This window comes from Mesoplodon densirostris, chromosome 5 (genome assembly GCF_025265405.1).
Source record: "Mesoplodon densirostris isolate mMesDen1 chromosome 5, mMesDen1 primary haplotype, whole genome shotgun sequence".
NCBI classification, from domain to species: Eukaryota; Metazoa; Chordata; class Mammalia; order Artiodactyla; family Ziphiidae; genus Mesoplodon; species Mesoplodon densirostris.
This window is the reverse complement of record NC_082665.1, coordinates 138,729,837-138,874,015: the sequence shown is the minus strand read 5'-3', so window position 1 is coordinate 138,874,015 and position 144,179 is coordinate 138,729,837. Positions and strand designations below refer to the sequence as shown.

General features: G+C 39.9%; 2 protein-coding genes across 3 annotated transcripts; one reads left to right on the top strand and one right to left on the bottom strand.

Annotated features, from left to right (window-relative positions):
* Window positions 1-9,528: 9,528 nt before the first annotated feature.
* On the top strand, window positions 9,529-49,554 carry GYG1 (glycogenin 1). The gene is made up of 7 exons (XM_060100209.1): window positions 9,529-9,612; window positions 12,091-12,226; window positions 14,055-14,229; window positions 14,528-14,690; window positions 31,252-31,378; window positions 45,969-46,188; window positions 48,692-49,554. Exons 1-7 carry the CDS (start codon window positions 9,606-9,608, stop codon window positions 48,863-48,865), a joined length of 1,002 nt encoding a protein of 333 aa, XP_059956192.1. The 5' UTR covers window positions 9,529-9,605; the 3' UTR covers window positions 48,866-49,554.
* Window positions 49,555-56,583: 7,029 nt separating this feature from the next.
* HLTF (helicase like transcription factor) lies at window positions 56,584-129,422 on the bottom strand. Of its 2 annotated transcripts, none has more exons than XM_060099552.1 (25): window positions 129,211-129,422; window positions 127,801-128,008; window positions 112,461-112,627; window positions 111,117-111,250; window positions 110,242-110,339; window positions 107,454-107,528; window positions 107,104-107,295; window positions 103,673-103,768; window positions 100,064-100,139; window positions 98,653-98,743; window positions 96,989-97,068; window positions 96,858-96,902; window positions 95,721-95,810; window positions 81,666-81,763; window positions 77,352-77,495; window positions 75,816-75,954; window positions 75,019-75,154; window positions 72,657-72,836; window positions 67,969-68,093; window positions 67,303-67,481; window positions 65,869-65,994; window positions 65,447-65,559; window positions 64,928-65,108; window positions 61,248-61,328; window positions 56,584-58,904 (listed from the first exon to the last, which is right to left on the bottom strand). In XM_060099552.1, the coding sequence occupies exons 1-25, from the start codon at window positions 129,228-129,230 to the stop codon at window positions 58,752-58,754; spliced, it is 3,027 nt and encodes a 1,008-aa protein (XP_059955535.1). In that variant the 5' UTR covers window positions 129,231-129,422; the 3' UTR covers window positions 56,584-58,751. The 2 variants fall into 2 exon arrangements, with proteins under 2 accessions (XP_059955535.1, XP_059955536.1); XM_060099553.1 differs by having other exon boundaries at window positions 95,721-95,807.
* Window positions 129,423-144,179: the final 14,757 nt, after the last annotated feature.

Below are 144,179 nucleotides of genomic sequence, written 5' to 3'. Positions count from 1 at the left end.
TAGTTGCTCTGCGGCATGTGGGATCCTCCCAGACCAGGGCTCGAACCCGTGTCCCCTGCATTAGCAGGCAGATTCTCAACCACTGCGCCACCAGGGAAGCCCCCTTCTTAGCTCTTTTACACTCTCACCCAACTCCTCCACCTGCCCACAGGATAGAAGCCTCTCTCGGACTCCTGCTTGCATTCATCCATCTTCTTCTACTTCTGCCTTTTTTCCTCTTCTTAGAGAGTCTTAGAGATCTTCTTCAAACAGCCAGTGCCCCATTCATTCCTTCATTTCCTCTACATCAAAAGAAGAAGCAGGGCTTCCCTGGTGGCGCAGTGGTTGAGGGTCTGCCTGCCGATGCAGGGGACACAGGTTCATGCCCCGGTCCGGGAAGATCCCACATGCCGCGAAGCGGCTGGGCCCGTGAGCCATGGCTGCTGGGCCTGCGCGTCCGGAGCCTGTGCTCTGCAGCGGGAGAGGCCACAAAAATGAGAGGCCCACGTACCGCAAAAAAAAAAAAAAAAAAAAAAAAAGAAGAAGCAGCAGATGGTGGGAACTTATTGACATACTGATTGCCTACATTGGCAATGACTATCTCTGAGGTCCTAAATTCTGATGAATGTTTTGCTTCCCACTTAAATTTCAGTGAAGCAGCACAGCTTAAGAAGACCCAGACTTACCACTCTCTACTAAAATGACCCTGAACAATCTGCTAACTTCTCCGTGTCTCAGTTACGTCACTTGTAATATACAAACAATAATTCTGCATGAACTAAAGAAAGTAATTTTTCTGATGGAAAAGAAAAAGAGAAAACAAAACAAAACAAAACATTTTGTTTTCAAGCATTGTGTTCAATATACATCCCTCACCCTCACCTTAGAGGGCTGGGATTGAATCAGAGATGCAGTGAGCCTGAGGGGTGGGGTGTAGTTTAGTGATGTGAAGACAGCTCAGGGTTGGGTGAGGGTACTTGTTACAGCCTTTAGGATTTTTTTTTAAACTGAAAGCATAATTTTTTTAAAAAAGAAGAAGAAAACTGTTGCTAGATTCCCAGGGGGCTTGTGAAAATATCACGTATCTAGCTGGATTACCTGATGGGATGTTTTGAGGATCAAATGATACAATCCTCAGGAGAGTACTTTCTATAATGTATATTGTGACCTTGAGGTTTGGTAATGTTCTCTCTCTCCATGTTTTCTGCTCTTCAGGCAAAACCCCCGCAGTTGATAGATCACTAAGACTTTGGATTGTAATGAACCTTGGGGTCATCTTTTCTAATCTTTCTCAGATGAGGCCCTGCATGTACGCATGCTGGACAAGTAGAAGCAGATGGCTCTGGCATGCTTAGAAAAACTAAATCTCCAGTAATACACATGGGGACATGTCCCCTTTTTTCTCAGTGTACTATGAATGGACATAAGATCATCTTAAGACATAACTGACTTGTATAAAAACAGTAACTTCTATTTTTCATGATCGTATCTAAATTTGGCAGTGACCTTTGAAAGTTAACTGCCATTCCTTTAAAGTTAACGGTTTCTTTATAAAGTTAAAATACCAAACTATACAATCCAGTAATCCCACTCCTTGTACTTGAATATTCCCGTTAGCTTTATTCATAAAACCGGAGTAGAATCAACTCCAATGTTCATCTGCTGAGTGGATAAATACATAGTGGTATATACATGCAAAAGAATTCCGCTCAGCAACAGAAAGGAATGAACCACTAATACTCAACAACATGAATAAATCCAAAAGCATTATGCTAAGTAAAAGAAACCAGACACAAAAGCCTACATACTGTATGATTGCATTTCTCTAGAAAAAACAAATCTATATGGATGGAAATCAGAGCTGCGTTTGCCAGGGTAAGGGGATGGAATTGACCACAAAGACACAAAAGGAAAGTTTTGGAGGTAATTGTGGTGATGGTTATATGATTGTATATACTTGTCAAAGCTCATTGAATTGTATCCTTTTAAAAAGTGAAATCACTGTATATAAATTATACCATCAGAAAGCATTTTGAAGAAAAGTTAACTGCCAAAGAGATTCTCTTAATGTTCAGTCTTATAACTAGCTAATTTGCAGGACAATCCACCAACTAAAAGATCACAAGTACAGTAACTAAAACTTGAAAGGTGAAAAATATTTGAAATGTTCCAAATTTGAAATTCGAAATGTAAAAAAAATTGAAATATATTTGAGAAGCTGGACAACTTTATCCTTCCCTGTTAACCACTATCATGTCTTTATTATATTACTGGTAGAATAAATGATAAAAGTAAGACTGAAAAATCAAGCAATTACTTTGTCTTTTTAAGATTTTAAACTAATTACAGAAGGTTATTCCCATGTGTGGATCAGTTAACCCTGTCTCTCTAATTTATGGAATTTTCATTTTACTGACAAATCACTACAAAAACCTCTGGAGTCACCCAGATTGAGCTGAAATTTCATCTCCCCTGCTCTATTCCCACTAGAAATCTCTGATCATTTAATTATTTACTAATTAATTCCACATTCCTTCCCCACTTCCAAAGGACCTCAGCAACTTCATAAACAAGTCGGGCAGGGTAATAATGGAGAAAAAAAGTTAAAGCACAAATAAATGCAGGGTGAGGAGCCAAATAACTATGGGAAGTAGTTACAAATTTTGCTTTAGGCCTCTAAGTGGCCTAAAAAAAGAGGGAAATGTATTGATATGACTCAAAATGTCTATCAGATAAAGAAAACACTAAGTATTAAGGAGTACAACACTCTTTCTGATACCAAGGCCAATGAGAACATTTTCCCATGGATCCTCTGAAAGAGGAACTTGTGAGACACCAACAAACATCTTCAAGAGCCCATAGGAAAAGCCACAACAGTGAGTTTTCTGTGCCATCCTAAAGCCACAGAAAAAGTCAAGAAGATAATGCCACTCTAGGAGGGGAACATGGTAACTGGGGGGAAAAGGTGGCAGGGGAGAGTTACTTTTCACTATACACATATCCTTTTGAAGCTTTTGAGGAGTGCGCAACCTATACACATTGCCAAATGGCGGTTAGTAATACAGACTGGAGAGGCAGGCCACCTGGTTCCAATCCCAGCTCTACAAATAACTAGTTGTATAATGTTGGGCAAGTTCTGTGCCTCACCTCTAATGTGGGGATTGGAGGCTACCTCATTGGATTGTTGGGAAGGTTAAATGATTTAATATGTATAAGAAGCTTACGCAGGGCTGTAGCACGGGAAGACTGTTCAAGAGGAAGCGGGTAGCCTTTTGAGTAGAAAGTCTGGAAACTCCAAAAGCATGTCAGGTATTGTAGTGAGGAGAAAGGGATGTGTCACTCTGGGGAGAACGTGTTTTAGTTCTTGCCGCCCTTTGCACTTACAGGTTTTGTCACCCACTAGTTAGTTCATTTTAAAACAATGTAGTGGGAGGGGATGGGAGGCACCAACTATTAAGATGGGCTCAGAGATGTATGGCACAACACAGGGAATAGAGCCAATATTCTGTAACAACTGTAAATGGAAAGTAACCTTTAAACATTGTATAAAAATTAAACAAAAAAAAATTAAACGTAAAAAATAAAAAATGAAACAGTAAAAAAAAAAAAAGATGACTAAGGAAAAAAAAAAGAAGCTTAGTGTCAGGTATGTGTTGGCTATTACTACTAATAATGCCAAAGTGTAGTTCTGTAAAGGTTGTCCTGTGATGGGGCAGAACATTGTTGTGCTGTGTATAAAGTCCAGTGATAATCAGATTTTAGTCAAGAATATAAATTTAGGGGCTTCCCTGGTGGCGCAGTGGTTGGGAGTCTGCCTGCCGATGCAGGGGAAACGGGTTCGTGCCCCGGTCCGGGAGGATCCCACATGCTGCGGAGCGGCTGGGCCCATGAGCCATGGCCACTGGGCCTGTGCGTCCGGAGCCTGTGCTCTGCAACGGGAGAGGCCACAACAGTGAGAGGCCCGCGTACTGCAAAAAAAAAAAAAAAAAAAAAAAGAATATAAATTTAGAGTATCTAGCAGATATGAAAATCAACTGCCCTGCCTGTGGGATTTATGCAACTAACGGGCCTGACTTGTTTGAGTTTTGTTATGTGTTTTAAAAGACAATACAATACTAAGCATTGTTGAAAGAAATTAAAGATTTAAGTAAGTGAAAAGACATCACACGTTCATGGATCAGAAGGCTTAAGTCGTTAAGTTGACAATACTCCCCAAACTGAGCTACAAATTCAACACAAGCTTATAAAAATTCCAGCTTCCTTTACTGTAGAAATTAATAAATTGATCCTAAAATTCATATGGAAATGCAAAGGACCCAGAATAGCCAAAACAATCTTGAAAAAAGAATAAAAATGGAGAACTCACTCTTCCCAATTCTAAACTTACTACAAAGCTGCAGAAATCAAGAAAGTATGGAACTAGCGTTAGGATAGACATATATGTCTATGTAATAGAATTGAGTCCAGAAATAGAATTGTCACATTTATGGTCAACTGATTTTCAACAAAGGTACCAAGACAGTTCAAATGGGAAACAATAGTCTTTTCCACAAACGGTGCTGGGACAACTCAATATTCACATGCAAAAGAAAGAAGATGGGGACTTCCCTGGTGGTCCAGTGGTTAAGAATCCACCTTCCAATGCAGGGGACGCAGGTTCAATCCCTGGTTGGGGAACTAAGATCCCACATGCTGCAGGGCAACTAAGCCTGCGCTGCAACTACAGAGCCCACGCACTATGGAGACTATGCGCCACAACTACAGAGCGCACACGCCACAGCTAAAGAGAAGCCCGTGCGCAACAACTAGAGAGAAGCCCGTGCACCGCAACAAAGAGCCCGCATTCCACAACTAAGACCCAACACAGCCAAAAATAAATAAATAAATGAAAGAAGCTGGACCTCTACTTCACACCACGCGCAAAAATTAACTCAAAATGGATTACAGGCCTAAATTTAAGAACTAAAGCTATAAAACTCTTAGAAGAAAACTTAGGGGTAAATCTTCATGATTTTGGTTTAGGCAATGGTTTCTTAGATATGACACCAAAAGCACAAGCAAAAAAGAAAAATAAATAAATTTGACTATGTAGAAATGTAAAACTTTCGTGCTGCAAAATATACTATCAAGAAAAGTCAACTCACAGAATGGGTGGATAGATTTGCAAATCATATACATATGCATATAAGATATATCTGAATATGCATGAAATATATATCTGATAAGAGAGATATATATATTCAGAATATATAAAGAACTCTTTTTTCTAGATTTTTTAATTGAAGTATCGTTAATTTACAATGTTGTGTTAGTTTCCAGTGTACAGCAAAGGGATTCAGTTTTATATATACATGTACTCTTTTTCAGATTCTTTTCCACTATACATTATATAAGATATTGAGTATATTTCCCTGCACTATACAATAGGTCCTTGTTGTTTACCTGTTTTATATATAGTAGTGTGTATAAGTTAATCCCAAACTCCTAGTTTATAAAGAACTCTTACCACTCAAAAATAAATCAACTCAGGCTTCCCTGGTGGCGCAGTGGTTGGGAGTCCGCCTGCCGATGCAGGGGACACGGGTTCGAGCCCCGGTCCGGGAAGATCCCACATGCCACGGAGCGGCTGGGCCCATGAGCCATGGCCGCTGAGCCTGCGCGTCTGGAGCCTGTGCTCCACAACGGGAGAGGCCACAACAGTGAGAGGCCCACGTACCACAAACAAACAAACTAACTAACTAACAAATACATAATAAATAAATAAATACACTCAGTTAAAAAATGGGTAAATGGTTTGAATAGACATTTCTCCAAAGAAGATACTCAAATGGCCAACAAGCACATGAAAAATGCTCAACATCACTAGTCATTAAGGAGATACAAGTCAAAACCATAGTGAGATACCACTCCAAACCCATTAGAATAGCCATAATAAAAAAGATGATAACAAGTATTGGTTAAGAAGTGAAGAAATTAGAACCGTCATACTAGTGGGAATGCAAAATGATATCTACACTTTTGAAAACAGTCTGGCAGTTCTTGAGATGTTAAACATAGGGTTACCATATGATCTAGCAATTCTACTCTTGTTATATATCCAGGAGAAAGAAAAATATATATTCACACAAAAAATTGGAAGCAAATATTCATAGCAGCATTATTCATAATAGCTAAAAAGTGGAAACTACCAAAATGTTCACCAACATGTTTACCCATGAAATGGATAACTAAAATGTGATATATCCATATAATGAAATATTATTTGGCAATGAAATTCCTTAATGAAAAGGAATGTAATACTGATACATGCCACAACATTGAGGAATCATAAAAACATTTCTCTAAGTGAAAGAAGCCAGTTAAAAAAGACCACATATAGGCAAATCTCTATAGACAAATCTATAGAGACAGAAAGATTAGTAGTTGGCTGAGGGCTGAGGGAAAGGGAGAGAACGAGGAGTGATTGCAAGTGGGTATAGGTTTCTTTTTGGGTGATGAAAGTATTCTAAACTTAGATTGTGGTGATATTTAATACAAATCTGTGAATATACTAAAAACCATTTAATTGTATACCTTAAACGGCTGAATTTCATGGTGTGTGAATTATATCTCAGTAAAGGTTTTTTTTTAAAGCAATGTAACTAGTCACCAGGCCCTTGCAACTTGTGGAGTTTGGGATTCCAGCTCTCAAGTAAAGAATGGGCTGCTTTGGGCCTCCAAGGATAATGTTTCTTGAAACTAAGCATCCAATTAGAAATGATCAGGGTTCTGGTCACTGGCAACAATTCCAGGTATGGATTTTTTGTTTGTTATCAATTAAGGGCAAATTTTTAAGTAGTTAGTTAACTAGTTAGTTCCTGTGTCTGGCCAGATGTGGTATATCTATTTCATGGGCTGTCCGTGGGAACCATTTGTGTCTTAGGGCAGCAGGTTGCCCTCCTCTGGAGTATACTTCCAGGTCAGTTGCTCCCACCGTCAATTAGTGTGTGTGCTCGAGGGAATGCAAACCGATCTCGGCATTATGTTAAACCAAACATAATTAGGAAGGTAAGTATCCTGCCAAAATATTACATAATGCATTCCAAAGCCAACTAAAACTTAATTTGGACCAACCATGCTGAATCTATGCATTTAGCATAGATTTAAATGGCTAATAGTTCTGTGTACTCATGTAGAGTACAGATTTTCTTTTTTAACTTAAATCTTTCTTTTAAGAATCAGAAATTCAACAAGTTTAAATTTCACAGGAGAAAATAAACAAATGAAAATCTCAAACATTTGTCTCAGTACAACATGTATTGAGGTGGTATTGCAGGTATCTATCTACTACCTGCAAAGCCTTATAATTCAGAATGTTCGAATACCTTGCTATTCGGAGTTGGTCCACAGCCTGGGCATCACCTGAGAGATTCACCCCAAACCACTGAGTCAGAATCTGCATTTTAATAAAATCCCCAGGCAATCCGTGGTCACATTATATTTTGAGAGCCCTTGATCTCATACCTTATGAAGCTCAATGTGCAACAGCCTCAGGAAAACGGGTCAGTGCGTCACCAATAGTAATATCAATTAAGACAACATGCAAGAGTAGACTGTAGCAACCTTGGAATGTCCCTGTTTGTCTCAATGTGGTAAAAGCTGTAAACTTTCCATTTCTGTAAATATACATGAAACACAGGAAAGGAGGCTGTGGTGACCACTTTTACTGAAACACACCATGGGGTGGGGCAGAGAGGAGCTTGTTCCCAAGGGAAGCTTGCCAGTTCTAATTGTCCCCAGCTCTTCCTCCAGGGTTTGCCCTTTTGGTTCTAGAACCACACCCTGCAGAAGCCAGCCTGGATACTTAGACTTCAAGCAGCAGGTAGCTAAGGGCCACTGATGGCTGGAGGGCTCCTGGGTGACAGATGGAAACCTCACTCTTTCAGGTCCACTTATCAGTATGGAAAAAGCAATTCAGACCTGGAAGCAACACTCTGTTTTCCCTCTCCCCAGACAGGTGCGATTCAACTATAGTCTTTATAGTCCTTAAAGAGCTCCAACTCTTCTAAGCCTACAGGCCTTGAATAAGTGGAAACCCATCCACTGCAACTTTGCCCCACATTTCCACTTCCTGAAAAGGAAGTTTATAATGCCAAGTAACCAGGCGGTCTTCCCAAGTGAATCAGTGGTCTCCATTGCCATAATCAGGAAGGGGGAAAGGATTCAAGAGAGTCTCCCAGAGGGTGACATTTAAAATGCTGATTCTTGGGTTCTACCATTAAGAATCTGATTCACTTGGTCTACTGTCTTTCTGAATAAAGTCACTATTCCTTGCCCCCCCCCAAAAAAGAATCTGGTTCAGGGGTCTGGGCTTAGGACCAAAAATTTTCATTTTTAACAAGTGCCTCAAGTGATTCTAATGTAGAAGGTCCAGGCTTACACTTGAAGAAACAGTGATATAAACGGTTTGAGAATAGCAATACCACCTTTACAAATAAATCACTTATTCTAAAGCATCTATTTCATTATTTCAACTGATGCTGTCAACTTCCTGTTTGGCTTCCATTCAGCATTTACTGAGCAACTCCTGTTTGCAGATAATTGTACTAGCTGCTGCTTTCCTGGTGTGTTTGGGCTGGATAGAAGAGATGGGGAGAGAAGGGTGTGATCACATCAGAGAGCTATTTCTCAACTTCCTAGAAAAATGCCAAATTCACCTTTTCATGATTTGTGAAACACATTACCCTAAACAACTGTATTACCCAACCACAGTTACCATAATTTACTAACCTTTTAGGGCACCAGTGTACCAGAGGTATCATGGCCTTGCACGAAGAAGGTAAATTCTGTAAGAAAACTGCCACGGTTCAAATCCTATCTTCTCCACTTACATGATATGACCATTGACAAGTAACTTAACTTTTCTGTGCCTCAGTTTCCCCATCTGTAAAATGAGGATTATAGAACCTACTTCATTGAGTTAATGTGAGTTAATGTAATGAAAACACTTAAATATCTAATTGATGCAGAGGACTTCGAGAATCTAACATACTGAAGATTTATTCTTTTTTTTGGGTTAAGGTCACAAAACTGTTGTGAGAACACTAAGAAATGCTTCCAGAGGCTGATTTGGAATTCTAGGTGAAGAAAGTGGAATTAAACTTTATGTTTAATTCAAGCAGTTCAGATGAATTATTCTAACTAGAGTGATCTGGGGTGTTTTGGAAGGTTCCCTAACCCTTGGCTTCTTTGGGAGTTTGTCCCAGTGATGCCACACTCTGCCCCAAAGTCCCCCTCCAAACCCCCGGTTCGGGGGTACACGGAGGCCCGGGGTCCAGGCAGGTGCCCCGCGCGAGCAGGAGCAGGACCAGAGGGTCTGCGGAGATGAACCCGGAGCCCAGCCCCAGGGGTGCAAGGGCTGAGTGAGGACCCGGGTCCCGCAGTCCCGGGGCCGCCTCCCGGGGAGGATGCCGGCGGGCGCGGGGAGCGTGCGCGGCCACGTGACGGCCGCTATAAGAGCGCTCCGGACGGACGCTCCGCTCCCGCCGCGCCTCCTCGCCGGCCGCGCTTGCTCCCCGCGCCTGGCTTCTCCGAGCCACCAACCTGCGGCTGCGGCTGCGGCGGCCGCCCGCGCCCCCGGCAGCACCATGACAGGTATGCGCCACGCTGCCCGCCGCCGCCGCCCCGGGACGCCGGACTCCTCGCCCCGCGCGGCCCCTCGCAGCCCCGCCGCCTTCCTTCTCCCCCCACGCCCGCCCCTCCGCCCCGGGGGAGCTCCCAGCGGGACGAGGACCGCCGCAAAGTTGCAGGCTGGCCGCAGCCGGGCGTGTCGCTTCCTGCGTCAGCCGCTGCCCCGCCGCCCCGGGGTCTCGAGCGGCCGTCTGGATCCCGGGGACGCAGCCGAGGGGCTCCGCCAGGCAGCGCCTGGGCCCTCCGCCGAAGCCCCCGTTCCTGCTTCCGTCTCCTTTGCCCTTCCTCCTGCGCGCACCGTGAAGGGCGGGCGGGCGGGCGGAGCAGCTGCGGCCGGCTGCGTGGGGGTGGGGAGCCGGCTCCCCGGGGGCGCGGGTTCCGAGCCCCGGAGCGCGGCGGGGTCGCGAGGCGCCGCCCCCCGCCGCCCGCGGGCAGGAACTCTTGGAAGGGGCAGCCGCGAGGCGGGGACGCCGGTGGCCCCGGCCCGGCTCCTCGGCCGCCCTCTTCGGCGCTGGCCGCTACGCCGAGCCTATTTTTAGGCCTTTGGGGCTGGGTTGCGGGAAGCCGGAGCCCGGCGAGCGCCCCCGGGGAGCGGGCCCGGCGTGGTGGGAGGGCGCCGGCCCACTTGTTGCAAGGTGTCCGGGCCGCACGGCGAATCTGTCCCCCGAAGACCGGAGGCCCCGAGGTAACTGGTCCTTGCTGTGCTGTTGAGGTGAACAGTGGGGTTATTACAGCCATTGAACTGCGGAAAGGTTGCAGATGTAACCCGGGGCTTGGCCGTCTCTGGGAAGGTTGCACCTCCTACCCAGTTGTCCTTGGGGTTCCCTGTTGCTTTGCTAGGACTGGCGTTCTAGCCTCTGTTCCTAAGCATTTGTCCTGCTTCCCTCTTCATCTGGGAAATCATCCATATCCTAGCTTCCTGAAGGCCTTGAACCCTACTTACTAAACTTTTCTCCGTGCTCCCCTGGGATCAGGACCGTTTTTGTGTTAAAACATCATTCATTATGCCCCAGATTAAGTGTCCTTGGGACAGGCTGACCGAAATGTTGCCATCTTATGATGGGTTGAAGGAACAAGTTCAAGTTGATGGGTATGTCAAGGGACAGGAGGCCCCGTTCTGAGCTTTCCTAGCGTGACTGGCTGGGAAGCCAGTGACCCCGGGGGAGGGCACACCAGACTTTCTACAACTTAAAGGAGAGCTCACCACTACCTGTGAAGATGGCCCTCAGATCTGCACCTGGGGAGTGTGCTGGCCCACTTGACAACCTACAACTTCCTCTCACTTCTCAATGGAATGTCCACTGCCCCCAGCCTCCACTTTGGAAAATGGGCAAAGAGAGAAGGAGGAAACCCTAAGACGGAAACAGAGTGACTTCATGACAGAATGGCTCAACTCCCTGCTTGGGCAGCAGTGCCCCAAGCGAACCCTGGCAGAGCTTGATCCTAAGTGTCCTGTATGTATGGATGCCCACCAACCTGTTAATGTTAAAATCCACTTGGAGAGGGAGTGTGCTCCAGAATCATCCCGGGGAAGGGCTGGAGGAAATCCTGAAGGCCGGGCTGGTGGCCTTGCGAGGGTGGGGCTTGTTCAGGAGGAAGGAGAATTCATGCATTTGCCCCTGGTCCTGGCAACTAAGTGATTATTGGAGATTGATTTTTGAATGTGTGTGTGAGAGAGAGAGAGTCTGTTGAGGTGCCCCAGGATACAGGGTAGGGGTACTGCTTGCTTCTCCAAGGAAAAGGAGGCAGGTTTTCTGGAGCCTGTGAGGTGGTCCCTAAATCCATTTAACAGCGATGGGCCACAATTTAGATAGAAGCATCAAGGAGGGAAGGCTTCTTGGGGGAGGTAATGTTTCAGAGAGACTCAGAGTGACTCTTGAGTGGTGGTTGGATAGCCATGGAGTGTTTGCTCCAGGTTGAGGAAACAGTAGGAAAAGCCTGAGGCGTGGAACGTGTAAGCACCAGAATGAAGAATATGGCCTCTGCTCTCAGATGCTCTCAGATGAGGTTGTTGGCTGGATTTGTGCTTGGCTGAAAATACTGTCTGTGGTACCTTGTAGGAGAAACAGAAAATGCACTTCTGGATCTCTTCCTCACGGCCTGTTAACTGCCTGAAGTTCACCCTCTGGGTGTTAAGCTGCTGTTTAGTCTGAGAATTTAGCATGTCTGGACCCTAAATTGGATTGAATTTTTACAGCTTGGTCAGCCTCTTGAAGGTTGCCAAAGATTGCCTGCCAAAGAATGGTCTTGAGCCATTCTTATAGTGGACACTGGGTTCTCCCTCTCACCCTAACCCCCCACAAGAAGCTGCTCTTTTATTAATACAGCAAGTTGACCTCAGAGGAGCTGATTTTGCCAAATTATTGATTGAAAAGGGTCCTGGGGTAGTGTTTCCTAGGTAGGATAGTGTAATGAATGTGTGTTCGTTTTCCTTGTATTAAGATCAGGCCTTTGTGACACTGACCACAAACGATGCCTACGCCAAAGGAGCCCTGGTCCTGGGCTCGTCTCTGAAACAGCACAGGACCACCAGGAGGCTGGCCGTGCTCATCACGCCACAGGTCTCGGACTCCATGAGGTGAGGACCTCGCTGCCCCGCTGTTGGTGGGGCTCGGACATCCCTCTCCCCTGTTTCTGGCATCGGTGGGCGTTGAGGCCACACCCTTTCCAGGGGTTGCGTGCTGGTGGAGAAAGAGTTGCTGAGTGAAGGATTCCTGGGTCTAAAACCTCTTCCTGGCTCTTGGGAGATCTTCCAGCCAAGCTCCCTCTGGGAGGTGGTGTTCTGGCCCTTGCTCTTACCGATTCCAGCCAGGAGTAGGGCTCTCCCTTAGGCAAGTCCTCTTGGGGTAATCCGAGTGAGTGACTCAGTCCAGCCATTCCCTTCATGTCATCACGCTTCACTTGCATGCCTTTCCCCAGATGCAGCAGGGACTACTTTGTTCCTGTTTCTAACGGGGGAAACCTCCTGTGACTTTGAAAGAAAGTAGCAGTTTTCTCCACCCCAGTTGACATTAGTAAGCTAAAGGTCTTTATTTACAATTTAATAGACTAGAATATTTGCCAGAGGGCTCTCAGACTTAGGAGTCCTGCTAGGAGAGCACCCTGAGGGGCACAAGCTGTTCTTTGATTGGGTTGGTTCATGTTAATTGGTTGGAATTAAATTTTGAAGTATCTGAATGAACTTCCTTGATCCTAATACTAACTTACTTAAGAATATCTGGGCACACTAGCAGCTCTGTATTGTGTTTATTTTTGCATTCTCCTATCCCTTTTAGAAGTTGAAAATGCTCTTTTTGTGACTTTTTTCAAAAAATGTAAGCCCATGCCAAGGACCTCTGAAAAAGAGGCATTATACATACGTACATATATCTTTCACGCTAAGAACCTTATTCCTAAAGGGTAATTTAGGAAAATGCCCCCCAAAACTGTCTCTTATGTGTATGTCCTAATCTATAGTCTATTTAGTGAGAATCGTGTAAGAAGGTGGATATAGTCTTAGAAAGCAAGCCCCCTTTACTGTGGTAAATGGTGCCCCCATTTCTTTGAGAGATCAAGTTTACTGTGTGAACTAGAACATAAGTTTGTACAGCTTTGGAGACAGATAATACATTACCAGTTTTGTTGTGCATGCTTGATATTTTTATAAACTTTCAGTGATGGTCTGTCTTTATCATGTGTTTTTCCTTGTGCTGAGTTTAGTGTCTTACCTAAGTACACCCCACTTAACCTCACCTCAGGCTTGCTTTCTAAAATATATCTTTAGTTAATTTGGGGCAGGGAGAAATGTTGTACCTCACAAACTAAAGTGAGTCTCTCATGCCAGGAGTGCAAAGCACATAATAAATGCTGGTTGTACGCGATGCTAAAAAATGGAAACCGAATAATTGAGTCATTTAACTTCTTTTAGGACACAGCTTCAGGCAGTTCTCTGTCAACGGCTTTGGCAAAAATTATTAGTTATAGGCTTCAGTGCAGATATTATATGCACTTAACTCCACATCATTTGTAAAAGTATTCAGTGGTCAGCAATAAAATATTATTGTTAAAGGCATAGGCTGTTGAAAAGATGTATTACCAAACATCAGTCACATTTTTACAAGCTATTTCACAATTTGCCTGGTATTCAGTGGTACAATAAAACACAGAAAACTTCTGTGATAATGTTTTAAGACAAGAGGTTCATCCTCACAGTAAGCAGTTCTTATTGTTTTAGTGAAGTTAACTGCACATGCAAATTAACACAGTTTGTCCTGAAGTAAATTAGGACATATTTAAGAGATTGCAATATACCAAAGTAACAGATTCTCTCGTAATTGATAAGCTAAATAGAGCGCCGTCTTCTGTTAAATGGGTCCCTTGTTCTAAAGAGATGCTGAGAGCTGTTTTCTGGATTTTATTTTTGACAGGAAAACTTTAGAGACTGTCTTTGATGAAGTCATCATGGTGGATGTCTTGGACAGTGGTGATTCTGCTCATCTAACCTTAATGAAGAGGCCTGAGTTGGGCATCACGTTAACTAAACTCCACTGCTGGTCACTTACACAGTATTCAAAATGTGTATTCATGGATGCAGATACTCTGGTGAGTATGGCTTTGAGGGCTGGAAAGATGGATATAGTAACTGAGACCAGTTAGGCATTTGAAGAATGCTGTCAAGACTTGACAGTGAAGTTCAGATAAAACCACTGTTGTAAAAAGTGTCAGGTGCTGAAGGACAGTAGGACCAGGCTGCCTCACAGCTGTCATCTGAATAGTTAAGACCAGCAACAGACTGCATCTTTTGTGTTGGATAACTTAAGGAGAACTTAAGAAGGGTATGCCGCAGCAGAACAGTTCTGAAATGTTTTCCCTTCTTCCTGCCCCATTGCCCTTGAATCAGGTCCTAGCAAATATCGATGATCTTTTTGAGAGAGAAGAATTGTCGGCGGCACCAGACCCAGGGTGGCCTGACTGCTTCAATTCTGGAGTCTTTGTCTATCAGCCTTCAGTTGAAACATACAATCAGCTGTTGCACCTTGCTTCCGAGCAAGGTAGTTTTGATGGTATGTATCTGTTTTCTTTATATCTGACAAGCTGTGAGTATCTTCTAGGGGCTGCTCTTCTCTGGGAGTTGCTATGGTTCCTTGTGTCTGGAAGATAGTGATACATGAGATGTGGCAAGCATTTGAAGTTGTGTTGTTCTGGGAAATAGTGTTGTGTGTTGTGTGCGTGTACCTGCATCTTTTTCCTATAGGTACATGGTACATAGGCTGTTTTACAGACTTGCCTTTCATTGGCCTTCCTGTGTCTAAATTAGAGGATGATAAAGGAACCATAATTATTCAAGAATTCAAAAGACTATTATACAACTCAAAAAGTTTAACAACTGTCTTTAAACCTGAGTAAACTTAAGTACAAGAGCTAACAGCAGGACCCAGTATTGTCTCCATGGAAATTTGAGGAATAAACCTAGGCTCTCATTCTTTCGGGAGGCATTGAAAAAGAAGATAGAAAGACTGTGTGAATAACCTTTGTCTCCGAATTGTCACTCTCTGTAAGGCAGTGCATCAGGTAGAGTGGTCTGCAAGGCTAAGGAGTAGAACATTGGCAAAGTCACCAACCATTTTCCACGATACCTAAGTGTATTTATAGCTATATGTTTATATAGAAAGGTTCTGACTATTTGTGATTTAGGGCCTCACATCCTTTGGAGAATTTTGGGTAAATTGATGAGTTGGTATACTTCTGTTTTATGCCAGTCTCTAAAATAATAAATAATAAGCCACTTTTTCTTCTTTGAATTTTTGAATTTTATTTCATTTATTTTTTATACAGCAGGTCCTTATTAGTCATCAGTATTATACACATCAGTGTATACCTGTCAATCCCAATCTCCCAATTCATCACACCACCACCACCACCACCCCGGCACTTTCCCACCTTGGTGTCCATGTTTGTTCTCTACATCTGTGTCTCTATTTCTGCCCTGCAAACCAGTTCACCTGTACCATTTTTCTAGGTTCCACATATATGCGTTAATATACAATATTTGTTTTTCTCTTTCTGACTTACTTCACTCTGTATGACAGTCTAGATCCATCCACGTCTCTACAAATGACCCAATTTCATTCCTTTTTATGGTTGAGTAATATTCCATTGTATATATGTACCACATCTTCTTTATCCATTCGTCTGTCAGTGGGCATTTAGGTTGCTTCCATGACCTTGCTATTGTAAATAGTGCTGCAATGAAAGTTGGGGCACATGTGTCTTTTTGAATTATGGTTTTCTCTGGGTATATGCCCAGGAGTGGGGTTGAGGGGTCAAATGGTAATTCTATTTTTAGTTTTTTAAGGAACCTCCATACTGTTCTCCATAGTGGCTGTATCAATTTACATTCCCACCAACAGTGCAAGAAGGTTCCCTTTTTCCCACACCCTCTCCAGCATTTGTTGTTTGTAGATTTTCTGATGATGCCCATTCTAACTGGTGTGAGGTGATACCTCATTGTAGTTTTGATTTGCGTTTCTCTAATAATTAGTGATGTTGAGCAGCTTTTCCTGTGCTTCTCGGCCATCTATATGTCTTCTTTGGAGAAATGTCTATTTAGGTCTTCTGTCCATTTTTGGATTGGGTTGTTTGTTTTTTTAATATTGAGCTGCATGAGCTGTTTATATATTTTGGAGATTAATCCTTTGTTGATTCATTTGCAAATATTTTCTCCCATTCTGAGGGTTGTCTTTTTGTCTTGATTGTAGTTTCCTTTGCTTTGCAAAAGCTTTCAAGTTTCATTAGGTCCCGTTTGTTTATTTTTGTTTTTATTTCCATTACTCTAGGAGGTGGATCAAAAAAGATCTTGCTGTGATTTGTGTCAGAGAGTGTCCTTCCTATGTTTTTCTCTAAGAGTTTTATAGTGTCTGGTCTTACATTTAGGTCTCTAATCCATTTTGAGTTTATTTTTGTGTATGGTGTTAGGGAGGGTTCTAATTTCACTCTTTTACATGTAGCTGTCCAGTTTTCCCAGCACCACTTATTGAAGAGACTGTCTTTTCTCCATTGTATATCCTTGCCTCCTTTGTCATAGATTAGTTGACCGTAGGTGCATTGGTTTACCTCTAGGCTTTCTATCCTGTTCCATTGATCTATATTTCTGTTTTTGTGCCAGTACCATATTGTCTTGATTACTGTAGCTTTGTAGTATACTCTGAAGACAGGGAGTCTGATTCCTCCATCTCTGTTTTTTTCCCTCAAGACTGCTTTGGCTATTTGGGGTCTTTTGTGTCTCCATACAAATTTTAAGATTTTTTGTTCTAGTTCTCTAAAAAATGCCACTGGTAATTTGATAGGGATTGCATTGTATCTGTAGATTGCTCTGAGTAGTATAGTCATTTTCACAATATTGATTCTTCCAATCCAAGAACATGGTATATCTCTCCATCTGTTTGTGTCATCTTTGATTTCTTTCATCAGTGCCTTATAGTTGTCTGCATACAGGTCTTTTGTCTCCCTAGGTAGGTTTATACCTAGGTGTTTTATTCTTTTGGTTGCAGTGGTGAATGGGATTGTTTCCTTAATTTCTCCTTCTGATCTTTCATTGTTAGTGTATAGGAATGCAAGAGATTTCTGTGCATTAATTTTGTATCCTGCAACTTTACCAGATATATTGATTAGCTCTAGTAGTTTCCTGGTGGCATCTTTAGGATTCTCTATGTATAGTATCATGTCATCTGCAAACAGTGACAGTTTTACTTCTTATTTTCCGATTTGTATTCCTTTTATTTCCTTTTCTTCTCTGATTGCCATGGCTAGGACTTCCAAAACTATGTTGAATAATAGTGGCGAGAGTGGAAATCCTTGTCTTGTTCCTGATCTTAGAGGAAATGCCTTCAGTTTTTCACCATTGAGAATGATGTTTGCTGTGGGTTTGTCATATATGGCCTTTATTATGTTGAGGTAGGTTCCCTCTGTACCCACTTTCTGTAGAGTTTTTTTTTTTTTTTTTTTTGCTGTACGCAGGCCTCTCACTGTTGTGGCCTCTCCCGTTGCGGAGCACAGGCTCCGGACGTGCAGGCTCAGCGGCCATGGCTCACAGGCCCAGCTGCTCTGCGGCATGTGGGATCTTCCTGAACCGGGGCACGAACCCACATCCCTTGCATCGGCAGGCGGACTCTCAACCACTGCGCCACCAGGGAAGCCCTTTGTAGAGTTTTTATCATAAATGGGTGTTGAATTTTGTCAAAAGCTTTTTCTGCATCTATTGAGGTGATCATATGGTTTTTATTCTTCAATTTGTTAATGTGGTGTATCACTTTGATTGATTTGCATATGTTGAAGAATCCTTGCATCCCTGGGATAAATCCCACTTGTTCATGGTATATGATCCTTTTAATGTGTTGTCGGATTCTGTTTGCTAGTATTTTGTTGAGGATTTTTGCATCAATATTCATCAGTGATATTGGTCTGTAATTTTTCTTTTTTGTAGTATCTTTGTCTGGTTTTGGTATCAGGGTGATGGTGGCCTCATAGAATGAGTTTGGGAGTGTTCCTTTCTCTGCAGTTTTTTGCAAGAGTTTGAGAAGGATGGGTTTTACTTCTCTAAATTTTTGATAAAATTCACCTGTGAAGACATCTGGTCCTGGACTTTTGTTTGTTGGAAGATTTTTAATGACAGTTTCAATTTCATTACTTGTGATTGGTCTGTTCATATTTTGTATTTCTTCCTGGTTCAGTCTTGGAAGCTTATACCTTATTTAGCAATACGTTACTAAATAACAAAAAGATCACTGAAGAAATCAAAGAGGAAATCAAAAAATACCTAGAGACAAATTGCAACGAAAACATGATGATCCAAAACTTATGGGATGCAGCAAAAGCAGTTCTAAGAGGGAAGTTTATAGCAGTACAAGCCTACATCAAGAAAAAAGTAAAATCTCAAATAAACAATCTAACTTTACACCTCAAGAAACTAGAGGAAGCAGAACAAACAAAACCCAGAGTTAGTAGAAGGAAAAAAATCATAAAGATCAGAGCAGAAGTAAATAAAATAGAAACAAAACAATAGCACAGATCAATAAAACTAAAAGCTAGTTCTTTGAGAAGATAAACAAAATTGATAAACCTTTAGCCAGACTCATCAAGAAAAAGAGAGGACTGAAATCAATAAAATTAGAAATGAAAAAGGAGAAATTACATTGGACACTGCAGAAATACAAAGCATCCTAAGAGACTACTACAAGCAACTCTATGCCAATAAAATGGACAACCTGGAAGAAATGGACAAATTCTTAGAAAGGTATAACCTTCCAAGACTGAACCAGGAAGAAATAGAAAATATGAACAGACCAATCACAAGCAATGAAATTGAAACTGTGAATAAGCCACTTTTTTTAACAACAACAATAAATCACATACAACAAGACAATACTGGTGGTTAGTATGCAAAATAAGCTGTTTTAAAAATTAATGTTGATGAATCTTTTGAATCAAGAAGAGACCCAGTTGTATCTCCGAAGAAGGATTTGCACTATAGGAGTTGCCCTCTCAGCAGTGGCTCACTATTAGATACTTGACATTTTGACGGAAGCCCAGGTGAGAAACGTGGGGCTGGGCCAGGGCCCTGAGCCAGACACCAGGTACCAGGGGCTTCTTTCCTTTCCCTTCCCGCTTCAAGAGCAGATATGAGATTTGAAGTGAGTAGATCTTTCAAGACTAGCAGGAACAGCCATCCTCAGTTGACCCAAGGTTCAGCCCTGGGTACAGATACGAGGATTCATTTCCATTAACTAGTTGTAAAGTTAAAAATCAAAATTTCTAATTTAAACTTTTTGAATTAAGAGAGTACATCTAATAGTTTGTCAGATTGCTGAAATTAAGAGATTGGAAGTTAAAACATTTTTAGTTATACATGAAATTGTGTTGTTGCTGTTCACAGAAATTGAATTCTGTGTAGTATTTTGAGGATTTGGGATATGCAGCTCTTTGAAATGTCATTGAAAAGAACAAGGAGATTTAAGTCTCAATCTTGCTTCACTGTTTGGTTAGTTTGTACTCTACAGCAGTAGTGCTAAACCTGGGGGAATTTGGTCCCCCAGGGGACTTTTGACAATGTCTGGAGACTTTTTTGCTGGTCCCAAGTGAGTGGGGAGAGCTCTACTGGCATCTAGTGAGTGGAGGCCAGGGATGCTGCTAAACATCCTACAATGCATGGACAGCCCCTGCACCAAAGAATTATCTGGCTCAGGATGTCAGTAGTGAGAAAATCTGCTCTATGTCAAGTCGTTACCTGCCCTAAAGCAGTGAGCAGGAGTATCTGAACCATAATGAATGGTAGCATCTGACAAGAAACGCATTCTTAACATTTAAGCAGCCTTAAGAAATAATGTGTTGAGTGTTCACTGTGGTTACGGCCAAATGTAACTTCTTCACTTTCCTGGCTTTTTTTTAGCTCCCATTTTCCTTTCGTATAAGGAATGAAAGCTCTATTGGTATTTTAGTTCAAAACATGTATTCCTTATTTCTACTGCTTGCATGAAAACAGTTACCTTTTCATAGAAGGGAGGTAGGAGTATTTTTAGCGGAAGTCCACTAATCTTAAGTCTTAACCTTCAGGCTGTGGCTGAAGTGTCAGAGTGTGGCTTTCTTCACCTCCTGTCGTTAAATTTAAAGGAAGTAGTGTAATCCTGCCAGAAATTCCGTGTAACTTCTCAGCTCCAGTAAGTGAATCACATTCTAAAGTAGATCCAGCTGCCTAAAGTCCACACGATTGTAATTGCCTAAGGAGAATTCGATTTTATTGTTGCAAGATAAGAGTTTGGATACCAAACAGTAGTGTGCCGTGATCAATTACCCAGGTTACAATTTCAGAATATAAAACTAATTAATTATGGGCTTCCCTGGTGGCGCAGTGGTTGAGAGTCCGCCTGCCGATGCAGGGGACGCGGGTTCATGCCCCGGTCCGGGAAGATCCCACATGCCGCGGAGCAGCTGGGCCCGTGAGCCATGGCCGCTGAGCCTGCGCGTCCGGAGCCTGTGCTCCGCAACGGGAGAGGCCACAACAGTGAGAGGCCCGTGTACCGCAAAAAACAACAACAACAAAAAGACTAATTAATTAGCTGGTAGAGACCAACCTGGATCGTGTACCTTGTTCTAGAAGGTACAATTCAAGAGGTACTAGAGGTACCTCTTGTTCAAGAGGTACTAGAGGAGTTGATGAGTTCGTTGTTAAGAAGCAAGAACATGTGAAAAGTGCTTAACTAGAAAGCACTTTCTGCTATTTCAGCCAGAATCTGAAACAACCGGGAGAGCCTGTGCCTGGTAGCACATTCATTATTCAGCAGCAGGGTTTCCAGGAGCTGGCCCTTCTGTAAGGTATTCCATTTACTGGCTTGTTGGTGGCTAAGGATTGGAATGTTTTCTGTTAGTAGAAATGCTTAGTTGAAGGAGTTGAAAATTCAACTATGCAGATAGGAACTTTTGGTTATTCTCAATATAGTGTTTAAATTCAACTGAAAAAGAAAGCAGCAGCTCTTCAATGAAATGCTTTCTCACTTGATGTGTTCTGGAGAAGCTGTACCTACTCATCAAAGAAAGCGCGCCGCGTACCATGGGAGCGTGCTCCTCTTTGAAGGGATTTACTATCCTGTTGAATCCATATCTGTGTGACATAAAGACTTGTTGGACTTATACTTAATAAAATATTTCTTTGTAAGCTGCATCCTTTTGTGGTGCTTTGCTTGCTTTGCTTCAAGCTCTCAGTGCAGTGCCCTGTCTTGTTTAGATGTCATGCCAGAGGCACGGAGACGAGTGCTTTCAGGTGTTTCCTTTCCCCTTACCGTACATTTTCTCATATGCACGGTATCTCCCCACCATCTCCCACCCCCAGTTTTACTGAGCAGGGGTCTTAAGTCCCAGCGTTTTTAGACTGGTACTAAAGAAAACCTGTTCGCACATGACTGTATCTCAGTCTGAACGTCTTGCAAGGCCTGCTTCATCTCCTGCATACATGCAACGAGAACTGATGGGACCTGGTGTCCACTGACAAGCCACCGGGCCTCTGATGGCTGAGCATCTGCAGCTGCTTCTGCAGCCCTTCTAATGTGAAAGAATGTGGCTTGTCAGGCTTCTAATCACCAGCCCTCTAATCACACCCCACCCTCGCCTCTGGACAAGAGAATAATCCTAATATGGCAGATCTTGCTAGGTACCTTGACATCTCTTTTTTCTTCCTCAATATCTAGAGTGTTAGGATTTCAAACTAGTGACTTCATACCTAATTTATGGCTGGCATCTAATTTCCCACAAGGAAGTGTCTAAGTTCCTATACTGTTAATGTTTGCAAACTATCTTGGCACTTACTTCATAACCGAAGTTAAATGTTTCCTGAAAAGTTGTACAACAGCTATTGGGAAATATATACACTAGCATTTTATAGACTGTGACAAGATAAGGTCAACTTCAGGATTTAGCAGTGAGAAGGCAAGAGGTCAAGATTCTTGTCTCCACATACTCATGTGCAACAAAGCTGACCCACTTGATTCTTCATTTGAAGAAATCAATCTGAATGCAAGTTGAGATTTATTTCCTTTCACCCCATGACTCCAAGGTATCCTAAATTAAAGGTGCCAGTACAGTTGAAGAGTTTAGTGCTTGAAAATTGCTGTCTATTAAATTTCATTTGCATATGTTAGTTTTAAAAACCTAAGTAAAAAAGGGGAATTCATATTTTCCAACTTGAAGGAACCATTTTTTAAAAATCTTGGAATTCATTAGTGTAACCTAAATACTCGAAACTTTTTTTTTCTGGAGTAATGAAATTTTGGCCTATAGTTGAGTTTTCAAAAACATAGGGCAGAGTAAATTGGTGATAGAATATTAGGTATGGTTTTCTTTCAGCAGAATCTAAGATCCTCTGTGAGGTCATTAAAACTGTGTGTTACATATTATAATAAGTGGTCACTGAGACCCCTAAGCTGAACATTTTTTTTCCTGTGCTTGGAAATATAATAAATCAGGAGAGTAAAGTTTTAAAATAATTTTTAACAGAAAATATTTGGTGGTGCTATCTAGTAAAGTGTAAAATTGACCCCAGTGCTACCTTCCCTCATCTTTGCAATTAGTTTGGATTCAAGCTGGACCTGCCCAAAAAAGGAATGAAGGAGAGAGGTATTCCCAGATAGTACTTGTCCTGTTCAAACCAAATGAGCTCAGACATTGAGGTGTGTCTCACCTGGTTCCCTGACTTGATAGGTTCCACTCTGACAGGTGCTCATGGTAATAAGCTTTCCCAGCTGCCCACACACTAGACTACTTGTGGCCCTTAAACTATTTTATCAATTGCTTTGAAAATTACTCTCTTCTCTTGCGTTTCTATCGTTTAATTGATAGTTTGGGTAGTATCTTGAATAAATAAAGATGAAAAGCAAAAGTCATAACGTGTAGTAGCAAAATAAATGAGTACACACAAGTTTTATCTTAAGAGCTATTTTTATCTCATTGAACCCTTGAGGTTTTTTTTTTTTTTAGCCATCTGTTTATTTCTAGCCTTGTAACCAGCAGAGATCATGAACCTTGTGAGAAATAGAGATAGTGGGAAGGACTAAAGTGTTATAGGCTCTTAGGCTGGTCATTTTACTTCTTCATTTATTCCTCAACAGTTCTGTGAAGTACTCATTTATTTATTCATATATTAATTCAACAGATATCTATCGAAGGCCTGCTGTATAGCTGCTACTGGGCACCCAGTGTCGATACAGTTAGGACAGCCGCTTGCCCAGTATGCCTGAGCTGGTGGCAGAGCCAGGTCTGGACCAGACAGTTTTTCTTGATGCTGTGGCTGGGATATGGGAGTGTCTTTTTGTCCCTTCTCTCGCAGTTACCCCACACTGCAACAGTCACGAAAATGTATCAGAGAATGATACGGGATACAGGAAAATCTCTATTATGCTGGATTTATTACAGATTAATTACTTAAAATTCATTCCCCTGAATAAGTACAGACAGCAGCTGATAGATTCCTCATTTTCGAGATGAAGACACGGAAGCTTATGTCTTTTATCTCTACAGCTGCTGTTCCTCCCTGCTAAACTGTAATGTCTAGAAATATTTTGTCTTTTTTAAATTGTTAAACTGTTGGATGCATTTTATTTTATTAGTGAGATATAGTTGATTTACAATATTATGTATCAGGTGTACAACATAGTGATTCACAATTTTTAAAGGTTATATTCCACTTATAGTTATCATAAAATATTGGCTATATTCCCTGTGCTGTACAGTATATCCTTGTAGCTTATTTATTTAATACATAGTAGTGTGTACCTCTTAATCCCCTACCGCTATCTTGCCCCCCTCCCTTTCCCTCTCCCCAGTGGCAACCATTAGTTTGTTCTCTCTGTCTCTGAGTTACTTTGTCTTTTTAAATCAGCAGCACAGGTGATAGTCTCATATTGTTTTGTGGGTCTGGAAGTATTCTTAGAAATGATTACTCTTGTCTTTATTTCTATAATCCATTCCTGTAGTATTTTAAAAAATCATTTGAGCTCCTAATCTGGTGAAGATACTAAGTTTAAGGGCTAGGAATAGACTGGTAAATAATACAGGTTGTATCCCTGCCTCCATAAAGCTTGTATATATTTTATGAGACCGTACAATTAATTATGTAATCATGATTCTGAAAAATTCAGAGTGCTAAGAGACTCTAGACTAGGAGGGCCTGCCTTAAACTGAGAAAGTGAAATTTAAACCACAAATAAGTGTTCCCTTGCATCTATATTATTATTTAATAGCTTGATTATTAAAAATATATTTTTAAAGGTGAGAAACAAAAGCTGTAACATGAAATGGTAAAATAAATCAGTTGCTCTTGGCTTAAATGGATTGAGGCCAGTGAGATGCAATGATGCTGAGACCAGAGCAAGTACCTGGATTTCCATGAGGCACCTGGGCTTAATCTGATGATCCTTAGTAAACCTCATGGAAATATCCCCAAACGCTGGGCCATTCACGAACTGTAACTTAGTAGACTTGGCATGCTGTCTAGAGGCCGGAGTGATGATACTTGCCAAGCATATTATAGGAAGTCAGTGTTAAGGTGTGAGTCACATTTTCATTTCAGCGCTTGTCTATACCTCTCTTACAGTATTAAGCACATTTTGCTTTAAATTACTTTTGCTTGGTTTATGCTCCACTACCCCCTGATTAGATTGAGAACCATTTGAGAGCTGGAACCTGTCTTATTCATCATCCTATAATGCCTACACCTAATTTCTATATCCTCAGACATTTTCTGTATAAATGACATTTCTGAGAGTTATATTCTCTGATATAATAAAATAAAAAAGGAGTCATTCTCTAAAAGACTCTAGACCAGTGCTTCTCAGAGTTTAATATGCAAACAAATCACCTGGGGATTCAAATGTGGATTCTCATTCTGTAGGTCTGGGGTGGGCTTACCATTTTGCATTTCTATCAGGCTCCCAGGTGATTCCCCTGCTCCTGGATCCTAAACTTTGCTTTGAGGGGACCATTTCCTTGGGGCTGAGAAACTAGGGTTCATGTTTAAGCCAGAGTTGACCCGCCCTCCCTGCTATCCACAGTAGGCAAGCCAGCTGCCAACAAACTGCGGAAAAGCACACACACTACATAAGCATTGAACAAGTGCACAAATTTAAAAAACAGCACTCAACTCCGTATCTGTCTCATAAAGTAATGGCCACAGTTTCTGATAAATACTGTGATATGTCCATGTTTACCAGGTTCATGACTCTGGTCAGAAGACCTGGAAAGGGCTTCCCTGGTGGCGCAGTGGTTGAGAGTCCGCCTGCCGATGCAGGGGACACGGGTTCGTGCCCCGGTCCGGGAGGATCCCACATGCCGCGGAGCGGCTGGGCCCGTGAACCATGGTCGCTGAGCCTGCGCGTGTGGAGCCTGTGCTCCGCAACGGGAGAGGCCACAACAGTGAGAGGCCCGCGTACCGCAAAAAAAAAAAAAAAAAAAAAAAAGCCCTGGAAAATACCGGGTGGTTCTAAGGTTATTACTAGCACTTGGCCAGCCTGGGGGAAGGAAGATATGGAATCTGATATTAGCTTTTGGTTGCAAAACAGGTGCCAATGCCATGTGTCTCTTGTTCCATTTCCTTTCTGTCCCTCACCTGTGTTACCACACCCTCGCCTGCTGGATCACAGCTGCCGGCATGTCTGCTATCATGCTTGTTGGTTCTGAGCTGATTGAGATTGAAAGTGTCTTAACCTGTCAACATAAATAAAGTTGCCTCTGGAAGCCTGACCAGAATGTACTGGACAGAAGTCCTGGGGTTTTCGTAGTGAAAACGCAGCAGCCTTCATGACATCCTTGGATGTTCTGTAGCACAGACGTGCTTAGGTTTGCATTCTGCTTTAAATCGTGCTCTGATTTAGGGACTTTTAAAGAGAAGATATTGATAACACCACACAGATTTTTTTAGTGAAACGAAAACGTTGTTTTGCCTGACTTTGAGATGTAGGATTGTGTATTTGGAAAAAGACGGTTAGAATGCTGAATTTAAACATTATTTAAGAAGCCACAGGCGACTTCTCTGGCCCCTTTCTCTAGGACCAGTGAACCTCGCCCGGGAGCGCCCCCTAATAAAGCTCACTTGAAGCTTTAAAAAAAAAAAAAAAAAAGAAGCCACAGACTTCTAGGTGGTATTTAATTCTATTTTTAATGCACAATTTTTGGCTAAATGGTGACCCTTCGTAGTCACATAATGATGAGGTCAGTGGCCATGGGAGTTTCATGGTCTGTACGCTCTGTGGCCTGCAGAGGCAGGGTCCTTGCTGAGTGTTGAAGGATTTGCCAGTGGAATGTGTGCCATTGATTCCCATGTCTCCGGCCCTGCCTCTGCCACCTCCAGCTTGTTTCCTGTCTTACCAGTGCTGCTCGGCCCTGCCGTGGCACACGGCTGAGGGACTGCTGGTATTTGTAGGGTACCTGAGGGTGAAAGGGAACAGCTTTTTGTGGCTGGCCAGCCAGGGGCTCTGAGGGATCAAGAGCTCTGACTCCTGTTTCCCAGGCTTACCCTGTCAGACTGGGAAGTTCTGCTTTGCAACTGCTATTCCAACGTCACGGAATTAGATCTCTTCACTGCATTACATGAGGTCGGTAGTCATTTTAAGTGGAAATGCTTAATTTTCAAAAGGTCTTTAAATGTGGCAGGAAAAGACAAGTAGTAGAAAAAATACATAGTATGATGCCCAGTTTTACAAAGTTCAAAAACAAGTGGAAATACATATATTGTCTGGAGGTACACACATGGGATAAAGGAAATCAAGATAATTACAAACAAAATTCATGATAAGTAGTTACTTCTGGGTGGGGGGCTCTGAGTTGGGATTAGGGAGCCCGCACAGAGGATGTAAACAGTATTGGTAATGTTTGAGTTTTTCGGTTGCATATTGGGGATATTTAGTGTTATTATTAGTATGCTTTATAACCTACACTTACATTTTCTTTTGATCATATATTTCATAATGAAAATAAATAAGTGCAAATGTTTGGCAAGAAACGGTCTTGGCACAATTCTCATTCTTGCCCCAATTGTATTATGAATATTTTAGAATTACAAAAATAACATAACAATATTAAGGAAAAGTCAGGGGGAGGGAACATCTGTTAACACCAATCCCCTCACACAATTACTGTTGTTTATTTTCTTCTAGTAGGAATGTTTATGTTCTTAGTTATAATCATGATATATGTCATAGTATATCTGTATATTATGCAGTGGACTGATGGTCTTTAAAACCACTTTTTTTTTTTTTTTTTTTTTTTTTTTTTTTTTTTTTTTGCGGTACGCGGGCTTCTCGCTGTTGTGGCCTCTCGCATTGCGGAGCACAGGCTCCGGACATGCAGGCTCAGCGGCCATGGCTCACGGGCCCAGCCGCTCCACGACATGTGGGATCTTCCCGGACCGGGGCACGAACCCATGTCCCCTGCATCGGCAGGCGGACTCTCAACCACTGCGCCACCAGGGAAGCCCCCAAAACCACTGGTTTTAATGGCTGAATAATATTCAGTGAGTGATGAGTATCACAGTGTACTAACCATTCCTCTGTGGTGGAATATTAAAGTTTTCAACTTTTCTGCTGTTAACAAACATCTTCACGGTTCTTGCATTCATTCTACAAATAACTTACCCATTTGTAAGGCATTCTGCTCTCTGCTAGAATTACAGTGGTAAGCGAAAAGAGCCATAATCTCTGTCCTTGTGGAATCTAGAATCTAATGACTAACAGTTCTTGATGGTATTTTGCATTTTAGCTACATTAATCCTCAGACTTTTAAAGAAACTTTTTATTTTGAGAGAATTGTAGATTTACATGCAATTGCAAAAAACAGTATAGAGAGATGCCCTATACCCTTCACCCAGTTTTCCCCAGTGGTAACATCTTGTATAACTGTAATTCCGCAACAGGAATTGATACACTGATACAGCCCACCAATCGTATTCAGACTTCACCAGTTTTACATGTATTCATTGGTGTCTGTGTGTGTGTATGTGTTTTCCATGCAGTTTTTTCACATGTGTAGATTGGTGTGACCACCACCACCATCAAGGTACAGAACTGTTCCATCACAGGGGTCCCTCTTGCTACCCTTTTGTAGCCGTGGCCTCCACTCTCCCTCTCCCCCTCCCTCACTGCTGGCAACCACAGATCTGTTCTCTGTCTTCCTAATATGGTCATGTGAAGGATGTTGTACAAATGGAATCATAACAGTATGTAACCTTGCAGGAAGGGAGTTTTTCACTCAGCATAATTCTCTTGAGATCCATGTAAGTTGCTGCGGTATCAATAATTTGTTCCTCTTTATTGCTGAGTAATATTCAGTTGTGTGGAGGTGTCACACTCATAAACCTGAGGAGGGACACTTCGGCTCTTTCCAGTTTTGCATTATTACATATAAAGCTGCTATGAACAGTTCCTCAACCATTATTTTTTTTTAATTTATTTATTATTTTTTTACATCTTTATTGGAGCATAATTGCTTTACAATGGTGTGTTAGTTTCTGCTTTATAACAAAGTGAATCACTTATACATATACATATATCCCTATATCTCCTCCCTCTTGCGTCTCCCTCCCTCCCACTCTCCCTATCCCACCCCTCCAGGCTGTCACAAAGCGCCGAGCTGATGTCCCTGTGCTATGTGGTTGCTTCCCACTAGCTATCTACCTTACGTTTGGTAGTGTATATATGTCCATGCACTCTCGCTTTGTCACAGCTTACCCTTCCGCCTCCCCATATCCTCAAGTCCATTCTCTAGTAGGTCTGTGTCTTTATTCCTGTCTTACCCCTAAGTTCTTCATGACATTTTTTTTCTTAAATTCCATATATATGTGTTAGCATACGGTATTTGTCTTTCTCTTTCTGACTTCACTCTGTATGACAGACTCTGGGTCTATCCACGTCATTACAAATAGCTCAATTTCGTTTCTTTTTATGGCTGAGTAATATTCCATTGTATATATGTGCCACATCTTCTTTATCCATTCATCCGATGATGGACACTTAGGCTCAACCATTATTTTGATGTTTATGTGTAAAAGGAGATTATTATAGTAAGACTTTAGGCTTCTGTACCTCAGCCTGATGTGTCTGTGCCCACATCTGGGGGACTTCATAGAATCCAAAGTAAGCCTCTGATGAGTGGTATCGTGTTTTGGCTTTAATATTTTATGTCTCAAAATATGTTAATTTGTCTGTGTAGCTAGAATCTTCTATATAGCTGAACAAGTAAAGCATATGCTGATGCCATCTTTATTGTCCTTCAGAATTTTCAAGGGTGAAACCTTGATCCTCTGTTGAGCTCTTTGTCCCTTGAGGAATGTGGACCTGTCAGAGCCTCCTTATACAGAAGGGTCACCCCATGGACATTTGTTCAGTGAATGCCTTTGATCCATAGAGTTGATCGAGGGTATTTGGAAAGGATGGGCTACACAGAGGATAGGTAAGGTACATTTGGACTTTACACCTAATGCCCCAATCTTACTGCTTCGTTCCAAACACTAAATACCTCTCCAGATTTTTAAAGTCTCTTTCAAAACCAAGAAAAACCAAATAATAATGACAGCCAGTTGGACCTGCTGTATGTTTAGAAAGGAAACTAGGTCTCAGGGCGGAGCAGACCAAGGAAGGAAGTAACTGTGCAGTGTACCAGCCTTATACTTTGAAAGAGCAGGATTCTCCTTGCCCGTCACCTGCCCCCCCCAACACACACATGTACACGCACATACACACACCCACAATCCCGAGTTGTTGTTCCGCTGCACAGGAGACTGGTTCTGTGCGTGTTTCCTGAAATCTCGTAAGCCTAAGATGGGAAGCACGTGGGCTACATGGGGGAATGTGTTTTCAGGTGGCTTAGTGACTGTTTGGTTACTTGTATATTTACGTTTTAGGTCAGATACTTAGCTGTTTAGGTTTTTATTGTTTTTACTTCTCTTGAATGAATGGCCGTGGTCCTCACTTTCCCCCAGGTCTGAGCAAGCACTGTGCAGTGTGGTAGTGGCCGACCCTGACCCTGGCCCAGTGAGGACTGACCTCCACCTGCCCGGAGGCGTGGACGGCAGCAGGAGGGTGTGCGGGGTGACGTGGCCTGCCGTCCGTCAGCCTTGCATCGACGCTGAGGGCTCCAGAAACAGTTCCAGAGTTTATCCCAACCTGAGTTATCCCAGTTGGCCGTCTTTTGCTTTTGACTTCTTTTTGTGTCCCATTGCTCTGAACATAAAGTCTAAAATCTTTAACTGGGGATGAAGTCTAAAATCCGAGCCCAGTGTGGTCTAGTCAGTGCCTGCCTCTCAGAGACTCGCCTGGTTCCAGGCGACCCCCGCCCCGCTCTGCAGTCCACTTACCCAGGCCGCCTTCCAGGTCTTCCTTCTGTAGCTGCATGTCCTGCCCACCTCAGGTCTGTGATGCTGTGTTCTGCCTGGAGCACCGTCTGCCCTCCTTCTCTCCACCTGCATTTGTCAAGCCCTCCTGTGTCCCCCTCAGATCTCGGCCTAAATACAGCTTCCTTGTGGAAGCCTTCCCGGCCTGTTAGACTTGGCCTCAGGCCACTTGCACATGCCTCGCAGCAGCCGGTACTTTCCTTCATTGCCCTCATCCCCGTTTGCGATGGTGTTGTTGACTCTTGATTCGCTGATAGCAGTGCCTCCTAGCCCCACTCCACCCAAACCATCATAGACATGATGACCGTGTCGCTGGTCACGGTTGACTCTCCAGCGCCTGGTGCAGTGTCTGGCACATAGTAGCTGCTCAACCAATATTTGTTCAACTAATGAATTAACTTAGGGAAATGGCCACCCGCTAAAATAACCTTAGGAGGTCTAACATGGAATTTATTATTTTAAAAACAGAATTAGTGGGAATTCTCTGGCGGTCCAGTGGTTAGGAGTCCGTGTTCTCACTGCTGAGGGCCCAGTTCAGTCCCTGGTCAAGGAACTAAAATCCCACAAGCCGTGTGGCGTGGCCAAAAAAAAAAAAAAAAAAAGGAATTAGTACCTGTTTGTAAAGGTCCAGTTATATATTCCTATAAAACTGTTGACCCGTCCTTGAAGTCTGTGACTGTAATGCATTTTTTTTCTTCCAGGTGGGGACCAGGGTTTACTGAACACGTTTTTTGGCAGCTGGGCAACAGCAGATATCAGAAAACACCTGCCATTTATTTATAACCTAAGCAGCGTTTCTATATACTCCTACCTCCCAGCATTTAAAGCGTAAGTGCAAAGGGTTTAACTGTCTTGGGGGGCGGTGAGGGCAGGGGGCTGGGGTTTAAGATTTTTGGGGTGCCTCGTCATTCTTTGGGCAATAACAGGTGAAGGCTTTGGGGGAAGCCTTTTCTCTTGTAAGAAACTTGGCTGTAATGGGAAGAGGCCTTGATGTTTTTCATCACTTTATGTTTGGAGTAACCCAGAGGGCACTTAGCTGCCTGTGGGAACAGGTTCCCCTCGGTTCCTGGGGGGCCTGGCCCTCTGATGAATCATCTGTGGGTCCTGATCAAGAACACTGACTGGGGACAAACTCAGCCTCCGCCTCATACCACCTGCTGAGCCTCAGCTCTGTAAGAGGGGGGTGTGTCGTGGTGCAGATGACACAAGACGCTAGCAGCAGTGTGGTGTCAAGGTCAATAGCAGGGCCTGTGGGGCTGGCCCGCCGCACTTGACATCCTGAAGAAGCCACTTCCTGGCTGCTCACTAGTTCCTGAGCTTGCAGTGTAGTGGACACTGGGCTTGCTGCTCAGCCGTCTGCCTCAGCGTCCTCCAGAGGTTACTGTGAGACATTCACGTGAAGGGGTAAGAAGAGAGCCTGGCCTACCCTTAGTAGGTAGCAGGCGATGGGTCCCCTCTGTCTGGGGGGTGGTCTAGCAGTACGAGTGGTCCCTCAGCCAGAGAGGCAGGGCCCGCGCCCACACTCTGCCATTTCCCTACCGTGTGGCTTAGGCTCTGGGCCTCAGGTCTCCTGGCATGCAAAACAAGGCGGGAAATAGTCCCTTCCTCGTCGGGCTGTCGGGCTGGAGTGAGTTCACATGCATAAAATGCTCGGTGGATGTATGTTGTTTTGGGCGAAATAGTCCCTTCCTCGTTGGGCTGTCGGGCTGTCGGGCTGTCGGGCTGGAGTGAGTTCACACGCATAAAATGCTCGGTGGACATGTGTTGTTTTGGGCAGCATGCTTATTTTGCACCGTTCCTGGTGCATTTCTAATTCAGCAACTCATAGAGCCTAGTAGCAGCGCTTGTCTCATGGTGAGGGCCTGGGCCCTGTCCTTTAGCCTCTGACTCATTTGTGTGGAACCAAGGAGATGATTCAGGTTTCGTGAGCGGAGGCCAAGCTGTCAGATGGATCCCGAGACACAGCCGTGGAGCAGCGACGCTCTTCGCTGAGCGGGGCTGGGCGCTCTGATCTCCATCCCGCGTGGGCACACGGCTGAGTGAGCAGAAAGCAGAGCGCCTCTCACTCCTCCTATTTCATTATCCAAAGTCCTCTCTAGAAGCCTTGCCCCCCGCTTAACGAGCATGCCTGGCTTTTTGTGGCAGAAACATTTCCTTTTCGGTTCTTTTGTGGGCAGACTGTCAGCGTCCCCCAGATAAAGAGGACAAGTATCTTGTGTTCTTTCCTCCCTCCCTGTTGTCTTGGCATATGTCTCTGACATGTTACAGCCTCTTGATTCTCTTCCCTTTACAGAACAAAACAGGCAGACTCTCAGACATACCAGCTGTGGTCTGTGTAAAGCAAACAGAATGGGATTCACTATCAAGGGATGGAATAGGAGAAGGATTATTTTCTCCTCTGGTCCTCGGCCTTCTAAAGTACAAGCCTGTCTTGCTTGGAAGTGTGGCCTGACTCTTTTTTTCTTTTTTTTTTCAGTTTCAGATGTACAGCAAAGTGATTCAGTTACTTTTTTTGCAGCTTGTATTCTAGTATAGGTTATTACAAGATAGTGAGTATCATCCCCTGTGCTATACAGTATATCCCTGTTGCTAATCTTTCTGACGTGTAGTGGTTTGTATCCGTTAATCCTAGATTCCTATTTGTCCCTCCACCTCCCCTTTCCCCTTTGGTAGCCATAAGTTTGTTTTCTGTGTCTGTGAGTCTGTTTCTCTTTTGGATATAGATTCATTTGTATTATTTTTTTAGAGTCCACATACGAGTGATAACATAGAGTATTGGCTTTTCTCTATCTGACTTACTTCACTAAGTATAATGGTCTCTGTGGGCCTGAAATTCCTTATGATTCTTATTGCCTCGTAACTCACCGTGCCAGTTTGAACAGCCTTCCTGCAGACCGTGGTAGCTTGACCTTCTAGAACTGAATTAGTCTGTAAGAGGGCAGTTGCTTAATTTAATTGACTGGATTCAGCTGAGCAAGCAAAATGGTGAGCGTGCGAAGGAGATAGACTCATTAGTGGTGTGAGCATTTCTAGCCCTCATTCCACTCAAGTCTGCGCAGCAAGCCTGTGTGCTGAGATGAGTATGTGGGGAGACGTGAATCTGACATCCTCCCTGTTGGGCTCAGTTCCCAAACGGCGTTGACATAGAGTTTAAAGATTCGTGTTTTTCATGTATTGTGGCCCCATTTCCCCTAGGGTTCATTGGGACTCCCTCTGATTTTCACCTTACTACCAAAGTTGAACATATTGTCCCTTTAGTGATACCCTGGTTTGCACAGGCCCCATTTGCCTTTATTTTATTTTGACAAAGAACAAGAAGCAGGTGGAACAGAGTTAAGTAATTTGGGGGCAAGATAGACTTATTTGCTGGAACCTCGGCCCCCTCTCTCAGGAACCCAGTTGTTTCTATATCCTCTAAGTGAATTTCCCGGCAAAATGGTTAGGACGATTTCTTCTTCCTGGCTCAGGAAACGAGTGCGAATTTTGGAAATCTGCTTGGTGTACTGCCACGTAACCGTAGCGTAGATGATGCACTGGGAGGTTAGGAGCAGCTCCAGCATTAGCTACACGTCCGCTGGCGTGTGGCCTGATGGGAGTTAACGCTGCCTCTGTGCAGCTCGCCCTGAGGGGTGTCAGCTCTTACAGTTTGGGGATGAAGCTTCTCAAAGCGATGCCTTGGCCTCGCCCCACTGCTGCCTATTTAGGAATGTGGAAACGAGATCACATAACTCATTTTCCCTTCCCTTTGCCAGAGAATCCTTTTGTTTTTCTTGCAGATCTCTGTCTCCAGAGACATTTTTCCTTACATTTCTCTTACAGTTGGGAAGGGCTGAAAAGGCAGACAGTTACATTTCTTTTTTGTTTCAAGTTAACATAAAATTCAAGTTAACCAAAAACTTTAAGCTGAAGTAGACGGTCATGAACATTTGGGCTGCCGTGGCTACTCAACCAAGAGCCCCGTGCGCTGCCGGGAGCTCAGCGTGAATTCAGTCCCACTGTGGGGCTCAGGGTAAGCTGGGTGGCCTCCGGGACCGAGTGGCTCTGTGGTGTGCTGGCCTTCCCCAGGATAGCACGGGTGGTGGCAGGTAGAATGAGACCAAGGAGGGGTTTAGAGGCTTCGTGGAAGGAGTCGAGAGTTTGCCTCACCAACTTGTAGCAGCCATGTGCCCTGAGATCACCAGGGCAGTATTTAGATGCCCCAGAATCTTAGCTCCTTGGATATCTTAGACCGACCGGCGTAGTCTCTTGCTGTTACCTGAAGTTTCTGCTAAAGGATGGCCTGACATGAATCAAATTTAGCATGAATTGGAGCTGCGGACGTAGCATATCTAAAGCCTTTCCCTACATACCACTTGTATGTAGAGAACAAAACACAACAAAACACAAAGGAAAACACACTTATTAGTTTTAGCACTTTGAGTGGATGCTTCTGAAAAACAAAAGTAGTAATATTTTCTGTAATAGAAGATCCTGTTTAACACAGCCTAATTTGAGAACTAAAATGCTTGGCTTAGTAACTTTTCAGTTCATTTGTAATATATGCGTTGAGAAACAAGCTCATAAATGCATTTCTTTTTCTTTTCTTTTTGCGGTAAGCAGGCCTCTCACTACTGGGGCCTCTCCCGTTGCGGAGCACAGGCTCCGGACGCGCAGGCTCAGCGGCCATGGCTCACGGGCCCAGCCGCTCCGCGGCATGTGGGATCTTCCCGAACCGGGGCACGAACCCGCGTCCCCTGCATCGGCAGGCGGACTCAACCACTGCGCCACCAGGGAAGCCCATAAATGCATTTCTTTTTTTTTTTTTTTTTCTTTTTGCGGTATGTGGGCCTCTCACTGTTGTGGCCTCTCCCGTTGCGGAGCACAGGCTCCGGACGCGCAGGCCCAGCGGCCATGGCTCACGGGCCCAGCCGCTCCGCGGCATATGGGATCCTCCCAGACCGGGGCACGAACCCGTATCCCCTGCATCGGCAGGCGGACTCTTAACCACTGCGCCACCAGGGAGGCCCTGCATTTCTTAATGAAGTAATATTTCTGAAAGTGCCTAGCATAATGTTTGGGAAATAGCAGCTTCTTAGTTAATATTCATTTCTTTATGTTTTCTCCATCTGGAGGGCCTGTTTTATCCATGTAGCATAGAATTTGGCTTGTGCATAATGTTAGGCAGAATCTCATTAGTCTTTTTAAAATCAGCCATTTAGTTCCATTTTTACTTTCTGTTAAATCCACTGACTGAAAGCTGTTCATGTCATATCATGCTATATAAATGGGCCTAAAGCAAAGGTAAAGGATTCTCTGGTATTGCCTCAAACGGCCGTACAAATCAGTTGGTCAAATTGATTGACCACAAAGCTTGATTTACCAAATAATTTCCAAATAAATATTTTAACTTACTCTTTTACTTGAGTTTAAATATGGTCTGAGACCTGGCTTGGTAGAATCTCAGAAACTAGATCTAGAAACCCCAAGTATATTTTTTCCATTTGTTTACTGCTTTAAACGTTTCTGAGGATATTTATATCTATTATTTCTTTCCCAGGAATGTGGCTTATTCACTAGACCTTATCAAACCTCTTTAAAATCAATATTTCCCAAGGGCGAAATGGAACCTTTAGTGTCCTAATTCCTGTTGTTCTTGTGTATTTCTGATTTGATTGTTTTTCCTTGATCCCTGAGACACCCTTGGCTTAACCTCTCTTTGGGACTGTTGTCACTGAAGCCATACATTTTCTGTGTTCATTTCTTTTCACACTCCTGCGTCTTCACCTAAAGCCCCGAGGAGTTGTAGTTTGTGTAGCTTTTATTTTTTCAGCCGTTTGTTGGTCCAGTCACTTGTTCATTCAACCTGAAGCATGTAGAGGGTGCCTCCCATTCTGCTCACTGAGGACCACAAAAATGAATGAGGACGTTGTAATCTAATCAGCCTGGCAAATGCAGGTTGATTGCGTCCCATCGTGGTTTGAGTGTTCAAGAATCAAGTCTGTGGTTTCACGGATGTCTTCTTTCTCCTTTCTGGGCGTTAGTGATGCTTGTCAGGCCCCAGGCGTCCCCTTTCTCAGCATGGCCATCGGTTCATTCTGACGTCACCTCTGAGCGTGGTATCACATCATCTGTCCTCACACCTTACGGATGCTGCCTATTCTGCTGCCCGACCTGGGTCCTCATCACGGAGGAGGAAGCTTCCACGTCAGAGCCATCCCAACCTTCAGAGGCTGGTCTGACGATAGGCACAGAGGGCACGGGGAGTGACATCTCATGGGCAGGAGTCGGCTTGAGAAATGCCATCTCCGCAGGAGAGGGAGCTCGTGGGAGGGGAAGAGGGTGGGAATTGAGTGGAAGACGCACCCTCCTCAGAGGTCTCAAGCTGGTGGGCCGCAGACTCTATTTGTCCCACGGATTTATTTTGTTTTCCTTGCATAGTTTTCTTTCTTTCTTTTCTCAGTTGTTAATGCTTAAAAATGAGGCAATTTCACAAGCTCTTTTGAAAAATCAGACCTTTGGTGGGATGTGGGAGAAGGATGTCAAAGATGATTGTTACGAGTACGGGACCTAAGCAGGTGGCATGAAGGAGCCGCCGTTTCCTGAGATGGGGAAGATTGTGAGCAAAGCAGGTTCGCAGGGGCAGGGACTGACCAGAGACATATCAGGTGTATTAAGTTTGAGGTGCGTATTAAACATCCTGGTGAAAATGTGGAAGAGGTAAGTAGCTACAGGAGTTGGGAGTTCAGGAGAGAGACTGGGTGAGACATAGCTCTGGAGGTGTCAGCATATAAGTGATATTTATAGCCAGGAGACAAGATGATAAAACCAAGAGAGTGGTTATGATAGAAAAGAGTCCTGGAGGCTGAGCCCTGGGACAGGAAAATGTGGAGCAACCAGGAACGAGAGCCCGAGAACAGCAGGGCAGGAGGAGACCCAGCAAAGTGAGGTGTTGCACAAGCCAAGCAAGAAAACGTTTCCGGAAGGGGAAGCGATCCCTCTGTGTCAGATGCTGTGATAGGTCAGGTAAGAGGACAGCTGAGAGGTGGCCCTGGACCTAGAATGTGGAGGTCACCGGTGACTTGGGCAGGGGCATTCCTGGTGGAGTGGTGGTGGAGGACAAAGCCTGATTGCAGCAGGTCCCAGATAATGGAGAACTGGAACTCTTCTGAAGCCTTTTCTTTGAAAGGGAGAAGGGAAGTGGGTTGGTAGCTGGATGCGGGTGTAGGATCCAGAGAGGGGGTGGGATGGGGGTGGTTTTTTAAAGGTGGGAGAAGTTACAGCACCTTTGTTGTATTGATGGGAATGATCAGGGAGGGAGGGAGAGAGCACCAGGATTGCAGAAATCTGGAGGGAGGCTTGCTGAGTGACGTCCTCGACGAGGTGAGGGGATGCGTCCTAGTGCACAAGTGGAGAGGCTGGCTTCAGATAAGAGCTAGGATGGTTGTGTGGGCCCAGATGCAGGTAGGTGGCTGTATTGTTTTAGTTGAATGAATGAATGAGCGAGCAGTCAGCCCGGAGAGACTGAGAATGACACACTACCCCTAGGAAAGTCTCCCTAGTGGCCTGGCATCATGAGGCTTTCCCTGCTGCTTTGTGACCAGAGGCCAACCTGGTAGGTTGGCATAGTTGACTAGGTCCAAGTTGAGGTTATTAAAGTCTGGGTTTGAGTACTGTTGTCTTTGTGATTTCCAGGACACAGTTGGGAGGGTTATTTAGCTTGAAAGGCAAGGAAAAACCGGGTGGGTCCCTGGAGGCCACCGTTGTTTGCTGCTAGGTAGCAGCTGTCTTCTGCTGATAGGAAAAGCACTTGCCCCGTGGACCCCCCTCACCAGGTCCACTCTCTGCATGACCAGCACTCCCCCTACCCTTGGGCACTTGGGTTTATGACTCTTGATTTAGACTGTGAGTGGGTAAGAGGAGGAATTTTTTGGTGAGAGAGGAGAGGTGGCTGATTGGCTGTGGGGGTTCGTGTCTAAGAGGGAGCCTGCGAAGGTACGAGAGTGAGTGGCCGCGGGTCAGAGAACGTGAGTCACTGAAATGGGCAGAGGATGTTTGGCGTGGCTGCCGTGTTTCCCAGGGAGGGGTCGCAGCATCAGTGCTGCACCTCTCTTCCTTCGTACCTGATTGAACATTGCACACACAGAGCTTCCTGAGAACTAAAATCGCTCCTGGGTGCACTGTCGTGGATTAGTTCCTTTTCTGCTCTGACCAGTTCTGTAGTCTCATCCACACGTTACCGGCTGCGTTTCTCAACTGCTAAACTAGTCATGAAAATTCTATCTGATCTTTTGGTAACACCAGGTCACAGGGATTATTTTAACGGCTAACCTAAGCACTATTATTGCTGGCTTGGGTTCAAACTATGTCTTGTGATCTGGACGTCACTTTTGAGATTCTATCAAGTTAAAATTAGAACGCTTATTTTAAGAGATGTATGCAAGCTGAGACAAATCCCCGTTAGCGGGTCAGAATGAATGGCTCTTAGTCATTCAGAGGCGATTGTGACATGTACCTGACTTTTTTTTTTTCCTGGCTGGTAAAATTTGGTGGGTGAATCAGGCAGTGAGTCCGTGAATCTTCTGGTTATCCTTGCTGAGAGCTGAGGTCAGTCGAACTTAATCTTCTGACATCAGCATTTCCGCTTCTTGTTGGTCGGCCGCTTTGCTTTTGACTAAAAAGGTGACATAAGTTCTGACTGTCGTACCTTTGGTGAGAGAGAGACATACCACCAGAGTCATACCCTGGGTTAGCCTTCTCTAAGAAACGGCCCCACCCCTGGTTTGCATTTAGGCTAAATTATTCTTTTAAGAAGAATTCTTTTAAGAAGCACTTATGACCTGTGCTCTTACTTATTTCATTTTGACATGGTTATTTTGTATTTTTCATAAATGACTAAAGAATAAATTGATTGAAATGGTAGAAAATGATTTTAAAAAACGTCCCTCAGGGAACATGATTTTGACAAAAATAATTACATGAAATCCATATCTAGGTTGATGGAAACTCTAGATGCACAAACTAAGACCTTTTGCTCATCTTTTTGGCAAACAAAGTGTTTTATTCTGAAAGCTAATGGAGCAGGACGTTCAGGCTACTTGGTTGTGTAAACAAACACCATTCTGTTTGTACTGTGAGAGTGTAGTTAGATAAACTGTCTAACTCATAACCCTTCACATGTGGCGGCCAGTGTTAGGCCTAGTAGGGCTGCCCCTCGTATGGAGTTACCAGGAGCACCCTACTGGGTGAGTGCCTTTTGCCCAGCTGCCGAGAAGGTACGAGAGTGCGTGGCCGCGGGTCAGAGAGCGTGAGTCACTGAAATGGGCACAGGATGTGCCCTGCCGTGTGGCTGCCGTGTTGCCCGGGGAGGGGTCGCAGCAGCCATGCTGCATCTCTCTTCTGTCTTCACTTCCTCCTGCCTTTCTGTCTGAGCTCCGTGGTTCCCACTCAGCAGCTGCCTTTCTTCCCGCCTCTCAAAGGGCCCTTGGGCTGACCAAAACCTTCACACGCAGTGACTCACCAGGCCTGCTCTTCTCATAAAGCGTCCTTGCTCCGAAACTTGTCTTTCTCGCACCCCTTTTCATTCCCGTAGGTCTGTCAGGTAGATGGCACTTAGGTTCAAGTAACGCCTCAGTACCTAAAACGCAGGTTCCTGTTCCTTACTGTGCAGAAATAGGGCTGACCGTGGCCTGAACCCGTGACATCTGAAGCCCCCGCATGAAGCCTGTAAGCCCCAGCATCTTCCCGACTTCCTCCCTCGTGCACCCCTCTGCCGTCAGCCGCCTGAATCCTCAGGCTCTTCCTGGTCGGCCCCTCAGTACCCTGGCCCCAGTCATTTTCTCAAGAAACCTCTCATCCTGTGCATTTTGCGATCTGTTTTGTTGCTGGGATTTGGGGAGCTGTTGGGAAGGTACCTCACACCGTGCAGCCTGCCTCTGCTCACCTCTTAACCCTCCCCACCCTCCCCCCATCTTACTGGCACCCAAGGAATTCCTCGCCTTTGAGCAGAAAGGGCAGTTCTACCCACATTTAGAACCCTTTGAGATCTCAGTTTCTACCTCTAACAGACTTATGCTAACACATATATATGGAATCTAAGGGAAAAAAAAAAAAGGTCATGAAGAACCTAGGGGTAAGACAGGAATAAAGACACAGACCTACTAGAGAATGGACTTGAGGACATGGGGAGGGGGAAGGGTAAGCTGGGACGAAGTGAGAGAGTGGCATGGACATATATACACTACCAGATGTAAAATAGCTAGCTAGTGGGAAGCATCCGCATAGCACAGGGAGATCAGCTCAGTGCTTTGTGACCACCTTGGGGGGTGGGATAGGGCCGGTGGGAGGGAGGGAGACGCAAGAGGGAGGAGATATGAGGATACATGTATATGTATAGCTGATTCACTTTGTTATATAGCAGAAACGAACACACCATTGTAAAGCAATGATACGCCAATGAAGATGTGAAAAAAAAAAAAAAAAGAACTTTCTTAAAACCAAGACTGCTCGGTCGATGAAAGGACTATCCAGTGGATAGACTTTTTCCCGTTGTTAGGGTGGAATAGGTAAAGAAGGTAATTTTGAGAAAGGGGGTCCTTCCCCTGGCCACAGAAGGTGACAGTGATTTCGCATTTAAGAAGCGCTTAGGCATCATGGATTCACGAAGGTAGAGCCCAGGCCTGAGCCACAGTGAAGTGCAGGGCGTGGACCGTCCGCAGTGATGTTGCTGTTGCCATGCACGGAGAAGGCCACGGCCCACGTGGGGAGGAATCCGCCCGGCACGAGGCCAGTACCCAGGGAGGTGGCCGAGGCCCCTGAGCCAGCTCGGGGCACACACAGAGCCAGAGGCCGGGGTGTGCGCTCCCGCCTCCCGCAGAGGCTGGGCCGTCTTGCGGTGCAGGCGTGTTGGCCGCTTTGCAGCGGCATTCTACTGTGGATTGGACCGTTGTGCCCTTCCTCTGCATTCACCCTGGGAAGGCCCTTAGACACTGCCCAGCACAGTCCAGTTGTGGGTCCTACGAAGCACCGCCGTCTGTTTCTTAGTCTTGTTTCCCCCCCTTTCCCCCAAACTTTGTGCAAACTGTATCCCTCTGAGAACAGTCTTCAGACAGTGCTAAGTTGCTTACTTTGCAGCTTTCTTTCCTATTCATTACTTTCTGCTGCTCTGTCCTTGACTATACTGAGGGTGTTTCCAGGGCTCATTTCCAACTTTGATATTGACCGTCTGTAGGCAGGGAGTTAATCCGTGAAGTGTAACAAATGACACTCTCAGGTGATGTCCTTATGATTCTGGGAGTGTCTTACAAGTACAGCCTAGTTGTGGATGAGAACCTTGGCTCTGGAGCCAGACTGCTTGGGTGGAATCCCAGCCTTGTCACTCACCAGCCATGTGATCCTAGACAAGTTAACTTCTTCCTGCCTTGGTTTCCTCACTTAGTTGTTTCTGGAGATTAGCTGAGGTGAACCATGCAGATGTTAACCAGTGCCTGGCACATGTGAGTACTCAATATAGGTTAGCTGTTCCGATGACTGCTGCTTAAGCAGATGTGAACTGTCGGGAGAGTGGGCTGGAAAGGAATAAAGTTCATGCTATATTCATCTTTTACACGGGCCTCTCACTGTTGTGGCCTCTTCCGTTGAGGAGCACAGGCTCCGGACGCACAGGCTCAGCGGCTATGGCTCACGGACCCAGCCACTCCGCAGCATGTGGGATCCTCCCGGACTGGGGCATGAACCCGTGTCCCTTGCATTGGCAGGCGGACCCTCAACCACTGCGCCACCAGGGAAGCCCACTATATTCATCTTTTGTCTTAATTAGTGTTGCTACCTCTCATGGCTCTCATGTAAATGACTGCGTGTGACGTTCAAATTAGGCTCGGCAGGTCGTGGCTTGAGACTTACTGGCCAGTTAATAAAGGAGACGCACCCAAGTGTTGTTGCTCCAGGCAGGGAAGTCAGGGCAGGAGGAGTGGATGTCTGCGGAGGTGGAAGGGGCACCTCCTCTTTCACATGTGCTCTATCCTGGTTTTAGGCTTATGTGCACCACTAGGATGAGGCAGTGCCTGTTGTCCCCGCCCATCCCCCCGCCCCACCAGCACGCAAGTATCAGGTCTCTGGGATGGGTTCCCCCATCACCATTAGACCACTTGTTGAAGGCACTTCTCTCAACCCTGCTCATCTTTCTCAGCCTCGTCTGAAGCCTCTTCTGAAAACCTCCACCTGCAGTAATTGCTTTGGAATGTTCATAGCCCTTAATGTCAGCACTGGCCTGCTGGCCCCGACTTGTTGCCTTGCTTGTGCTACTGTTTCTTATTTTTATGTAGATGACTCATCTCCATGTTTGAATAAAGCCTCTTAGGGTTGCACACTGACCACAGTATAGTGCCTTACACGTAACAGTTGCTTATTTAATTGACAGCCCTCTCTATGCACAGATTTGAGCATTATGATTTATCCTTTTAAGGATAACATTGAGAGTTCTTGTGTGTATATGTGCACAAGTATGTGTGTGCATGTAAAATGTACCACGTGTATAAAATAGAGAGTAAGCTTGGGGGTGTCAAGTATCCACTTCATCTTCAAAAGAAATGCACTGGAGGATAGTTAGTTATCCTTAGGAGGAAATTTACAGTAAGCACACTTTTTCTTGCATGGTTTTGGAGTAGCAGCATGGTAGGATGGTAAGAGCTTAGGTTTAAGAGAGGGGCAAAACTGTACCGAATCCCATCTCTGCCACTAAATAGCCGTATGGCTCTGGGCAACTCACTTAGCCTCTAGGAGCCTCCATTTAACACATTAGTAAAATTTACCTGGCAGGACGATTATTCCCAAATGTGTCCTGAAAGAATTTGGGCCCCAAACATAGTAAACTGTCAGATAATGATAGGTATATAACAGGTCTGTGACATTAAAAACAAAACAAAAAAACCTTTAGAAGGTAAGAAGAGTTACATAAATAGAGTTTGCATTGTTTTGAACTGTACGTCATGCTCAAATATTTCGGTTGGCTATAGGATAACTCCACTTAAGATCTGACCCTTGAGCCCAACACCCAAGATCGGTCCCATTTTACCTTTCCCTATCAAAGCTTCCTCTTTGGCTCTAATTGGAGGACACTCGGTCTGGTACACACATGCTCACCTGATACCTGCATCCCCCTGCCTACAATTCCCTGTATTAGCACCAGCTACCCAGCTCCTATCTGTTGCACAAATTTTAAGTCACTTCCGCTATCTCAGCACCTCCTGCCCCACTGACCTTAGCTTTCAGTGACCTCCTTGCTTCTGAATTCTTAAGGCACTCACTGTTCCCATCTTCCTTTTGGCACTTGTATTCACCTTTATCATTATTTCGTTTTACATGTATAGATTTTCTCCTAGCCAGAACAGGACCATTCTTTTTTTTTTTTTAAATTAGTTTCTGCTTTATAACAAAGTGAATCAGTCATACATATACATCTGTTCCCACATCCCTTCCCTCTTGTGTCTCCCTCCCTCCCACCCTCCCTATCCCACCCCTCCAGGCGGTCACAAAGCACCGAGCTGATCTCCCTGTGCTATGCGGCTGCTTCCCACTGTCTATCTACCTTACGTTTGGTAGTGTATATATGTCCATGCCTCTCTCTCGCTTTGTCACAGCTTACCCTTCCCCCTTCCCATATCCTCAAGTCCATTCTCAAGTAGGTCTGTGTCTTTATTCCTGTTTTACCCCTAGGTTCTTCATGACATTTTTTTTTCTTAAATTCCATATATATGTGTTGGCGTACGGTATTTGTCTTTCTCTTTCTGACTTACTTCACTCTGTATGACAGACTCTAGGTCTATCCACCTCATTACAAATGGCTCAGTTTCGTTTCTTTTTATGGCTGAGTAATATTACATTGTAGATATGTGCCACATCTTCTTTATCCATTCATCTGATGATGGACACTTAGGTTGTTTCCAGCTCCGGGCTATTGTGAATAGAGCTGCAATGAACATTTTGGTACATGTCTCTTTTTGAATTATGGTTTTCTCAGGGTATATGCCCAGTAGTGGGATTGCTGGGTCATATGGTAGTTCTATTTGTAGTTTTTTAAGGAACCTCCATACTGTTCTCCATAGTGGCTGTACCAATTCACATTCCCACCAGCAGTGCAAGAGGGTTCCCTTTTCTCCATACCCTCTCCAGCATTTATTGTTTAGGACCATTCTTAAGTCTTACTCTTTTTATATTATGAGATAATATAAAGTGTTGTGTATTTAGTGAAATCTAGTGTATATACAAAAGGACATACAAAAATGTTTAGTTTTTAAAACACCTTCACCACCCAAGTTAAGGAATGGAACATAGCCAGTATCTTTGAAGCCCCTTTTCGTCTTGCCCATCACAGCTTCCCCTTTCCTCCCAAGATAACCAATATCATGAGATTTACATTGATTACAGTTTTCTACTCTTTAAACAGTACTTTTTTTTGTTTTGTCCTTATGTAAGTAGATTCATATGTATGTATTTCTATTTGAATTTGTATAATTTTTTTTCAACATATTTTGAAAAGTCATCCTTTTTCTATGTGATCTGGGTAGCTACGGTTCATTCATTTTCACTGCTATATTGTATTCTATGATATGAATATACCAGTTGTCCTTAAAACAAAAACAGAATGGATAACCATCAAATTTCAGTGACATTGAACAGTCAGCATGTATTTCTTGCTCATATGTTACTGAATAGTCTGGGACAGCTCTGATCGTCTCAGCTGAGTTTGGAGCCAGGCCGCAGGTTTGATCCACATCTCTTGTGACTGTCTCATTCTTCTGGAACCAGCAGGCTACCCAGGGTACATTCCTCTGCTGGCAGAAGTTGTAGCTTCTCAGGGAGGCTGAACAGAAACCAGCAATGCTATTTTAAGGCACACTGCCACTCTGCCCACATTTCACTGGTGAAAGCAAGTCATGCAAACATGCAAATATCAGTCAGGCAGGAAAGTGTACTCCCCCTGTAGAGACTGGGAAAAGGCATGAACGCTTGCTGAACAGTAATCTAAAGCGTAGTCACTTCAGTTGTTTCCAGTTTATGACTATTTCAAACAGTGCTACTGCTGTGAACATTTTGATTATGTTTCCTGCTGCACACGTGTAAGAGTTTCCGTAGGGTATGTGCCTAGGAGCTGAGCTTCCTTCTGGGTTGTAGAGTGTGAGCATTTTCAATTTTACTAGGTAATATCAAATGGTTTAACAGGTGGCTGTACCTCTGCTATCCACGGTGGATCAGTGTTGGGTTGTTGCACTGATCCACTGCTACTTTGGGATTTTGTGTATACTTAACATATAATTGAATAATTTTAGAAGTCTAAAATGGTTTCAGTGAGCTCAACTTTTTTTCCAACCACTGCTTCAGGATAGAAGGTGAACTGTCAGTGCTCAGAATCCACTAACTGTTTCAACTTGTGCTCACTTGGCAGATTTGGTGCAAATGCCAAAGTTGTGCATTTCCTAGGACGAATCAAACCGTGGAATTATACTTACGATCCTCAAACAAAAAGTGTCAGAAGTGAGTCCCATGATCCCACTGTGACTCATCCAGAGTTTCTCAACCTGTGGTGGGACATCTTCACTACCAGCGTTTTACCTCTGCTTCAGCAGTTTGGCCTTGTCAAAGACACCCACTCACATGTACACGTGGTAGGTTCTGTTTTTTTCCTTCAGGTAATTTGATGCTGTATTTTTTAAAACTTGGTATACTAGTAGAGATGGAATATTTAGTGGTATTTTGAACAAAGAGATAAAGTAAGACTTTGTGGAAAGAAAACGATGTCCATCTTAGAGTGGAGAAATATTACCAGCAAAGATTAGAGCAGAAGTAGATTTTGTGGCAAATTTCATTAGACCTGGGAGCAAAGGAAAGGTTTTTAGAGGTTTAGATGGATGGATAGATAGATAGATCGATCTATATAATATATATATATATATATATATATATATATATCCATATAACTATAAAATTCTTAGCCCATTGTCCTAAGATTGTAAGATTATTCCCCAAAAATAGTGGTTTACAAAAACAAAGAATGCCCCATTTCATGTTTTAGAAACTGCAAGTATTTAAATATACCTATTTTATTTTTGCCATCCGTGTCGAAGAATATATTCCAAGTGAAAATTACAATAACATGAACATACAGCAAATACTTTTCTAGGATTATTTTGATTTGCCATGTTTTACTCCTCTGGTTATATTGGATCTTGAAAAATAAATCTCTCTGTAAGAGGAAGATGACATTAACATTTACAGTAACAATTCTGACTTTAAAGGTCTTCCTCTGAGGTTTGTTCTTTTGGAAGAATTGGAAGAGAATGAGAAATTAAACTTTTATGTTACATATTAAGATACAAAGAATAAAACTGGGCTTCCCTGGTGGCACAGTGGTTGAGAGTCCGCCTGCTGATGCAGGGTACACGGGTTCGTGCCCCGGTCCGGGAAGATCCCACATGCCGCAGAGCGGCTGGGCCCGTGAGCCATGGCTGCTGAGCCTGCGCATCCGGAGCCTGTGCTCCGCAACGGGAGGGGCCGCAATGGTGAGAGGCCCACGTACCACAAAAAAAAAAAAAAAAAAAAAGAATAAAACTGAATGGGTAAATTATCATCAAGTCTTAACAGATCAGTTAATCACCTTACTATAATTATAAGAGACTATAAGGTTATAAGAGATCCTTCTCTTTGCTGTGGTATAGATTTTAGCCATTTCACTTATGAGCACTTGTGCCAAAATATAAAAAGGAGAAAGGGAAAAATAACTAACACTTACATTCTTACACTAATTGCTTTATATGGACCAGGAAGTAATACTTATACAGTACTTGGAACATTGCCAGGTACATATAGTAAGTGCTTAAGAGATCTGTTCTTATTTAACCCTTATTATAAGCACCCTGTCAAGTAAGTATTATTTTTGTGAATATCCCCTTTTTCTATATTAAAATTATCTGAGGCTTAAAGAAGTTACATACCTTCCTTTAGTTATGTAACAGCCTAGTCAGCAGCAGAACGGGGACTCGCATCCCAGTGTGAGGGGCGGCTGTCCTTATGAAAGCACTGTGAGCAGAGGGTTCTGCAGGAGCCTCCGGGTATCATGCCGGCGGCCTGTGGAAGCAGAGGCAGGGCTAGTCCCAGGGAAGGACTTCACGTTGCCTCAGCTATGATGATATAATCCCGTGGAAGCTACCCACATACCTTGGAATTCCAGGACATTTAAATACGTATATACTTAGAGCAACACAAACAGCTAATCAAACATTCTGTTCTACCATTTCCTCTGTTAAAAACAATACCTGTGTGTATTCATTTGCCTTCCTTTGTCTCTAAGCTTTCCAGTACTATCGCACCTGAGAGCTTTCTGAAGGATAACTTTGATGTTCTTTTATGATACTGCTGAAGTTAATTGCCTACCTGTATGTAATGAGAATCGAATTTAATGCAGAGTAGGTTTGCTCCATTTCCTGCACATTTACCTTGTTCCTTCCACAACCCAAGGGCTGAGGGTTATGAATCAAGGGAAGGTGAAGATGGGAAATGAAGACTTACTCAAAACTAAGCAAATTAACAGAAGCTGCAGGAATAGATACTACTTGGTAATAAGCTTGAACAGGAAGATAAATTGGGTGTATGGCTCAGACCGTTTAGCTCTCGCTTTTATAATGTGACAGCTGTGTATGTGGTGCGGCTCTCTGCTTAGGTTCTTTCTGAAGTGTAGCTTCTGAGGTATCATTTCGTTTAAGTTCTCAACCTTTCTGAGCCCACACAGATCAAGAACTTATCGTGAGACTTGTGTTCCCTTGTCCATCCATCTTACACTTTCTAATGAACTGTTGCAGCTTTCAGACTTGGTCTATACACTGGCTTTCTCTTGTGGCTTCTGTAGAAAGGTATGCAGAACTTAAACATTAACCCTACCCAATTAATTTGTTCTCCCTATGTTTTCACCGAGTCAAGAAGTCTTCATTTTGTTAGGAAAAATATCATGATCCTTGTATTTCTGTGTCTTGTTTTGTTTCATGTAATACTTTTCAGTTTTTGCTACCTTGCATGATAATTCATCCTGGTTCTTCTCACGTTCTTCAGTTTACTGCATTCTTTAAAATGGTCTTTCAGCTCTAAAGGAGTCTCTGATTATTCTCCCCTTTCTAGGAAAATGTGTCAGGAGCCGTATCACAGCTGTCCCTTGGGGAGATCCCGGCTACGGCAGAGCCTTTTGTATCCTCAGAAGAACGGAAGGAGCGGTGGGAACAGGGCCAGGCTGATTACATGGGAGCAGATTCCTTTGACAACATCAAGAAGAAGCTCGACACTTACCTCCAGTAGAAACACTGCCCTTTTCCGTGGACACATCCACTTCACAGGCACTTGTTTCCGATACTTAGTATCTAGAGCTGGGTTAAGAAAGGTCTGTTACAGTTGTTAGGGCTTTCATTAAAACCCATCAGATGTGGGTGGGGGGGTTTGCAGGACAACTGGTGAGAACTGGGCAAAAGTTAAGTAGCAATTCTGTTATATGAACCACAGTTCTGCTTTTTAACCCTCAGCTTGTATTTCAGAAATCCTCAATTATGCTGATTGCCAACATACGTGGTAAGGGAAACTCAAATCTTAAGCGGTTAAGATGGCTGTATCGACTCTTAAAATGTGCCAAGCCAGGCTCCAAACCAGTCTCCCTTCAGGTTGGGACACAGTACCTGTCTCTTGCTTGCTTGTTGTACCCTTCACTAGACCTGCATTTTAGAATCGCCCAGAGGCTGCCAGAGTGATTGTAATTCTGCTTTCAGGTAAAGACAACCTATAATAACACTGCTGAGTGATTCATAAGCATATCAACAAATGGTGTTAACCCATTTTATTTCCTAGTCTTAGTGTCTGAAGATGTTCACCAGTTTTCTATGTACAGTAAGGCGGCATGCTAAAATGCTTTCGTTCAGTTCTGTATATCTGAAAACAGCAGTGTGATGGTTACCTACAGTGGCACCTTGTATGGAAAATAAAGATTTATTGACATATCTTGGTTGTCTAATTCAATTAAGGGCACCCACTCCCCTTGAAGAAAAAGTATTAGGGAATTTTTCATAATTTGTAGAATTTGTGTTTTAAAAACCGGTGTAAAACTTGACACTGAAATACATGCTTTAAAAGTTGGTTTCTAGATATCAAGAGATATCTGCATCTAGTGTTCTCCAGTGATGGTGATGGATCTGATCTAATAGATGGAGGAAAGGGAGATCAAATTAATGTCACCCACATTTCTGTATGAAGTGGGTATTCAAATTTTAGAATATTGTAACCTTAAAATCATCATAGGTTCATTGTCAGTCTCTAAACATACGCAATAATCTTTCAGGACTGTTACAGTCAGTACCAGACCCAATGTCTTCTAGCATTTTTATCCATGGCTTAGAATGATAGAAGTATAAAGCATATTTATTCAATGTACAGGTGATTCTAGGTTGCAAGGATGGCAAGCTAGTGAAGGGTATGATCTAAAATGTCGTTTTAAAACTGAAGTGAATAATCAGAAGTCATTCTGTTGAAGAAAGCAAGAGAGACCATGACAAGAAACTTTAGAGGTTTAACTGGCCAGAAGCCGCAGTGGCTTTTAACCTTCAAGGTCACCTTCCTTTATTTCCACAATAGCCTATTGGTTACACAGGTCAGCCCTATTCAATAAGGGTGTGGATGAATATACAGGGTATGGAAACCTGGAGGGCAAGAATGGATGGGGGGTGGGGGGCACCTTGGAGGCTGGCTACCAGAAGAGCTTAAGAAGAACCTGAGGACTTACCTAAAACTGTAAACTGTTAAATGGCAATTTCTGAAGATAAAATAAGCTACGATTATTTGGACTGTGGAAAATGAGTTGCCGTGATCTTCAAAGTACATGAAGCACTACCAGAGATTTAAGTGCCTCTGCGTGTCAGGTGCCATGGTACAAAGACCCCTCAAGATACTCCTAGTCGAAGAATCTCTGCATTGAGAGGTATGAGCTAAACTCTTCCAATGAGAATCCAATGCACAGAAAAATCTGGCTAAACTGAAATTAAATTCATTAGTGTAATTTGCAAGTCATACAAATAGAATCTTTATTTCTGGACAATCTATTTGTGCCTAATTTTAAAGTTCATTTCAGCCTTCCGTTGCTTTCACAGTCTCAGTGGTCATAAAGATGTATCTGATTTCAAGGAAATACTTGAGCTTATTCCAGAAATTACATCTACCAAAGCATTAATTCAGTCATCTTAGTTTCACATCAAACACAATTTGAGTTGACATATATATTTAAGACAGACAACACAATAATTCACTGAACAAGCACTTAAGTACTGACCGTATCACACATGTGATGGACATTAGAAATACAGGAGTGTACAAGACATAGTTCCTTATATTCTAGTAGGAAACAGACTGAAAGAGAAATGAACATATATAATTGCAAATTATGCTAAATAACATACACTGACAACAGGGAAAGTCCAGCTTTAGGGCACTCAGGAAAGACCTCCTACAAGATGATGATTAAGCCAGAAAGAGAGGCTCTGAGGTAGCCAAAAGGGAGTGAGGAGAAGGAAGAATATTCCCTTCAGAGGAAATTGTGCAAGCAGGCGAGAACTTGGTGGAAATAAAGGCTTATAAGACAGGATGGAGAGGTATGCAGTGGCTTCATAGGTGAAGGTATGGGCTTTGGATTTTACTTTAAATTCAACAGCAGTTGATTGAAGTTTTATTCATGTAATTTATATTTAACTTTTTATTAATGGGGACCTATAGAGACATGCAAAGGTAAGCAGAATAGTATAAAGGACCCCCATCACCCAATTTCAACAATTGTTTCATCTGTATCCCCACCAACTCTTCCCCTACTAGACTATTTGGAAGCAAATCCCAGATTAAAAATTTCATATGAAATATTCCCATATATATCTTTAAAAACATAAGGACTTCAGAAAATTATCTCACCAAGAAACTATTAATTCCAAATGTCCTCCATTATTTTATTTCCACTTTGATCTTATTAAGATCCAAGTAAGGCCCATACAGTGCAATTGGTTGATATATATCTGATTCCGTCGTGTTTCCTAACCCTCCCTTCTTGTTGTTGCCTTGCCATTTATTTACTGAAGAAACCAGATTATTTGTCCTGTCTCCCACATTCTTCGCTTTACTGATTGCAATTTGACATGTTTCCCTGTACTCTGTATTTCTTATAAACTGATTTAGAGGGCCAGTCAGATTAAGGTGTGATTTTTTTTGGGGGGGGGGCAATACTTTATATGTTGTTAGGTACTTCCAAACCTCCAGTTATCTTATGATCTTAACTGCCATTGATGATCATTGCCTAGATACAGTATCTCACTGGGGTTGCAAAATGGTGATGGTTACCCTGAGGTTGTTTCTATTAAAAGGGCAGGATAAATGCTTGATTCTCTCCCTTCACTCACTAGTTAGTATATAAAATAAGGAACTGGTTTAACAGTATCCTCCAAAGGTGGTTTTGAGGGGGTTTATTCTAGTATCATTATGAATTAATGAATTTTAATATAGTTTGTTCAATTCATTGCCAGTCCTTCTTAAAGAGTCTAATTGTCTTACCTTTGTGATTTACATTTTAAAAACATTGGTTCAGCAGCTGGTGGAAAATAGCTTAAATGAGAACAAGAGCTGATGGGGAGGCAAGTTAGTTTACTGTGGTGGTCTTGGAGCGAGATAGTGGTAATCCGACATACCTTCCACCAGGGTGAAGGCAGTAAAGCTGCTGATGGATTGGATATGAAGAGAGAGGAAAAAGGAGTAACTGAAACTAGAGGCTTGAGCAACTGCGTCTCCAACCTGGCTGCTCCTGAAAAACACTGGACACCTTGTAAGTACAGTTTCTTGGGCCTCATCACTATAGATTATGAATCAGTGGGCCTTAGTTGAGGTCACAGTATCTCTACTCCAAGTAACTATCAAGCAATGACTGTGACCCAAATGACATTTGAGAACCACTTGATACATTAAGAAAGTGTTTACACTGAACACAACGGGGAGTCAGGGTTTTTAGCAGAAGACGCCTGGAAAGGTGAGGTGGTGTTACACAGCCGGGGACTCAACTGCCGATCGATCAGTCAAGGCTTTCCAGAAGACAAACTCGGCTCCTTGAGTGATGTAGGAAACATTATCATAAGTAACATCTATAAATATAATTGTATAATGTCTACTGTTTAATGTCACTGAAACTTGGGGCATTAAGCTAAGTAAGACTTGGCTTCTCCTTAAATAAAATAGTCTGCCACAGTTTGCATTTTTTTCCTCTGCTTATTATTACAAATAGATTACTATTTTTACACTTGGGTATGTTATTTGATAACTTATTTGTCTGAGTTTCTGATGCTGAAATTCAATCTCCTTTAAGTGAAAATCTGTAAGAAAGCAAAAAGAGGAAAGACAATATTTATTAGGTATTTATAGCTTAATTTGCATGTCTGTCCTATAATGTTTATACAGTATTCTCATTTTGCAGATAATCAGAGAATAAGAAAGGTAAATAATCTGCAAAGGACTTTGATTCAGATTTGTGTATGCTCTAACTCTAAAACTATGCTCTGCATTAAACAAATGAGTGATCAAAACAGACAATGAGATCAGAGAAATGGGCAGAGATCAGAGTAACCTCTGTATATAACCAGAAATATAAATGCCAGAAATCTAGGAAGTAACACAAATAATGGAAAAGCTTTCAGTTTTCTTGCTATGAGGATAAGGACAATGGCCTTGAAACAGAACGTGGGAAATACCTTTTACAAATACTTTCCTAAATAGGCTGCCTGAAATTGTAATATAAAAATCGGTAAGAAAATTCAAGGATAGAATTGTCATGAATTTTGGCTTGGACACAGTTCAGCTTCACAACGTATAGACTTTGTATCTTAAAAGCCTATACAGGAAAAAAACCAAAAAAAAAAACCCTATACAAAATTATCCTGTTTTCCCAGTTGTTTTATTGGCCCAGAAGAGGGAAAACTTGTTATATGACTATGCTGCGATACTGTGATGTACTCAGGGCCAACATCCCTTTAGAGGTAAGGGCTCCAGACACCTATACTAAGTCACTCAACTCTTGTGATTTACTTATTCTGTGTTCACTTTTAAGTTTTTGAAGTTTCTTGATGTCCAGTCTATCAGCTACCACTACTTCCTACTGTCTGCCTAAAACAAAAATAGGGAAAGAGGCAAATGTTCAATAACAGGGCCTTTGAACACTAGTCCTTTTCTACTGAGTTAAGTATATGGATTTACTGAAATCTGTTATTTTAGGTGGTCAGAAGCCTTTTTTGGCTTCTGGGCCCCTAGTTGAGATGCACAGAAACCTAGTCTTCAGATACCTAATATTGCCTTATTGTTCTGGCCAGGTAATATGCAATCTGAACAAGTAAGTGTACTTTGGAACTCTCCATCTGTATCACAAGAGATCACAAGACTCAAAGCCTTTTTTTTTTTAATTGAGGAAAGATATCAAAGCATCAAACTGGGGGGTGGGGAGAATTAAACATATCATCTGATGTTAACTTTTTTTTTTTTGCGGTACGCAGGCCTCTCACTGTCGTGGCCTCTCCCGTTGCGGAGCACAGGCTCCGGACGCACAGGCCCAGCGGCCACGGCTCACGGGCCCAGCCGCTCCACGGCATGTGGGATCTTCCCGGACCGGGGCACGAACCCGTGGTTCCCTGCATCAGCAGGCGGACTCTCAACCACTGCGCCACCAGGGAAGCCCTGGTGTTAACTTTTTGTGACCCTATTTTTTATACAACATAAGAGGTAAAAGCTCTAAACTGAAAAGGCTTACGTAATTTATTTGAAATAGTATTTAGTAAAGGCTGTTAACTTTTGGAAGGGAAGAGTGACAAATTTACCATAGGAAAAAGCATATAATACGTATAAAAGAGGCTGAAAAGTCACTGAATTAGACTAACAGATTCTTTTTCCTTCCCTGATCTTCCAAGGATACTCCTTAATTATGGTGAAGTATTAACTTTTCCATGCAAAGTTGCACAATTATACTGCAAAATCTGTTCCAGGGAGCCTAAAATACCAAGGGTCACTTTGTAGGATGTGTAAATAGGCAACATTAACTCAGATTACAAGAACATACGTTTGTGGAGGTGATCAATATATCCTTATTTTTTAATCCCATGAATAATGGTGGATATAATAGCCTTTGACTATAAGTCAAATTTGCCTACACAAAGGGCAGATCCATGCCTTTTGAGATGAGCTCCAAGCTTGGTCAAGGTCTATGATTCACGCATAAAATCAATGTTTATCTTAATTCTTGCTTTCACCTGTACCTGCAAGAAACATATGAAGTGGCCTTCACTAGACCACTTCTCATGAAATATTTAACTTACCTTTATCACTATATCAATACCAGTGCCAAGAAAAACTTCTTAAAATCCTACAATGTACTATTAGGGAATAGCCCTTCCCTACCCTAACAAAAAGGGTAAATTAGCTTAAACATTCAGGAAACTGTATCCTAGTTAATTTTATCTGCCTTTCTAATCAACTAGAATACTGAAAGATGGCAGGCTTACTGGAAACTTTCCTAAAACACTAGTCCTATCTCTGCTTTAGCAAATAGAGCACATGTTTTAATATATAATCTCTCTGATGACTTTTAATATCACATCTATCACATTAAATACCCTCTTGGAAGAGTCTAGATGCACTATTTTTGCATTTTTCAAAAGTACAAAGACATGCCCTAGAATTTGTTTTATTTACCAATCTAAGAAGTCATTTGGGTATTTGCTGTCCTTCTACATGAAGTCCCAGTGTAGCCTAGTTATTAAAACTTGGTTCAGGTTAATGGAGGTGTCCTGTTCCATGTACATTTGAATGACATACATTATTAAAACTGTACTATTTGCATGCAGAAATCAATTTTCATACTTAGAGGTAGAATTTAAAGGTCTAAATTTGTCAGAAAATTCTTGATCAAGAAGGTTGAGTAGGGAGCTGGAAAAGAGATTTTTTAAAATCCCATTTTAACCATTAAAAGATCTGACTGGGAATAAGATATCATCTGCCCTTTCAAAAGCAGTAAATTATTATGGCTTCATCTAGAAGACTGTTCTCCCTTATTATCACACAATAACTATGAATATATTAACATGGAAGAAAACATTACGTCTGCTTACAGGATTTCTAATCAACCGTTCCCCCTCTGAAGTAGACATTACTGCAGGGAAGCATCCCAACCATTATTCACAGCTATCAGAATTTTGGGGTCTTTTTATTCAGAAGTACTATAAAAATGAGGTCACAAATTCCAGAATGTAGAACTTGTAAGGAAGTTACTACATACTTACGGGTGAATTAAATGAAGGAAAGCTGTTGTATTTCACCTTTTGCAAATATTTTAAAGTTAATACAGTCGAGAACTTAAGGTTAAGCACTTGAATTCTTATTAATAAGCCAAACATATCATTTGTCCTCATGATTTTAATGAATCTTCCTTCCAAATACTAATGAACAGAACTTTGGCAAGCATATAGATGAAATGAATAAAAAACACACCAATGAATGCCAACAGAAAACATGCACTGCCTGAGTATTATTTTATTGGTACTCACTGGTTTTAAAACATAAGATGATTATTTTCTTGATTATTTCCAATCCTGGAGCTGTAATTAGGGCAAAGTCTATAATCGAGAGTGTTATCTAGTATACCACTATACATAGCTATGATCACAACTCTTTTTCTGGCAGATGGAGAAATAAAAATAATCGAAACCAATGCTTAAGAAGATCAAGACATTTAACATAAAATTTAAAAATATATACACTGATTTCTAAACACGAAGTCAACCAGTTAAGTTGAAATTTAGTAAAATTAAAAAGGGGTAGGAATATGAGTCAGTTATTCTCAGCTACTCATAGTACTTTTATGTACTCTCAGTAAAAAATAATTATATAATATAGACATCTTAACAGACGTGTGAGATTTATAAAGAAAGATTAAATGTTCTTTAAAGAAAAAGTACTCATTACAATTACGGCACTGAAGAAGCTAGTAATTTTTTCACTTTTATTAATTTTAAATTTAAAACAAAATCCAGTTTGAACCACAAGTGGGAATACAATATTTTCAAGATATTTCTAAAGCTATTACTCTACGTAGTAATGAAACAGAGTTAACAGCGTAAACATAATGTGAACTTTTCATTCCAGTAGTTTATGTATTTTCTTAGGATGAATTTGTTGTTTTTTATTTAACACCACTTAATGGAACTATACAAAACCAGAAAGGTATTTTTTAAATGACTTGCCAAATTTATCATTATGAATGTGTTTAAAAACACAAGTCTGTAAATGTTTGGGGTAAAGAAGCAAGCAAAGTCTTCACCTTTACAGTGAGTTTGCAAGGCTCTGCCTTTGTAAGCAAGAAGAGTAGGTTGTGTTTTTTGCTGCAAACTCTTTTTATACTTAATCTCACTGGAGTATTGGTATATAGAGAGCCCACATACCATATTTTATGAGATCCTGATCAACCTGATTTTTGTGTAATGCTAGTCCTACAAGGTAAAGAACTTCCCTACTGCTCCTTATGCTAGTGGACCAACCTCAAGTTATTATTCCACTCTCATCCCTGCAGAAAGGTCTGTTTGTCCTTTGCATCAGCCCTCTACCTCACCTGCTGCTGAAGAAAAAAGGGACTGGGAAGATTTTTGCTGTCTGATCCACTGTTCCTTTGGAGCAAAGGACAGGGCACAGAGAAGGAAGGATTTTGCTGCTGCTAAGGTATGTGCTAAATCTAAGATGTGTGCCCTAGAATACAACGCTGCCTCCAATCTCCTCTTATCTTTCAGTCAAGTCACTTCCAACACTGTAAGTAAAATATAAGGTTCTTAAATTTGTATCATCAAACATGAAGCGTCTCCTCTTATAGTAATTAATTTCTGCTTTCTTTGGATTAAAAAAGAAGATTCCCTTAAGGAAAAAACTAACACTGACTACCTAACCTGACTGATAGATTTATAGTTTGTTTTAAATGTGACTAAAAGAGTCATCCAGGATTCTGTGGCAACTACCGTGAGTTTGATTATTAACAAAAGTAGTAAAAAGATCTACAGATAGATGTAAGGGTGAATTACTGAAGTTCCAAAATCAAAGTCTGATTCTAAACACAATAACAAAGAAAATTTTCCATTCAGGGATTAAGATGTCTTTAAAAGTTGAAACAATTTTGGAGGTCATCCAGACCAACTTCCATCCAGATTATCATGCCTCACATATAGTAGTCTTCTGAATTATAAAAGTTTATAGTTATTTTTTTTAAACTACATAAATAAGAATTATCTATATATAGAAATATCTATTCAGCAATTCCATAATTTAAATATTCAAATCAAATTGGGCAGAACTGGTTCCTTCTCACCCCCACAGACTGTATTTACACACTAATACATCAAGTTACATTTAAACAAAAAGAATGGTACCACCTGACTAAAATGGAGAAAACAGTGCTCTAACGCAATCCCCAATTTTTTTCATGAACATAAAATTGCAAGTCACTTATGTGAATTTTATCTCAATGACACTGTAAAACAAACAAACAAAAAAACACATACATACACATACATGAACAAAGCCAAACAAACAAAAAAAAAAACAAGTAACTTGCTAACCTGGACTTTGGTCTCTCATTTAAGGTTCTGGAATGCAAATATGGTTTTGAAGGTCCAATAAAATCAATCTCTTGTATAGTCTGTGCACATATTAATCGTTTACATGGACTGTGAATCCACAGCATCACAAATGGGAGACTTTGGTGAATAACCAAATGTGTCCAACATAGAAAATAACTATTTGGTCAAAAGTATAAAAGGTTTGACCTTATTTGAAATATGAAAAAGCTGAGTACTTGGAAGATATATGAACATACTCAGCATAGATAATATGAAAAGTTGAATAAAAGTAACTTTTTGTCTCAAAAAATTATTTTAGGCCACAGTATACAACAGAACTTATTGCTACCTGAAATATCATTAAAAATAGGTTCATATATAGAAGGAGATTATGTATTAGTAATACCTCTTCACTAATATAAAATGATATGCTCCTTTTAGAAGATATACTCTAGACCTCATTTCTAAAACTATTTTTCGCATTTCCAAAACTTCTGTATATATCTAATTAAACTGACCTTACCAAATCCCACAAATTATAAATCAATTAAAGTTCTGATTTCATTAATTTTAGCTTGTTTCATTTCACTAGCATCTGCTTTTTTAGTTCCAAAGGCTCCAGCTGCAAGTTCTCTCTTTGTGTTTTGTATTTTCAGCATATTTTCTTCAACAGAATCCTTCACAATGAACTTTAAAAAGAAAAACAAAGTTAAATTGGTTAAGTACTTTTTAGGTCACAATACTTGAATTCTTTAATTAAAAAAAAATGAGACATGATGAAAATGATACTTTAAAAGAACCTGCTTTCTTACAGTATTACGTAGCTTTCAAAGAAGGTCAATAATAATCTATTAGAAACTGTTTCACTCCCCCTTTTTTCTCAATATACAGTGAGAATATTTAGAACATGATATGATAGCTAGAGATGAGCACCATTTTCCCTTATCACTCAATATAGTTTTCCTGTATAAAGAATACAGCTGTAAGGACATAAGTTACATATTATAACTCCATCATCAAGATAAGAGCAACACACAAAAAAAGCAAACTTTACAGGCAACTCTGAAGCTGGAATATTAGCAAAATAAATGTAACGTATTTAAAAAGCCAAATAAGATTTTCCCAGAAATGAAAGAACAAGCCTTCATCTGGTATAATTTATAACATCAAAAATTTAAGAGAAAAAAAAGTGATCATCTCAATAGATGATAAAGAAGCACTTGATAAAATTCAACGTTTATTCCTGATAAAAACGGTGACTTGAAAAAAAAATCCTCATTAACCCAGAAATAAATGTCCTCAACCTTATTTAAGGATATCTACTAGAAACTTACCAAGAATAACATATTAAATGTAAAGCAATAAAAGTAGTCCCAACGAAGATAGGAACAAGTCAAGAATGATTACTGTGATTACTGCTATTCAACACTGTGTAAGAGGTCCCAGTTACCAAGCTGTATTATAAAATGTTACCAAAATACATAAAAGACCTAAAAAAACGGAGAGTGATACTATCTGAGTTCTTACATGGGAACACTCCGTATTTATAAAGAAGACAGTTCTCCAATTAATCGTAAATTCAATAAATCCCAAACAAGATTTCTTAAGTGGGATTTGGTAACCCAAATCCAAAGTTCAATTCAAGAGTAAATAATAATATTAATAACCAACACAATTTTCAAAAAGAAGGGTAATGAGAGCACTTTGCTCTACTAGATATCAAAGCATACTTTATAAAACCATAGTAATTATTAAAGAAATATTGTCCTGGGAATAGGAAAATAGATCAATGGAACAGAACAGAGTCCAGAAAGAGACCCATGAATTAGTTTATGATAAAGTGACATTTCAAATCAGTAGAAAAAAATGGACTTTTCCAAAAAAATGGTAATGGAGCAAATGATTCTTCATCTGAAAAAAATAAAGTTAGATCCATATCATGAATCATAAACAAAAGGTAAAATATTTCAAAAGAATCAGAAGTACAGGAGATTCTATTTTTTCCCTCCAAATTTTCAGTACAGCAATTTTTATTGATATTTTTGTAAAACACTACTCCCAGTTTACATAATTTACAGGAGATTCATTCTTAAAGTTTGAAGATAAAGCCTTCTGTTCTAAGAAAGACCTCAAAATCCATAAGATACAAAGAAAAAGGCTGATATGTTTTAAATGATAAAAAATTTCTAAACTTTTTCATGACAAAAAGCACATAAAGTTCAAAGACAAGCGAGAGCCTGGAATAAAAAATTTCCAACATACATAAAACATTTAAAATCAGAATTTATAAATAAGTACTTTATACTATAAAACTATATTTGTACTTTATGAAAACTGGGCAAAAGATACAAGCAAGCAATTCACAAAAATATTAACAAGAGATATGTCAAATATGCTAAAGGTCTTAGGTAAATGAGTATTAGAAGGTCACTTTTTGACCATCTCATAAGCATAAATTTACATCATTTTCATATATCATAAAGCCTATTTTGAAAACAACTTGATAGTTATCTAATAAGATTCTAAATCCAGAATTCTAATTTTCTTAACCTATCCTGAAGAAATACTGTACTTGTACATATGCACAAAGATGCACATAATATAATGTTCATTATAGGAGTGTTTTTATTAGCAAAAATTGAACTGGTTAAATAGATGTAATTATGTTACCTGTCTACCATGATAGAATAATAATAAGTTTGACCTGTATGTTCTTACAGGGTAGTCTCCAACATATACTCTTCGGGGGAAAAAACACAGACTGCAAAATAATAAAGTATGATCCCATTTATCTTAAAATAAATTTTTGAAATTTACACATATACGTAAGTATGAATGTATGTAAACAAAAACTTTGACTAGCATGTTAAACTACTGATGGTAGCTTCCTTCTCAACAGCAGAATAAAGATGAGCTTCATAGTTTGCTCTGCATAATTCTATTTCAATCTTTTACAATATATTTACGCATTATTTGTACAATTTTGAAAACCTTATCAACCTAATTTTAAAATAGATATCTTAAAAACTCACTTTCGTGATAATAACTTCTTGCTTCTGGCCAAGTCTATGGCATCTGTCAAAGCACTGATCTTCAGCAGCTGGATTCCAGGCCTAAGAAGAACATGAGTTGGATAATCACCACCCTGATCTGTGAGCGTTCTGCCCAAGTCCTTTTGGTGCAGTATTATTCACTCACCTTTTACTGACTGAAATCTTTCTGAATGAATTCAGATAATGACATTACAAATGCTCTGGGGACAAAAATTTCCACACAGCCCCTGACTACCTCCCCCAATCACTACTATGATAGGCAGGTATTCTCTCCCCTGTCATTTCACTACACCGCTTCTGGTACCTAATACAGGGCCTGATACCTAGAAAGCACACAGTATAAATGATTGCTGATTAATCAAATAATATCTTTCTCATCCCCCCCACCCAGTTTACAATCAAACTATATCTGCTTAACAGAGGAAGTTTATACGCTCTCTTAAATTACTTAATTTACATGAGAAAAGATAGGTAATTGAGTCCATTTATGAAAAAGTTTTCTCCCTTTCTGCTGGTGTTTGGTTCTTTTTCTTTCATTTTCCTCCTTTCATTATGTAAAAGCACAAAAAAAGATTTCAGGAGTAATGAGAAGTCCTAAAAATTATTTTAAGACTCTGCCATACAATTTTCAGTATCTATTTTGAACTAAAAAAGTAACATTAGGGCTTCCCCGGTGGCGCAGTGGTTGAGGGTCCGCCTGCCGATGCAGGGGACGCGGGTTCGTGCCCCGGTCCGGGAGGATCCCACACGCCGCGGAGCGGCTGGGCCCGTGAGCCATGGCCGCTGAGCCTGCGCGTCCGGAGCCTGTGCTCCGCAACGGGAGAGGCCACAACAGTGAGAGGCCCGCGTACCGCAAAAAAAAAAAAAAAAAGTAACATTAGCTAACTAACATTGGCATTATCATGGGCACTGTCTTAAGGTGAAGAATAAAACAATGAAGCACTGAAAAGGGAAGATAAGCAAAAAAGATATAGAGCTCTTCAGTCTAGAAAGATAGGAGTCAAGTGGTTTTGAAATAATATGAATTGTCAGGGTAGGGATCATTAAGTTTTAAACTAAACTATGGGATGACTCTTGAAGCTGAAAACGGTGTTTTGGAGAAAAGGAACATTTATACAGCAAAGTGCCAACTGAAAATAGAAACAAAATCATAAATTAATATGTAGATGACAAGTTTATAGTACAACTTAGGCAGTTATTTTCTTCTTTTTAAAGTTCGCTCGAGGGACTTCCCTGGTGGCGCAGTGGTTAAGAATCTGCCTGCCAATGCAGGGGACACAGGTTTGATCCCTGGTCCAGGAAGATCCCACATGCCGCAGAGCAACTCAGCCCATGTGCCACAACTACTGACCCTGCGCTCTAGAGCCCGCGAGCCACGATTACTGAGGCCCACATGCCTGGAGACTGTGCTCTGCAGCAGGAAAGGCCACTGCAGTGAGGGGCCCGCACACCGCAGTTAAGAGTGGCCCCCGCTCGCAGCAACTAGAGAAACCCCACGCACAGCAACGAAGAGCCAACGCAGCCAAAGAAAATTTTTTTAATAAAAATAAAAAGTAAACTTCCCTTGAGATCGAGAGAAAAGGAGATTTTACTCTTAATTTGCTATAATTTGATTTGGGGATTGTTTTTCGGTATAAAAGTTAGATTTAAAGGACTTATTTAGCTTATGAGTTTCTAAAACTGACATTCTGTGAATATTTTGTATTTTACAATTGGACCCATTTTGAAACCACTATACTAAGAGCTCAGATAAAATGTTCCTCTCCGCTGTCTTTTGTCTAGGAACCTCATGGTGAGACGGCAGTATACATCAAGTATAACTAAATGTATAATAAAATTTACTTGATGATAATATAAAACTGATAGCTCCCATTGTCATATGTAGTGATGAAGGAAGCAATTAACTTTATCAAAAGCTCATAATGAAAAAAAGCTCATAATGAAACATCAAAATACATCAAATAAATCTTAACATATATATAATACTCAACAAAGAGGTAAAAGTCTTCATGAGCAATGTTTTTGGTTTTTTTGTTTTTTTTTTTTACTGAATCTTATTTTTCTAGGACCTGGCTTTTGTTTTAAAGTTAGAAACAATATCTGAAAACTTGAAATGTTCAATGAAAAACAACCAACTTACTATGAAACTATTAAAACATTCTGTAAGTTTTCTAAAAGTATAACTGTTAAAGAGTTTAGTCTCTGGTCAACTTTACAATACTAATTAAATTACTGTATTTTGTATTAACAACCTCTTCCTTATGAAGTACTAAGATTATAACCAAAAAATAATTATTTGGGAACCTGTTCCAAAAATCAGCTTCTAGAATTATCATCCGGTTAGCTAACATGTAACTTAACCTGCAGTTACAATGCATATTTTTTATAATAACCATAATACTAAAACTCTAGCAAAGATTTAAAACTTCATCCACAGAACTTAGGCAAGAAAATACAACAGACCACTGCCATCCCCATGGCATTAACATGCAACCCATGAATGCCTAAGTATGGCTCTGGTTGTAATATTACTGGAAAGGTTACCCTCAGGTGAGGCAAAAAAGCCTTGGTAACAGGTACATGCTTCAACTAGATAGCCTAACCAGAATAACTCAAAGTTTGTATCTTAGTAAAATTTCTTTATGCTATGAATTTTCTGAGTTTCAGGCAGCAAGCTAAAACCACAAACCTTAGATCTGTGAATGCACAGAAACAGCACAGGGTTGCCTCTAGCCCAAACAGTACCCAATGCAAATTAGAAACTGAATTAGTTCAGAGTGCTTCCAGTCCAAAAAGCCCCTTTGTGCAATCAGAAAAAAAGTGCTCCTATGTGGATGCAACTCTAAGTCACACAGTTTGATGTGTCAAGTTCAGAGTGAATTTTAACTCCCACTCTACCCCTAGACCTGTATTGCACACAGTAATTACACTGTATTAGACACCAAAGTTTACCCAAAGCATTCCATTAATGGTACTTGTTTCTAAAACTGTGATGCTGGACCATGTGCACCTAAAATCACCTATGGTCTATATAAAAATGCAGTTTCCTGAGTCTCATCCAAGAACTCCTAAATCTGAAGACAGAGGTCAAATTGCATTTCCTAATTCCTATGCACATTAAAGCTTGAGACTATTAGCACCATGACCGTGGCTACTTTGTCTATCTTGTTTATATCCAGACTCCCTGTGCCAGTAAGATTCCCTGACACAAAGTAAGATCTCATTATTCATGGGCCGAATCAATGAAAACACTTCCCTAAAGCATTAGAGTTAATAGAAACTTATTCTATATATAGAAGAGCAGTAGAAAAGCACAGCGTAATACTTACAAACATGGACTCTGATCCTGATTTGTATATCACTAGCTGTGTGACAGGGCAAGCTATTTCATTTCTCTATGTTTCAGTTTCCTCACATGTAAAATGGGGATAGTAACAAGATCCATCTCATAGAGATGTTGTGAGAATTTCAGTTGATATATGTAAAGCACTTAAGAGAAAGCCCTTTAAAACACTTTTACTAAGTTATTGTCTATTTCTAAAGTTTGCCTAAGAATTTTCACAATCAGTTACAACTATGAAGGTATTTACCAAATAGTTTTTTGTTTTTATTTTTTTTAAGAAGTGGTAACATACCAAAAGGTCTACAAAACTACTTACTGGATCCATTAAAAATACTCGAGAAGCTGCAGAAAGATTCAAACCAACTCCACCTGCTTTTAAGGATAGAAGCATTATAGTTGGAGATCCTGCTTCAGTGTTTTGAAAACACTGAATTGATTCAACTCTTTTCTTTTGGGCCATAGAACCATCCAAACGAGTAAACACAAATCCAGAGGCTCTAATGGAGGGGACAAAAGAGACAAGAAACACTACACTATAAAAACATGTTAAGTAACTAATCTTTTCATTCAACCAATTCTTTCACTAATTTCTGCTGACAAATATTTACTAATCATCTACTAATATGTCAGGCCCTGAGGTCAACCTTTTTCCTATGAACTCAGGACTTAACCTTTAAAATTCTAAGTTCTCAGGAGTATTCTTTATTGTTACTGTTATTTTAGATAGATAAAATGAATAAAACTGGTAAAACATACATAATGATTTTTTGCTATCCAAATTAAAACATTTATATAAAATCCTTTTGCTCCAAGTGAGAAACACTGTTGAACTTACCTGAGTGGTGTTTCTATTAAAGACAGAAATGTTGTAAACTGAGAAACAACTAAACTTTTTATGTTGGGGTTCTTCTTTCTTAAATCAATCAATGCATGCATTAGAGCATTAATCTGAAAAAAATTAGGATACCCATTAGATTCCATTTTGAATTGGAAGAGAAAGGTCCTGCCATATTATCTCCCTAAAATACAAATGTAAAAGACCACCAATTTTTTTAAAAATTGAGACTAAAAAAATACTATCATAATCTGAACACTTTCTCTCAAATTCACCACCAGAAAGAAACAAAAAGCCAGTAACCACCAACAGAGCATAATACTCAAATGACAGGATTAAAAGCAGAATTACTATTTCTAAATATGGTATTTCTTTATATAAACATAAAACAAATATTCAAACATTTGCACATGTATATTTACCTTCGAACTGGATGTCCATTCCATATTAGGCTTTTTCTCAGTGTCACATGCCAATTCTTCTGGAGGACATTCTAATAAATTGTCTCCATGTATATCATTTCTGCATAAAGGGCATTTAGCATGTGGCTATATAAGAAAGAACAAAGTACGAGTGACACTTAGCAAAGGAACAGAAATATAATTTGCCTAAAAAGTTTAAAAGGCATGGTAAATTCTATTTCCCTAACAGCCAGCATTATATTAAACCTTTTATTAGATTCATCCATTTGAGATAAATGTGTACATGCTGAACTCCAGGCAGATATAATGTTCTAATGTAGTAAGTGGGATTGGTAAAGAAGAGAGCAAAAGTAGGTGATCCTGACTAGCAGCAAGAGCTTGAAACAATAAATATTATACTATTTTCAGACAAATAAAGAAACCATGAATAAGTTTCTTGAACCTAATTATAATATACCATAGAACTATTCTTTAGAAGAAAAAAGAAAAATTTCCTTCTTAATAGCCTATAAGGCCAGTCCAGATCTGTTAAATCCTATCAGGTTCATTCAAAGCAGTTATCTGTTGTGTCCCTTTTGTACCAAGGCATACTAATAAGATTATACCTAAAATAACTACATACCAAATACCATTACAATAAAAAAGATTCTGAACCTAAAACAATGTTAGAAGTCAGTATAGTAGAGTTACCTTTAGAGAGGAGGGAGAGAGTAATGATTGGGAAGGAACACAGGAAGATCTGGGTAGTAGTTATATGGATTTGTTTACTTCATAATTCACTGAGCTATACAATCATGGCATGTGCATTTTCCATTATATGTATAATATATCTCAATAAAAATGTTTTAAAAAATTATACCTCAGAAGGATTGCTTAAAGGATTATTCCACTTCACATGAATCTAGACCTACCTTGCTATAGTAGCCAACAGCCATGCATGGCAGTTAAGCTGTTGAAACGTGGTAAAGACAAATTGAGATGTGTTCTAAGTGCACAATACCCCTGAATTTTGAACACTTAAGTTTTAAAAAATCATGTAAGGTATCTTATTAATTTTTTATATTTTAGATATACTGGATAAATAAAAATGCATTATAAGAATTAACTTCATCTGTTTTACTAGAAATTTTTAAATTACCTTTGTGTCTCACATTATCAATCTATTTCTTAGACAAAGATGATCTAAAGAGTTAGTAAAACTAAAATACTGACTGTGAAATATACCTCCAAAAATGTCTTTTTATATGAAAAGGGCTTAATTATATGAAACATATCTATTAAAACACTGATAAACATTAACTATATATAAAAGGTACACTAGTAAATCCAAGTGCAAAACCCTTTATAATCTCTGTTGGACTTGGGTTTTCATTACACTCAACACTGCAACACCACTCCATCAAACACTCAATTTGTATTCAGCATAAAACTAACCTGCTCATTCTGAATGACTTGGCAAATGCAGGGTTTACAAAAGACGTGTGCACAATGTGTTATGACAGGAACCGTTAAAGAATCCAAGCAAATGGCACATTCTTCATCAGAACCTGAGCTCAGAATTAATTTCATCTTCCTTATTAACTTCTTTCGTAGTTCTTCAGGTGTATCATTTCCTAGAGAAAAGGCTGAAAAATTAATTTCAGAGCAAGACTTGTAATATGACTAGACAATCTTAATCTTCCTTATATAGGGAAAAGTTTTGCTTGGGTAGTCTTAAGTCTTTTTATTTATTTATTTATTTATTTTACCACAGGCAAAAAGCACGATTTAAATTTGAAATTTTAAGAAAAATTCAGAAGTTCCACATAACATACCTTACACAGAAACATCACTGTAACACCATCTGTGGGTACTACCGTAGAATAAAAGGCCGATCCAATTTGAACCTTTCTTCTAAGACTATCACTGGAAATCCTTGAAAACCTCATTAATATTCCATTTCATTGTTGAGAGGTTCTTGAGTATATTTCTAGTTGAGTCCTATTCTAAAATCAATGTCCATTCGACAAATAAACTAAATTTAGGCCATATGAAAAATTTCTCATTCTGATTTAAATATCTCTAATAAATATGATGTGTAAACCAATCACATTTACGTACCTGAGGGACCACTGGAAGACACTGCGTTTGTAAGAAGGTGAGTATGACAACAAATCTGCCGCAATCTAAGCAAAAGACCCAGGACATCTGCATAGTGTGCAAGGACAGTCCCTTCATTAAAATACCTAGAGGTAAAAACGTTAAATATTATGAAGGCCCCTAAACAATAATATTTCCTATTCTAAAACAGTGCAACAAAAATGGCATTGTTTTCTTCTTCCCTGGAAATCACTTCAAAACATGAATGGAAAACAGAAAAGTAAATCTATCTTTAATGAAACCAGGAGAGCTTTGTAACAATAAAGCAAAGTATATGAGAAATGGCTGCCAACTGCAGTAGAAGTCAAAAACGAAGATACTGAGAGATATGACTACAGATCTCAAGCAGACCTGCCAGAGCACAGTTCTTCAAAATAGCATTCCCTGAGGAGAAAATCACCATCTCTTATGTGCATGGCTCATGGCTTGAACGTCCCTGGACAAGTTTATACCAAGACGGAGGGAAGGCAAGCTGAATAAGGAAACACATGGCCCTACTGTGTTTTCAGAAAAGACTGTAACTACAGCATTCCATATTGTAAGGAACCCTAAAGCTTCTGATCTCTGTTTTATGAGCACAAGTAAAATCTGAAAGAACTCACATGTAACCCTGAGTCATAATGAAATAAGGATATATTTCCTGCCAGTCGAGGATACAGCTATGACTCCTGTCCCTTCACATGAATCTCTTGCAAATAGCTAGTCCAGAAAGAACTCAAGACATTCATATATGAGTAACAATCAGCAAAGAGCAAGGGAGAGAACAAATGGCAGTGAAAGAAAACTCACCAGAAAAATGTTGCCAGAGAGCAAATAAAAATTATGACCAAGAATGCTGCCATGATTTAACACCACTCAATAAAACAGTTCCTCCTAAAAAAACACCAATAGCTTAAAGTAGAGACAAAACTTGAAAAGGTAGGGCAAAACAAAATAGAGATCAAAGATGAGCTGGTACAGCTAAAAAGTATGAAAGAGAAAAGTAAACTATCAGAGAAAGCCACAGGGAAGCCAGCATAAAAGAGAGTAGCCACTGATAAAAACATAAGAATGTGGAAAACAGGATTGAGAAAAGCAAAATTAAACAGAAAGATGTAAATGATTAGAATAAAATGATACCTATGGAAAAAAAAGAATATCCAGCATACACAGAGATAAATAAAATAATGGAACAGAAAACAGTATTTAAGAAAACTTTCCCAAAAGGGGGTACAGGGGAAGACTGGAATCTACAGATTTAAATGATACCACATGTTCCATAAAAATATCAACAGAGATCCTGGTGAAATTGCTGGACTTTAAAGAAAAGAATAAGATAAAAATCAAGGTTTTCCATGGAACTATTCAAAATAAAATACAGTAGAACAAAGACAATACAGGTTCTGAAGAAACAATGGGTGATCCAAAAATGATATACCAAGGCAATCTGGTATTTAAGTATTAAGGCAATAGGAGAAATATAGCCTAATGGTAAAGAGGACAGACTCTAGAGCTAGACTGTCTGAATTCAAAATCTGGCTCTGTCAATTTAACTGTGAAAACTTGGGCAGGTTTCTCAACCTGTGTCTTGAGCTTCCTCAGCTGTAACAGTGGTATAATACATACCTCGCAGGACTGTTGTATTAAAAAAGTTAGTACATGCAAAGCATTTAGAATAGTGCTGGACTATGGTAAATGATATATATCTGCTGATATTATTAGTAAGAGTAGTATTACGGCAACAAATGCTTCTCAGTATTCAAGAATGCAAGGAATAGGCAATATAAAGATTGAACTTACAAATTCTAGAACCAAACTACCTGAATTTAAACACCACCTCTGTCATTCATTAGCGGTGTGACACAGTGTAAGTCACCTAACTGCTCTGTGCCTCAGATCCTTCATCTGTAAAATGTAGGTAATCCCTGTACTGACTTAATAGGATTGTTGTGAATTAATACACATAAAGCTCTTAGATGAATGCATAACACGTAGTAAGCGCTCAATAAATGTTAGTAAATGTAATACCTATTAAGATATTTTTAAATAACATTTTTTCTTTGAGAACACAGTTTCAATAAAGTTACTCTTTTTCAACCTTTTCAAACAGAATAACATTTACCAATAGTCTAATTATTCCCTGGCACCACTTCTTACACTGAAAATGAATATTTCAGTTTAAGAAATTTCTTTTGAGTGCCAGATACCGAAGTAGAAGTTTCCTCCTACCTCGCCAGCTACTCCTGTCTTGTTAGAACTCTTCTCTAACTTCACTCACTCTCTTGGTGATCTTACCCAGTCTCTCGGCTAAAATGGCCATTTACACACAGGTGACTTTCAAATTTATATCAAACCAAGAGCATTCCCATGAACTCTGATCTCATATCCAACTGACCATGTGACATCTCCACTTGGAAATCACACAGGCATCACACAATCCATGTGTCCAAAGCTGAGTTTCTCGTCTTCCCTGAAAACACTCTGCTCCTCCCTATAGACCTGTTCTGCAAATGGCAATTCCATCCTTCTAGCCACTCATGTGAAAAACCTTGCAGTTATATTTCACTCCTCTCTCCCACACCCCATACTAGATCAATCAGCAAGTTCTGTTGGCTCTACCTTCAAAATACAACAGAATCCGGGCATTTCTCACCCCCTTACTACTGTAGTAAAAACAAAAACACCATCATCCCTTACTTTGATTTTTGCCACTGTTCTCCCTACTTATGCCTTGACTCTACAATGTAAGTCTTAACACAGCAGCCAGTTATCCTTTAAAAATATAAGTAAAATTAAGTCACTCGTGGTTCAAAACCCTTCCTTCAAAGGTTCCCAAATCTCATAAACAGTAAAAGCCAAAGTTCTTCAAATATGCCACAATGCCTTACATTACTGTCATCCACCCCCACTCCAACAGCTCTCTGACATCATCACTATTTTCCACCTTGCTCATATTATCCAGCCACACTTGCCTCTCTGTTGCTCAAGCTCCCCAGGTATGCTCCCAACTCAGGGCCTTTACACTTGCTGTTCCCCTCTGCCAGAAATGCCCCCAACCCCAATCTCCTTTCAATCTTTTCCCACGTATCACCTTCTCAGTGAAATCATCTTCCCTGAATACCCTATAAAAACAGCTTCAGTGCTCCCTTACCTCCTTTCTCTGCTTTACTTTTTTTCCATAAAACTTAGTTTTTTAATCATCTGTTACCTCCCACTGAAATATAAACTCCTTGAGGGTAGAGATTTTTGTCTGCTTTACTCTGCTGTATCCCCATGTGTACAACAGTGCCTGGCACACAGGCACTTAATAAATTTTGGTTGAAAGAATGAATATGAAGGAAACTTGAATCACCACTGCAAGATTTTGAACTCTGAAATCGCTTGCTTAGAACAATCTTTCTCAATATTCCTAATTCCTATTAAACCTGCTTTGTACCTCACTGAAGTTCTTATGTTTTGAAGATTCCCCTATATTCTCAACCCTGTCCTGCCTTCACTTGTCTCCTACTCATTCTGGTTCCTTCATGCATTCACATCAAACGTGCTCTTGCTTAGACTAGAATTTCTCACCTACCAATCCCCAATACCTTTAATCTACACTTCATCAGCTCCGAGTTCCAGATTTCCATGTGTGGTTGGAAAGTCGTACTGATTTAACTTTTACATAGATCCAATACCATGTGGAGCCTGTCTACCACTCTAAAAACCTTACTTTTTGCAATGGCTGCAAATCCAGTCTACCTTCCTCAACTTCCCACTGCCTTACTCTGTAGATATCTTGTCTTATAGTTCACTGATTGTACTCTTGATATTATTTACCTCCATAGTAGGCTTTATTTTTCTCCATCAATTTTTTTATTCTCTTTTCTATCTGTAGTCTCTTCCATGTTCTCTTCCTCTCAAAGCAATTACACAAACAAAACCATCAAAAAATTGGTCCAGCAGCCAACTGTCAATCGTATCTACCAGTCTTCTTCCTTTTAAAGACCCACTTCGTGAAAAATGGTCTACCCCTACAGCTGGCTACTTCTTTGCAATCCCTTTGCTCCTACAATTTGGCTACATATCTCATCATTCTAGTGAAACCATTCTGGGAGTTTATACTGGTAACTTCTGAATCACCAAATTACTGCAAAGAGCCTTTACTAAGTCTCTGCACTAGGTGACACTACTAACCATATATTCTTTCTGGATTACAGTCTTTGCCGGAATTCTGTAACAGTTTCTCTACTTTCTTCATACATCTCCCCTTGATAGAAGCTCTTCCAGTGGCTCCTCTTTCCTATGTCTTTAATGTGGAACGTTCCCCCAAGTTTTAGCCCTTAATAGGTTTATTTTCTCTAGATATACTTCTCTCAATGTTTTTAATCTTCTCCCATGACACAGAACCAGGAATAGAAGCAAGCAAGGTCTTCTGACTAGCAATCCAAGACTTGCCATTTCACGTAAACTTTTTTCCTAACTTAAGGAATTACTTACCTGGTGAATTATAGTATTATTTCACTCACTTCAACTATTAATTTGTTAAAAAGTAAATAGTTAAAAAAAACAAATTATACTTCAGTGCACTTAATAAGACTTTATTGCTAACATACCTAAAAAATGCTATTCAATTAAAGTTAACAAAGAAAATAAAAACTAATTTCTAAAATGACTTTCTTTCTCCATACCTTCCAATAGTAGCTCTGCCTTCATTTTTCACAGACTGGTAGATCTTCCTCTCTTCATCTGAAAGTGTAATGTGCTGAATAAATACTTTACGTTCTGGTAACTCCAAAACAGGTTTTCCTCTAATTTTGCTTGTCTTTGTTCTTCTAAGTGTAATATTTTTAATTAGGGACTGTAAACGCCTAATCAAAATAAAAGAAATAATCACATAACTTTTTATTTCTTCGTAAGTTAATTTAATGAGAACGGAAAAGAATATCTTAATCTATTACCGTACTATAACCTTAGTAAAGATTTTTTTTAAAAAAACGCTTATTTGGAGTTTTATCCAATCTTATAATGACAGACATATTCTACAAAGAGAAAATTATAGTAACAAAATACATTTAAATTTGCCCTCAATTCAGTACCTGTCACAGTTTAATCTTTTATCCTGTCCTTATTTTTCTTAAGCTCTCTCCCCGTTTTTCTAATCACTAACCCTCTTTTTCCTTCTCAATTCTGTCAACTATACCACCCGAAGTTTGACACTCAAATTCTTAAAAAGTAGCTATTAAGCGCAAGGCATTATACTAATATTTATTATGTCTTTATGTACCATAAATACACAAATGAGTAAGATCTTATCTTCAAAAAATTTCTCCAGTAATATGAAAATCAAGGTACATAAATAATTTTTATAAAGTAACGAATGCCAAAAAAATAAAAATTAAAACATGATGTGACAATTCAGAAGAGGGATAAATGCCTTCTAGATTCTACAACCTTTACAATCTCTTTTCTCAATATCAGAAAAAAAAAGGAAGCAACTCTTTAAAAAAAGATTTTTTCCTAACATTGAAATATAAATACAATTTCTTAAATCAGAATTTAAATAGTTGGTTCTGAGGAATCAAGGAGACAGTACTGCAAACTAGGTGAGTGGCTTTTGAATCTTCTTCACTGTAACCCACAGTAAGAAACATATTTTACTCCATCCATCAAACACACAGAAACACATACACATATAACAGAAACAAACATTTCACAAAACGATACTGTGTGTGATGCGCTCTGCTATCTTCCTAAATCTTCTACTCTATTTCATTTTCTTTAATGAACAGCTATAATGCTAGCTGCCATCTTTATGATTTCACAAAATGCTAATGAATCCTAAACGCTCTGTCTGAAAACCACTGCTCCAGGCAAAAAATCTGAACATTAGCCTAGTACCTTGCAAAATGGCTATGAGCAAGTTGATATTTATGAGAAGTTGAGTTTTTATCTGTCTCCGCCAGAAACAACTTTCTGTCTTGTAAAACTCTTGTTAATGCCACTGTATTACCACATCATTCAGCTGTCACTATATAAAGCTATACAATGGGGGTCCCCAACCCCCAGGCCATGGACCGGTACCTGCCCGTGGCCTGTTAGGAAACAGGCTGCACAGCAGGAGGTGGGCAGCAGATGAGCAAGCAAAGCTTCATCTGTATTTACAGCCGCTCCCCATCACTCGCATTACCGCCTGAGCTCCGCCTCCTGTCAGATCGGCGGCGGCATTAGATTCTCATAGGAGCGTGAACCCTACTGTGAACTGCACCTGCGAGGGGTCTAGGTTGCACGCTCCTTATGAGAATCTAATGCCTGATGATCTGAGGTGGAGCTGAGGCAGTGATGCTAGCGCTGGGGAGTGGCTGCAAATACAGATTATCATTAGAGAGAGGTGTGACTGCACAGAGACCATAATAAATCAATTGCTTGCAGACTCATATCAAAACCCTATCAGTGAGTAGCAAGTGAAAACAAGCTCAGGGCTCCCACTGATTCTGCATTATGGTGAGTTGAATAATTACTTCATTATATATTACAATGTAATGATAATAGAAATAAAGTGCACAATAAATGTAATATGCTTGAATCATCCCGAAACCATCCCTCACCCCACCCCCGTCAGTGGAAAAACTGTCTTCCACGAAACTGGTCCCTGGTGCCAGAAAGACTGGGGACCACTGCTATACAAGATAAGTTATGAAAATTTAGTGCATTTTGGATTCTCTGAGCATATAATGTTTTTCCTGTCACTACTTAATTTATTAATGGTGGTTTTGAGGGTAAGAGCAACACACAAAGACCATATAGCTCTGCCTTCACAGTTCTGACTAAAATCAGGGGAAAGGAGAGTTAACCTTTTAGTGGTAGGTAGAGATATTTATCCCCCCAAACAAGAATCATCAGTTTTTTGACAGTCAAAGACATTGAGCTGTAAACACTTTTTGGAGAGGAAAGCCAACAGTCAGGTTAAAATAGTAATGAAAGTGGCAACTGCTTCAAGCTGCGAAAAATTATTTGTAGCTAATATTAATCAGTTGTCCTGAAATTACTGACCTAAGTCCACCTTCATCTCCCATTGTGACAGGACGCTGTATTGTTCTATGCCACCATTCTCTATCAAGAAATGGTTTAAGTTTTAAGAAGGAAAGAAGAGACCACAAGTCCTTTAAAGAATTCTGAATTGGAGTGCCTAAAAAGAAGAGAAAACTGTTATAACTCTATATCCAGAGTACACAATCAAAATATCCACAGGCCCAATCAACGGAGACAACACTTGAAAATGGGCACTTTGTTCTAAGCGCTCCCACTAACTATTAAGCTGTGACTATAATCCTTTGTTAAACATATACACAATCTCAAAATACAGTCTGGCTCTGATTTTTAGCTCTCACTTGCCATACTAACAAAAAGACCACAGACCCCGTAAACTCAACTTTCTCCCTATAAAGAACATTTGCTTATTTGATTTTTAAATCAGCAGCACTAGCAAGAAGGAAAAAACTAATTTGAGTTTATATTCTCGTCCCCATCTTCCAGTACAGGTTCATGAGTAGCAGACAAGCTCCATGATGGGAAGTAGAGAAATCAAGATTCTAATTGGAGGATTAAAGTGTCTAGAGTTCCAAAGTTCAAAAATAAGTATAGTGACTGTTCCATAAATGAACTATAATTCAAATGTTGCTATATCATGGGCAGCTATTAAAAAAAGTCAAAATGTTTTATTAAATGATTTCTATAATTGATTTTTGGGAGAGACTTTATATCCACTTGAAGTTTACAAAGTTACCTCATAACTTACTTAACCATACATATTTGGGAATTCATTTTCTTAAAGTACATGCTATCATTACCTGTCAATACCCATCTTCTTTCTGCTTCTAAATCAAGTACAGCTTTTGTCTGCTGAGCATTTGGATTTCGTATGGCATGTCCTTCATCCAGGATCACTCTTAGCCACCTTATACTATGTAGCGGACTATCAGCTTTAGTCTGAAATAAATGTTTCATATGAATTAAAAACACAGGAAAGTAAAATAATACTTTATGTAATTTGATAAGTAATATGAGTTGTTATTCTTTAATATCATCACTTACTATGTGGTAGGTACTGCTTTAAGCACTACATATATTAAATTATTAAATGTTCACAAACTTACGAAGTACTATTACTCGTGTTTTAGAGATGAGAAAATTGAAGCACCAAGGTGTGACGTATGTTGCTCAAAGTACCACAGCTATGAAGTGCAGAGCTAGCATTCAAACCCAGGTAGTCTAGCTCTCTGATGAGACCTTGGTTCAAAACACTGAGCTATTCTTATTCTGCCTCAGATTCAAACATATGATGATATAAAAATTGTCAGTAAAAATAATTATTTGAATATAACATAATTACTTTTATGTAAAAGTTAATGTTCTTACCTAAAGACTAAAATTTTTATAGTAAAGTATTTTGGAAAACATTTTAACTTAACAACCGGAATTATAGGCAAACAACAATTAGAATTCTAAATGAACTGGGAAACAAATTTCAGATACAAAAAAGCTTATTTTTAAATTGAGATAAACAATTATCAATCACTATGACAGAAAACAATATTCCAGAATATCAGAAAAAGTAAGAATTCATTTGCTAATTGCTATATACACGTAATTACAATTCAGATTTTAAAATTTAAATGCTTTAAATATAAAATATTCCTAAATTAGTATCTAAAGGAAGTTGAACTTTTTTTTTTTTTGCAAAATATTAAAAAACAATTTCCTCTTGGGGGGACTAGAGAGGCAGAGCTGCAGCATCACCCTCCAAGAGGTGACCCCCAGTGCCAGGCCCCCACACCAGTACAGGAAGGCCAGGCAGCCCCACACCCCAGCAGATGGGGTCCCTGGGCTCAGCTGTTGGGCTGTGAGGACAGCCTGATGCTCAGGTTTCCCCACCTGTACAGTATGGTAAATCTGTGCAGATAGTGTGGTAAATGCCGCACCTTAAGAAACCTGTGAAACTCCTGATTTAGAGATCCTTAATTTGGGGCTAGAACCCATGGATGGGATTTAGGGCACTCCTACCCGTTCCTGAAATTATATACAAAATTATGTGGATATGTATGCACATGAATGCTTCTGGAAGAAGGGTCTAGAGCAGCACTGTCGAATAGGAATGTCATGCAAGCCACGTATGTCATATTAAATTTTCCAGTAGCCACACTTTAAAAAGTAACAAGATGTAGGTAAAATTAATTGTAATAAAATATTTTATTAAAAAAAATTTCCCGTTTACTTCCTACATATTAAGGGAAGAGTATAAAGCCTGAATTTTGGAACACTTTAGAAACCTGAAGCAATTACTTAAATTCAACTTCCAAAAATCTCTTGAGTATCAACATACTTACTCCATAGTCATGAGTTAAAATATTATATGTAGTCAAAACAATATCCTGTTTTGAAAGCAAGGCTGGGTCTCTAACACGATCAGGACCATAATAAACATAAAAATTCAAGTGCACATCTGATTTTATATGTTGTCCAAACTGGTCCTAAAAGAAAATTAGAAATATTTTAATGATAAGTAGGTTAGTGGGAGGTTCAATATGTGTATAAAATGTACTGTCTTGGTAGTAGTGTCACAAGTCAAACTACCAAAATTGCATAAAAACAAGTTTCATGCAATCGAAACTAAAACAACAACAACGATAATAACAATACTAGTTATGTTATTGTCAGGGAAACTGACATATATACAATAATAATACATTATATAAATTTTGCCTGTCCCTACCAGTGGGCAGCTGCTTCATTTTTAGAAGGAAAAAGCAACCAAGCTTTTTTAAAACAGTAAGTTATTTTTAATTTAGTATTTTACAAAAAGGGTCTTTAATGCTTCCATTTAGTGACGTAGTATTATCAAAATTAAACACTGAAAGAACAGTAGGCGATATTTTCATGAATGTAGGTAGAGATTCAAGCACAGTATCTACTTTCATTCATTTATTATAGGCCTACTGTTTGCCAGGTATCAACCAGAAAGGTGGTGCAGCTAAAGAGAAAAATAACACCTGGTCCCTGTCCTCCTTGACAGCATGATCAGTTTTAAAAACTTGAGAATTTTTTGTCTGCTTTGGTTTTTTTTAACTCAAGAAAACAGTAGATCCAGGAGATTCTGAGCAAGAAAAAAAAAAAAAAAGATTAGAAAGAGACAGAAGGTACTAAGGAGACACAGCTGGGAAACTAATAGATGAAAAATGAAAAAGATGATGAAGACCTATACCAGACTGGCAAAAGTAAGAACAGAATGGAAAGGACTGGTGTGAGAGACAGTGAGTGATGGGACTTGAGAACTAATTAAATATGAGATATGAAGAAAAGGGAGAAGACAAAAGAAGACTCTGATACTTAAAATAACTACTAGAAGAACTGTGTGATAAAGATACAGAGAAGTTTAAAAAAAGAAGGGAAAGCAGGCATAAAGATGAGAAAGACATAACAAGTATTATTATTTTAGACATTTAAAATTTTTGGTCACCATAGAATATCTGACTGGAGAAATATACTACAAAAATTTAAATACTGGCCTGTAATGCAGGTGTAGATACAGACTTTAAAGTTATCAGTAGACAGTACATGAAGCTACAGGAATGAATAAGATTTTCTAAGGAGAACAAATACAATGAGGAAACCAGGTTAGGGGAAGAGCCTTCAGAGAGCAATATTTAAAGAGCACAGCTTATGCTTCTATTGGGAGATAAGACATGATGTCTGAGATATGATTTTAAATATTCCAGCAAAGAAAGAAATAGAGCAAATGTGGTAAACTTTTGATTCTTGAATCTAGATGACTAATGGAGATCTCATTACAAATTTTCATAATACAAAAAAAAAAGCTTTAAGTGAAAAAAAGGCAGACTACATAGGAAGCATGGAAGGGAGAGGTAGAGAAAAACAGTGGTCAGAAAATTGGGATAGCAAACAAAATCTTGGGCAGGGGACCAAAGAATATCAAAGTTTCAAGAATGAATACAAGATCAATTTTTTTTTTTTTTTTTTGCGGTACGTGGGCCTCTCACTGTTGTGGCCTCTCCCGTTGCGGAGCACAGGCTCCACACGCGCAGGCCCAGCGGCCATGGCTCACGGGCCCAGCCGCTCCGTGGCATGTGGGATCTTCCCGGACCGGGGCACGAACCCGTGTCCCCTGCATCGGCAGGAGGACTCTCAACCACTGCACCACCAGGGAAGCCCCAAGATCAAATTTTTACTTTGTAATTTATGTTCATTCCCTCTCTTTACCAAAAGGATTAAAGATTTACAAAATAACACATAACAAAAAGTAATAAAAGGGAAACAAAGTAAGGGCAGAGGAAAAGAAAAAGGGAACTCACTGGACATGGCAACAATGAAGTCTTTGAAGGCCTTCAAAAAGAGTTTCTATGGAGGGTGGGAGCGAAAACCAGACTTACTGACTTACTGTGGGCTAAAGAGAGAATGAAATCTGAAACAGTAAAGGCAAAAATACAGAAAAGAGGGTAAAACATGAAAGAGTAAAGGTGAAAATGCAGAGAATTTTATCAAGAAATCTGGTGGAAAACGAAAGGAGAAAGTACAGTAAGAGAAAACTGAATCAACGGGTTACCTTGAAATGAAACAGAGAATATTTGTGGAAATATCAGACTTGACATAAAAGAAAATTAACTCTTTTGGAGAAAGAGAACTATAGTATTGAGTTTCTAGTCACTGTGCTGGGTTGCGTGTGTGTGTGTCTGTGTGTGTCTGTGAGAATGAAACAGGTGTTATTATTTAATTTTCCATTGGGAGGATAAATAATCTGTCTAAATATCCAGAAAAATTATGTGGTGTAAGTGGGATTGGTATCTTCCTCCTTTAACTGGATTCTTTCCCATGTCTGAAGACAAAGAAGGGAAGATAAGGTACTTCTAGCTTGTTTATTACGGTGCTAGGTTATGTTACCGGGGGGCTTGGAAGAGAGCAGCTTGTCAAGAGATTGCAAAATTCTAATTCTTATCCCTGTATGCTCAGCCATCACTCATTCCTTTAAAAGTCAGTTTTTCCATAACCACAGTAGGCATGATTTTGCCAAGGTTTCCTTTCTTAAGTTTATATACTAAACTTTGGGGGTTTTTCCAAATATAAAATTATAATGACATACTAATTACCGATTTTAAAAACACATATCCATGGCCCCAAGCAGTTAAAAAATCACTGTTATTTTGTTTATACCTCCATTAATACTTGTAAACCTCACCCTGAAACTGCTATTCAAGTACCCATGTACTGTCTTTCCAGCAATGGACCACACATCTAAAGAAATAGCATAGCTTTGTTGGAATAAAAAAAAAAAAAGAGCAAGAGAGAACTAAAACTCATCCTGGTCCTAAGAGGAAAAATGACACTAATGAGAAGACAGTGTAATTAAAAAAAATAATAAATACACCAAAAACTCATAATAAAAAGATAAGAGCCAAAGAAGGCAAAGCTACATAAAAGTCAAGAAGATATGAAAGAGGTCACAGAATCTGACAATTAGACAATAACCACTCATTTTTTCCAAGGAAATTTAGAGAACTGGTGGCAGAAGCCAAGTTAGAATGAGCTAAGGAGTTAGTAAATAAAAGCATAAAGTGGAAATTAAACCCCAAGAGTTATGACAGTGAATGCAAGAAGAGTAGCAACTTAAAGGTGAGACATAATCAAGAGAAAGTATTTAAAAATGTAAAAGACCTGAGTATGTTTCATGAAAGAGCCAGTGGAGAGAGACTGAATAATCAGGCAAGGGGAAAAATAACAAACAAAATGAAAAGGCAGAAAGAGATGGCATCTAATGTATAGACTAAGGTATTGCTCTTACAAAGAGTAGGACCTCTTCCACCTGTGAGATTAGAGGAGGAAAGGCCAGGAGAGATGCAGATAACCTTGGAGATGGCAAGAATGGAAGTTCACACCCAGTGGTCTTTTTGTTCACAGTGCTTCCAATAGAGTCATTATTTCATTATAACATGCAGCTTGAAGCTCAAACTGGAAAGGAAATAGAACCAAGCTGCTCCTACACATAACACATAAAGAGGTTCCATTCCAATGCAATGTTTTAGAACAGAAAAGCAATCTAGAAGAAGAAGAAAAAAAAAAGACAATATTTTCTGGTGGTAACCTTAAAAGCCTAGGCTCTAGAATCAGAATGTTGGAGACTATATCCCAGCTCCATCAATTACTGGCTGGATGACCTTAGGCAAGTTACTTAATTTCTCTGTGTTTCAATTCGGTCCCCTGGAAAATGAGAATAATAGTCGTGAAGATCAAATGAGAAAATCTATGAAAAGAGCTCAGGAAACAACTGAGCACATAGGAGCTCACCAAATGTTATCAGCTGTTATAAAAACAAAAGTGATCTTTAGTGGTGTGCTTAAAAAAGAGGTTCCAACAGTTCATAAATAAGGTGGGGTCTTAAATTATACACTCTGGGGGACAGCAATGGAAGAGGCAGGAGTACAAGCCACATCTTACGACAGCAACTGACAGTGTTTCTTTCTCTGCTATAAATGTTCAAAGAAAAATGACTTCAGTTCAGCAAATATAATCCCAATTCACTTAACAATTGCTTCAGTTTAAATATAAAGTGCTGACCAAGCATATTTCTTTCTTTTTATAGTGTCCGACAAATATAAATGACATGTTTTTAAAGGGCTGTGAAGACTTACAATCCAGTTGCTTAACACAGAAAGTGGACAGATGATCAGTGTTGTTCTTGGTCTCTCCTCAATATCAGTTTTCTTTGAACTCTCCACTGCAGATGCTCCTGAAAGAAGATACATACTTCAGCTGTTTTTTTTTTTCCTCAAACATACACAAAGTCAATGAAGATATGACAAAAATGTGCCTCTATGAAGAGAAATTAGGAAGAATTAAAATGAAGGACTTCTGTTTCTAGTCATAAGGAAGTAACAGGAACTAGATATTACCCTGCCACTTCATACAACTAAAAATCCAGATAGGGATTATTTATGGGGGAAGGCAGAGGACTGTGACCGGGAAGGGGCATAAAGAGGAAGTTTGGAATATCTCCTAATACTCGTTAGGTTATTCATAGTTATTAAAGTTAACATTTGTTTTATGCAGTTTTCTGAATTGGTATTACAGTTAATATGGTAGCCAGACTCCAAGATGGGCCCCAATGATATCTACTTCCTGACAGTCACAACCTTGTGTAGTCCCTCCCACACTCAATAGAAATGATAGTTATCACTTCCGAGATTATAAAAGTTACAAAAGATACAGCTTCTGTCGCAGCGGCTCTCTACCTCTCTCTAGTTGGCTTCTCTCTCTGATCACCCCCTCTGGGGGAAGCCACCTGCCATGTTGTGAGGACACTCAGACGCTCTATGGAAGGACACACTACAATTTTATTTTCCATTCCTCTATTGGACAGTACTTACATTATTACCAATATTTCACTAAAATAATGGGGTAATGAACACTATTTTTTCATATCTCCTAGTAGATATCAAGACAGTTCTAGCTTGTGTATCTCTGGCTTCATTATATTTGGCCTACTTGCTCTCCATGGTAATTTACACTTCCATCCACCATGCATTCCTGCTGCTACACAACTTGCCTATACTTGACACTGTGAGATTTTTTTTTTTTTTTGGCTGCACCACGCAGCTTGCGGTATCTTAGTTCCCAGACCAGGAGTTGAACCTGGGCCCTTGGCAGTGAGAGCACAAAGTTCTAACCACTGGACCACCAAGGGATTCCCTGAGACTTTTAAATATTTGTAAATATGATGGATGAGACACTATCTCACTGATCCTTTAATGTGCATTTACCCTATGATTCAGTCTGCCTATCTTTTCCTATGTTTATTAGTTATTTGGCTTTTCTTTGCATGGACTGTACATTTATATTCTTAGTGTCTATTCCCCTATTGGGCAGTCTTTTTTCTTTTTTTTAATTTTTATTTATTTTTAAAAAATCTTTATTGGAGTATAATTGCTTTACAATGGTGTGTTAGTTTCTGCTTTATAACAAAGTGAATCAGCTATACATATACCCCATATCTCCTTGCTCTTGTGTCTTCCTCCCACCCTCCCTATCCCACCCCGCTAGGTGGTCACAGAGCACTGAGCTGATCTCCCTGTGCCATGTGGCTGCTTCCCACTAGCTATCTTTTTTACATATGATAGTATATATTAGTCCACGCCACTCGCTCACTTCGTCCCAGCTTACCCTTCCCCTTCCCGGTGTCCTCAAGTCCATTCTCTACATCTGCTTCATTATTCCTCTCCTGCCCCTAGGTTCTTTATAAGTATTTTTTTATATTCCATATATAAGTGTTAGCATACGGTATTTGTTTTTCTCTTTCTCACTTACATCACTCTGTATGACAGTCTCTAGGTCCATCCACCTCACTACAAATAACTCAATTTCGTTTCTTTCTCTGGCTGAGTAATACTCCATTGTATATATGTGCCACATCTTCGTTACCCATTCATCTGTTGATGAACACTTAGGTTGCTTCCATCTCCTGGCTACTGTAAACAGAGCTCCAATGAACATTGTGGTACATGACTCTTTTTGAATTATAGTTTTCTCAGGGTATATGCCCAGTACTGGGAATGCTGGGTCATATGGTAGTTCTATTTTTAGTTTTTTAAGGAACCTTCATACTGTTCTCCATAATGGCTGTATCAATTTACATTCCCACCAACAGTGCAAGAGGGTTCCCTTTTCTCCACACCTTCTCCAGCATTTTCTGTTTATAGATTTTTTGATGATGGCCATTCTGACTGGTGTGAGGTGATACCTCACTGTAGTTTTGATTTGCATTTTTTTAATGATTAGTCATGTTGAGCATCCTTTCATGTGTTTGTAGCCTGTCTGTATATCTTCTTTGGAGAAATGTCTATTTAGGTCTTCTGCCCATTTTTGGATTGGGTTGTTTGCTTTTTGATATTGAGCTGCATGAGCTGCTTTTAAATTTTGGAGCTTAGTCCTTTGTCTGTTGCTTCCTTTGCAAATGACAAAGGACTAATTATTTTCTCCCATTCTGAGGATTGTCTTTTGGTCTTGTTTATGGTTTCCTTTGCTGTGCAAAAGCTTTTAAGTTTCATTACGTGCCATTTGTTTCTTTTTGTTTTTATTTCCATTTCTCTAGGTGGTGGGTCAAAAAGAATCTTGCTGTGATGTATGTCATACAGTGTTCTGCCTATGTTTTCCTCTAAGAGTTTTATAGTGTCTGGACTTACGTTTAGGTCTTTAATCCATTTTGAGTTTATTTTCTGTATGGTGTTAGGGAGTGTTCTGATTTCATTGTTTTCCATGTAGCTGTCCAGTTTTCCCAGCACCACTTATTGAACAGGCTGTCTTTTTTCCATTGTATATTCTTGCCTCCTTCATCAAAAATAAGGTGACCATATATGCGTGGGTTTAACTCTAGGCTTTCTATCCTGTTCCATTGATCTATATTTCTGTTTTTGTGCCAGTACCATACTGTCTTGATTACTGTAGCTTTGTAGTATACTCTGAAGTCAGAGACCCTGATTCCTCCAGCTCCGTGTTTCTTTCTTAAGATTGCTTTGGCTATTCGGGGTCTTTTGTGTTTCCATACAAATTGTGAAATGTTTTGTTCTAGTTCTGTGAAAAATGCCAGTGGTAGTTTGATAGGGATTGCAGTGAATCTGTAGATTGCTTTGGGTAGTATAGTCATTTCCACAATGTTGATTCTTTCAATCCAAGAACACGGTATATCTCTCCATCTGTTTGTATCATCTTTAATTTCCTTCATCAGTGTCTTATAGTTTTCTCCATATACGTGTTTTATCCCCTTAGGTAGGTAATTCCTAGGTATTTTATTCTTTTTCTTGCAACGGTAAACGGGAGTGTTTCCTTAATTTCTCTTTCAGATTTTTCATCATTGGTGTATAGGAATGCAAGAGATTTGTGTGTATTAATTTTGTATCCTGCTATTTACCAAATTCATTAATTAGCTCTAGTAGTTTTCTGGTAGCATCTTTAGGATTCTCTATGTATAGTATCATGTCATCTGCAAACAGTGACAGCTTTACTTCTTTTCTTATTTGCATTCCTTTTATTTCTTTTTCTTCTCTGATTGCTATGGCTAAAACTTCCAAAACTGTGTTGAATAATATTGGTGAGAGTGGGCAATCTTATCTTGTTCCTGATCTTAGTGGGAATGGTTTCAGTTATTCACCATTGAGAACGATGTTGACTATTGGTTTGTCATATATGGGCTTTATTATGTTGAGATAAGTCCCCTCTATGCCTACTTTCTGGAGGATTTTTATCATAAATCGGTGTTGGATTTTGTCAAAAGCTTTTTCTGCATCTATTGAGATGATCATAAGGTTCTTCCCCTTCACTTTGTTAATATGGTGTATCACATTGATTGATTTGCATATATTGAAGAATCCTTGCATTCCTGGAATAAACCCCACTTGATCATGGTGTATGATCCTTTTAATGTTCTGTTGGATTCTGTCTGCTAGTATTTTGTGGAGGATTTTGCACGTATGTTCATCAGTGATATTGGGCTGTAGTTTTCTTTTTTTGTGACATCTTTGTCTGGTTTTGATAGCAGGGTGATGGTGGTCTCGGAGAATGAGTTTGGGAGTGTTCCTCCCTCTCCTATATTTTGGAAGAGTTTGAGAAGGGCAGGTGTTAGCTCTTCTCTAAATGTTTGATACAATTCGTCTGTGAAGCCATCTGATCCTGAGCTTTTGTTTGCTGGAAGATTTTTAATCACAGTCTGAATTTCAGTGCTTGTGATTGGTCTGTTTATATTTTCTATTTCTTCAGTCTCGGAAGGTTGTGCTTTTCTAAGAATGTGTCCACTTCTTCCAGGCTGTCCATTTTATTCGCGTATAGTTGCTTCTAGTAATCTCTCATAATTCTTTGTATTTCTGCAGTGTCAGTTGTTACTTCTTTTTCATTTCTAATTCTATTGATTTGAGTCCTCTCCCTTTTTGTCTTGATGAATCTTGCTAATAGTTTATCAATTTTGTTTATCTTCTCAAAGAACCAGCTTTTAGTTTTATTGATCTTTGTTACTGTTTTGTTTCTTTTTCATTTATTGCTGACCTGATCTTTATGATTTCTTCCCTTCTGCTAACTGTGGGGTTTTTTGTTCTTCTTTCTCTAATTGCTTTAGGTGTAAGGTTAGGTTGTTTCTTTGAGATGTTTCTTGTTTCTTGAGGTAGGACTGTATTGCTATAAACTTCCCTCTTAGAACTGCATATGCTGCATCCCATATGTTTTGGGTCATCATGTTTTCACTGTCATTTGTCTCTAGGTATATTTTGATTTCCTCTTTGATTTCTTCAGTGATCTCTTGGTTATTAAGTAGTGTACTGTTTAGCCTCCATGTGTTTGTAGTTTTTACAGTTTCTTTCCTGTAACTGATACCTAGTCTCATAGCATTGTGGTTGGAAAAGATACTGGATACGACTTCAATTTTCTTAAATTTACCAAGGCTTGATTTGTGACCCAAGATATGATCTATCCTGGAGAATGTACCATGAGCACTTGGGAAGAAAGTGTACTCTGTTGTTTTTGGATGGTACGTCCTATAATTATCAAGTAAGTCCATCTTTTTTAATGTGTCCTTTAATGCTTGTGTTTCCTTATTTATTTTCATTTTGGATGATCTGTCCATTGGTCAGAGTGGGGTGTTAAAGTCCCCTACTATGATTGTGTTACTGTCGACTTCCCCTTTTATGGCTGTTAGTATTTGCCTTATGTATTGAGGTGCTCCTATGCTGGGTGCATAAATACTTACAATTGTTGTATCTTCTTCTTGGATTGATCCCTTGATCATTATGTAGTGTCCTTCTTTATCTCTTGTGATAGTCTTTATTTTAAAGTCTATTTTGCCTGATATGAGAATTGCTACTCCAGCTTTCTTTTTCTTTCTTTTTTTTTTTTTCTTTTTGTGGTATGCGGGCCTCTCACTGTTGTGGCCTCCCCCGTTGCGGAGCACAGGCTCCGGATGCGCAGGCTCCGGATGCGCAGGCCCAGCGGCCATGGCTCACAGGCCCAGCCGCTCCGCGGCACATGGGATCCTCCCAGACCGGGGCACGAACCCGTATCCCCTGCATCGGCAGGCGGACTCTCAACCACTGCGCCACCAGGGAGGCCTCCAGCTTTCTTTTGATTTCCATTTGTGTGGAATATCTTTTTCCATCCCCTCACTTTCAGTCTGTATGTTTCCCTAGGTCTGAAGTGGGTCTCTTGTAGACAGCATATATACAGGTCTTGTTTTTGTATCCATTCAGCCAGTCTATGTCTTTTGGTTGGAGCATTAATCCATTTACATTTAAGGTAATTATTGATATGTATGTTCCTATTACCATTTTCTTAATCATTTTGGCTTTGTTATCATAGGTCTTTTCCTTCTCTTGTGTTTCCTGCCTAGAGAAGTTCCTTTAGCATTTGCTGTAAAGCTGGTTTGCTGGTGCTGAATTCTCTTAGTTTTGCTTGTCTGTAAAAGTTTTAATTTCTCCGTTGAATCTGAATGAGATCCTTGCTGGGTAGAATAATGCTGGCTGTAGGTTTTTCCCTTTCATCACTTTAAATATGTCCTGCCACTCCCTTCTGGCTTGCAGAGTTTCTGCTGAAAGATCAGCTGTTAATCTTATGGGGATTCCCTTTTATGTTATTTGTTGTTTTTCCCTTGCTGCTTTTAGTATTTTTTCTTTGTATTTAATTTTTGATAGTTTGTTTAATATGTGTCTTGGGGTGTTTCTCCTTGAATTTATCCTGTATGGGACCCTCTGTGCTTCCTGGACTTGATTAACTATTTCCTCTCCCATATTAGGGAAGTTTTCAACTATAATCTCTTCAAGTATTTTCTCAGTTCCTTTCTTTTTCTCTTCTTCTTCTGGACCCCTATAATTTGAATGTTGGTGTGTTTAATGTTGTTCCCGAGGTCTATGAGACTGTCCTCCGTTCTTTTTTCTTTATTCTGCTCTGTGGTAGTTATTTCCACTATTTTATCTTCCAGGTCACTTATCCGTTCTTCTGCCTCAGTTATTCTGCTACTGATTCCTTCCAGAGAATTTTTAGTTTCGTTTATTGTGTTGTTCATCATTGTTTGTTTGCTCTTTAATTCTTCTAAGTCCTTGTTAAACGTTTCTTGTATTTTCTCCATTCTAGTTCCAAGATTTTGGATCATCTTTACTATCGTTACTCTGAATTCTTTTTCAGGTAGACTGCCTATTTCCTCTTCATTTGTTTGGTCTGGTGGGTTTTTACCTTGCTCCTTCATCTGCTGTGTGTTCTCTGTCTTCTCATTTTCCTTAATTACTGTGTTTGGGGTCTGCTTTTCGCACGCTGCAGGTTCGTAGTTCCCATTGTTTTTGGTGTCTGCCCCCAGTGGCTAAGGATGGTTCACTGGGTTGTGTAGGCTTCCTGTTGGAGGGGACTGGTGCCTGTGTTCTGGTGGATTAGGCTGGATCTTGTCTTTCTGGTGGGCAGGACTGCATCTGGTGGTATGTTTTGGGGTGTCTGTGACCTTATGAATTTAGGCAGCCTCTCTGCTTATGGGTGGGGTTGTGTTCCTGTCTTGCTAGTTGTTTGGCATGCGGTGTCCAGCACTGTAGCTTGCTGGTTGTTGAGTGGAGCTGGGTCTTAGCTTCGAGATGGAGATCTCTGGGAGAGCTTTTGCTGTTTAATATTATGTGGAGCCAGAAGGTCTCTGGTGGACCAATGTCCTCAACTCCACTCTCTCTCCTCAGAGGCACAAGCCTGACACCTGGCCAGAGCACCAAGACCCTGTCAGCCACATGGCTCTGAAGCAAAGGGGGAAAAAAGAAAGAAAGAAAACAATAATATAAAATAAAATAAAGTTATTAAAATAAAAAATAATTATTAAAAATATAAATAAATAAAAAGAAACAAACAAAAAACAGACAGACAGAACCCTAGGACAAATGGCAAAAGAAAAGCTATACAGACAAAATCACACAAAGAGGCATACACATATACACTCACAAAAAGAGAAAAAGGAAAAACATATATATATCGTTGCTCCCAAAGTCCACCGCCTCAATTTTGCAATGATTCGTTGTCTATTCAGGTATTCCAGAGATGCAGGGTACATCAAGTTGACTGTGGAGATTTAATCCGCTGCTCCTAAGGCTGCTGGGAGAGATTTCCCTTTCTCTTCTTTGTTTGCACAGCTCCCAGGGTTCAGCTTTGGATTTGGCCCCGCCTCTGCGTGTAGTTCTCCTGAGGGCGTCTGTTCTTCACTCAGACAGGACGGGGTTCAAGGAGCAGCTGAATAGGGGGCTCTGGCTCACTCAGGCCAGGGGCAAGGAGGGGTACGGAATGCGGGGCGAGCCTTCGGCGGCAGAGGCCAGCATGACGTTGCAACAGCCTGAGGCGCGCCGTGTGTTCTCCCGGGGAAGTTCTCCCTGGATCACGGGACAGTGGCAGTGGCGGGCTGCAAGGCTCCCGGAAGGGGAAATGTGGATAGTGACCTGTGCTTGCACACAGGCTTCTTGGTGGCTGCAGCAGCAGCCTTAGCGTTTCATGCCCGTCTCTGGCGTCCACGCTGATAGCTGTGGGTAGCGACCATCTCTGGAGCTCGTTTAGGTGGTGCGCCGAATCCCCTCTCCTCGCGCACCCCACAACAATGGTATCTTGCCTCTTAGGCAGGTCCAGACTTTTTCCCGGACTCCCTCCTGGCTAGCTGTGGCGCACTAGCCCCCTTCAGGCTGGGTTCACGCAGCCAACCCCTCTCCTCTCCCTGGGATCTGATCTCCGAAGCTTGAGCCTCAGCTCCCAGCCCCCACCTGCCCCAGCGGGTGAGCAGACGAGCCTCTCGGGCTGGTGAGTGCTGGTCGGCACCGATCCTCTGTGCGGGAATCTCTCCGCTTTGCCCGCTGCACCCGTTGCTGCACTCTAATCCATGGCTCCAAAGCTTCCCCTCTGCCCACCCCATCTCCTCCTGCGAAGGGGCTTCCTAGCATGTGGAAACATTTCCTCCTTCACAGCTCCCTCCCCGAGGTGCAGGTCCCATCCCTATTCTTTTGTCTCTGTTTTTTCTTTTTTCTTCTGCCGTACCCAGGTACTTGGGGAGTCTCTTGACTTTTGGGAAGTCTGAGGTCTTCTGCCGGCGTTCAGTAGGTGTTCTGTAGTTGTTGTTCCACATGTAGATGTATTTCTGATGTATTTGTGGGGAGGAAGGTGATCTCCACGTCTCACTCCTCCGCCATCTTGAAGGTTTCCTGGGCTGTCTTTTTCTAATTGATTTCTAAAGGGTTCTTTACATATTCTAGATACTAATCCTTTGTAAGTTACACTTATCATAAATTTTTCTTAAGCCTTATTCTTCACTTTGTTTATGGTGCCTTTTGATGCACAGAAATTTAAAATGCAGCATAATTTAATCAGTCTTTTCCTTATGACTTTTTATGTCTTAAGTTTAAGAAATCACTATCTACCACAAGATATCCCCACTCACTGATTTTTGTTTCTATTCTGCTTCTCTTCCAGAAATATGGTTTTTTGGTTCTATAACGGCTATGATTTTTCAAGTTACTCTCTTTTATTACAGCTATGTGTCTGCAACAGAAGGGTACTTTTTTCTGACTTCATTCTAAGTTGAAAATTCCACATTTCCTTTTTCTTTTACATATATATGTATATACATATATGTATGTGTGTGTGTGTGTGTGTATACATAGATATACAAATAATCTTTTTCTTTTTTTTTGGTCACACCACACAGCATGCAGAACTTCCCTGACCAGGGATCGAACCCATACCCCCCTACATTGGAAGTGCAGACTCTTAACCACTGGACCACCAGAGAAGTCCCACATTTCTTAAAATTTCTAAAGTTAGGGTCAATAGTAATCTAAAACCTATTTTTTCTATTCCTAATTGTCTGATTTTTATACCAAAGTTAACTCTTTCTCATCATTCTTTGTTAGCTCAAATATCACCTTCTTAAACAGGCACCTTTCGTCAATCTTTATTTCACTATCCTCCTTTATTTTCTTCACAGCACTTCCAAATTAAAATTATACCTTAAATATTTAGGTGCTCCTATGTTGGGTGCATATACATTTACAGTTATTTTACCTTCTTCTTGGATTGATTCCTTAATCATTATGTAGTGTTCTTCTTTGCCTCTTGTAACAATCTTTATTTTAAAGTCTATTTTGTCTGATATAAATATTGCTACTTGAGCTTTTGATTTCTATTAGCATGGAATACCTTTTCCCATCCCCTAATTTTCAGTATGTGTCCCTATATCTGAAGTGAGTCTCTTGTAGACAGCATATACATGGGTCTTGTTTTTGTACCCATTCAGCCACTCTATGAGTTTGATTGCAACATTTGGTCCATTTACATTTAAGTTAATTATTGATATCTTCTTACTGCCGTTTTGTTAATTGTTTTGGATTTCTTTTTGTATGTCTTTTTTCCCCTTCTTTTGTTTTCTTGTTATGTGATGACTACATTTAGTGTTATGTTTGCACTCCTTTTTCTTTTTTGTGTGTGTATCTTTTACAGATTTTTGGTTTGCAGTTACCATGAGGTTTTGTATAACAGTCTATATATATACATGATTGTTTTAAGCTGCTGACCTCTTAATTCCAAATGCATTTTAGAAATCCCCTCATGATGACTGTTTTTGAGATCGTATTTTACACCTGTTTTGTGTATCCCTTAACAGCTTATCGTGGAGATAGATTATTTTACTACTTTTGTCTTTTAACCTCTCTACTAGCTTTGCATGAGGATGATTCCTGCCTTTACTGTATGTTTGCCTTTACTGGTGAGCTTTTTCATTTCATAATTTTCTTCTTTCTAGTTGTGGCATTTCCTTTTTGCCTAGAAAAGTTCCTTTAACAATTGCTGTAAAGCTAATTTGGTGGTGCTGAACTCTTTTAATTTTTGCTTGTCTGTAAAGCTTCTGATTTCTCCCATCAAATCTAAAGAAGACTCTTGCTGGGTAGAGTATTCTTGGTTACAGCCTGTTCCCTTTCATCACTTTAAATATATCATGCCATTCCCTTCTGGCCTGCAGAGTTTCTGCTGAAAAATAAGCTGATAGACTTCCGTGGTGGCACAGTGGTTAAGAATCTGCCTGCCAATGCAGGGGACATGGGTTCCAGCCCTGGTCTGCGAAGATCCCACATGCTGCGAAGCAACTAAGCCCGTGCACTGCAACTACTGAGCCTGCGCTCTAGAGCCCAAGAGCCACAACTACTGAAGCACGCGCACCTAGAGCCCATGCTCCGCAACGAGAAGCCACTGCAATGAGAAGCCCATGCACCTCAACGAAGAGTAGCCCCTGCTCACTGCAACTACAGAAAGCCTGTGCACAGAAACGAAGACCCAACACAGCCAAAAATAAATAAATAAATAAATAAATTTATTTTTTAAAAAATCAGCTGATAGCCTTAAGGGAGTTCCCTTGTATGTTTTTTTTGGTTCGTTTTTTTGTTTTGTTTTTGGCTGCATTTGGGTCTTCGTTGCTGCTCGCAGGCTTTCTCTAGTTGCAGCAAGCAGGGGCTACTCTTCGTTGCAGTGCGTGGGCTTCTCATTGCGGTGGCTTCTCTTATTGCTGAGCATGGGCTCTAGGAACATGGGCTTAAGTAGTTTCAGCACTCGGGCCCTACAGCACGCGGGCTTCAGTGGTTGTGATGCATGGGCTCAGTAGCTGCGGTGCGTGGGCTCTAGAGTGCACTGGCTTCAGTAGTTATGGTGTGCGGGCTCTAGAGCACAGGCTTAGCAGTTGTGGCGCAGGGGCTTAGGTGATCCGCAGCACGTGGGATCCTCCTACACCAGGGGTCGAACCCGTGTCTCCTGCATTGGCAGATGGTCCTGACCACTGTGCCACCAGTCAAGTCCCCCCTTGTATGTTATTTGTTGCTTTTCCCTTGCTGCATTTAATATTCTCTCTTTACCTTTAATTTTTGCCATTTTAATTACAATGTGTCTTGGTGTGTCCCTCTTTGGATTCATCCTGTATGAGACTCTCTGTGCTTCCTCAGTTTGGGTGACTGTTTACTTTCCCAGGTTAGGGAAGTTTTCAGCTATTACATCCCAGGCCTTGTCTCTCTCTCGTCTCCTTCTGGGACCCCTATAATGCGAATATTAGCGTGCTTGGTGTTTTCCCAGAGGTCTCTTAAAGTGTCCTCATTTCTTTTCATTTTTTCTTGTTTTCTGTTCAGCAGCAGTGATTTTCACAGAGCTGGAGGAATCATGCTCTCTGACTTCAGACTATACCACAAAGCTACAGTAATCAAAAAGTATAGTACTGGCACAAAAACATACACATAGATCAATGGAACAGGATAGAAAGCCCAGAAATAAACCCACACACTTATGATCAATTAATCTACAATTTAAAAAAGGCAAGAATATACAGTGGAGAAAAGACAGTCTCTTCAATAAGCGGTGCTGGGAAAACTGGACAGCTACATGTTCAAGAATGAAAAAGTAAAACATTCTCTAACACCAAATACAAAAATAAACTCAAAATACATTGAAGACTTAAATGTAAGACCAGATACTATGAAACTCCTAGAGGAAAACAGGCATAACACTCTTTGACATAAATCACAGCAGTGTTTTTTGGATCCATCTCCTAAAGTAAAGGAAATAAAAGCAAAAATAAACAAATGGGACCTAATTAAACTTAAAAGCTTTTGCACAGCAAAGGAAACCATCAACAAAACAAAAAGACAACCTACTAAATGGGAGAATATACTTGCAAATGATATGACTGAAAATGGACTAATATCCAACATACATAAACAGCTCATACAACTCAATATCAAAAACACAAACAACTCGATTAAAAAATGGGCAGAAGGGCTTCCCTGGTGGCGCAGTGGTTGAGAGTCCACCTGCCGATGCAGGGGACACGGGTTCATGCCCTGGCCCAGGAAGATCCCACATGCTGCGGAGCGGCTGGGCCCGTGAACCATGGCCGCTGAGCCTGCACGTCCGGAGCCTGTGCTCTGCAACCGGAGAGGCCACAACAGTGAGAGGCCTGCGTACCGCCAAAAAAAAAAGGGCAGAAGACCTGAATAGACATTTTTCCAAAAAGGAAATGTAGATGGCCACAGGCACATGAAAACATGCTCAACATCGCTAATCATCAGGGAAATGCAAATCAAAACTACGAGATATCACCTCACATTTGTCAGACTGGCTATCATCAAAAAGAACACAAATAACAAATGTTGGGTGAGAATGTAGAGAAAAGGGAACCCTCATATACTGTTGGTGAGAATGTAAATTGGTACAGCCACTGTGGAAAACAGTATGGAAGTTTCTCAAAAAACTAAAAATAGAACTACCATATGACCCAGCAATTCCACTCTTGGGTATACATCCAGAAAAGATAAAAACACTAGTTCTAAGAAATACATGCAGCCCCAATGTTCACAGCAGCATTATTTACAATTGCCAAGATATGGAAGCAACCTAAGTGTCCATCAGCAGATGAAATGGATAAAGAAGATGTAGCATATACATACAATGGAATATTATCTGTTAAAAAGAATGAAATTTTGGGAATTCCCTGGCGGTCCAGTGGTTAGGACTTAGTGCTTTCACTGCTGTGGCCCAGCTTCAATCCCTGACTGGGGAACTATGATCCCACAAGCCACGTGGTGTGGCCAAAAAAAATTTTTTTAAATAAATAAAACAACTGTTTTCACACACAAAAAAAGAAAAGAACAAAATTTTGCCATTTGCAGCATCATGAATGGACCTGGAAGGCATTAGGCTAAGTGAAATAAGTCAGACAGAGAAGACAAGTACTGTATATGATATCACTTATATGTGGAATCTAAAAAATACAACAAACTAGTGAATATAAAAAACAAGAAGCAAACTCACAGATGTAGAGAACTAGTGGTTACCAGTGGGGAGAAGGAATAGGGAAGGGGCAGTGTAGGAGTAGGGGAGTAAGAGGTACAAACTATTAGGTATAAGATAAGCTACAATGATATACTGTACAACATGAGGAATATAGCCAATATTTTTTAATAACTGTAAGTGGAGTATTACCTTTAAAAATTGTGAATCACTATATTGTATACCTGTAACAGGTAATATTATACAGCAACTATACTTCAATTAAAAATTTTTTTTAATTATGTGTTTACTTGTTTATTTTATATTCCCCCCATCATTAGACATAGGCTCTGTGAAAACAGACTTTTGTCTGCTGTATCTCCAACACGTAAAACAGAGGATACTAAGGTGCAGCGATATAATATCTTGTCCCAGATCAGCTTAACCACAGTTCAATCTCTTTCTATTTCGAATATTCAGACTCTTAAGCAGTGTCATTTCCCTATGAATTACAAAATATGAAGTAATAATAAAGATCACTTACATTTTTAATTGAAAAACATATTCTTCTCATACCAAAAATTAAATCTTTATAATTCTAACTAATCCAAATTAAATTAAGTTTTAAAGCAGCCATAAATTGCTCTGTGCCTTTAATTAGAAAAAAATATCTATGCTACTCTGATCAGTAAGGGACCTATTCCCATCATATTTTTTGACCTAACTAAAACAAACAGAATAGGAAAATATATCAAAGTGCACTTTTGAAAATGCGATTGTCTTTTTTCTTTTCTCTACTTTCTTAACGTCTTGTAATATGGTTTTATAACTTTTGTCATTTAAATTTTTTTTTTTTGAAAAACAGAAAAAACAAACCAAACAAAAGGTAAAAACCCAGCGGATTTACTTACTCTTTTTCAACATTTTCTTTTTGGTTGCAGGGGTAGATGAAGTAAGTGCACATGCAAACTCTGCATCTTCTTTAACCTTAGATGATCCTGCTGAAGTGAAAACCACAGAATCATTAAGATATCTGAAAACTAATTCTCTCCTGTACTTAAGTACAGGTACTTTCTAAGGATAGGAAATATAATACCACTTCCACACTTTCTTAAGAGCTTATATTATTAAATAAAAATAATTTCTAGTAACCAAAATTGCCTCTTTTGACACTATCTTTCCAGCTCAAAGAAGAAATGTAGTCATTCATGATTCACTGTTGCTTCTCTTGAGGAAAGATGTGAAAGTAGAAGCAGCCACATGCAAAGTGATTCAGCTCCCAGGTGGAAGGAGAATGTTTTCAATGAAACTGGTGTTTAACTTTTAATGAAGATGCTGCCAAATTTTCAGATCAGTCAATGATGATGAGTTATTTTCCAAATGCAATACAATTTCTTAACTTATCAGGAATACAACAAGATCAGATTAAGAGAAAAACAAAGTAAACTGTATGTTTTAAAGATAAAGGAAAAAGTAAAGATACTCACTGAATATTTGTAAATCTGTATAATGCTAAGTAACAGTAATAGTAGTACTATATTGACAAGCCAGTCTCGGCCTACTTTTGTAACTACAATTTATACATATACAAAAAAGGTTTTATTGAAGTCATTTTATCAGTAGAGAGTACTTTGTTTTGTCTAAAGCTGGTTTAAATATATTCTCTTAAATTTTAATTTGAAACTGTTCTTTCAATTTGCTTCATTCATTTAACACCCTTGATAAGCATAAATAGTTCAAATGTAAAAAGCAGTCAAGTTTACAACCTAGTACTAAAGAATTCCAAGCCAGACAGATACAAATCAGTGAGGTTTTACTTTAATAACCTTTAAGTGTAGATCAGGGATACTGAGAAAGGGACTTCCCTGGTGGCGCAGTGGTTAAGACTCCATGCTCCCAATGCAGGGGGCCCGGGTTCCATCCCTGCTTAAGGAACTACATCCCACATGCATGCCGCAACTAAGGAGCCCTCCTGCCACAACTAAGACCCAGCACAACCAAATAAATACGTAAATATTTTAAAAAAGGGGATATTGAGATATACATACCTTTTTCTCTGATTTTAGTCTCTGACTGTGTATTTTTCAGTTTGCCTAAAAGCAAAACCAAATATAACATTGGTCACACTAGGAAATTAAAACATAGGACACATTATCAAATCAAACTCATTTCCTATTACCTTTCATTTTCTGTGGCAATTCATTTGTTTCAATTTCCTCTGAATCGCTGCTTTCAGTGTACTGTACCGCAGTTTTTCTCCTAAATTAAGTATACACAAATTTTTTATCAATCCAAAACAAAATGGGATATAAAAACTTACGTTTAACAAATGTAATACAAATGTTTTTTGTCTTGCCCCGGTTTATTTTTTGAAAAAATATCAAGGGTAAAAAATTTTTATTTGACAAATGAAAGTCAAATTTGCTGAAAGCATTTTGCTTTCGTAGCCAGAAGCATTCACTATACAAAATGCGGTATCACTATTATTAAAATAAATTTGAGAAAGTAAACCATTCTAAGATAGTAATCCCTTCAACACTTTGTTCAGTATTTGGTAATTCAATTCAAACACTTATATTAAAACTAGAACAAAAAAGAAGTGATTCTGATTATCAAAGATAACCCTCCCATATAATGACATAGGCAGCTAAGAGGCAAAAATATAATTCTTTCACAATGAAAATTTTTATAAATTCTGTGTAGAAACAGTACAATATGGTGGTTAAGTGCCTAAGAACAATGGACTCTGGAGAGAGACTGCTTAGATTCAAATGTCCATTCCACCATTTATTTGCTATGTGACTTTAGGCAAGTCACCTAATATTCTTCTTCTAAGCTTCAGTTTCCTCACTTGGAAAACAGGAATAAAGATACAATCCACTTTGTAGGATAAAATGTGTTACCACATGCAAAGCCTCTAAAATAGTGCCTGTTGCACAGTAAATATATTTGTATTAGTTATAGTATGTGTGTTGGTGGTTGTTTTTCCCATGTCATCATTAATTCCACACCCTTTAATCTGATCTGGGCTACCTAACAGTGCCCTGTTACCAACACTCATGGTCAGTTCAGAGTTATAAGATTTGATATCTAGATGAGAGGGAAACTGATGAGTCCTGGTTTTGTGCTCAGTTCAGACAGGTACTAAAGATAGAGAACAATTAACAAAGCCCCAGTTTTGAAATCTCTATTGGTGGAATAGCTAAGAGGGACTGAGATTTGAGGTCATGCCTGCAGATATTGATGATGGACAATAAAACACAAAAGCCAAGTATTTAGATCTACCTCAGAGAGTAAATAAAATTTATAAAGTTAACAGATTCAAATGGAGAGCAGAGGGGCATTAAGTTTTATTCAAATTCTCCCTCCAGCCTACATTAATATAATACTCTCCATGAATAACTTTATCATGTCTTATTTCCACTAAAGGTAAAGTGAAAAAGAACTCAGATGAGCAAAGAATGCTTTCGTCAAACCATCCGACACATATACATCAGTTCTCAACTCCTCAAATTCATAAAGAAAATTCTTCTAAAGTCTTAACAAAAACAGAAAACCCAAGAGCTAGATCTCAGTTCCTATGTGAAAGAAATAGGAAAACAGTAGAAAGACAAGTGATTATTAAAAATTACCAATTCACCTCTTTTATATATATATGTTTTCACTTACAAAATGAGAACGGTCTACCTGCCTAAGTCACAGTGACTTTAGCAGTTTCAAATTAAAGAATGTATTTGAAAGAACTTTGCAACTGAGATAATGGTCATAGCTCTCTCCCATATGTAAGAAAATGGAGAAAGAGTTTAAACATATTACATAAAATTAAACGATAACAGAGTTTACCTTTTGGGGCGGGAGCTAGAGAATTCTGACTTGGGATATTTATTCTTTCCCTTGACATCTGAAATACTGGGTTCTCCACTACATCTAGATCCTTCCATTTCAAAAAAAAGGACAAATATACAGAGTATTAGTAAATCGTCTTAGACTAGCAGTATCCTTCTTAAAACCTTGGTTTTCCAACTCAATAGCTCAACTTTCTTAATATCTTCATTCCTATTCTTTCAATCAGTCAGCTGTACTCTCTACAGTTTCCTAATCTAGTATTTTCTCACTGAAAAGTACCTTCAATTTTTTTGTGCCCAGTCTTTCCCCTGTAGTCATCTAGCCAATCCCTACACTGGCTGAATTTCCTGCTATACCAAGGCAGCTAAGAGCTGCTGGAAAAAAAAATGAACAATAAACAGGTGGTATTAGGGTTAGGGTCACCTTGTATCACTTGGCAACTCTTTTGCCTGTCACACATTCTCCCTACCCACTCACCTGGATGATCTGTACTACACTGGATCCTCTACCTAGATTTTAAACTCCTTTCACTCCCAGATGACCTACTTCACTTTACAAAGAAAATCAGATGTCATCTTCTATAAATTATCAATTTTCCTACCTTTTTATTCCCTCAATTATCTATATTTTTCCTCAACCTTACTTCCTTTCCTTCTAATGCTAACTCATGTATCTATTTTCTTGATCTCATTTCCTCCCACAGGCCACCAAATTATTCTCTCCATTGTATACAAAATCTTTTCCTATCCATGGATTTCCCTCTTAAACCATGCCCCCCAAAAGCCCTCAATCCTGCCTCTCTCTCCAACTATTTTTCTCCTATCTGAAACACAGCAAAATTCATAACAGCACACAGCTGTTATTAACAATTCTTCATCTACTAGTCTTATTTTAAAATATTTTCAGTCTTGCTCTGTTCTAAGCAATCTTAAGAAATTAATTTTATGAAAGTCACTGACTGCTAAATCCAGCCATGTAACTGTTAAATCCATAGATCCCTTCTCATTTCTCCTCTGCCTAATTTGGCTCTAACCTATCTTTCTATTTTTATCTGCTGTTTATTCATGCATATTCATGCATATTCTGCTGTTATTCATTTACATTATAAATACCAGAAACTACTCTGAGGTCCCAGAGCAATATACTCTGTGTTTTGTCTTGCTTTTAACCGCCCTTTCATGGGTTTTTTTTCCTCAACCAAAAATGCTTTTCCTCCTCTAATGTGCTACCAAGCCAATTCCATCATCGCATTGCTTCCTTGATGAAATTTTTCCTACCAGTCCTCATGAGATTCTTTAGAAAAAGAGATCTGAAATTTTTGTATAGTACTAAGCCAAAGCTGGAATTACATCATTAAATTGGAAAAATCTAAATCAAACATGGGGTCATGTTCAAAATTAAAGTTTACCTTTGATTAGTCCATCTGCCTTTTCACTGGTATTGTTCCCTCCAAGTTTCACAGATTCATCGTAAACATTACATTCCTGGATGAAAAGGCATATTTCTTACATAGTACTGCTGTCAGTTTTAAGTAAACTTAAAAATGCATCCTATTTTGTATTGCTTTACTTTACATAATAAAGACTACTTAAATTGCTACCCTATTCTGGAGCAGTGGAAGGAGGTGCATTAAGAAGAAAACTGTACAAATTGATGAAAAGTTTTTTCACAGGTACCTCAAAAAAGAAAGCTAGTCTGTCTTAACCTTTTCAAAAGGAATACAAAAAGCAAACCTCAATTATAAATGGCATATTAGTTACTGTGAGAAACATTCACAAAATGGGATTTACTTTAGAATTAAAAGGAATTCTAAGACTACAAACTTTCAAACCAAGAGTCCCTAATAGATCTTTAATGATGCTGCCATTGACATCCTTTTTTTCTGGAATTCCCAAAATGGGTAGATGAAATAGTCAGGTTTCAGAATGCCTCCTCCCTTACTCTACCAGGGATTTTCCCTGCCAACTCTGACTGTGTCCTTTTCCCTTCATGTGTTCTCCTTTGTTTCAAAGTGCAACTATGTGTACATGAGCACAAGAACTTCTATAAAAGTAAAATTTTATACATCTCTGTGAAATATTTTCAACTGAGTCTAGTAGGGCAGGGTTCCTCCAATCTTACTTTTAATTCTAGACTTGATTCTGTAGGTAGGAATGACAAATAAAATTGGGTTTAATTAAATTAATTCTTCCAGTGTAAAAAGAAAGGTAGGGGCTTCCCTGACGGCCCAGTGGTTAAGGATCTGCCTGCCAATCGAGGGGACATGGGTTCGAGCCCTGGTCCAGGAAGATCCTACACGCCGGGGAGCAACTAAGCCCATGCGCCACAGCTACTGAAGCCTGCACGCCTAGAGCCCGTGCCCCACAACAAGAGAAGCCACCATGATGAGAAGCCCACACGCCGCAAGGAAGAGTAGCCCCCGCTCGCCGCAACTAGAGAAAGCCCACGCGCAGCAACAAAAACCCAAAGCAGCCAAAAATTAATAAATAAATACATTTATAAAAAATAATGATAAAAAAATAAAAAAGAAAGGTAGGTCACATTGTGAAAGGTACGTCATATTTTGAATCAAAACCTCAGAGTGGTGTTCGGGATTGCTTAGCAGGAGTACAATGTAATTTTTGCCTAGAATTAGGGCCAATAAAGGATGTTTTATTTTAGTTTTTTAAAAAATAGAAATTTAAACATCTTACAAAATCTCATTAGAGTTTATGTTTTACTTAAAATGTTCTTGAAAAGAAAATCCATCCCCTTCCAATGGTATGAGTCTAAATAAATTAAAAATCCAAGATGTACCATTTTTAGAGATATGTAACTAGAAGTTATTTAGAAAATTAACTTTTTATTTTTTTTTTATTTATTTTTTTTTTTGCTGTATGCGGGCCTCTCACTGTTGTGGCCTCTCCCGTTGCGGAGCACAGGCTCCGGATGCGCAGGCCCAGCGGCCATGGCTCACGGGCCCAGCCGCTCCGCGGCATATGGGATCCTCCCAGACCGGGGCACGAACCCGTATCCCCTGCATCGGCAGGCGGACTCTCAACCACTGCGCCACCAGGGAGGCCCGAAAATTAACTTTTTAAAGCATCAGCGTCAAGAAACTGATGTTAAAAATGCCTTTCATGGCTTCCCTGGTGGTTCAGTGGTTAAGAATCTGCCTGCCAATGCAGGGGACACAGGTTCGAGCCCTGGTCCGGGAAGATCCCACATGCTGTGGAGCAACTAATCACGTGCACCACAACTACTGAGCCTGCACTCTACAGCCCGCGAGCCACAACTACTGAAACCCGCGGGCCTAGAACCCGTGCTCTGCAACAAGAGAAGCCACTGCAATGAGAAGCCTGTACACTGCAACGAAGAGTAAGCCCCTGCTCGGCACAACTAAAGAAAGCCCACACACAGCAATGAAGATCCAATGCAGCCAAAAACAAATAAATAAATAAATAAATTTATTTAAAAAAAAAAAAAAAAAAGGTTTGTCACTTAAAAAAAAAAATGCCTTTCATCATTCTACCCAGTCTTCAATATTCAGTACAATCATTTATATTATATTAAATAGTATGCAAAAAATAATTCAAAAGTTTATCTACAAATAAAGGATGTCCTTTAGATTATTCATTTCATATTAAATGACTCTTAGTAAACCTTTTCTTCACAGAGTTCAAAGATATAAAGTCCAACCTATCAAATCATACTATGCTCCAATCTCATGAAATTTAATAACATTTCACTCTGTAAACTTGGAATATCCAAATCTATCTGAAATAATGAAATTTCTGTTGCAATAAATGCTTAGCTGGAAATAACATTTTCAGCCTCAATTTCAACTAATATAGCAAACTAAATATCCTAAAACCTTCCTACTACATAACATGTTAAATGCATGGCTGATCTTGGAGAAAAAGGGAAAGCCTTATTGATAATAATTTTTAATTGGTAATTGACAATGAAGCTGTAAGCAGTCTTAGTTGCTATTCTTCAATTTTAATAACTAAATGTAGAAAGAAAAGGACAGACGTGGAAAGCACTGGACTATTCAGGGTAAGGAACTGAAACTTAGACATTAACAAGAGAGTTAAACTCCCACTAAAAGTACAAAGAAGGAAATGCAACTAAGCGCAGAAATTAATAAAATAGAATCTTAATAAACAGTTGTAGGAAAGTGATATGCAGCATCTTTGAAAAGTAAAAAATAAGAACAGTAGAGAAAAGTCCAAAAAAGAGATATTTTGCATACACCTTGCATCTAGTTACTTCTTACTTTAAGTTCTTTGGATTTTCAGCTGAGCATGAAGAACAACCATTTCATTCTTATAACATTTATTTTCCCTACAAAACTAATTATTAATTCTTAGAAACTGAATATACATGTATTATGTGTATATATGCTATATATAAAAATATACTCAAATTAAGCATCAAGAATAGTCACCCATTCTCTCATCACTAGGACATAATTATCACTATTAACATTTTGACACATACAGTATGTGTGACTACACTTAGACGTATATAAATATGTATTTACAAAATGAAGACTCTAATTCTACATACAGAGGTGTATTTGGCCTTTTAACTAAAAAAGATCATTAAAGTATTCTTCAAAAATAGGACTTTATAGTTGCATAATATTAAATTTTATGGTTGTATCATAATTTAACTGTTCACTTATTGACAGGTATTTCTTTTCTGCCTTTAAAATAATGCTGGGGAAATAAACTTGTATTTTTCTCTTTGGAAAAAAATGCATTTCTGATAACTTCTTTAGATAGTTTCTTTGAAATGGCATTGCTGAATCAAAGATTATAAACACTTTTAAGGCTTTTGATCCACATTACCAAATTGCCTTCAAGAATGTAGGATTAACTTTCACTCTTATCAGCAACACACGAGAAAGGGCATTCATCATATCTCTAAAAACCGGATATTATCAATTTTTTGGCAATAATTTTTTTAATGACAAAATTAAAAGGTTTTACAATAAACCAGAGACTTTCGAAAAAACACAGTAATACTTCACCTTCTTCAGCTGATTCTTCTTAATTCTTTCAATAGGAAGAGATTTGCCATCATGGAAGTTGGTAAGAATCACTGCAATGGCTGTCAGAGTTTTGCCCTTTAAAATGTTTTACAAAGAAAAATGGTCAGATTCTGAAACCCAGTTGACCAGACAACATTCCAAAACTAATTTTTAAATCAAGTAAGAAAATATCAAACAGATTCAGGGCCACAGAAGTATGCTAATTATTATACTAAATAATATACATATTAATGAAGTTATTTCATTCATTAAGTTAGTAAATGCTTTACCATGCCATATTACTAGGAGTTATTAAATAATTTACTGTGTAAAATACTGTAAGCATCTTTGAGAAATGTCATTTTATTTTTTTAATCCTTTTTTAATTGAGGTATAATTTTCATACAACAAAGTTCACAGACTTAAGTGTATGGTTTGATAGGTTTGACAACTGTATACACTGGTGTAACCACCACACAATTAAGATACAGAAAAATTTTATCACCTAGAAGTTGCCCTGTATTCCTCTGCAGTCCATCTCCCCACCTCTGTACCAGACAACAGCTGATTTGTCTCTATCACTATATATTAATTTTGCCTGCCTTTGAACTTGATATAAATGGAATTACTCAATGTACTCTTCTTTGTTAGTTTCTTCTGCTCAATACAATTTTAGGCCCAGTCCTGATTCAGAGCATGTGGTGACCTGAGCTGGTATAAGTTGTTCCTTAAGAAGAATGGAGTAATATAGAGAAATGCTTATTAGCAATTCGTTGTTTTTTATTGCTGAGTAATATTCCATCATATATGCATACATGGCACACTTATTTGTGCATTCACCTGTTGGTGGACATTTAGATTGTTTCCAGTTTTTGACGACTATGAACTAAGCTGGAGCAGCTAGCAGTACAAGTGTGTAAGTTTTCCATAAACATATGTTTTTAGGGAAATGTCACTTTATTGAATGACTGCCATTTAAATGTCACATTTAACCCTGAACTAATAACTTTATCACAAAACTACAACTACTTGCTTGCCATGTAATTCAGAGCTAACTTAAAATGATTAGTAATCCCAGTATGGACATAAGATAATTACTTTATTAAATTTCATTTAAAGATATTTCCAAGACTTAAAGACTATATACCTTACCAATAAAGCATACAGGACAAGATATTTCTTGTGCATTTTTTTAAAAACAGAATCATGAAAATTTTCATTATTTTCCATAGCTGAATTTATAATTAGCAACATAGAAATAAACCTCTTTCAAGTTGAAAGCATTGTAAAGCAGCAGTTTTCAAAGTGTGGTCCACAGGTCCTAGGAGCTCCCCAGGACCCTTTCAGGAGTATGTGTAGTCAAAATTGTTTTAATAATTCTACTAAGACCTTACTTGTGTTGATATCTGTAGTAATTCCACAGAAAGCAATGGTGGGTAAAACTGCTGCTGCCTTAGCATGACACAAAGCAGTTGGCCCTACATTATACTAGTGATCACTGTATTTTTAACTACCACATACAGTTAAAAAAAAAAAAAAACCAAAGAAACAGTTTCACTTTAAGAATGCTCTTTAAGAATGTTCTTGAGGGATTTCCCTGGTGGCACAGTGGATAAGACTCCGCACTCCCAATGCTAGGGGCTGGTTTCAATTTCTGGTCAGGGAACTAGATCGCACATGCGTGCCGCAACTAAGAGTTCGCATGCCACAATCAAGGAGCCTTCCTGCCGCAACTAAGGAGCCCACCTGCTGCAACTAAGGAGCCTGCCTGCCACAACTAAGGAACCCACATGCTGCAACTAAGGAGCCAGCACTTCGCAACTAAGAAGCCCACAAAAAGAATGTTCTTGATAAAGCAGTACACATTCATTTTACCAAATCTCACCTCTTAAGTACACACGTTTTAAATATTCTGTGTAACAAGATGGGAAGTACACAAAATACTTCTTTTGCATACCAAAATATGAAGGTTATCTAGAGAAAAATCACCTGTGAGACTGAATTACAAGCTGAACTAGCTACCATGCATCATCACTTTCAAGTACCACCATTTTAACTTGAAAGAATGACTGATAACTAGTTATTCATGACTGAGTGGCAGACATTTTCCTGAAAGAAATGAATAAAATGGGCCTATCAGCTCCAAAGGAAACAACTGACAGTGTTTGTTGTTAATGATAAAATTTGAGCTTTCAAGCAACAATTACGTTAGAAAACTTGTATCCAATGCTATGAGTAGAAAAGCTTCCCAAATGTAAATGCCTTTCTAATAAGATGAGCAGTAGTATCAATGAATGTAAATTTTTTTACATTGTATAATGAAATGCATCAACATTTGGCAGATCTGTGTAACTCAGTAAACCAATATATTCCAACTGAGCAATACCTAATGTTACAAAATCATGCATGGGTAAAATATCCATTCAACATGCAAGCTACACCAATGGATTTTAATGGAACAAAGTATAAGAAGTTCATTGATATGATTTTTTAAGTTCCACATTATAGGAACTTTCCTGGCAGTCCAGGGGTTACGACTCTGTGTTCCCAATGCAGGGAGCACTGCTTTGATCCCCAGTCAGGGAGCTAAGACCCCGCATGGTGCAGCCAAAAAAAAAAAGTTCCACATTATAATTATTAACCTTTAATAAGCTAATATTTGCTTTATTTTCTCATAGCAAAGAAAATCTAGTTATCTTAAAAAGGCTTTTAAAATACTCCCTTTCAAATACATATCTGCATGAGGACTAATTTTCTTTGTATTCTTCAACGAAAACAACGTATCACACAGAATGAATGAAAAAACAGATATGAGAATTCAGCTGTCAATTATTAGGCCAGACATTAAAGAGACTTGCAAAAATGTAAAACAGTGCCAGTCTTCTCATCAAAATTGCTTTTGTCTTGGAGTATGTTTCATTGAAAAATATGCTATTTCTGTTAACACATAATGAGTTTTTTACCTTGTTAAAAATAATAAAAAATTTTAATACCTAGTACCATAAATATTAATAGACATAGTAACAGAGATAACCCACAAAGACAAACACTCTTTGGGATCCTCAATAATTTTTAAGAACATAAAGAGTTGCTAAGACCAAAAAGTATAAAAACTGCTGGTGTAAGGAATCATATCTTTTAAGAAAACCCATGAAAGATAAGCTACCCTGAATTTCAAAAGAAAATTGAAAAATACATGTTTATATCATTACTGCAATTATTTTAATTGTACCTTAGGCAAACAATCCAAAGGAAAAAAAAAAAGCTCAGCTTTATTTTAAGTGAAAACCACAGGAAAAATTATGTTCTACAGTGATATCTAGTCCCAACTGGCACCAACATATTCCCATCTCTATCTACTTCAAAATTACTTCATATAAAATCTTAGTTACAAAATAAAACGTTATTAACTCAAGGAAAAATATAATTACCAAACCCATATCATCAGCTAAAATTCCTCCATGAACATTTTCTGGTCGGTCCTTTTCAGAAAAGTTTGTTATTGTGTTATAGTATAAGTCACTTCGCTGTTCCCAGAATGGTGGAAGTTCTTTACTGTTTTCCCGTGAAACCATCCAAGCTAGAGCTTGTTTTTGATGTGGAAGCAATGGTGTTTCAATAGCCTATAAATAAAAGAAATGTCATCAATAGAAATACAATAAGCCCTTTCTTTTACCGCATGCAGAATCTGGAAAAGTTGATCTTGTGATGAAAAGTGTATAGATTAATACCGTATTTTAAAATTCCAAATAGTTTTAAATAGAAAATACTGGCTCAGTACCTCAGCTGGTTCCATTTCCTGAGTTTTATCATCTTCCTTTAAATCTTCAAACAATTTGTCAAACTCTGTCTTAAGCTACAACAAACAGCAACAATAAACATTATGAAACAAACCAATTAAAATAATTGTACTTAATTCAGAGATTTCAAGTCATTTAATTAACTAAAAGAGTCAAATACCAAAAGGTACATAAAATAAATTAATTCTTTGAGATACTACACTGCTCAATAATGGCAGAATAAACAGATCCTTTAGGTAACTGTTACAGTTGAAAGAATACAGGATAGAGTTTTAAGTCCTGGGTTTCAGTCACAGCTCTGTCACAAAAAAACCTTTATATAACTTTGGGCAAGACACTTACCCTATATGGCCCTGTATCTTATTACCACAAAACAAATGGGATGAACTAGATTTAGAGTGTCTCTAAGGTTCCTTCTGCCATTGAAATTCTGTGATTCTATTAGCTGTATTCAAACCATTTTGGCAGATCCTACCAAGTATATTTGACTTTTTCGAGTAAATGACATTTCATTGATTATTACTGCAATCAGAAATTTGCTATGTGCTACAAAATATTAGGATAATTTCAATCTTATGCTAATCATTAGTTGGTTCTTTAAATTGATCTAGTCTAATCGTACAGTAACATATATATGTTATAATTACTTTTGTAAATTAGCAAATAAATACATAGCAACAGCCCAGAAGAAATCAGGCCAAATCTAAAAAGTGAGGAGAGGTAATCTGGGGTTTACCCACCAGACACAAGCTCAAGAGCTTCCCTGATGGCGCAGTTGTTAAGAATCTGCCTGCCAGGGCTTCCCTGGTGGCTCAGTGGTTGAGAGTCCGCCTGCCAATGCAGGGGATGCGGGTTAGTGCCCTGGTCCAGGAGCATCCCACATGCCGCGGAGCGGCTGGGCCTGTGAGCCATGGCCGCTGAGCCTGTGCGTACGGAGCCTGTGCTCCGCAATGGGAGAGGTCAAAATGGTGAGAGGCCCGCGTATCGCAAAAAAAAAAAAAAAAAAAAGAATCTGCCTGCCAGATGGAAACAACCTAAGTATCCATCATCAGATGAATGGATAAAGAAGATGTGGCACATATATACAATGGAATATTACTCAGCCATAAAAAGAAATGAAATTGAGCTATTTGTAATGAGGTGGATGGACCTAGAGTCTGTCATACAGAGTGAAGTAAGTCAGAAAGAGAAAGACAAATACCGTATACTAACACATATATATGGAATTTAAGAAAAAAAAATGTCACGAAGAACCTAGGGGTAAGACAGGAATAAAGACACAGACCTACTAGAGAATGGACTTGAGGATATGGGGAGGGGGAAGGGTAAGCTGTGACAAACTGAGAGAGTGGCATGACGTAAAATAGATAGCTAGTGGGAAGCAGCCGCATAGCACAGGGAGATCAGCTCGGTGCTTTGTGACCACCTGGAGGGGTGGGATAGGGAGGGTGGGAGGGAGGGAGACGCAAGAGGGAAGAGATATGGGAACATATGTATATGTATAACTGATTCACTTTGTTATAAAGCAGAAACTAACACACCATTGTAAAGCAATTATACTCCAATAAAGATGAAAAAATACATTAAAAATAAATTAATTAAATAAATTCTAACTTAAAAAAAAAAAATCTGCCTGCCAATGCAGGGGACATGCGTTCAAGCCCTGGTCCGGGAGGATACCACACACCAGGGAGCAGCTGGGCCTTTGCGCCACAGATACTGAGACTGCTCTAAAGCCCGCGAACCACAGCTACTGAGCCCGCGTGCCTGAAGCCCGTGCTCCACAACAAAGGGAAGCCACTGCAATGAGAAGCTTGAGCACCGCATCGAAGAGTAGCCCCCGCTTGCCTCAACTAGAGCAAGCCTGCACGCAACAACAAAGACCCAATGCAGCCAAAAATAAAATTAATTAATTTAAAAAAAAAAAAGAATGACAGACACAGGCTCAAGCCCTTCTAACAATGAGCAGGGAAAATACAGTAACTACAAGTAGAATATACAAAGGCTAACACTGATGAGTAGAGACAAAAAAAATTTTGATGTAATTGGTAGATTGATCTGCATTAATTTACTTTATACCCTTTTTTCCCCAAACTAACCCAGCATAACAGTATCCTGGATCACAAAGCAGACAAAGTAAGAAATAGACTAAGGCCAGTGATTCAGAACTAGTTTTTTTAGCACTGCATTTGCAACCTTCCTGAAAGGAGTAAGTTTCAAGCTTCAACTTTTTAAAAATTATGGCTATTTTAAAAATTTCAAATAATACAAAAACATCAAAACAGAGTAAAACATCACAGGTGTACACAGCAATGTGTGTGTTTCAATGTATATATGAATGCATGTATGTGGATATATTCCTAATCACTGCTTTCTTTCTAAATATTTGCAATATATTTTATTTATTCTACATGTTCCATAACAATATAAAGATCACTGATACTAGCAGATGCATATTTATCTTATATTTTTAAACATTAACCTTCGGCATTTAAAATTCACTATTCAGGACTTCCCTGGTGGCGCAGTGGTTGAGAGTCCACCCGCCGATACAGGGGACACGGGTTCGTGCCCTGGTCCGGGAAGATCCCACATGCCGTGGAGCAGCTGGGCCGGTGAGCCATGGCCGCTGAGCCTGCGCATCCGGAGCCTGTGCTCCACAATGGGAGAGGCCACAACAGTGAGAGGCCCGCGTACCACAAAAAAAATAAAAAATAAAAAATAAAATTCACTATTCACTTTTAGTTACGAAATAAAAGAGAAGTGCACCTGTTCAGTTGTCATCTGTACTGCAGCATGAACTGGCATACTATAGCTTGGTCCCGCTCTTCCAGAGCCCCAACCACTTTCCAAACTGAATCCTAAAGCTATAATTTACAAAATGAAAAGAATAAAATCACCAAATGAAATAAATTATCTTTTAGTAAATAGCTTTTAAAGCTTGTTTAATAAGCTGAATTAAAAATTCCCTTAATATGTGTTTAAAAAATTTTTAAACTAGGGCTTCCCTGGTGGCGCAGTGGTTGAGAGTCCACCTGCCGATGCAGGGGACACGGGTTCATGCCCCGGTCTGGGAAGATCCCACATGCTGCAGAGCAGCTAGGCCCGTGAGCCATGGCCGCTGAGCCTGCGTGTCCGGAGCCTGTGCTCCGCGACGGGAGAGGCCACAACAGTGAGAGGCCAGTGTACCACAAAAAAAAAAAAAAAAATTTTAAAACTAAATCTGCTAGGTTATTCAAAAAATACATTAAAAGAATTCCACATTATTTAAACAAACTTTTGAAAAACAAATAATACTTTTTCATTCTCTATTGGGAGATTCTTATTGTCTGTAACTTATTAAAGAGAATGTTTAAAATCAGGGATTTCCAGATATTATCACTGGGGGAAGTTAGGGGAGGGACCTCCTTGTACATTTTTCTGTGTATGTGTGCAACCTCCTATGAATCTATAGTTATTTCAAAATAAAGAGAAAAAAAATTCAAGGATTTCCTTAAAAAGATTCCTAAAAAAAAGAACTTGGAGCCTTTAGCACTAATTAATTTAGCCACCCAAATTCAAGGTATTACTTAAGAGAATAAATGTTTTACAATTCCAGCATCTTAACAATATCAGAATAATAGTAGGTTAAACTCTGAACTTACTTTTTGGTGCAGGACCCAACTTAAATCCATGTTTCTTCAACTGATCTAAAACTGCTTTTCTATTTTCTTCTTTTCCCCAAAAAGTCATACGCAAAGGCATGGTAAAAGCATTGTTTGCACCAAAAGGAACTACCCTATTATAATTAAGAAGGAGAAAAAAAAGAGAAATTAGAAGTGTTATTTTTTTACACTTAAGTCTCATTAAAAATCTTGTTAAATAACTGCCACATTCAAATTCCGCATGCAAGTAAAATAAAGGAACTAATTGAGCAGACTAGAAAGAAAAAGGACACGGACTAGGACCAACAATGAGAAGAAAAGGCAGTTTTTAGGACCAGAATGCCAGAAGAAACTCAGGTGAGATAAAAGTGTTTAAATACGTAGTTAGCCTATTACCAAGATCATAAGATAGGTAAAATAGCAAGTTTAATTCAGAAGGCAGAGTTTCCACTAACAGAACCACTGAGTGTAGCAACCCATTCTGGGAGCATGGGGAAGGATTTCCAAGAACTATTTCTGATCCAGGATTAACTGAAAGTTTACTCTCAATATCTGAAAAACCTGATGAACTGAGAAAAGAGAAAACAAGTAAACAAATAAGAAGACACTGCTAAATATTTATCTTCCAAACTCACCTTTTAATATCCTAAACAACCCATACTAAAATTGAGGTCACAGACACAAACGCATAAAAGAGAAAATGTAACCAAAGAGACTGGGAGTTTTAAAAAAGGAACAGGTGGTAGAACTAAGAAGGTATATGCCTAGATAATGCAACAGCTGCTACTTATCTCCAATCAAATGATGTCATGTGGAAATGAGTATCCTGCATTACCAGATCTTCCATTTATCAAGAGAAATATTTATAAATAATTTTGTATAATTAGGGGAAAATTAATATGCATAAAATGTAGAATGTCCAGATATTCGAATATCGGAAATAACTGAAAAAAAAATTAAACACTGTGTAGGCAAAACCAAACTCATGTACATCTGATCACAGGCTATCAGCTTACAACCTGATTTAAACAAACACTTCCAAACTTCTCAAATCAATGCTCTAAAAGGCTTTTTAAAAAGGCTTTTTTCTTAAAAGATGGTGTGGACTTTCTAATATTTGAACCAAAGTCTATTTTTCTCCATGGTAATAATTTACCAGGAAAGTGAGGGAACAGCTATTTGATGGCTAGGGTAGTGCAGGCAGATGAAAGAAGAATTAAAACATTTATTGAATGCATACTAAAGGTACAGCGACAAAAGTTGTCAGGGCAACTTTATATACCCTTACATTCAAAGATCACTACAACTCACAATTATTAAAACTGAACTCCAAAAGTGCATTACCCTTCAACTTGAGCCAATTTGTTGTCCATGATATAGGCCAAGGCAGCTGCAAGATCTTTCTTTATATGGCCGACCTGATTTCCATTCACGTTGTTTACTTTAATTGCATTCTTATCATAAGGGTTATCGGGTTCTCGTTGTAATGCAACCATCTCATTATTATTAACCTAATAAAAATAATAAACAGATATTATTATAAATAATAAACATATAATGATACCTTTCTTCATCGTATTTTATCTGGGATTTCCATTCATTTTTTAATGCTTACTGAATAACACCACATATAAGAAATGCACATTTTCTTGGGACTCATATTTCTATAGAAATATTAAAGAACATATTTTATAATAATTCTTTTACAATATTTTCCTAATTTACATTCATTGGAAGTTAACAAATCCTTGATATATAAAAGATACAATCAAAACTAACAGAGGCACATTATCTAAAATTATTCAACATTATAACTTCGAAAACAGGTAATCTCTTGAGTGCTTACTATGGGCCACACATTGTTCTAAGTACATTACATAGACTGAATTTTAAAACTGTCACAACCCTTTTGGTAGGTGTTATCATTATCTCCATTTTACAGATGAAGACACTGAAGCACAGAAAAGTTAAGTAACTTGCCCCAGGTCATAAAGTTATTAAGTAGCAGAGCTAGGATCTGAATCCAGGCAGGCCAGCTCCTAAGCCTAAATTCTCCAGAATCTCAAAGGGTTAAAAGGCATTAATTATAAGTCAGAATGGTACTGGAATAAGAAAATACATCCAGCCTTCAACTCATGCCATTATCTGATTCCACTTAATTAAAAACTGCCTGAGGGTGACATAATTGAAAATGGAAGAGTAAGGACTTCCAAAAATTCTCTCTTCCATAAAAGCAATGAAAACACTGGCAAAAACTGTTTGAATCAACTTTTTCATAACTCTGGAAACTAACCAAAGGATTATAGAAACCTGGGGAGTCTTAATTCAAGAAAACAGCTGAATATCAGTGCCCTAGTCTCATCTCCAGCTCTCAGTTACACGATAGCCTTTAAAAATAACTATCTGCTGCACTTCTTAGTACAACCTAGCAGTTACCAGAGTGAGCACACTGGAGCAGAATCTTACAAAGATTTATTCCTATAGAATTGTCATTATTTGACCTGTATGGTGGTTCCCTAGAAGACCTCCACTTGCAAAGCTGTTTCTATTTGACCTCTGAGCTTACTCAGTACATAAAACGTTCTCCCTTGGGTGGGTGTTTATCAAAAACAATTTTACAGGCAGTGGGTAACAGCTAGGGCAAACAAAACAATAACCAAAGGGCTTAAGAGGAAAAAGCGGAGAATAAGATGTTCAAAGCTCCAACATATTCCTGGAAATCTAGAAGGCCAAATGCAAGCACAGGGCTGTATGCATGCCCAGGGCTGTGAATATGTTCAGGAAAGACCTGAGAAGGTCTTAAGCTCTCACCTCTGGCTAAACTTGAAGCTCTGAACAGGCAGGAAATAAAGGCTAAGGCAGAGCTGTCAACTGCCAAGCTGAGTGTTGAAGGAGTGCTCCAAATGCACACAGATCCTCTCAGTAAAGACTGGGAAATTTACTGGTTCTAGTTCAGTCATTACCTGACCACTAAGCTAACCAAATACAGATATCAGTGGCCAGACACAACACAGACTTTCACAGGGTTAATTCAGCAAAAGTTACTAAACAAACAACAATAACCAAAATCAGCAACAACCAATCCAGGGGAGAAGGAAGAATCTGATTTCTAGAGCTGCCAAATTATTTTTTTTTAGCTCACATTCATCATCACATATAGTTTTTTTTAGTTGAAGTATAGTTGATTTATACTATTGTGTTAGTTTCAGGTGTACAGCACAGTGATTCAGTTATACATGTATATAAATACATACACATATACATATATACACATATAATTTATATATATATATAAAATCTATTCTTTTTCAGATTCTTTTCACTTATAGGCTATTATGAAATATTGCATACAGTTTCCTGTCCTATACAGTAGGTCCTTCTTGGTTATATAGCAGTGAGTATATTTTATCCCAAACTCCTAATTTATCCATCCCCCCATTTCCCCTTTGGTAACCATAAGTTTGTTTTCTATGTCTGTGGATCTATTTGTATCATTTTTTTTAGGTTCCACATATAAGTGATATCATACGATATTTATCTTTCTCTGTCTGGTTTATTTCACTTAGTATGATAATCTTTAGGTCCATCCATGTTGCTGCAAAGGGCATTATCTCATTCTCTTTTATGGCTGAGTAATATTCCATTATATAGATATACCACATCTTCTTTATCCATCCATCTGTTGATGGACACTTAGGTTGCTTCTATGTCTTGGCTATTGTACATAGTGCTGCAATGAACATTGGTGTGCATAGATCTTTTTGAATTACAGTTTTCTCTGGATATATGCCCAGGAGTGGGATTGCAGGATCATATGATTTAGAGTTGCTATATTATTTAAAACGTCTACTTTTCAACAACAAGAGAGACATGCAAAGAAACGAGAAAGTACAGCGCACACAAAGGAAAAAAGCTATCAATCATCTACCCATAAGGAAGCACAGATGATTGACCTACTAGAAAAAAACTTAAGTTTTAATTTTAAATATGTTCAAAGATCTAAAGTAAACCATGTCTGCAGAACTAAAGGAAAGCATGAGAACTATGTCTCACCAAATAGAAATTCTGGAGTCAAAATGTACATAGTTAACTAAAGTCTAAGATTCACTACAGAGGCTCAAACATCAGATATGAGCAGGCAGAAGAAAGAATCAATGAAGTTGATGACAGGTCAACTGAGACTATAATGTCTGAGGAACAGTTATAGTTTGAGGAACAGAAAGAAGAAAGAATGAAGAAAGATGAACAGATCCTGCGGGATAACAGCAAGCATACCAACACACACATGATGAGAGTCTCAGAAGGAGAGGAGAAAAAGAGGTAGAGAGAATATTTGAAGACATAATAGCCAAAAACTTCCCACATTTGATGAAAAAAACATTAATCTACATATTTAAGAAGCGCAACAAACTCCAAGTAAAAAAAACTCAAAGACATTCAAACCCAGACACACCAAAATCAAACTGTGGAAAGAACACTGAAAGCAACTGAGAGAAACAACTCATTACATACAGGGGATCCTCAATAAGATTAACATCTGATTTTTCACCAGAAACCATAGAGACCAGAATACAGTGGGATAACTTCTCAAAGTGCTAAAAGAAAAAAATTCGACCAAGAATTCTATATCTGGCAAAACTATCCTTCAAAAATAAAGAAGAGGGGCTTCCCTGGTGGCGCAGTGGTTGAGCATCCGCCTGCCAATGCCGGACACACGGGTTCGAGCCCTGGTCTGGGAAGATCCCACATGCCACGGAGCAGCTGGCCCTGTGAGCCACAATTACTGAGCCTGCGCGTCTGGAGCCTGTGCTCCGCAACAAGAGAGGCCGCGATAGTGAGAGGCCCGCGCACCACAATGAGGAGTGGCCCCCACTTGCCACAACTAGAGAAAGCCCTCGCACAGAAACGAAGACCCAACACAGCCATAAATTAAAAAAAAAAAAAAAAAAAAAAGAGCTGGTGACACGTATGTGTGCCGAGACAGCGCAAATTGGAGAAAGAAAAAAAAAAAAAAAACCTCAATAGGTTACCAGAAAAAAATAAATAAAAAAAATAAAGAAGAAATTAAGAAATTCCCAGATAAACAAAAACTGACAGAATCCATCACTAGCTGACCTACCCTACAAGAAATATTAAAAGAAGACCTTCAGGCTGAAATCAAAGGCACTAGACAGTAACTTGAATCTACATGAAGAAATAAAAAGCACAGGTAAATATAAAAGACAGTATAAAATTTTTTGGTTGTAACTTTTCCCTCCTATCTGATTTAAAAGGACATAATCATTATAAACCTGTATTGATGAACATATGATGTATATAAAGAATTAATCTGTATGAAAACAGCATAAAGGAGTAGGAAGGAAGACAATGGAACTACCTCAAAGCAAGGTTTTTATAAACAATTGAAATTAAGTTGCCATAAATCTAAACTAGATTCTTATGAATTAAGATGTTAGTAATTCCCAAGGGCAACTACTAAGAAAACAACTCAAAATATATAATAAAGAAACAACCAGGGAACTACTATGGTACACTAGGAAATATTTAACACAAAAGATTTAACACAAAAGAAGGCGGAAATGAAGGCCAGACCCAAGGGCCACATATTGTATGATTCCATTTACATTAAATGTCTAGAGTAAGTAAATCTATAGAAACAGAACATAAATTGATGGATGCCATGGGCTAAGGGGAGACAGTAATATGGAGTGATTATTAATGGGTACAGGGTTTTGGGAATGATGAATATGTTTTGGAATCAGTGCGGATGGTTTTACAAACTTGTGAATATCTAAAAACCACTGAATTGTACACTTAAAAATGATAAATTTTATGGTAAGTGAATTACCTAAATTTTTTTAACTACCTGAAAAATTCACAGGAAAGCTGCTTTAAACCTCTCCCAGCATCTGTTTACTGCCTCAAGAGACTACAGCCTGACCAACCAGATTATCAGACAAATATTCCTCTCTAATAATTCCTCTTTGAAGATATTCTGTGAGGCATAGCTCTGTTCTCTACCAGACCACCTCCCCCATGCCACTACTTATAGCATGATATTCTTTAAACCAGATATGCAAATTCCAGAAAATATATAACCAAAAAAAGTAGGGCAAAATGTTGAGACTATAAAAACAAAGAAAACAGGGCTTCCCTGGTGGCACAGTGGTTGAGAGTCCGCCTGCTGATGCAGGGGACATGGGTTCGTGCCTCGGTCCGGGAAGATCCCACATGCCGCGGAGCGGCTGGGCCCGTGAGCCATGGCCGCTGAGCCTGCACGTCCGGAGCCTGTGCTCCGCAGCGGGAGAGGCCACAGCAGTGAGAGGCCCGCGTACCGCAAAAAAAATATATAAAATAAAATAAAATAAAATAAAATAAAATAAATAAAAACAAAGAAAACATGATCCAAGCACATGACAAAAAAGGATATATTAGTAAAACAAGATTAAGATGACAACAAAAAGACAGATATAGGACTAATTATAACAACACTTTTAGAATAGAATGGAAAAGAAATAATCTACTTTATTATAAAATAAAGATTTTGATGGGTCAAGAAATAAAAAATGTAAACATAAGCAAATTGAAAACATTTTTAAAAAGTTAAAAATGAATAATGCCAATACTATATAACAAACCTTAGGTGATACAGCCAATGTCATACTTTGAAGAACATTTAAAAGATTAAAATATTTTATTATTAACATTAAGTGTTCGAATCAAGAATCCAAAAATAAAATAAAACAAAATGGAAAATAGAATAACAGAATGTAAAAGAGAAATCAATGACCAAAGAAAGATGATAAGATTGTTATTCTGGGAGGAACGAAGATGGCAGAGTAGAAGGAAGTGCTCTCACTCCCTCTTGTGAGAACACCAGAATCACAACTAGCTGCTGGACAATCACAGACAGGAAGACACTGGAACTCACCAAAAAAGATACCCCACATCCAAAGATAAAGGAGAAGCCAAAATGAGATTGTAGGAGGGGCGCAATCACAGTAAAATCAAATCCCATAACTGCTGGGTGGGTAACTCACAGACTGGAAAACACTTATACCACAGAAGTCCACCCACTGGAGTGAAGGTTCTGAGCCCCACATCAGGCTTCCCAACCTGGGGGTCCAGCAACGGGAGGAGGAATTCTTAAGAGAATCAGACTTTGAACCCTAGTGGGATTCAATTGCAGGACTTCGACAGGACTAGGCAAAACAGAGACTCCATTCTTGGAAGGCACACACAAAGTAGTGTGTGCATCGGGACCAAGGGGAAGGAGCAGTGACCCCAGGGGAGACTGAACAAGACCTACCTGTTAGTCTTGGAGGGTCTCCTGCAGAGGTGGGAGGTGGCTGTGGCTCACCATGGGGACAAGGACACTGGCAGCAGAAGTTCTGGGAAGTACTCCTTGGCTTGAGCCCTCCCAGAGTCTGTCATTAGCCCCACCAAAGAGCCCAGGTAGGCTCCAGTGTTAGGTTGCCGCAGGGCAAACAACCAACAGGGAGGGAACCCAGCCCCACCCATCAACAGTCAAGTGGATTAAAGTTTTACTGAGCTCTACCCACCAAAGCAACGGTCAGCTCTACCCACCACCAGTCCCTACCATCAAGCCTCTTAGATAGCCTCACCCACCAGAGGGCAGACAGCAGAAGCAAGAAGAACTACAATCCTGCAGTCTGTGGAACAAAAACCACATTCACAGAAAGATCAAAAGGCAGAGGGCTATATACCAGATGAAGGAACAAGATAAAACCCCAGAAAAACAACTAAATGAAGTGGAGATAGGCAACCTTCCAGAAAAAGAATTCAGAATAATGATAGTGGAGATGATCCAGGACCTCGGAAAAAGAATGGAGGCAAAGATAGAGCAGATGCAAGAAATGTTTAACAAAGATCTAGAAGAATTAAAGAACAAACAAACAGAGATGAACAATAAAATAACTGAAATGAAAACTATACTAGAAGGAATCAAGAGCAGAATAACTAAGGTAGAAGAATGAATAAGTGACCTGGAAGACAGAATGGTGGAATTCACTGCTGCGGAACAGACTAAAGGAAAAAGAATGGAAAGAAACGGAGACAGACTAAGAGACCTCTGGGACAACATTAAACGCAACAACATTCGCATTAGACGGGTCCCAGAAGGAGAAGAGAGAGAGGAAGGACCAGAGAAAATATTTGAAGAGATTATAGTCAAAAACTTCCCTAACTTGGGAAAGGAAATAGCCACCCAAGTCCAGGAAGCACAGCAAGTCCCATACAGGATAAACCCAAGGAGAAACACGCTGAGACACAGAGTAATTAAATTGGCCAAAATTAAAGACAAAGAAAAATTAATGAAAGCAGCAAGGGAAAAATGACAAATAACATAAAAGGGAAGTCCCATAAGGTTAACAGCTGATTTCTCAGCAGAAACTCTACAAGCCAGAAGGCAGTGGCATGATATACTTAAAGTGATGAAAGGGAAGAACCTACAACCAAGATTACTCTACCTGGCAAGGATCTCATTCAGATTCGATGGAGGAATCAAAAGCTTTACAGACAAGCAAAAGCTAAGAGAATTCAGCACCACCAAACCAGCTCTACAACAAACGCTAAAGGAACTTCTCTAAGTGGGAAACACAAGAGAAGAAAAGGACCTACAAAAAGAAACCCAAAACAATTAAGAAAATGGTAATAGGAACATACATATAGATAATTACTTTAAATGTGAATGGATTAAATGTTCCAACCGAAAGACATTCAGGCTTGCTGAAAGGATACAAAAACAAGATCCATATATATGCTGTCTACAAGAGACCCACTTCAGACCTAGGGACACATACAGACTGAAAGTGAGGGGATGGAGATGGAAAAAGATATTCCATGCAAATGGAAATCAAAAGAAAGCTGGAGGGCCTCCCTGGTGGCGCAGTGGTTAAGAGTCCGCCTGCCGATGCAGGGGATACGGGTTCGTGCCCCGGTCTGGGAGGATCCCATATGCCGCGGAGCGGCTGGGCCCGTGAGCCATGGCCGCTGGGCATGCGCATCCGGAGCCTGTGCTCCGCAACGGGAGAGGCCACAACAGTGAGAGGCCCACATACCGCAAAAAAAAAAAAAAAAAGAAAGCTGGAGTAGCAATACTCATATCAAATAGACTTTAAAATAAAGAATGTTACAAGAGACAAGGAAGGACACTATATAATGATCAAGAGATCAATCCAAGAAGAAGATACAACAATTATAAATATATATGCACCCAACATAGGAGCACCTCAATACATAAGGCAACTGCTAACAGCTCTAAAAGAGGAAAACGACAGTAACACAATAATAGTGGGGGACTTTAACACCTCACTAAAACTATGCAAAGATCATCCAAAATGAAAATAAATAAGGAAACAGAAGCTTTCAATGACACAATAGACCAGACACATTTAATTGATATTTATAGGACGTTCCATCAAAAAACAGCATATTACACTTTCTTCTCAAGTGCGTATGGAACATTCTCCAGGATAGATCACATCTTGGGTCACAAATCAAGCCTCAGTAAATTTAAGAAAACTGTAATCATATCAAGCATCTTTTCTGACCACAACACTATGAGATTAGAAATAAATTACAGGGAAAAAAATATAAAAAACACAAACACATGGAGGCTACACAATACATTACTAAATAACCAAGAGATTACTGAAGAAATCAAAGAGGAAATCAAAAAATACCTAGAGACAAATGACAATAAAAACACGACGATCCAAAACCTATGGGATGGCGGAGTGGCTGGGACCGTGAGCCATGGCCGCTGGGCCTGCGCGTCCAGAGCCTGTGCTCCACAACAGGAGAGGCCACAACAGTGAGAGGCCTGCATACCACAAAAAAAAAAAACATAAACAAAAACAAATCCTACGGGATGTAGCAAAAGCAGTTCTGAGAGGGATGTTTATAGCTATACAAGCCTACCTCAAGAAACAAGAAAAATCTCAAATATACAACCTAACCTTACACCTAAAGGAACTAGAGAAAGAAGAACAAACAAAACCCAAAGTTAGCAGAAGGAAAGAAATCATAAAGATCAGAGCAGAAATAAATGAAATAGAAACAAAGAAAACAATAGCAAAGATCAACTAAAGGCTGGTTCTCTGAGGATAAACAAAATTGATAAACCATTAGCCAGACTCATCAAGAAAAAGAGGGAGAGGACTCAAATCAATAAAATTAGAAATGAAAACAGAGAAGTTACAACAGGCACCACAGAAATACAAAGCATTCTAAGAGACTACTACAAGCAACTCTATGCCAATAAATTGGACAACCTAGGAAGAAATGGACAAATTCTTAGAAAGGTATAACCTTCCAAGACTGAACCAGGAAGAAATAGAAAATATGAACAGACCAATCACAAGTAATGAAATTGAAACTGTCATTAAAAATCTTCCAACAAACAAAAGTCCAGGACCAAATGGCTTCACAGGTGAATTCTAACAAACATTTAGAGAAGAGCTAACACCCATCCTTCTCAAACTCTTCCAGAAAACTGCAGAGGAAGGAACACTCCCAAACTCATTCCATGAGGCCACCATCACCCTGAAGCCAAAACCAGACAAAGATACTACAAAAAAAGAAAATTACAGACAAGTATCACTCATGAATACAGATGCAAAAATCCTCAACAAAATACTAGCAAACAAAATCCAACAACACATTAAAAGGATCATACACCATGATCAAGTGGGATTTATCCCAGGGATGCAAGGATTCTTCAATATACGGAAATCAATCAATGTGATACACCATATTAACAAACTGAAGAATAAAAACCACATGATCATCTCAATAGATGCAGAAAAAGCTTCTAAAATATTCAACACCCATTTATGATAAAAACTCTCCAGAAAGTGGGCATAGAGAGAACCTACCTCAACATAATAAAGGCCATATATGACAAACCCACAGCAAACATCATTCTCATGGTGAAAAACTGAAAGCATTTCCTCTAAGATCAGGAACAAGACAAGGATGTCCACTCTCACCACTATTATTCAACATAGTTTTGGAAGTCCTAGCCACAGCAATCAGAGAAGAAAAAGAAATAAAAGGAATACAAATTGGAAAAGAAGAAGTAAAACTGTCTCTGTTTGCAGATGACATGTTACTATACATAGAGAATCCTAAAAATGCCACCAGAAAACTACTAGAGTTAATCAATGAATTTGATAAAGTTGCAGGATACAAGATTAATACACAGAAATCTCTTGTATTCCTATACACTAACAATGAAAGATCAGAAGGAGAAATTAAGGAAACAATCCCATTTACCAATGCATCAAAAAGAATAAAATACCTAGGTATAAACCTACCTAGGGAGACAAAAGACCTGTATGCAGACAACTATAAGACACTGATGAAAGAAATTAAAGGTAATACCAACAGATGGAGAGATATACCATGTTCTTGGTGTGGAAGAATCAATACTTTGAAAATGACTCTACTACCGAAAGCAATCTACAGATGCAATGCAATCCCTATCAAATTACCAATGGCATTTTTTAAGGAACTAGAACAAAAAATCTTAAAATTTGTATGGAGACACAAAAGCCCCCGAATAGCCAAAGCAGTCTTGAGGGAAAAAAACGGAGCTGGAAGAATCAGACTCCCTGACTTCAGACTATACTACAAAGCTACAGTAATCAAGAATATATGGTACTGGCACAAAAACAGAAACACATATCAATGGAACAAGATAGAAAGCCCAGAGATAAACCCACACACCTAGTGTCAACTAATCTATGACAAAGGAGGCAAGGATATACAATGGAGAAAAGACAGTCTCTTCAATAAGTGGTACTGGGAAAACTGGACAGCTACATGTAAAAGAATGAAATTAGAACACTCCCTAACACCATACACAAAAATTAACTCAGGATGGGTTCTAGACCTAAATGTAAGACTGGACACTATAAAACTCTTAGAGGAAAACATAGGAAAAACACTCTTTGACATAAATCACAACAAGATCTTTTTTGTTCCACCTCCTAGAGTAATAGAAATAAAAACAAAAATAAACAAATGGGACCTAAAGAAATTTAAAAGCTTTTGCAAAGCAAAAGAAACCATAAACAAGACAAAAAGGCAACCCTCAGAATGGGAGAAAATATTTGCAAAGGAATCAACGGACAAAGGATTAATCTCCAAAATGTATAAACAACTCATGCAGCTCAATATTAAAGAAACAACCAACCCAATCCAAAAATGTGCAGAAGACCTTAATAGACATTTCTCCAAAGAAGACATACACATGGCCACGAAGCACAGGAAAAGCTGCTCAACATCACTAATTATTAGAGAAATGCAAATCAAAACTTCAATGAGGTATCACCTCACATGAGTTAGAATGGGCTTCATCAGAAAATCTACAAACAAATGCTGGAGAGGGTGTGGAGAAAAGGGAACCCTCTTGCACTGTTGGTGGAAATGTAAATTTATACAGCCACTATGGAGAACAGTATGGAGGTTTCTTAAAAAGTAAAAATAGAATTACCATATGATCCAGCAACCCCACTACTGGGCATATATCCAGAGAAAACCGTAATTCAAAAAGACACATGCACCCCAATGTTCACTGCAGCACTATTTACAATAGCCAGGTCATAGAAGCAACCTAAATGCCCATCGACAGACAAATGGATAAAGAAGATGTGGTACATATATACAATGGAATATTACTCAGCCATAAAAAGGAACAATACTAAGTCATTTTTTGAGATGTGGATGCATCTAGAGACAGTCATACAGAGTGAAGTAAGTCAGAATGAGAAAAACAAATATCGTATACTAACACATGTATGTGGAACTAGAAAAATGGTACAGATGAACCGGTTTACAGGGCAGAGGTTGAGACACAGATGTAGAGAACAAACATAAGGACACCAAGAGGGGAAAGCTGTGGGGGATGGGGGGGGGATAGTGGTGTGCTGAATTGGGCGATTGGGATTGACAAGTATACACTAATGTGTATAAAATTGATGACTAATAAGAACCTGCTGTATAAAAAAATTCAAAAATTAAAAAAAAGAAAGATAATCATAAAAAAATCCAAGAAAGACTACCTTAAAAGATGAAACAGATAAATCTCTATCAAGGCTAATGAATAAAAAATAAGGACACGAATACATAACACAATGAAAACAGGAACATAACCATAAACAGTTAAAATATTTTTACGTGTATATGACTACTATGTAAACTCCGTGGCAATAAGTTTGAAAATATAAATGGATGCTTTTCTTTAAAAATATGAATTTCCAAAATTGACTCAAGAAGTATCTGAATTATGGTGAGTTTGAATGAAGCCAGACTTAAAAAGTATATACTATATGATTCAATGTATATGAAGCTCTAGGGAATTCCCTGGCAGTCCAGTGCTTAGGACTCCATGCTTCCACCACAGGGGGTACGGGTTCGATCCCTAGTCAGGGAACTAAGATCCCACATTTCTGCATGCCGCGCAGCGCAGCCAAAAAAATAAAGTATATGAAGCTCTAGAATAAGCTAAACTAATCTACAGTGATAGAAGTCAGACTGGTGGTTCTTCAGGCAGAGGCAGGGATGAAGGACTGCAAGAGAATACAAGAGAACTTTCAGAATTGATGGAAATGATCTATATGTTGATGGGGTGGTGATTATCAGGTATATATCTTTGTTAAAACTCTTAGAATCATATACTTAAAATGCTTGCATTTATAAATATATATACAAATCACATCTCAATAAAGTGGAAAAAAGTTGAAAATAATCAAAAGCATGCAAAGATAAATACCTCAATTTTTTTTTTTTTTTTTTTTTTTTTTTTTTTGCGGTACGCGGGCCTCTCACTGTTGTGGCCTCTCCCATTGCGAAGCGCAGGCTCCGGATGCCCAGGCTCAGCGGCCATGGCTTACGGGCCGCAGCATGTGGGATCTTCCCGGACCGGGGCATGAACCCGTGTCCCCTGCATCAGCAGGCGGACTCTCAACCACTGCGCCACCAGGGAAGCCCAATACCTCAATTTTTATTACAAGATTTCTGTCAATTATGAACTCCAAAACATCCATCAACAAGAATAAAGTACAATAAAGATCTGTATTGACATGAAAAGATATTCCTAATATTTTACTTTAAAAAAAGGTGATTACTATAATAGGCATAATATGATCCTCATTTTTATTAATATATAATATGATTTAAAGTCACATGTATATTTTCTCAGAGTAAAGCGTGGAAGACATAACAACGTAAGTTGTGATTCTGGATTCAGGTAGAGTTGATACTTTTTCTTTTAGCCATTTTAAAATAATAAATGTGTATTACTTATAAAATAAATAATATACATTTTGTAAAATAAAAAAAAATAATGATTAGTTTTAATCAGCTCATCACATTTGTATTAGCTTACCAGTGTCACAGAAATTATTCTGAGATCAACAAATAGTGATAGTTCTAAGGTCAATAACAAGCATGATCTAATATTTCACAATGGTTTAAAATAATTTAAAAACAATGTTACGTTTTGAAAAAATTACACAAATCCAAAATAGGAAAGTTCCGAAATGAATATGAGAGCTAGAGAACAGATGGATATATGAATTGAGAACTGACAGATTTCAGGAAAAAATTAGAAAAGAAAAACTATTTCAGAATTAAAGAATAGAAAGAACACAAAAGTGAACAGATCTTGTAAAAAACATGGTAAGGGAAATAAATGATGAAAAACAGAAAAGTGAAAAAATATGATGAAAAGGATTTCAGAGGAATAGGCATTTATATATGGCATACGTATATGCAGAGGAGATGTAATACAGAGAGAGTAGAATGGAGTCCTTTGAAGAAAAACAAGCTCTGAAACAAAACAAACATTTAAAACCATAATTAAAGTTTTCTGAAATAGAAGAAAACGAAGTTACAGCACAGCCATCACTAAGACATTGCCTAATGAAACTTTTGGACTTTCAAGATAAGGAAAAATATCCTTTAGTTATCCAAGCAAAATAATTCCAATTGATCTACACGGGAGAGAAATCATATTGGCATCAGAATTTTAACCAGCAACGTTTTATACAACACCAAGATATTGTGGAGAGAAAATATGGGTCAAGGATTTTATATTCAACCAAATTATTCTTGAAGCATATAAGTACCACAAGTACACACATACAAAACTCAGGAAATATTGTTCCTTCCTAAGGAATCTCCTAGACAACACACTTCAACACATTTCAGACAACCATAAAATGATCTGAGAAGCTCTACTATTACAAAGAAAATATGAGAGAATAAAACACTAGACAATTCTTTCCCAAGGAATCTCCCACAAAATATACTTCAGACAACCAAAAAATGATTTGAGAAGCTTCGCCATAAGAAAAATAGGGGAGAATGGAAGAACTGGTAAATCCAACTTTCCATAGAACAATATATGCAGTTTCTGCAATAAATCAATGACATGAAACAAAGGGCAGGGAGGTGACTTACATAACCAAAGGTACTATTATTAACTTGTTTTGATCCTGACTCAAAAAAATTAACAATAAAAAGGCATTTTTAAACAATTAAGAAAACTGATTATGTATTAGTTATTGGATGTAATAGAGAATTATTATTAATTTTGTTAAGTACAACGATGTAAGAAAATGCCTGGGGCTTCCCTAGTGGCGCAGTGGTTGAGAGTCCGCCTGCCTATGCAGGGGACACGGGTTTGTGCCCCGGTCCGGGAAGATCCCACATGCCGCGGAGCAGCTGGGCCCGTGAGCCATGGCCGCTGGGCTTGCGCGTCCGGAGCCTGTGCTCTGCAACGGGAGAGGCCACAGCAGTGAGAGGCCCGTGTAATGCAAAAAAAAAAAGAAAATGCCTGAATTTTTTTAGGGATACACACTTAAATGTTGTAAAGTGATACAGTTGGAATATTTAATACCCAAGAAAAAGAGAAAAAGTGATGAAGCTAATGTGCAAAAAACTTGTTAACTACTGAATCTGGATCATGGGTATATGGAAGTTTACTGTATTATTCTACTTCTATGCATGTTTGAAATTTTTCATAACTAAAAAAATAAAACTAGAGCTATATCATCCAGATAACACAGAGGCATACTAGACAACCATGACAAAGACAACTGCTTTCTCTATCTTTGTCTCTGTTCTCTCTCTCTCACACACACACATACATACGATGCAGAGACTAGAGATACAAAAAGATAAACACAGAAAGAAAAAAAAGTACCTAAAAATAGACAATTCCCTTATCTAGTATGAACTGATCTTCCTAAATTAAAAATAGTAAAGTGTAGAAATGTGCTAAGGGACAGGAGAGGAGAAAGCAATGGACTGACTTGGAAGTCATTTTGCAAATGTACCACATAGTATCTGTGCTTTTTGAGCAAATCATTTAACCTTCCTGAGCTTCAGTTCTACAAGGGGATAATAGATGTCCTATCTACCTCAGAGACACTGTAATGATCAAATGACACTATACAGGAAACAATGCTTTGTATATTATAACCATGATATAAAAGTAAAAGAATATTAATAATTAGGTATTTGTTATCTCTTGCCCAGATATATTTCAATTACTTAAAGTAAATATTTACTGCACATATCACCTTCTAATCCTTATTTTCTAGGTTAATAATATATCATATCACATTAACTTAATATCTAATGTTATACTCACTACTCCTGTGTAATAGCGTAGTCCAACTACATGACCTCTCAAAGTTCCAAATAAAACTGAATCTAGCTCTTCATCGCTCGTTAGGAAATCATCTGGAGGAATAATATCTTGGAATTCAAAACGAGGAAAGAAAGTTGGATATGAGAGGCGTGGAAAATTTCCATGGACTCCGTACTGGACAGTCTGCAAGTACTTCCAAACAGGATCTCTATTAAAAAAACAAACAAACAAAAAACAACAACAACAAAAAAAACCACACACACAGAAAAACAATACAATATTTAACCAAATATTTCTCAAAGACCATACCATATTTAAAGGCCAATTGTTTTCTCACATTTTACTTCAACAAATTAAATCTTATGTGGGAAGTGCTGTATAAAGATTAATCGTGTTCCTCTGGTTAAAGCAAGAATTGGAGTGGCGGAGGTTTCTAGAAACCCTACCTGTTCAATAATGTGTCTTCTACCCTCAAGTATTCAAAGTGAAAACCCCAATAAGGGTTCACAAATCTCTTTCCTAGTCTGCATCACCTACTTAAATTGAAATATATGTGATGTCTGTAACTAATTATACACCAAAATTTCAATACATCTTGAGCTAGAAGAGACTTGAAAATACCTAATTTTTTTACACGAAGCCATTTATAGCTTTACAAATAATATATCCAGTAACCACTACTTTAATTCCCTTCGACTAGAACCCTTATTTTATTCAGGTATCCTAACGGTGCCATCATGGGAAGCTGACCTCAAGCCCCCCACTCCCGTTGGTTTAAGGGTAACCTCAACCCCCCGATGGAGAATTGTTTCCGGAACGGGTATGTAAACCAATTTGGACAATGAAAAGTAAGAGGAAGTCGGCTGGGAGGCTTCCAGGAAGCTTCTACTTTGCTAAGAACGGAGAGAAGCTATTTCCCCTGCGTTCTCCTTGCACGTCACGCGTCCTGCTTTTGGCTCCTCTGCAGATGTGTATTTGCACGTCTGTGCATGCACATCAGTTGTGAGGTGCTTGGGGACAGGGGCTGTCTTACGCGGCCCTTTCGGCCGAGCACAATGCTCGGCGCACAGTGGGTATCTCATGGGTGTCTTGTGGAATAAAGCACAGGGCGAGAAGAGACCCCGGCTAAGGAGTGGAGCTTAGAGCCCCAGGCCCCCTACAGCCGTTGACAGAGATTTCCCCAAGGCCCTGGCACGAGACTCGCCTGAGGAGCCTCCCCTCGCCCGCGGAAACTCTGCATTTATTTCTCCCGCGGCTATAGGAGCCGCCGGGGGAACGAACGCCAGCTTGCGAGCTGCGGCTCGCAAGGGGAACGCGAAGGAAACGCGGGGAAAGTCAGGTTCATCTGGGGACGCAGCCACGCCGTTACCCCCTGCGCCCCACTCCCTCCGCCCCCTTCACCCCCTTCACCTCTTGAACATCCAGGACATGGCGCTGAGTGGGTGACGAGAGGAACTTAGGCGCCCGGGATCGTTCTCGAGCCGCCTGGAAAAGCCTCCTTCCAGGCCCCGGGGCCGAAAAGCCTAGGGCAGGCTCCGAGGGCCGAAGCAGGAGAGCGCTTCTTCAAGGTAAGACGCCGCGAGCCAAGCCAGACGTCGACGCCGTCTCCTTTCAGCAGCAATGTGAGAGGCCAGCGACGCTTTGTGACTGGCACCCGGAATGTCCAATCCCGAGGAGGGGCCTACGGAGACCAACCAAGCAGAGCACAGAAGGGTGAGCAACTCCGCCCTGCGCAGCGATTCAAAGACGGGAGGAGGGAGTCCCGGCTGCAGGGGCGGTTTCATCCGGGTTCTTCCCCACCCCCAAGGCAGGAGCGAGGGAAAGCCACGCGGTTCGAGGAGCCCGGCTGCAGTGCTCAGGGTGCACACGTTTCTGTTTGATTCCCCGACTCAATGAAAGGGCGACGCCTGTCCTTTCCGCTGTTTCCCTCAAGCCCTAAGCCTCGGCCCCATTCTTCAGATCCTACCACTATCCTGCCTCTAATTTTCCCTTGATCTTATGTGACATGTAGTAGTGTCTTCCACTGCGTAAGCTCCTTTCCTTCGTTTACCTGCGGTGAATCCAGGTAGTTGCCCTCAAAATATGCATTTTAAGCCCCACGAGCGAATCAATGAGCCACACCGGGTACAGAGAGCTTAATCGCAATTTAGATTTATGGCGTTCCCCCTCCATCTCTCCCTCTCTCCCTCTCCCACCACCCCCACCTTTTTTGGGGGGGTGGAATTTTCATTTCTACTAGAGGAAAGCCATAAAATGTGATGAGAGCACAAGAACCTTGTTGGTGGCAGCTGGAAGTGGCCCAGCCTCCCCTGAGGGCACGTGGCTCTCTCCCTGCAGGGTGGGAAGAAGCTGGTTTTCCTCGGGGAACTGTAGGGGTCGCTCCCGAGTGCTCCGTGGACGGCTTTTGAGAATCTGAGGAGACTCAGGAGAATTCAACTTTGAGTGGGTGGGCCAGTTCGTCGTGCTGCCAGACAAGGTGCTGGCAGGGCTGGTCTCTACGCCTTGGGGGCCTTGTATAATACCTGGTGCGGCAACAGCACCGGGGTAAGAAGCTGGTGGCCCTGACCAGTGCTTAGGGCTAGGTGTAACTGTCAAGGGATGTGCAGGATCAAAGAGGAAATGTATTTGAGAAGGTGATTAGTATGGACCCTTGCCCTTCAAAGAGTGGTCCATTTCACACTTCCATCAGAAGAGGAAGAGAGATGGTCAATGAAACAGTCTTTCAGGAGGCATTTGTTCACTATCTTAAACTATTCGATCTGTAAATATGAAGCTGCAGTAGAATGAGAAATAGAATTTGCAGCAACTTATTACTTCATCTCACTAAACAGAAGGAAGATGAAGGGAGTGGCATTTCAAATTATTTTAGTTATTTTTAAAATAAATTTATTTATTTTTGGCTGCGTTGGATCTTTGATGCTGTGTGCGGGCTCTCTCTAGCTGCAGCGAGCAGGGGCTACTCTTCGTTGCGGTGCGCAGGCTTCTCATTGCGGTGGCTTCTCTTGTTGCGGAGCACGGGCTCTAGGCACGCGGGCTTCAGTAGTTGTGGCTCGTGGGCTCTAGAGCACAGGTCAGTAGTTGGGGCGCATGGGCTTAGTTGCTCCGCGGCGTGTGGGATCTTCCCAGGCCAGGGCTCGAACCCGTGTCCCCTACATTGGCAGGTGGATTCTTAACCACTGCACCACCAGGGAAGCCCTATTTTAGTTATTTTACTTTCTTCTGGAAGTATTATGAGGCAAATGGCAGTATAGCTCAATTTTGAATGTGCCAGATCTAAATAAGTTCTTGAAAAATATGCCAGAAAATGCCCTAATTGAAAATGTTTTGTGTATAAAGTTAATAAAGAAGTTATGCTCGTCAGACTGAAAGATAAATTTCAAATCCGGCAATACCTATCAGGTAAACCTGACCCTTTCAAGACTTGAAACCTATGAATAATGACTATCCCATGGTTAAAGAATGTGGATTGAATGAAGTAAAAATTTGTTATTTAAAGTCAACATTTTTGTCCATATTGTCACTATTTTACATCTCAGATCTAGCAGCTGAACTTAAACTTGAATACTTTCATTTAATTGTTCTTTATTATTTTTAGTTTTAAAAAAGAAGTGCAGTTTGTACTAGTTTGATTAAAATGTCACAACACTTACGAATTCAGATGAGAAAATGTTTTCTGAAAAATAAACATTTGTAACTGGAAAAAAGAGAATGGGAACTGTGTACAGTGGCTTGTGTGTTGGACTGATGTGTAAGGAGGAGAGTGTCACAAAGAGGATAGTGAGGAAGATAAGGGCCAGATTACATAGAAATTTGTGGTAGAGTTTGTATTTTATGTTCAATGCAATAGAAATCCATTAAATGTTTTAAGCAGGAGAATGACAATCTAGATTAAGTTTTAAAAAATTCACTCTGTCAGCTCTGTGAGAATGGATTATAGGGAACAAGAACAGAAATGGAGAAACTGGCTAGTTGATAATTAGAAAATGATTGTGTCCAGGTAAGACATGATGATAGCTTGGAACGGGGAGGTGATGAAGCTAAGATGACCAAAAGGGTTTACTGATGGATTTGGATATGGGAGCTGAGGGAGGGGAAGGAATAAAGAATTCCTCCAGCCAGCCACCCAACTACTAGTCATAAGCATGCTTTCTCATCCTCTACCCCCCTTTATGCAAATTAAACATGTCATTCCCCTGTTTGATGCTGTGAGCATGCAATCAAAAGAACGGCATGGGGACTTCCCTGGCAGGCCAGTGGTTAAGACTCCATGCTTCCACTGCAGGGGGCACATGTTCAATCCCTGGTCGGGGAACTAAGATTCCACATGCCTTGCGGCATGGCCAAAAAAATAAAAGATAATAAAATTAAATTTAAAAATTTAAAAAACACAAAAGAATGGCATGTATGGCTTTTTATAATGTCTCCTACTTCCCACTCCTGTCACTTCCCAACCCACCCTGCCTATAATGGCCTTCACATACATAACCATAAGGCCATTCTCACACCCAACAAAATTAATAATCAATCCTTGATGTCGTCTAATAACTAGTTCATAGTCCAATTTTCACAATTGTCTCAAAAAATGTTCTTTAATAGTTTGTTAATAAAAATAGAATTTTGAAGCCCTTGGCAAAGAAAATAACTTAGAGTCTGAATTTCCAAAAGTCTGGCTTCAATACAAAAACTTCCAAGTTTTATTAGTTATGTCATAACTAATAGATTTCTGGAAGAATATATGATGTTGTAAGAACTTGCTATTTTATCAATTCATTCACCCAAAAGGAGATAGAGACAAAGTTCAATGGAAGAGGAGAATTTGGGGGAATGACATAGGAGAGTTCAGAGAAAATCTCTAAGTGAATCTTAGGGAAAGGGCCTGGAATGCCTGGGCCAAGTGCCACAGAATGAGGGACGGTAGCCTAGCAAAGTTCCTGGAGATCCTATGAGAAAAAGAAACTGTGACTCATTTTCCAGAGAGTAGCCTCAAGATTCTGCAGATCTTTTTTTTTTTTAACATCTTTATTGGAGTGTAATTGCTTTACAGTGGTGTGTTAGTTTCTGCTTCATTACAAAGTGAATCAGTTATACATATACATATGTTCCCATATCTCTTCCCTCTTGCATCTCCCTCACTCCCACCCTCCCTATCCCACCCCTCTAGGTGGTCACAAACCACCGAGCTGATATCCCTGTGCTATGTGGCTCCTTCCCACTAGCTATCTGTTTTACATTTGGTAGTGTATATATGTCCATGCCACTCTCTCAGTTTGTCACAGCTTACCCTTCCCCCTCCCCATATCCTCAAGTCCATGCTCTAGTAGGTCTGTGTCTTTATTCCCGTCTTACCCCTAGGTACTTCATGACCTTTTTTTTCTTAGATTCCATATATATGTGTTAGCATATGGTATTTGTTACAAATAGAACTACCATACGACCCAGCAATCCCACTACTGGGCATATACCCTGAGGAAACCATAATTCAAAAAGAGTCATGCAGCACAATGTTCATTGCAGCTCTATTTACAATAACCAGGACATGGAAGCAACCTAAGTGTCCATCGACAGATGAATGGATAAAGAAGATGTGGGCACATGTATACAATGGAATATTACTCAGCCATAAAAAGAAACGAAATTGAGTTATTTGTAGTGAGGTGGATGGACCTAGAGTCTGTCATACAGAGTGAAGTAAGTCAGAAAGAGAAGATTCTGCAGATCTTAGAGAAAGCCTCAGAGATCAGAAGTGTGCCAGGGCAGAAAAGGAATAAAGGCTAATGAGATGGTTCTGTTAAGGGACCCAAAGGCTGTCCTGCAAATCCTACTGGAGTCTCTGGTGGGTCTCCAGGATCACGGTTCTAGCAAGCAGAAGCAGAAGGCTGGTGCCTAAAGATGAGGTGGGATGAGTTATACCAGCAGTGGGTGGCCACAGAAGATGAATGAAGTCCAAACATAAGCCCCCTAGAGGGTTAGAGAAAGGAGACTGAATTTGAAACCTGAATTTAATTGACTTTAAGTCCTAAAATGACTTAACTACCTGGAAGTGACTAAATTACCTCCCTTTAGGCAAACTGAAGGTTTAAGACAAATTAAGTTCAATAAAAAATTATCGTTTTGTCCTTGCATACAGTAATTGAAATTAATACATGCTATACATCCATATACACACACATCTCAATGAATTTACATCTAGATATTTATAGCAGATACCTCTAGCTGGTTGATAAGGAGATTTACATTTTCTTCTTTTTGCTTATATGAATGTAAAATATTCTCTATTTAACATGTATTGCCTTTTTGCTGTAAGAAAATAATAAAAGATACAAACTAAATGTCGTAAAGAAATTATAGTTTTTCAACTTTCTGTCTTAATTCATTTTAGACTTATAGAAAGGTTGCAAAATTAGTACAAAAAGTTACCTCATATCTCTTACCCCATTAATTTTAGCATACATAATCACAGTACAATGATCAAAATCAGGAAATTAACACTGGTACAATAATATTTCTGAACCATTTTTATAAATAAGACAAGGCAGAGGAAATGATAGAAAATAAAATCTTTTGTGACTTCGTTATTTACAACTGAATGTTCTTACACTTAATCAGGACTGTTACAGATTTGGGGGCAGATTCACGGGTAGAACAACAGCTGATGGGATAGAGGAAGTAATGGAAAATGAATGCCAAGTAAATTATTAATCAAAGAATGGAATGAATATCTAGTGCCTGCCTTGAAGTAAGCATTCAATGAATGCTCTTATTATTATTACTATTATTGTTGTAATAGAGTTATTATCTAATGAGTCTTCCAGCACTTAACAAAGAATATAGTTGATTGTGGCTGATTTCCCGGTGCTCATCAGCAAGTTGTTCCTAAATACCAGAATAACACTGTTTCCAGAAGCCAGTCATTTTCCCAGGTGCAAGTCCTTGAAACAGACTGAAATGTTTCATCAAGAACCAGAAGACCCTCTGATTCCCAACTCCCACTCTGAGAAATCTGTGGTGTTCCAGATAACAGAGGCCTTTCCCAGGAGATAATTGTTTCCTCCTCCTTTAGGGCCTTGGCTCACTTTGTGCTCCTACGTGGCTGAAGACCAGAGTTGCCGAAGAATTAGCCCTGCCTGGGATCTGTTCCCTCTTTTGCCTCGTGCCCAGGATCTTTGTCTCAGCTTCAGGAAAGCACCACTCTGGTCTGTTAAAAAGAAAAACGTAGTCCAAAAATGGTGTCACTCATGCTAAAAGTCCATGATACCAAACCTAGTTTTCATACCTGATCTAATTGCAGTTTCAACCTCTCCCAGAAATGTCATCTTAATCCACCCATCTGGAATTTTCTGGTCAAGCACCAGTAAAATAATCTGTTACTTGGGCCCTCTTAATCCCCCAGAGGAAGAAGAGGCAATCTGCATGATAAAACCCTTGCTGTTCCCTACCCTACCCTACCCACCCTACCCCACCCCACCCCAAAAAAGATGTCGTGGCCTAAAAATAATCTTTTCTTTTCCTACTAGCTCCCTTGCCACCTCACCCTTCTTCCACCCCGCACATTAAACACCATGCAAACAAAACAATAAAAGTCCACATCAGACTAAAAATCTTACTGTAATACAACTGCATAACTAGGATATTGTTATCCTAGTAGGATTACATAATATATAAATAGCTACCTATTTACGAATATCCCCATTCATAGAGGAAGGGAAGCATTACACATATTACTGTTTTAGATTTCTATCCTTGAGGTGGTTGGAAGTCCCAAAACAAACAAACAAAATTACACATTTTTCTTCATCATCACTGAGGATTCATTATCCCCAAAGGGCTATAATCTAAATCCTCATTTCCTGATTCCCAGACTAGCGTAATGTTTTCCCCCAGATTATACAATTTAATCTAATAATTGAAAATATACACAAAGAGATTAAAAGCACACAAAAATTAAGTTTTTTAAAAATGCCAAAAAAGGGCTTCCCTGGTGGCGCAGGGGTTGAGAGTCCGCCTGCCGATGCAGGGGACACGGGTTCGTGCCCCGGTCCGGGAAGATCCCACATGCTGTGGAGCTGCTGGGCCCGTGGGCCATGGCCACTGAGCCTGCGCTTCCGGAGCTCGTGCTCCGCAACGGGAGAGGCCACAACAGTGAGAGGCCCGCGTACCACAAAAAAAAAAAGAAAAAAGAAAAAAAAAGGAATTAATAAGTGGCATCACACTACAGACTAAACTTAGCTAAAGACACATAATTGTTTTTCTTAAACTATAGGTATTTGAGAAAGTACTTGTGAAATTAACAGTTTATAAAAATAAGGTAAACATTTCAGGTGGGAGTAGAGACTGTTCTTAGGCTGAATCATACATGAGGTAAATTTTCAAGCCGTTTCACTTTGCTTTTTTCCTCATGCTGGCTTCAAAGTTATCCCTGGGGCACAAAATTATTCTCAGTTAAGAACCACTGCCACCTACACATGACTTTAAATTCTATCTGTATGCTGATCACTCCCAAATGTGTATCTCTAACCCCAGCTTCTTTATGAGCTCCAGACTCATATGTAACAGACATCTTAAATTGACAAAGCTGGACCTACAAACAGAACTCTATTTTTTTTTTTTTTTTTTGCCGCGACAGGTGGCTTGTGGGATCTCAGCTCCCCAACCAGGGATTTAACCCAGGCCTTCAGCAGTGAGAGCACAGAGTCCTAACCACTAGTCCGCCAGGGAATTCCCTATAACAGGACTATTAATTCCACCTCTCCCCTTCCTCAACGTGCTTATTCTTCTAGTTTCCCCCATTTCAGTAAACAGCATGTAAAAGAACTTGTAGTCATCCTTGAATCTTCTCTTGCTCTCACACCACACATTTTATCCCTCCTATGAGATCTCCAAAATATAACACAAATGTACCTAATTCTCTATTATCACCCTGTCCAAACCACTATGTTTTCTCACCTGAACTGCAATATTGCAATGGTCTGAATGAACTCCTTCCTACCTTCTGTCTTCCTCACCTAAGCCTGCTCTTAGTTCCATTCTTCATTCAGCAGCCAGAGAGATCTTTTTATATTGTAAACGATATCATATCATCCCCCTGTTAAAAATGGTCCAATAAATTCTTTGCCTTAAAATGAAATCCAAATTCTTCCACAGTACATTAGTATCTAGCCCTGCCTCTCTCTTTTTTATCTCATTTCATTCCACATTTCCCTGGGCTCCCGATGTTCTAGGAATACCGGCCCTCTTTCTGTTTTTATGGCATAGGTACCTCCAAGCTTGTTCAGGCCTCCAAGATTGTTCAGGCCTCCAGGCTTCTGAAATTCCTATTCCCTTTGTGTGGACCCCCAGACCTTTCCATGCTGGGCTCTTCCTCACGTTTCAGGTCTCAGCTCGAAAGCCACCTCCTCAGAAAGGCCTTCCTTGACTAAATGAGTACTTGACTAAAATACTCATTGCTCACTCACCCTCTCTCCCAGTGGTTAGCAAACTTGTTCTGTAAAAGGCTAGCGAATAACTATGTTCAGCTTTGTCTACACAACTCTGCTGCAGTAACAGAAAAGCAACCATGGACAGTACTGAAATGAATGGGAGTGGCTGTGTCCCAATAAAACTTTATTTACAAAACAGACAGCAGGCCATAGTTTGCTTGCCCTTACTCTATCACATTATCCTGCTGTATCATCTTCATAGAACTTACAACTAACTGGAATTACCCTGTTTGTTTTCTTGATTACTTCCTGTCTCCGTACCCTAGATAAGCTCCACCAAAAAAAGGACCTTATGTTGTTCATGGTTTATATCCTGCAGTACCTAGAGGACAGTCTAGGTGCTCAGTAATTTTGTTGATTGAATCCATAAAGTAAATTAACTTTCCCTGCACTTGATATAATTAATGAAATCACTTAAAAACCAGATTCGATTCTACATAAAAGATGCTTTCTTGGGCTTCCCTGGTGGCGCAGTGGTTGAGAGTCTGCCTGCCGATGTGGGGGACACGGGTTCGAGCCCCAGTCTGGGAGGATCCTACATGCCGCAGAGCGGCTGGGCCCTTGAGCCATGGCTGCTGAGCCTGCGCGTCCGGAGCCTGTGTTCCGCAGCGGGAGAGGCCACAGCAGTGAGAGGCCCGCGTACTGCAAAAAAAAAAAAAAAAAAAAGATGCTTTCTCTTATAGATGCTTACATTAATACAATTGAAAGAAGATAATTGGTAACCCCCCAAAACTTCTCAGAAACTTATCCAAACTTCTCAGATAATTTATCGAAATCACTCCTGCTTCCAATCAGATCTTTTTCTCTACATTTATACAAAATACACCTATATTTTTACTTTTAATGAAAATAGTCATACAAATCTGACAACCGTGACAAAAGTTATATGTCTAGAGGACAGCAAGGGAGGTCTCCTTCACCAGAGAACCCGAGATAAATCACATCTCCTTCTCATCCCATAACCGATTAGTCTCCCAATTCATATCCTTCTTTCCTTGTCCTCCTTCCGCCATTCCTTAGGCTTTGGCACTTAGAATTTGTACATTTCTTGCATAGACCAACTACAGTCAGCTTTCTGCTCATTCTGTAGTTTTTATGGAGGTGCTACTGATGCTTTTAAGTTTATTGGGGGCATTTTTAGTCCTCCTCAAAGTGTTCCTCAAAGCGGTCCATGTAACATGGAAATTTTGAAGAGAAGATCCCTGCGTAATTAGCGGTTAGTGTTCAGACTTAAAAGTTTCACATTATCTTTTGGGTAGAAGAAGTTGTGAGGTGGTTTTTGGAATTTAGATCTAAAATTCACTCCACTTGTCTTCCAAATGAAAATGTATACAACTCTTAAGATAAGCATTGAATGTTACTATATTTTTATCTCCTGAAGCTGGAGGTAGGAGAACCTGAGAATACATGCTATAAGAAATAAGGGCTACACTTAGCCTATTCAAAAAAGATTAAGTCAGAGGCCTAATGGACGGCTAAAGTATGATTCTTCTAGGATTTGTCAAAATTAGAGAGGTCTCTTCTCTGCAGGTGAGAACATATCTTAATTTCCCCCTCAGGCCTCTCTGTTTTATTGCATTAGCTAAGATAGCACTGAATACTGTTTGTATTCAATTTTTCATGTAGTAATTTGAAAAATATTTATTGGTCACCTCCTATGTGACAGAGCCTTCTACTAGACACTGGAGGTGTTAAGTAGCTGACAATCTAGTTTATGTGTGGAGGTCATTGTACTGTCACACTGATTCAATTCCCATCTGCTTGTCACAGGAAAATAGACTGGGCTGCCCCACTGATCAGTCATTGGGAAGAACAGTTTAGAAGAATAAATGTCCTGGGGCCATAAGGGCCTCCCAAGTGTTAGCTATCTGGAAGGTTCTGCTGAATGACAAGCCCCTCTCCCTCCACTGCCCAATGCAGCCTCTAACTGTCCTTTCCCTGACACCCCCGATACTTGTAAGGAAGCAGCTTGGACCCCTGGGTAGGTCTGAGAAACAAACAGTAACAAAGGCCTCCTCTATTTGGGAAGATTTCTCCAGGTGTGGAAATTCCTCAGGAACTTAAAAACCTCATACAATCCCCAGAGAAAAACCATCCCTCTACCACCATCTCCTCCAAGCCAGTAGGCTAAGATTTGCCCTGCTATAGGCCCCCTTCAGTTACGTCACATCTGGGAACCAGTCCAGAGGGAGATGGAGACTTAGGGCTTCTTCTGAAATGGAAGTCCCCCGCTCTCTGCTCAACTTGAGGTCTCCTCTGTACTCTTCTCTACTTCTGATGGGAATAAAACCATTAGCCTAGTCTTCCCTTCTCTGTCCCTGTGGGTAAACTAGATCCCTTCTATCTTCCTCCTGCCAAGGACCTGTGTTACAAGCCCTGTGGAGCCTCTCCTCAGCCTGGCCAACAAGAATCTGCCTAACAGGGAAGGCCCTTACCTGCCCTGGCTCAGCCGGGCACTGTCTGTGGCCCCAGCCTGCCTCTGGGAGAGCGTGAGAAGAAAACAACTTTTTGGTTTCCCTGTCATTTCCCAGTTTGTCCCCCACCTCCACCCCAAACATGTATGCTGACAGTTCTGTGGTTAGATGGAAGCTGTGTTTGTTAAGTTCTTCACCATAACCTCCATCTGGTTAAATCAACACAAATAAATCCTGATCTCCCGCATCCCCACCTCACCGCCATACTTGCATTTCCAAATCCTGAAAGATGTGTTATCTCAACCCTTCTTTCCACGTCTCCTTAAGCTGTCATACTGGGGACTTCCCTGGGGGCGCGGTGGTTGGGAGTCCACCTGCCAATGCAGGGGACTCGGGTTCGAGCCCCGGTCTGGGAAGATCCCACATGCCGCGGAGCGACTAGGCCCATAAGCCACAACTACTGAAGGCTGCACACCTAGAGCCCACGCTCCGCAACGAGAGAAGCCACTGCAATGAGAAGCCCACGCACCGCAATGAAAACCCAACGCCTCCAATAAATAGATAAATAAATAAATAAATTTATTTAAAAAAAAAAACTGTCACACTGGGTTCCTTTCTTCTAAGGAGGCACCTCTTATCTCCAAGTGCCATCATCCATGGACAGACACACTAGAAATCCTTTCGTATTTAAGAGTCACGTTTAAAGTGTCACATCCTACTTACAGAGTCACTCCCTAAGCAGTTGCCTTTTGGAAGCTAAACCAAGAGAGGTTAAGTGATTTGCTCAAGAGCACATGGTGAGGGACTTCCCTGGTGGTCCAGTGGTTAAGAATCCACCTTCCAATGCAGGGAACGTGGGTTCAATCCCTGTTTGGGGAACTAAGATCCCACATGCCTCAGGGCAACTAAGCCTGTGCGCCGCAGCTACTGAGTCTGTGTGCTCTGGAGCCTGCATGCCGCAACTACGGAGCCTGCGTGCTCTAGAGCCTGCACCACAACTAGAGAGAAGCCCGTGCGCTGCAGCAAAAGATCCCATGGGCCGCAACAAAGATCCTGAGTGCCGCAACTGAGACCCGATGCAGTCAAATAAATTTTAAAAAAGAGAGAGAGAGAAGCACATGAGGCTAAAGCCAAGTTTCTAAAAAAAACAGAAAAAAACAAAAAACAGCACATGGTGAAAAGGAACAGACCCTGCTGTGTGTAAGGGGAGGGGTGAGGAGCTTAGATCCCAGAAAGGGACATAAGTTTGATGTTTTGTGTCCTCTCTGTTTAACACAACATGTGCATTTGTGTGAATGTTATGTTTGTTTATCAGGAAAATTGTAAGTCCACATGCACATGTTGTACAAATGGCTAGGAATCTCCTTTAAGTTTACGTTCACAATGAGTTTACTTATAAATAAGGACATCTTTGTATTAAGAATGTTCGGGTACACGTGTGTGAACTTCCCTATCATGAAACTGGCACCTTGCTACCCCACGACGGCCCAAAGGAATCCATCATCCCCCATACATCAATAACCATTCTTTTTCTAGCCCATCTCCTACATATATCTCATTGCCATAATATCATCTATTTCCACTGCTCCTACTCTAGCCCAGACCATTATCATTTCTTCCCACGAATTCCTGACTCCAACTTCAACCCCTCCAACTGGCTTCACAGTGGTGCCCAGTTTTTCTAATATCCGATTCAGAGCAGGTAAGGTTTCTGCCTATAGCTCTAATGTCTCCACGCTGCCCTGGGGATAACAGTCACGTTGCTCAATTCCGCTTTAGGTGGTCCTTCTCCCCCGCCCCCCTCCCCTTACCTTCACCTCTCTCCCTACAAAATGGTGACGTTCTGTTGATCACTTCCGCTCTGTTCTTTGGCCCTGTGGACGATTCCTCCACCAGGGACCTTGGCCCTGGCTGTAACGGAGCAGGACCCTAGCGGCCTTCCCGGGACAGGCCTTCCCCGTTCTCCTCCGCTGTGGCTCCTCTCTGAAAGGCCTAGATAATAGTATTTGATGCACATTTCCCGAGTGGTTTTGCAGATCTGAAACCCCACCACCGCCACCGAACGGAACAACTACTGGATGACCAAGAGCACAGATCCCCAGGCCTCCTGGAGCCTAAGGACTGATGACGTTAAGCCCTGTGACACCACCCTGCTGCCTCACCATCAGCCAATCAGAGAACTGTGCACAAGCTGATCACGTGCCCTGCGACCACCCACCCCTCTCCTGGCCTTTTTTTTTTTTTTTGCGGTACGCGGGCCTCCCACTGCTGTGGCCTCTCCCATTGCGGAGCACAGGCTCCGGACGCGCAGGCTCCGCGGCATGTGGGATCTTCCCGGACCGGGGCACGAACCCGTGTCCCCTGCATCGGCAGGTGGACTCTCAACCACTGCGCCACCAGGGAAGCCCCCCTCTCCTGACTTTTAAAATGCTTTGCCGAAACCCTTCGGGAAGGCTTTTCAGGGCCTGAGCCACCTGTCCTCCTTGCCTGGCCTTGCAATAATCCTTTCTCTGCTCCACACTACGACGTTTCAATTTGTTTGGCCTCACTGTGCGTGGGGCACACGAACTTGCGTTAACATGGCCACATGCCTTGCCGAGTTCTTGCCTATCGGGCCTTCAGGTTTCAGGTAGAACCTCAGTCGCACACGGAAACCTTCCCCACCCACATGCTTCCACCCAACGCAGCAATTAAAACGCGTACTCTTTGAGTTACACGGTTTCGTCAGTTTGCCTGTTAGCTCTTTCCAGATTGTGAGCTTTGGAAGGACTAAATCCTATCCTGTAGGGAAGTCAGATACGGCCTCCATTAAGAGGCAGAGGGAGGAGCAAGAGCTGCGCATGCCCACCGGCTTGCCTTCAGGCTGCACCAATCCAAGCCTCAGGGGATGACCTCACCGCCTACCGCCAGCGAGATCAAGCACCAGGCTCCAAAGTGCAGTGACTCGCAGGAGTTGGGCCCTAAAAGTACTATTCCCAGAATCCTCTGGGAGTGCATCTTCTTCATCCGGAGCTATATTTCCCAGACTTCCCCGCAGGGTTTTGCTCAGAGTTGAAAGTTCGTTAGGTCATGGTGTATTAGAAGGTCCGGGAAGCGGAGATGGGAGAGGGAGTACCAAAAGAGGGGATTGCCACAGCTGCGCCTGAAGCTGCCTAGTGCCTGGCGGAGGCATGGGTAGAAGACCTGGGGTTTTTCTCCAACTCACGCTGGCCTGCAAGGTTTTATTGGTTCCCAAGGGTCCCAGTGCCCTGGGTATCATGCCCTGGTGGCCACTGGGCATCTGTTGCAGAAGGAGAGGTAGAAGCAGTGGTGCTGCTGGCTGTTCTCAGTCTCCAAGGAAGCCACCTGAATGGGGCCCCAGATTCCCCTTCTCCCTTGCTCTTGCTCTTCAGTCACAAATTCCACTCCATTTCTGTTTCAGGGACTCAACTCTGCCAATGTGGGTGCAAGGATCCACCCTACCCCCACCCTCCAGTCCCTAAATCTTCAACCTCTACTGATACACTAGCTTCTTCCTTCAGACGCTACGACCCCATACTTTGCCCTTGTACTTACCTCAGCATCACTCCATATGACCTCATAGTGAGAATGTCACACCTCTAGGGTCTCATTAGAGCTGGGGTTCTAATGAGAGATTAGATTAGCCAGGCGTTTTCAGAAGCCTACCTGGAGAGGACAGTTCTGTACTTGGGCCTCAGTTTCCCCACCTGATATGAAGCCTCTTGGATTCAAGACAGAATGGGGTGTGTTGAGATGGATGGACTAGGCAATACCTTATGTTGAGGCTTATTCTCTCCATTGGTAAAATGGTTACCCTTAACTAGAAGGCCCAGTCAGTCAGACTTCCCTTGCCAACAACCTTTGTCTCCTACCCCACAGGAGAAATCAAAACTGTAGGGCATAGAGGAGAGAGAGCATCACTCCTCTCCAGGCACTTCTGGCTCAGATCAGTTATGTGACTGTGTTTGGCATTTGCAGGAATCAAGGTCATGCTTAGGAGCTAGAAATAGAACTTGGAAACTATTGATGCACCCTGGTGGTGCTCATACTGGGAAGTTGTGAAGATGAGACGGCTCTGAGGGAGGATGCCCTTGAGAGGAAGGGGAAGTTGGCGGACCAGTCAAGTTTCAGTTCCACAGCTATCAATGATTCTTATGTGATCTTGGTCAACTTACTCTCTATTTCCTTTTCTGGATAATATGTGTATGTGGCAGAGGGGCATGGAGTAGTGGAGAGTGGTCATTGACACCTTTTCCCTGTGTTCACAGCATTCCCACAGGGACAAAATTAGATTTTTATTTCAGGTTCTCATCACACCACCAGAGGGCACTATTGACTATTTGTCTGCAAAGCAGTTACGCAGTTCACAATTTGAAGACTGCCCTGGCACTTTCAATAGTTTAATACACATTACTTAGAAAAATGAAACAATGTCCCAGGTAAAGGCTTTGATTTATACAGCACCCTGAACACTAAAGGAAAAGGAGTC

What these genes read in the sequence shown, in the direction of transcription:
- GYG1 (XM_060100209.1), top strand. An exon ending in CAGGTCTCGGACTCCATGAG is followed by an intron (nt 12,227 to 14,054) that starts GTGAGGACCTCG and finishes TATTTTTGACAG; the next exon opens with GAAAACTTTAGAGACTGTCT. An exon ending in TACCTCCCAGCATTTAAAGC is followed by an intron (nt 31,379 to 45,968) that starts GTAAGTGCAAAG and finishes CTCACTTGGCAG; the next exon opens with ATTTGGTGCAAATGCCAAAG.
- HLTF (XM_060099552.1), bottom strand. Translation starts at nt 129,230, where the DNA reads ATGTCCTGGATGTTCAAGAG. An exon ending in CTGTGTTAAGCAACTGGATT is followed by an intron (nt 77,496 to 81,665) that starts GTAAGTCTTCAC and finishes ATTTTCTTTTAG; the next exon opens with GACCAGTTTGGACAACATAT. An exon ending in AAGAAGTTATTATCACGAAA is followed by an intron (nt 58,905 to 61,247) that starts GTGAGTTTTTAA and finishes TTCTTTTTAAAG; the next exon opens with TTCATTGTGAAGGATTCTGT.